Here is a 124,149-nt window from a genome sequence, read left to right on the forward strand (position 1 = left end):
TTTGTAAAATTAAGTATCCTATTTTACCGACAACACTAAAGTGGGATATTCCTTTCTAATGCGTTCAGGTTTTAATACGCCCTGCGGCTCATTTCAAATGTGAAATAAAACTCACTAAATAATTTAGATATAAACCTTTTAAAAATTGTTATCCATACACAATAAAAATATTACTGTAACTGCATGAAGTAAGACACAAATTTATTGTTACCATCCGATTACGGTGTATGACAAATACAAGACATGTTGTAAGTTATTAACTGTACCACTCAGCTTATGGAAAAGGGGGAGGGAGTATGTTTTTTTTCTATTTGCTATGTTATTTCTATCGCGGAAAAGTTGTTATTTATTTAATCATTATACTTGAATCGAATGAAAAATTCAGAAAGATTGTCTTTCGAATAGCAATACATTTTATTAAAAGATAATCAGGATAAAATTATATCATGCCCTACGCACCCAACCCTTTTGTGAGTTACGTTAATGTTATTCAATAGAATATAAGATTATTTTATTAGTTGATCATTTGATAGAGTAAAAAGTATACATTAATTTTAAGTTAAGAACTGACACGAAGACGAATATAAATACATGTAGGTCACAGTATGATTTCCTATTCAGTGTGTATCGTTCTGAACATGCATGAAATATTTGCCACTGGACGTTAAGCAAGCAACCAAAAATCAATCAACCTATTCATTTTGACTCAATAAGATTTTCAAAATCTTACACACGAATATGTTAAATCTGGATTAATTTTATGAAAATCTACATTAAAATGCATCTGACCTATATGATAATGTCTCTTTATTATAGCGATAAATCAACAAAACTTTACGTAATTTGTCTCTAAAATTAAATTGCGGGTCTACAATTACGGTTTCTTTTACATCTATCATCGGTTGAACTTTAGAAAATAAATTTCCCAATCGGCAACAAAAAACTATTAGACGAATAAAATTAAATCATAGATTGCATGTTTATTAAGGAGAATAATGACCTTACACAGGTCATTATTTTATGCCTTGGAGCATATACCATTGAAACATGGTATCGTCCGGGTTGATTCTGAAAAAGAATGACCTGACGTACTGAAAGAAAATAACTCCATATAGGTATATAAGTAGACATAAATGTACCTGTTTTCAATGAGTAAAATCAATAAAACTAACTCAACTCAGTATGGAAGCAAAATTTTTCAAAAAACCTTTAATACAAATAAGTATACGATGAAATGCGATGTCATCTCTCACTCATAATGATAATAAAAGTTTCAAGATGTTTTTTTCCTTTGTAATGTTAGAAATTCATCTAACTGTCAAACTTTCAACTTATTATTTGGAAACAATATTTTAATGCTGTGTTTGGTAAAGTTTTATACTTTCACTATACAAATGTTGAGAAACGTAGTTGTGTTTAACTAGCTTTATTTTTTTGTTGCAATTTTGAAGCATGTAATTGTCAGTAATCGATAAGTTATGTAATTACTTTTGATAAAGTAATCGATAAGTAATGTAATTACTTTTGATAAAGTAATCGATTACATACAAAAATTTGAGTAATCGATTATTAATCGATTGTACAAAAATCATATCAGACTACATCAAAATTACCAAGAACTTGATTATACCTATAAAGTAAAGTCGAGACCAACGTGGAGTACAGTTGATAACAGAAAAGTACTGTCAAAATAATGTCTAGCCAAAAATTATACACATGGTAAAAAGTATTGCAACACCTTGATATTTTAAAAACTTGAAAAATCAGCCTTTTATTTTGTATGGAATATGATAAAATATATGTAAAATAATATTGACACATAGTTTATGATTACATTGGCGTTTTAACGAACAAAGCCTGATGTTCATATGATGAAATCATAATCTTTCAGTCAGTTTAATTGAAGTCTGGAGCTGGCATGTCAGTTAACTGCTAGTAGTCTGTTGTTATTTATGTATTATTGTCATTTTGTTTATTTTCTTTGGTTACATCTTCTGACATCAGACTCGGACTTCTCTTGAACTGAATTTTAATGTGCGTATTGTTATGCTTTTACTTTTCTACACTGGTAAGAGGTATAGGGGGAGGGTTGAGATCTCACAAACATGTTTAACCCCGCCGCATGTTTGCGCCTGTCCCAAGTCAGGAGCCTCTGGCCTTTGTTAGTCTTGTATTATTTTAATTTTAGTTTCTTGTGTACAATTTGGAAATTAGTATGGCGTTCATTATCACTGAACTAGTATATATTTGTTTAGGGGTCAGCTGAAGGACGCCTCCGGGTGCGGGAATTTCTCGCTACATTGAAGACCTGTTGGTGACCTTCTGCTGTTGTGTTTTTTATTTTGGTCGGGTTGTTGTCTCTTTGACACATTCCCCATTTCCATTCTCAATTTTAAAAAATGTTTGAAAACAATTATTTATCTAACCACAATTTTAAAAATAAAAAATGAAGTGTTTTTGTACAAAAAAACAGCTTTTAACAACTTTTACTGTAGTCGAACTTTACAATGTTAGACATTTCAAAATTTTTCTTAAGATGATTGTTCACATCATGGTTGATCATTATACGCCAAAGAATTAGTACTTTGTTCGCAGCCTCCTTTCAAACGGTTAACCGCCACTTAACGTTTTCTGATTACTGCAATAAATCGATTCATTTTTAGCTAAGGTAGCAGCAACCATTTCTGATGAAGGGCATTGCTTATTTCATATCGTGTTTGGACTTGAATATTCTTTCGCTCACATTTACGCCCAATAGTGTCCCATATATGCTCGATATGGTTCAAATCCGGGCTACGATCGGGCCAAGGAAGATAAACAGAATTCCATTTGAACAATGGATCTTCCTCCACGATTCTAATTTGTAACTTTGGCGAGCTCTGCACTACATTGGATACAGACAACTGTATGTCTGTTCGTAAGCAAAGGTCCCCTAAATGGTCTTATTGCACGATAACCAGACGCGGTGAGTCGATCTCGAACATTTTTTGTTAAAAGGCTCCAGTATGCCCACCACTCTCTTTTTAGGATTGTATTGTATGCAATGGGTTTCTTTCTGACCAAGCTTCACATTTTCCCTAGCTGATGGCATAGTAGGTCTTTTTGATCTCGGATAGTCTTTAACATCGTTTACTGCCTGATTTGTATTTTCAAAACTACTAATAGTGGAATGGTGATGACCAACAATACGTGCGGATATCGTAGCGACATTCCTGCTTCTCTCATGCTGATAATCTGCCATCTTGCTGCGGTTAAGAGTTGTGAAGGACCCATTACAAGGTGTCAATCACATAACTTTATAAACTTGGTTATTTAAAGTGTTGAAAACAATGAGGATACAAACACCTGTTTTGCTGTTTACGGGTACAGTAGCTGCATGTGCATATAAGAACTTATCGAGTCGATAATTATTGATCAAACTCAGGTGATATTTAAGTAATGTTTAACTAGTTCTAATTCAACAAATTATATCACAAAAAAATAAATAGTGTTTTTTTAATTTCAATTTCAATTTGGTGTTGCAATATTTTTTTCCATGTGTATATGTACAAAATATAATCTTTTCAGACTCTGACCAGTTTGAAGTACTAGGAAATCATTTCCGTATGTGCAGATTTTTTTTAGTTTTAATATACATATGGGCATTATAAATTACTTGGTGTTCGAGTATAACCACAGTTAAGTTTTTACGTAACTTTAATTTTCCTTGAACTCGTCATTTAAAGGGACAGACATAAAATCGAAATGGATTTCACCTATGGTCAGTAACAATCAATAAATAATAAAACAGTTCCTTAATTGATAAACGCTCCGATTTTCAATTTATACGTGCATAGGTTTTGCTTGCTTTCAAATAAAACATCGACAGGACGTTAATAAATAGGGAGACATCAGAAATCAATTATTATGTTTTAACATGTCTGCCCAAAATCACTGTGATTCCATATTTGTTACCGTTTTTTTCAAATGCATGTTTTCTGTCTAATGTGTTTTTGAATCAATAGAAAAAGGAAGATGAGGTATCAGTTTCAATGAAGCACGATTGGCGTGTAAGGTGAAACATGTATATAGCTTGCTTTTTCGATGTGCGCCTAGGCTCCGTATTTCATGCCGTACTTTGACCGATAATAGCTTTTACACATCGTTTTGTTTGCATTTTTCTGCATCTTCTTCTTGTATTTCGTGAAAAATGTATTTTATTTAATAATAAACTTTTATTGACATTTTTTTTTATTTCAGACAATATAACACGAAACGTATCAATGGCACTGTATCGTTATCTATGTCAACATATAGTAGGCTCAAAAGATCATATTAAACAAATTAGATTAATGAACTCTGTCAAGGACAATTTAGAAAGTAACAAGGACTACACACTTATAACCAGTGGAAGCTTTGGGGAAGGACTAGATATGCGAGGAAGTGATTTAGATATTATGTATGTTTCAAGACACGTACAGGTGTATGAAGATGTAAAACCCTTCTTAAATCCAAACATTACATATTTTTCAATGGATACAGACGATGTTAAACCTGGTTATTCTCAGTTGAAACTAGATTATATCGGATTTCGGAACAAAGTTTTAAAACTATGTGAAGAACAAAATGGTGAACATTATTTTTCGAGTACATTATGTAAACAGATGAACGCTATCAGTCGCACTACAATTCATGGACCTTGTATATCTGACCCGGGAGGACATTAAGCTTGTTGCTTACATTGTAAGACGTGGGTGTCTCCTGCAAGACTGTGGGTCACAAGATCAAATTACTCATGGCCGAGTCATAATGTCAAACAAAGCATTATAAAACACGGAGTTCTTTTGTTACCGATCGGAGTAAAGGGCTCACCAAAAGAGCGTTTAGAATGGCGAATCTCTTTTTCAGTTGGTGAAAAATTTCTAATTACTACCTTTACTCACACTCAACTACTGTGCTATGCTCTCTTAAAAATTATATTGAAAGATGTAATAGCTACTGTTTCCGAATGTGAAGATTTACTTTGTTCTTACTTCATGAAAACAATTGTGTTCTGGATATCTGAAGAACTGCCACAATCCGTTTGGAAACCTGATTATATTATTCCTTGTTTTATGCGATGTCTCAGCAGGCTGGTTTATTGTGTTGAGCACTCAGTTTGTATCCATGACTTCATTCCGGAGAACAACATGTTCGAAAACAAAATTGTGGGCCGTGCTCGTGATGTATTTTTAAAAAATTTGTATGTATTGCACAGCTATAATTGGCGATGCATTTTATTATCTGATCAAATATCTAACTTTGATTTCTCACTTTGGAATTTTCCTATCGAACCACGTACGCTCTATTCAAAAGAAGTAGAAAAAATACTTTCATCCAAGTTATGGCGTTGTGCAAATATGTTCTTATCAGCCTATGAATCGAATATAGTGAATATAAGGACGAAACAGACATCTCTGTGTCATCAGATTTCCGGATCTTCTATTAAAGATACATATAAGTTCTACATATCAAAGTGGTGTCAATCACATGCCCAGTGTGTGCCACTAATAAGTTCTACATATCGAAGTGGTGTCAATCACATGCCCAGTGTGTGCCACTAATAAGTTCTACATATCAAAGTGGTGTCAATCACATGCCCAGTGTGTGCCACTAATAAGTTCTACATATCAAAGTGGTGTCAATCACATGCCCAGTGTGTGCCACTAATAAGTTCTACATATCAAAGTGGTGTCAATCACATGCCCAGTGTGTGCCACTAATAAGTTCTACATATCAAAGTGGTGTCAATCACATGCCCAGTGTGTGCCACATATAAGTTCTACATATCAAAGTGGTGTCAATCACATGCCCAGTGTGTGCCACTAATAAGTTCTACATATTAAAGTGGTGTCAATCACATGCCCAGTGTGTGCCACATATAAGTTCTACATATCAAAGTGGTGTCAATCACATGCCCAGTGTGTGCCACAAATAAGTTCTACATATCAAAGTGGTGTCAATCACATGCCCAGTGTGTGCCACAAATAAGTTCTACATATCAAAGTGGTGTCACTCACATGCCCAGTGTGTGCCACAAATAAGTTCTACATATCAAAGTGGTGTCAAGCACATGCCCAGTGTGTGCCACTAATTAACACATTAAGTTATAATACATATCTATACAAACAGTACAAATTATGTCTAAGTACTGTCATAGATAATATCTATCATGACGTTTTATCTGGATGGCTGATGGTTGCTACTCTTTTCTATAAGACAAAACAGTACAGCAAAGCCTTATACATCGTCAGTTATTCTTCATCGAAATGTACACCCGAAAAACTAACCTATGGGATGGCTTTATCGGATAACAATTACAAGTTGCTTAAACTGCAAACATTTCAGAAAAAGAGTTTGGCGTGTTTGCTGAAAATTTTGGTTGTGGACCATATAAAATTTAAATTGAATTCTAGGTTAATTCCAGATGAACTTCAAATGAACCAATCAAATGAAATGTGTGCATTCCATCTACAGCGTATGCTTATTTCATCAAATTCCTTTGTAATTATCATCTCAATGATGTCAGACAATGTCAAGATTCCATTAAAAGTTTACAACTGGTTAGTGGTGAACTTTATTATGAGGAATCTGACCTTGCCGCAGCAGGGGCTTATAATCTCTTAGGAGTCGCTCTACAGTTATCAGGCGATAAGGAATCCGCCAGACACGCATTTTTACAATCAGTTGAATTATACCCGGACTAATTTCGCAATTTTGGTGTTAAGAGACTTTCGTTAATTTGTTAATTGTAACATATGTGTATTCAGTTGAAATTCTGACATTGTGATATTTGTGAGTGTTTATCTATGAAGCAGAGTATGAACTTGCTGGAACAACATGACATTACAGAATGACGAACAATACATATCATATATAAATTTTTATTTAAGAAATAATTCCCTCATGTCATGTTCTATGCTCATTTCAGCATGGGTAGACATCAAATGTGTTGATATTTTACACTAAGTGGAGAGCTTAACATGAAGAAACTATTTCGAGTCTAATGAGACACATAATGTTTTTTTATTGTCGAAACTTACGAAAAACCCATACGAACATAGCTATTCCTGTTTCCTTCTCAGGAATTATTTACATTTATTATAGATTTATTATATTTACAATTATTTTCATATTTAAGTTTAACATCTAATAGCAGGGAAAATATATGATGTTTTTATAACATATTAATATAATATTGATAGACTTTTATGTGAGCAGTTAAAATTAATTTTACCAGTATGCAAGGACATAGCGATAATGTAAACAGTAAATTTGTGCGCATGAGTCAATCATATGTTGTGCTAAATAAAACGGGACTTAGCTCACAAAGCGAAATAAGGATGTCATTATAGAATAAGTAACATTATAATCTTTGGTGAAAGTCACAATGAATACACACCTATTTTTTGTTTATTTATTTATTGTTTCTGGCGTTTTATTTTTCTGTCGTTTCTCTTTTTTGTCATGCATTTTTCAGTATGTTCCGACAAGTGCTTTATGCTTAAATTTCCAAGGTTTGGGGAGGGATGGGATCCCGCTAACCCTACAACAATTTGTCATGGAATTTTCAGTATGTTCCGACATGTGCTTTATGCTCAGATTGTCGAGGTAAGGGGAGAGATGGGATCTCTCTAACATGTTTAACCCCACCAAAATGTGTATGTATGTGCCTGTCCCCAATCAGGAGCCTGTAATTCAGTGGTGGTTGTTTGTGTATGTGTTACATATTTGTTTTTCGTTCATTTTTTGTACATAAATAAGGCCGCTAGTTTTCTTGTTTGAATTTTTTACATTCCGGGGCCTTTAATAGCTAACAATGCGGTTAGGACTTTGGTCATTGTTGAAGGCCGTACGGTGACCTATTGTTGTTCATTTCTGTGTCATTTTGGTCTCTTGTGGAGAGTTGTCTCATTGACAATCATGCCACATCTTACTGTTTATATTTGTCAATATGACATTTTGTTTTTCTTTGTTTACTTATTTGTTTGTTGTCTAATAATGGTTATAAAGATAATAACACAAATATTGTCTGCTGTGTCCCTATTTTGTTCACTCATAGTTCTTTCTATTTATAATAAAGACCGATAATTTCAAAGGTGAAATAAACGTGGTAATTCCTCTGACGTCATACAATAATAGGCGTTGTCATGACTTCGGATCAAACCAAATTGTAATCGCTTAGAAAAAATATAGTTCCTTACATTTTTCCTTTAATTTCAGAAAAATAAACATTTGCCAATGTATTAAAAAGAATAACTGATCAAAGAATTCAAATATCGAAAACTATTCAACTCATGACCGAACAACACTGATAAATAACGCGCATTTGTGAATGTATGTGTTGTTCGGTCCCTCGTGGACTATTTTTCTCTATTTTAATTCTTCGATTAGTTAGTCTTGAAATCTTATTGTATCTTTTTTATACAATATAAATTGAAATGACATTTTTTGAGCGGGAACTTACTTTTGTCCAGTGTCATAAATTATCATTTTTTGAACATTTGTTTTTACAGATTTCAACATGTAACCTCGAATGACTTATAGACTTGTGTCGAGTAACTTCGACTTCGAACTATTGAGATCAGCATGTTAAATAGTTATCAAAGGTACTAGGATTATAATTTAGTACGCCAGACGCGCGTTTCGTCTACATAAGACTCATCAGTGACGCTCATATCAAAATATTCATAAAGCCAAACAAGTACAAAGTTGAAGAGCATTGAGGATCCAAAATTCCAAAAAGTTGTGCCAAATACGGCTAAGGTAATCTATGCCTGGAATAAGAAAATCCTTAGTTTTTCGAAAATTTCAAAGTTTGGTAAACAGGAAATTTATTTAAATGACCACATTATTGATATTCATGTCAACACCGAATAAAAACCGAACAATTAAAACATAAAATTGAATTTCCTCGGAGTTCAGCATTTTTTTGTATAAATCTAAACAATTAAAATATCACATATGAAGTGTGTTTGTTTAAATTGTTTAGCTTTTGTATACAACGGTAAAACGTTTAGGTAAGCAGTGAAATATAGAATCAAATATGCTTGATATTTGATCGTATCTTTTATATTCATAATGACTCTAACATAGCGTTACGTAGGTGTCAATGAAATGTTTCCAGCGAAAAGGAAACAAAAGTATACTTTAAGAAAATACATATTTCCTCGGAATTTAGTATTTTTGTGTTTAAAACTAACCAATCAAAATTTCAAATATGAGGGGTTTGTTGAAATTGTTAAGCTTTTTATAAAACGTTTTGGTATGCAGTGAAAAATAGAATCATATATTTAACAAAATTATTCACACCTTACTTCTACCTTGTGGTGATACAGAAATTGTTATAATTTCATCGCATCTTTAATTTGACAACATTTATGACTCAAGCATAACATTACGTAGGTGTAAATAAAAAGTTCCCTCGAAAAGGAAACGAATGTAAATTTTAAGTAGATACATAATTCTTAAACCTCAACAGGCTAACAAGATGGAAGGTAAATAATTATTGTAGCTTGTATTTTTTACAAATCCTTCTGTATTAATGGTATCATTCTGTGTATCTATGCCTTATTATGCTGATATTTGTTTACTTAAAGTTATATAGGAAATCAGTTTGTTAATTGAGCAGGATTCTTGCCATTTGGATTAATTTGTAAAATGTTGATACTCAATTTGAAGAATCTTTAAAATTTTAAACTTTTAAACTTAAGTATATAGTAAATAGGTTCACCATTTCATGAAGAATAACGGTTCTCTAAATAAAGCTGAAAGGTAGCGAAACACTCCATCAAGTTAGCAATAGAGTTATTTGAAAAAAAAAAAAAAAAAAAAAAAAAAGTTAACTTTACACTAAAACAAAACACGGAAGAAACTAGATTATCAATATTTATGTTGTGCGTAAAGAATACTTAATCTATTTCATCTTTGCTTTCTTAAACTGTAATATAAAAGTCTGCTCTTAGTGCGCGATATTGGCCGGATGGAGGAAAATTTGTAAACAGTTGCTACATTTTTTTTTAGAATTGTTAGAATTTTGTATAATATATATATAAACTAGTAGTACATAGGTTCAGCGTTTCAAAATGAAAATCAACGGTTAATTCAAGAGACAAATGTCTAATATCTCTAAATAAAACTAAAAGAATAAATTGGAGATGCGGAAATACAAAGTGATCTTTGCACAAAACACAAAAGAAATTAAATGACTAGTAAATGTGTTTTTGAGAAAAAGATTGATTAATGCAACACATTTTCATAGAAGTAGAAACAAACTTGTCGTTGATGAGTAATTAAATGTTAACCTAGTCCTTTGAGAAAGTAGACCGTCTAGCTTTGGCAAATTTATTAACTATTTTCTTTATTCATTCAAGTGTCACGTGATCAAATCCGTCATTATTGAACAAAACCATCTAACTTCTATGTAAGTTTCATAAAAACAGGTTATCAACATTATCGGTCTTGCTCCCTTCAGAGTTTATCTAAGCCCATATTTTATTAACATACTCGGTATTCCTCCCTTCAGAGTTTATCTAAGCCCACATTTGATCAACATACACGGTCTTGTTCCGTTCAGAGTTTATTCAATTTCAAAGTTTTCCAAGTGGAAGAAACATTATTTTCTATATTGACTTCTCATGTAACTGATGATAATTAAATATCAAACTTCTGCTGGCTTTTTTTTTTTAAAGAAAACTAAAATATATATGGTTCTATATTATCAACACATGGATGTTCATGCATATGTATTTGGTTTTGGATGGTAGAGTCATTAAATATACTAGATAAGTTAATAAAACCAAAACATCTATTTATATATGTCAATTTCAGCATATTAAGTGAATGTCAAATTTAATTCATAATTCTGTATAATAGGACACATCATACATTTTTGTTATTTTTCTTTATTGTAAAAATTAGTTATGATGATAGAAGAGATAATTATTTACTTTGGGCGATTTAGTTGTGTTGGCCATTCGAAATAAAATTTCGCGAACCCATCTTGAACTAAATAGTTATCAAATTTACCAGGATCATAATTAAGTACGCCAGACGCGCTTTTCGTCTACATAAGAGTCATCAGTGAAGCTCATATCAAAATATTTATAAAGACAAACACGTACAAAGTTGAAGAGTATTGAGGATTCAAAATTTTAATAATACTGTGCAAGTCTCGACAAGATTTTAAATCGAAAATAAATGCAATAGATTTAATTATTTTTAACTTTCAAAACACAAACAATACAAAGAACTAATTTCATATTAAAGATTATAACTGTTTAGTGTCTTTTAAATATCAACCAATACTCGCATGACACCTGCCTCAGCCTCGTACAACTACAGCTGATTTTTAAATATCACCCAATGCTCACATGACACCTGAATCAGCCTCGTACAACTACAGCTGATTTTTAAATATCATCCAATGCTCGCATGACACCTGCCTCAGCCTCGTACAACTACAGCTGATTTTTAAATGTCCCCCAATGCTCGCATTACACCTGACTCAGCCTGGTACAACTACAGCTGATTTTTAAATATCAACCGATGTTCGCATTACACCTGACTCAGCCTGGTACAACTACAGCTGATTTTTAAATATCACTCAATGCTCGCATTACACCAGACTCAGCCTCGTACAACTACAGCTGATTTTTAAATATCACCCAATGCTCGCATTACACCTGACTCAGCCTCGTACAACTACAGCTGATTTTTAAATATCACCCAATGCTCGCATAACACCTTACTCAGCCTCGTACAACTACAAAACTAAGTTTTTGACCCGGAGGTAGTTTACTCGTTTACGAGCCCTTTCAATAGCTTGACCACAATTGTCATTGTGCCAGTACCGTCTCATTAGTATGTCTGACCATATTATTTTTAAAGCTGGATACAATGCATGTAACCGAAGCAGGTCACATTCTATATCACTGAATAATTTCTCTGATGTCAATATACACAAATCATTAGACCCAAGTTGAATAACAAGGAAACTCGAAAGGGGGCGGTTAAGCAACCTTTGTTCAAAGACTCTATTTAAATCACCCCACTTCATACCCCTTTGACCATCCAAACCATATGAGCACCTGTATTCTGTAGGCCAAGGTGAAGTCCCCAGGTCTAGACGAAGCTTCTTTATCGGCCCAATATACTATGGATGATCCTATTATCCAAATTGTTTTGACACCTAGAATTGATGAATGTATTATAATTTTTTTTTTTTTTTTTTTTTTAATAAGCTATTGCGTTTTAATAAGTATAGCCTATAGGTTTAAATGTTCAAACGGATGTATTTTGTGTAAGCATCCGATGTCCAACGACCCCATTTCTTTAATGTTTCGTCATCTACACATAGCCTTTTAGCATCAGTTGCTCCCCCGATTCTGAAAGAATGTGCTCTGAAACGTCCATTGATTTCGGAGAATGACAAACTCTTTTGTAAAATAGACGAAAAGTTGATAACGAGTGAGACTTGATCCGTCAAAATGTATGTATAAATTACTCCCGGACGAAGGATATCGAGTTTGTAAAAAATTCTTTAGTAAGTGAATGGGACACAAAGATTGGTCGATTTGCTCAATAATAATCAAAGTTAAAGAAGAGTGTAGTTGATCTGTTTTGGAACTACGTATACACAAACGAAGCTCTTCTTTGTGGTCAAATTTGACAACTGAAACGTCAGATATTTGTATAACATGTGCCCCTAAATCAGTTTTACTTTCCGCAGCTATCTCACCCACGCGAAGTAAAGCGAAAAAACTTAGACTAAAAGCTGAAGCAAACATGGCGGATTCATACGACGAAAAACAGACATGTTGAAGTGACCTGATTAATTTCCGTAATAAATCAATTGAATTGGATTTGACCTTTTTAAACCTTCTAATGTTTTCCCTACTAAAAACGATTTTGTACTATTTATTTAATCTTGAATCTTATGTTGATAACTTATTCCTGACATATATGTTAAGACAGTAGAGGCTGACAGACCCTTGATTGAAAGGAAGGCAATGTAAAATATTAAATCGCTAAGCGGGGCTGGCCAAATATCATGTAAGTTGTATGCTGATCGAAAGTTTTTAAATGATTCGATTGCCGTATTGTATGTTTTCCAGGTTTTTTGTGCCATAGAACTGGCAAGAAGATGATTTAATTCAATTTCGAAAACGTCCAAAGGTGGTCTGGAATTGCTGTAATGAAAACAGTCTGAAACGCTGAAAATCACAACGGGATAATGAATCGGCTATGGTATTTATTTTACCAGGAATGTGTTCTGCTTTTAAAACAATATTATATTTTAATGTGGAAAAAACTAGATTCCTGATAAGGGACATAACTCTATTCGACTTAGAAGTTCTCTTGTTTATGATAGTAACAACGGCCTGATTATCCACATAGAAAATGATTCATTTGTTTTTAAGATGTACTCCCCATATGTGAAGAGATATAACAACTGGGAAAAGTTCCAAGTAAGTAATGTCCTTCAATAAATCATGTTCTGGCCATTCTTTTGGCCAACAACTTTGAGCCCATTTTCCCTGAAAGTAAATGCCAAAACTTTTGTTTTGACCCCCGGCACTGTCTGTAAACAGTTCAAGCATATCGTTGGAAGTCCATAAACTATCAATCATGACCGTAACTCCATTTTATTGCTCTAAAAAAGAGGTCCAAACTTTAATGTCCTCGCGCATATTACATGATACCCGTACCCTGTGGTGTGCTTTTCTTATGTTACAAGTAGCATCAATCAATCTTCGGCAAAAAGCCCTTCCAGGGGAGATAACCTGACATGCAAAGTTTAACAAACCGATCAGGGACTGTAACTGGCGCAAGGTTACCTTTTTTGAATGAAGAAACAGCTGCAAAGTTTGTTTTAAATTAGTCAGTTTTTCCCCAGGGAGCCTCATTTCCATTTTTAAGGTATCAAATTCAATACCTAAAAAGGTCAAAATTTCTGTGGGTTGAACGGTTTTGTCTCCGGCTAATGGAACCCCCCAATCTGAACAAATTTTCTTGAACGTTTCAAGTGTTTCCTGACAAGTTGTACTATTTGCTTCACCTCCAAAAAGGAAATCGTCTAGATATAATGAAGTATATTTGAATTTCCACTGGTAAGTTCCGTAACCCAATGAAGCGCTGTTGAGAACTTTTCAAAGAGCGAACAGTTGATTGGGGCTCCCTGTGATAAACAACGATCAAAATAATATTTATTATATATATATATATTTAATAGCTTGCGATCAGCAACAACTGAAGGATATGTGTCGATTATACATTATAGCTGTGTTACAAATATATATGAAAAGTGCACGAAAGACTTAGTTAAGTATATATGCATGCTTTGGTTCAATAATTTCGATAACATTAAAATTTCAAGAAAGTCGTTTCATATGACTATAGTTTTAAAAACAGAATATATTGGTAGAATTTATTATGAATAAAGGCAACAGTAGAACAAAAGAAAAATCACAAAAATACTGAACTCCGAGGAAAATTCAAAACGGAAAGTCCTTAATAAAATGGCAAAATCAAATGATAAAACACATCAAACGAATGGACAACAATTGTCATATTCCTGTCTTAGTACAGTTATGTAGAAAATGGTGGATTTAACCTGGTTTTATGGCGCTATACCTCTCACTTGTGTTCAAACGTCATTAATCGATAGAGAAAAAAACAAATCCGGGTTACAAACCAAACCAAAACTGAGGAAAACACATCATTTATACGAAGACAAATGCAAACACAAATATCAACGAACTATTTGATAACAACTGCCATATGCCTGGCATGGAACAGGACAGTTTAAGAAAAAAAATAGTGAATTGACATACATATGTCCTGTTCCATGCCATATGTCTAGCATGGAACAGGACAGTTTAAGAAAAAAAAATGGTGAATTGAACCTGGTTTAATGGCATGCAAAACCTCCAGCTTTATTGCAATGTTGAAAATATCACTAAACCACTACTTGACAGAAATACAACACAAACACACACAAACACATTCATAACAGATAAACACCACATAATGTATTTAAACAGGTTTAAAGGTTAAGTTGTTAATTTCTGTGTCATTTACTGTCTTGGAGAGAGTTGTCTCATTGGCAATCATACAACATCTTCTTTTTTATATTAAAGTCGTTGTGTGCAATGAAATCAATGGTTGACTTTCATTGCCGTCTGCAATACATAGACCTTTTTACTTTTCTATGGATACATCTATTGATTTTGTTCTGATTATATTTATTACATGTTTCCACTTTTCAATGTTTTTTTTCTTCGTGATGTATAATGGTAGCAACTCTCTATTAATGAAAACTTTTCAATATTGGATTAAACCATTAAACATTTTGGATTGTAGTTCAAAATAAATCCAACCCCAACTTTTAACGTATAAGAACAGATGAACATAAGTAGCCACTAAAAGAGTGTATTAGCTAGCTATCAAACTAGATTTAATCCACCATCCACAAAAAAAATATGACAGTTGTTATCCATTCATTTGATATGTTTGATTTTGAATTTGTCATTTAATTATGGACTTTCTGTTTTGCATTTTTCTTGGAGTTTGGTGTTTTCGTTTTTGTTATTTTACTTTTATTTTTAAACAAAAAGAAAAACAAGATTTAAGCTTTCAGAACCTAGTTTCAGCTATTTAGCGGATTTCTGTTTTATTTAATCGGGTATATTTCATAAGTTTGAACAGTAAAATATTAAAAAAACAAAATTGAATGTTCCTATATGCCATTTTGTGCTTCTTAGTTACATATTTGTTTGTTTTTATAGTGCTCAAGATAATAACACAATGTTGACTGCTGTATCCCTATTTTTGACATTTTTACCTATTATGTCTGTTTGTTTTGATAACACATGGTTGTCAATACAATGGAATTTGATGCGACTGTCATACAAGTGAGAGGTAAACCTAGCTTTAAAACCAGGATTAATCCACCATTTTCAACATAAAAAAATGTCTGTTCCAAGTTAGGAATTTGACAGTTGTTATCCATTCGTTTGATGTGTTTCAGCTTTTTGATTTTGCCATTTGATTAGGGATTTTCCTTTTTGAGTTTTCGTCTGAGTTCAATATTTTTGTGATTTTCCTTTTTCCTAATGTCGTAACTACAATCCCATTCCCCCCGTTTCACGAATGTGACCTATCGAATTAGACTATTTTCTGGGTTTGTCATAGCATGAGCAACTCGACGGGTGCCGCATGTGGAGAAGGATCTGTTTATCCTTCCGGAGCACATTTGACCCCTTCTTCAGTTTTTGGTGGGTTTCGTGTTGCTTAGTCTTTACTGTTCTATCTATTTTGTAGTGTACTATTGTTTGTCTGTTTGTCGTTTTCTTTTGAAACCATGTCGTTGTCAGATTGTTTTTTTTTATGATTTGAAACTCCCTCTCATATCTTTCGCCTCTCTTTTATACTGCAGTAAAGAAAATTCGAGCAACATTGGAGTCGCATTAATTTATGTATTCCTAACTGACGGCACAGCACTATGACAAAAACGCAACGAACGTACAGAAAAAAAATCGACGAACGGTTCATAACCGTCCGGAATCACCCAATTCTTTGGTTATACCCTTGTTTATACAAGTAACCATCTACGACTAGCTTACATTTCAAATTGTAAATATCATCAATATAAAAGTCATTAAACGACTATTTTCAGTTGTTTAATGTCGGATTGTGATAACAAAAAAAAACAACAATGAAAATTCATTGCACCTCCAAAATTTCACATAGCATTTGTAGTTAAAATGTATCGCATTAAGTAATCAATATTATTTATTCAGCTGCTTAAAATACAAGTTCTTGAATTTCATCCTGTTATTTATTATACGTAAAACATGTTATATTCTAATGAAATTGTGTTAAAACATACTTTTAAATCATGTATTTCGTATTTTCAAAAGGTAAACAAACGCAGGTTTTACCATCATCTTTTATTCTACAATAGACATACTCGCATACGACAGTGAACATCCAGAGTGCATTTCTTTCTAACCTAAATTTTGTAAAAGTTGCGTGGCGTTTGCTATCGTTTGCTAAACGCTACGAAAGTAGAAACAAATACATCGTTTAATCAATGTTTGCTGACCCTGTTTGAACTTCTAATAATGCATGCACATATTGTTGGTAAACAGACTTATTACGCGGTTATAACAAAAAATGCTGTTCCTTCAACCAACATAGTAACAGATCTCAAGACTTTGCACCATTTTTTCCGGTTCATATATGTATGTACAATGATGTATGAAATAGTGTTGCCTATAATTATGATGATTACTAACAGTGTTTCGGGATTTTTGGCTTATACTGTTAAAGCATGGGTCCCCTTTTCAAAATTATCCTAACTATTGCCTTGTTTTAGCAAGTTATGCTCTTATATTTTTCTTACGTTTATTTGCTATGATAGGCACTAGGGCGAATATTTCACTGCATTGTTTGTCTTTTTTGCAAATTGGTCAAATGTTTCTTTTAATTTTACTGAAATTCAAGGTTGAAATAAGAAACAAATGTAGCGTTTGTACTAACAAACGATGAACGACAAACTGTAGACGCATTTTTAGCGAGTGCATAGTTTGCAAACTTTGCAAACGTACGTTAGAAGCAAATGATTAAAACATGCGCGCTTAGCCGTTTGCATCGTTTGTGTTAGAAAGAAATGCAATCGAAGTAACTAGATTTGCAATTTAGAAACTTTGTGTAAAAGAACCAAAAATAAATAAACATGGTCTGTTTACAATTGTAAATGCATGTGCAGATATTTGAATATTAAATGTTCATCTTCGAAATTCAGTGCCGTTTTTTGTCATCATTTTTAGAAAACAGATTTAACAAACAATTGTGCATCTGGAGCCGCGTACTCTGCCGCAAAAAACTGACAACGCCATGATAAAAAAGAAAAACGAAAAAAACAACATAATTAAACATTTATATGACATTATTTAATTATTCAAAGTGACTTCTTTCTCAACAAAGTTGAATGTAAATTAATCAATATTTTATATGATATGTAATTTTTCTGCTCCATAAAATACTAATTACACTTTTCTTAGTACAATTATATATTGAACGTATATACAAATATTTTACTCTGCCTCGTACACAAAAAAAGTACAAATGTCATAATTTTGGTAATTTAACAACTGTTACAATTAAGGTGTAGACCTTATGTCAGGGAGATAACTCTTTAAATCAGTGATGCGTTAAAAGTAAAAGTCAGGTTTCATCAATCATGTAACCTAGAATCATCGAATGTATTTATGAAAGTGGTTGACACAAACGTATTGATAATTTTAAGAGTTATTTCTCTTGACTTAGGTCTATTTCCTTAATTCATTAACAAAAGTCTCTTTCCAGCAGAATTATACAATTCGTCCGGGCATAATTTAACTGATTTTAAAAATACGTGTCTTGCGGATTCCATATCGCCTAATAACTGTAGAGCGATTCCCAATAGATAATAAGCTTCTGCTTTCAAATCTACATTAACCATAAAATAACCTTCATCTATAACCAGTTGTAAACCTTTGAGGGAATCTTGACATTGTCTGACATCATTGAGATGATAATAACAAAGGAAATTAAGGAAGTAAGCATACGCTGTAGATGGAAATGTATAAAATGTATTCAATTGGTTCATTTGAAGTTCATCTGGTATAAGCGTAGAATTCTCTTCAAATTGTGTATAGCCCACAACCAACGTTTTCAGCAAATATACTAAACTCTTTTTCTGAAATGTTTGTAGTTTTAGCAACTGGTAATGGATATCCGAAAACGTCATAAAGTGGCAGAGTTTTTCAGGAGTACATTTCGATAAAGAATAACTGACTATGTTTAAGGCTGCACTGTACTGTTTTGTCTTATAGAAAAGAGAAGCAACCATCAGCCATCCAGATACAGCGTCATGATATATATTATCTGTGACAACACTAAGACAGGATTTGTATTGTTTGTATTGGTATTTGTTATTACTTAATGTACTAATAAGTGGTACAGACTGGGCATGTTCTTGACACCACTTTGATATGTAGAAGTTATACACGTCTTTAATAGAAGATCCGGAAGACTGCTGACACAAAATTATCTGTTTCATCCTTACATTGTTTATATTCGATGTCGAAAATCCAAAGGAAATATTTGTAAAATGCAATAATCTGGATGTAAGTACTTTTTCAAATTCTTTTGAATATTGGGTATACGGTTCGATGGGGACATTCCAAATTGATGAATTAAAGGAAGATATTTGATCAGAAAATAAAATGCATCGCCAATTATAACTATGCAACATATATAATTTTTCTAACAGTACTTCACGAGGACGGCCTACAATTTTGTTCTCGAACATGTTGTTCTCTGGAATGAAGTAATGTGAGCAAACTGAGTGCTCAACACAATAAATCAGCCTGCTAAAACATCGCATAAAACAAGGAATAATGTATTCAGGTTTCCATACAGACTGTGACAGTTCTTCAGATATCCAAAACACAATTGTTTTCAGGAAGTAAGAACAGAGTAAATCTTCACATTCGGAGAAAGTAGCTATTACATCTTTCAATATGATTTTCAAGAGAGCATAACACAGTAGTTGAGTATGTGTAAAGGTATTAATAAGAAATTTTTCACCAACTGAAAAAGATACCCGCCATTCTAGATCTTCTTTTGGTGACCCTTTGACTCCGATCGGTACAAAAAGTACTCCGTGTTTTATAATACTTTGCTTGACATTATAACTCGGCCATGAGTTATTCGATCTTGTGATCCACTGTCCTGCAGGAGATACCCATGTTTTACAGTGTAAACAAAAAGCAAAGTCAAAAATCCCTGTCGAGTCAGATAAACAGGGTCCATGAATCGAAAGTTTATCACTGTACAAGAACTTTTGTTTATCTAATGTACTAGAAAAATAAATTTTACCATTTTGTTCTTCACATAGTTTTAAAACACTCCGAGATCTGCAATAATCTAGTTTCAACTGAGCATAACCAGGTTTGACATCGTCTCTTTCCATTGAAAAATATGTAATATTTGGATTAAAGAAGGGTTTTATATTTTCATAAGCCTCAAAGGTTCTTGAAACCTGCATTAGATCTAAATCACTGCCTCGCATATCCAGTCCTTCCCCAAAGCTTCCACTTGTTATAAATGTTGTTTTCTTATTACTTGTTAAATCGTCCCTGACAGCGTTCATCAATCTGATTTGTTTAACATGATCTTCTGAACCTACTATATGTTGACACAGATAATGATACAGTGCTATAGATATGTCTGGTGTTACATTGTCTGTAATAAAAACAAACAAAATAGAAAACTGTGAATAAACAAATATTATTTTACTGTTAAAGTAAATACATATGACAGTAGCTGTCAATTCGTTAGATGCGTTTGAGCTTTTGATTTTGACATTTCATTAGGGACTTTCCGTTTTGAATTTTCCTCGAAGTTCAGTAAACAAAAGTTTATTTAAAATGTAAATATTCGTATTAATACATTCAAATACTATTATGTTCCTCACACTATATATTTCTTTGTACACATGACAACCAACGTGAATACGATATTACATTTACGGTAGATTCATGGCATATCGTCATCTTGAATTGGTCAATCGCTGTACACAATCGGTCTAGTTCTTTGCCTAAATCTGCAAATTTTTAGGCAAATTTGCAATTTATTGGTTAGACTGTTTATTAACATACTATATAGTAACATACTATATAGTAAAAGAAGAGAAGAGGGACCAAAGACACCAAAGGGACAGTCAAACTCGTAAATCTAAAACAAACTGACAACGCCATGGCTAAAAATGAAAAAGACAAACAGAAAAACAATAGTACACATGACACAACATAGAAAACTAAAGAATAAACAACACGAACCCCACCAAAAACTAGAGGTGATCTCATTTCTGTAGATCACCGAAAGGGGAAGTGGTCTAGAACACAGTATTATTTTATTTAGGGGATTCACTATACACGCAAATTTTTATTAGTCTTCACTTCAAGGTTAATCGAGCAAATTTTATTAAACAAGGCTTTTTACAGTTTTTTTTACTTTACTACGGGCTCAAAAGGATCTTAAATCTGATTTTATTGCTGTGTCCACAATAGACACAGCAATATTATTCTACGTATTTCACCTGTATCGGTTTGGACAATTCCATGGACTATTCCATACACACACCATTATGCTTAAGGGGTTTTCATATGTCATGCCAAGATGATATAGGCTATTTGCCGTTGTTTGTCACAAATAAAAATCTGGTAAAGTCACTTTTCTGAAAAACCAATATAAATATAGTTAACATGTTTATGTATTTAATCTAACTGTGTTCATTGACCCGAATGTTTTAATGACAACACACACCTAAAATTCGTTTTGGTCTATTCCATGACATTAGCGCGGGAAATATTCATCAGAGACTTAATTTTAATGGACGTTCATTTGGAAAATTTTACTATCTATTTTATGTGAACAATTGTCATATGTGTTTGTGTTTCGTACATTTAAAGGATCAACGTTATTTAAATTCCGTATATCTTCATTTGACATCAGGTTTGTACGCATTTAGTCTCTTCTCTAGTCTATAATCTAAACTGAAGGCCGCGAAGGGACACATGTCATGATGACACGTGCTGCACAATCCCACACATTTCAACGAACAAAAAAGTTACTATTGAATAGACTTTATCAGCTGTTTATAGACATCTATATGCATTTCATCCCCTAATGTCAGTCATGAATACACTGGCATTAACAGCGGAAACCGTGTATTCGCGAATTCTGTCTTTCGCCTGCTATGGACGATTTCATACAACATTGTATATTAGGGGTTTATTATGGACGATTCCATATAACATTGTAGTTCAGGGGTGGTTTACATGTTTAGTCGTATCTGGTATCGTACATTATTTCTACATATTTGTATATGTTGTAGGAAACAGCTCAATTTCATGATAATTTGGTATACAGAAACATGACATAAGTTTTTTACATAGTTGATGCGTAACGTAAGGGTACCCAAATTGCACTGAGTACCCAAATTGCACCTATTTAGAAAAAAATAGCAATAAAAATCTTACAAGATTTCCTAGAGACTCAACAAGTTGTATTTTTATGATTTGATACTATGCCCGTCTTGCAACATAGGTAAACATATTTAGTTATACACAAAACGTTCACAGTATTTATCAACAGATGGACTGTTTACTGAAGAAAAAAAAAATGTACGAAAACGTCACCATGCGACGTCATCAAAATGTCATCTTTTTAAAATTGGCAAATACAATATATTATAAGTATCCATTTCGTAAAATATGTATAGTAAGCATGGACAAATATCCAATTGTTGAAAATATTTGAAGAAATTAAACAAAAGCTCGGTTATTCGACTTTTGATGATGTAAATTTAAGCATGGATGCAATTTGGGTACTCCTCATTACAGAATCATGGATAGTTTGGAGGTTGATTCAAACCCATTTTTTAATGACTCAATATGGACTAAATATTAAATTGGTGTACCTATATGACAAAGAAGGATAGGGCTACAAAATAAACACAGTATGGACATTTTTTTCCTGATCATAAAAAAACGTAGGTGAAAAAACTGTCAAAATAGGTGCAATTTGGGTACCATCACGTTATCTGATCCGTGATTTGTATATATTTTAATGGTGCTCTCAGTAAGGCCAAAAAAATATATGTTTGTTTACGGGTACCTGACAGATCCTATTTTGAGCACCCACCCTAAGCCATTTTATTGCCGTCGTAAGAAATAATCCAATCATTATAAATAGGGGAACTCTCCCCCCATGGACAACTCAGACCATGCAAGACGGACCACACAATTCAAAATCATGGCGCAAAAAATAAAATTGACAAAATAATAAAAAGAAAATACCGACCTACCTACCTACCCTACATATTTTTATGATGTAACCTTAAACAGACATGTTAGTTTTCTCGTTTGAATTGTTTTACATTGTCTTATCAGGGCCTTTTTTAGCTGACTGCGGTATGGGCTTTGCCTATTGTAACATGTACAACAATCAAACATCAACCCACACTAAACTGAATGTAATTGAAAGACATCTAGAGGTTGATATCAGAGGCGGATTTAAGGGGGGGGGGCGGGCCCCTGCTTTTTGAGAAAAAATTTGGTTGCTTATATAGGGAATCACTGAATCGTGACTGGAGCAAGCCCCCTCTTAGGTCAATCAGTGGGCCCCCACTTTAAAAATTTCTGGATCCGCCATTGGATATACAGTATCGAACAGAAGATAAAAAAGGGAACAATATGGTGAATTTTAGAGATTAATATTATTTCATGTACATGCATTTGAAATATTTAAGATATATTGTTTCGATTTTTTTAGTTCTAGGTTCCACGGTGACCTAGCTTCCATTTTCGAAAACTGTGATTTAAATGCTAGTCTATTAGAGGGATATTTCCTTTTCATTGGTTGTAGATATGGAATCTTATTTTACCATGGATCAGATTTGAAAATGACTTTGGGAATGAAGATATCGTAAAGACTGAATGTCAGTTTTAGTCTTATATATGTACTTTATAATTTTAGTCTTGCATGTACATAATTATGTGTACATATATCACTGATTCAGTGGCAATGGTAAATAGACACTGACAAGTCTTAGATAATATTTTATAGTTTTGAATGTTTTGTCCGTTGACTAAAATTAGGTGGAGGTTTGTGTGTTCTTATTTCCAACAGAGGTAAACTCGACACATATCAATATGTGCATGAAGCAAATTGATAGTTGCTAGATACGGAATAATTGTACCACAAGAAAGTTTTAACCTGTGTATATATACTTAAAATATGATAAAAAAAATCATGTCTTTTTCAGGACTTCTGAATCCAACCATGTAGTATGGAATGTTTTTGAGATGTGGTTTTGGTCGATGGATGTTAATGAAGGACCTGTAGTACAAAGTATATCACTGAATTTAGCTCTTTGTCTAAGTGTATTATTGAATACTTTGCTTTGAGCTCATTTCATTGTTATGCAAATCATTCTTTGTGAAATAAAGATTTGACAGAAAACTCTCATGTACAAGGATTTGTCAAAGTAGTATCACCTCTATTTACAATGTAAGTATTAGGGAGATAAAAGCATTCTATTTTGATTTGAACCAAACATATTATAAAAAAAAGAACAAATTTACCCGAGAATGCTACTACCACTTCTAGCAATATGATGCTAGGCTGTTTTAATACATCTGTACTAGCTGCCTACTGATGACTCGGTTCTGAGAGTAAATGGTCCTTCAACTATGCGGGGAAAAATTATAAGGCATATCTAGGCTTATCAATTTCTAAAACAATATTTCATTGTACATGTTTGAAATTTTTAAACAACCACAGAAATTTTTGTAGTTGAAATACATGTAGGTACCCTGTCGTCGTCTTCCCAAGACAGATGGTTTCCAGATAATAACTTCAGTATAAGTAAAAAGGAAGCCTTAAAATTATAACATACTGTGGATGCATTTATTTTTGTGGGTACCAATTTTCGTGGATTAAAGAAAATTTGCATTTTCGTGGATATTTAATTTCGTGGTTTTGCCGAAGTCTGCATACAAGCCTATAGAAAATTTGTTAATCTTTGAACATTTAATTTCGTGGTTAGACTCTACCCACAAAAGCCACGAAAATTGGTATCCACAGAATAATAATGAATCCACAGTAATATTTATAATCATAAAAGGAAGCTTGGGATTGTTTTGGGGGGTTATATATATAGTTCCTGAGGTTTAGGAATAAGGGTTCCAAAGGTGACCAAAACAAGCATTAATCTAGTGTCCGTACAAAAAGTCGTGTATAAGTATTTCAATTGTTCTGAAATTGTACCATAATATTGAATACCATAAGTAGAAGGTTGAGGTCTATGTTTTGGGTTATGGGTCAAACAGTCTAGGAATTAAGGGTCAAAAACAAACATTTTTCACATTTTGTAGATTCCAGACAATAAATTGGAGTTATTTTTTTGTGCAGAATGGTTGTTGAATTACCTAAAACCAATGCATTATGAAATCTTCTTTAAAAATTGGAGTTTAGATTTCTCTGTCCAGAATAGTAGTTGAATCAACTTAAAATAAAAATAATGCTATACATGTATATACAATATACAATGCAAAATTCACTTAACTACCAACTGATAAATTTAAGCAGTCTTTAATAGCCATTCAGTGATTACAAGCACTTTGATTATCATTCTAGGGTTATGCCCTTTCACAAATGGAAAAATTTCTCAAGTTTGTCTCAACTAAATTTAGTGAAATGTGTATATAATGCTTATTACCTCTAAACTCAGTTTAAGTTCAATTTTTGGCAGCTTCACTTTATGTACCTTTTTAACGTTATATGCTAGCGGGGGCATCATCACCATGACTGTATGACATTTATATTTTAATACTTTGTTTTATTAAAATGAGTAGTTGAATAATTATTGTTGCAAACTCCATTAGAAATTTGATTTGAGATCATTTTTATACGACCGCAAAAATTGAAAACTTTTTGGTTGTACATTGGTATCACGTTGGCGTCATCGTCTTCATCCAAAGACGTTTGGTTTTCGCACTCTAACTTAAGTAAAAGTCAATAGAAATATATGAAATTTAGACACAAGGTTTATGACCATGAAAGGAAGGCTGGGATTGATTTTGGGTATTGGTCTCAACAGTTAAGGAATAAGGGCCCAAATTAGCATTGTTCTTGGTTTTTGCTCTATAACTCAAGTATTAGTAAACAGAAATCTATGATATTTTAACATAAGGTCTATGGCCACACAAAGAGGGTTGGAATAGATTTTGGTAGTTTTAGGTGTAGGATTTAGGAACCAAAAACAGGTCCTAAATAAGCATTTTTCTTGTTTTTTTTAACAATACCTTTAGCATAAGTTAATAGAAATCTATAAAGGTTTATGACCACAAAAGGAAGGTTTTGATTATTTTTGTGAGTTTTGGTCCCAAGGAATAAGGGGCCAAAATTAAACTTTGTTTGCTTTCATAAAAAAAATGAATTATTGTGCTTCTTTGATATGCCAAATCTAACCGTGTTCAGATTCTTAATTTTTGGTCCTGTTTTTAAATTGATCTACATTAAGGTCTAAAGGGTCCAAAATTAAAATTAGCTTGATTTTAACAAAAATTGAATATTTGGGGTTCTTTGATATGGTGAGTCTTAACATGTACTTAGATTTTTGATTATGGGCCCAGTTTTCAAGTTGGTCCCAATCGGGGTCAAAAACTATTATACAAAGTATTGTGCAATAGCAAGAAATCTTTAATTGCACAGTATTGTTCAATAGCAAGAAATGTTCAATTGCACAGTATTGCACAATAGCATGAAATCTCCAATTGCACAGTATTGTGCAATAGCACAGTATTGTGCAATAGCAAGAAATTTTTAATTGCACTGTATTGCACAATAGCAAGAAATATCTAATTGCACCATATTGCGCAATAGCAAGAAATTTTCAATTGCACAGTATTGCCCCGTTTTCAAATTGGTCTACATTAAGATCCAAAGGGTCAAAAATTGAACTTTGTTTCATTTCAACAAAAATTGAATATATGGGGTTCTTCAATATGCTGAATCTAACCGTGTATTTAGATTTTTAATATTTGGGCCCGGTTATCAAATTGGTCCACATGGAGGTCTAAAGGGTCTAAAATTAAACATTATTTGATTTCATCAAAAATTGAATTCTTCGGGTTCTATGATATTCTGTATTTAACCATGTATTTAGATTTTGGATATTGGACCAAAATAGGTAAATGTCCAATTAAAAATTTTAAGTTGAAGTTCTTTATAGACCACATTGAATCTGTCAGAAACCTATGTTGTGTCAACTATTTAACCACAATCCAAATTCAGAGCTGTATCCAGCTTGAATGTTGTGTCCATACTAGCCCCAACCGTTCAGGTTTCCACCTCTGCAGTTGTATAAAGCAGCACCCTGAGGAGTATCTGTTCCATTCATTTGTTATTTCTTAATTTGTGTGAATTAACATTGTTACAGTAAATGTTAATTACTACACTTGCATACCACAACAAATACTGTATTGGTACATGTATCACTTATATTTATATCCATATAACAAAACAAAAAATGAAAAGGAATAATTTTGCAATACCTTTTGAGTACTAAATAGCTTTTAGGTATTTAGACATATTAAGACTTATTAAGTAGATGTTGATGATATCTGCTTGACATGCTTTAAATTCGATCAGATTACTTTTGGAGCAGTTATGAGTCTTTGAAGCATGCTCACAAAGGTTCTTTTGGTGAAATCATTTTTATATTGGTCAACATTTGTCTTTGCTTCGACCAGCTTTGGAGGAGATATAAAGAATTGATATAAATCAGCACAGAGGTTTACTTCCTATCTTATTTAGCCCCAATAATCATGTAAGACATAAGCCATTGTCATTACTTAAAACCAATAAATGTATTATAATCTAAGGAAGAAATTCGACATTTTAACAAAAAAATTTACTAATGATACTGACGATCCACCACAAAGTAATGTAAATAGAACCATACCAATAGTAAGCAAATACATATAAAAAAGATGAGGTATGATTGCCAATGAGACAATTCTCCACAAGAGACCAAATCGACACAGAAATTAACAATTGCTCTCCCAGCTACAAAATGTATCCAAAACCAAAGATGTAGAACATGTTCTATCATAATCATTTGGTAACTAATGTAATTACTGTCTCCCCATGTCTGTATTGAACATAAAAAAAATATCAAATAAATAACACTCCTAATGCTCAGATCGGTTGTCACCGTGCAACACAGTTATTAACACCATATAGGAAAAACATAGAACTTTATTGTCATAAGACACTGTCAAACATCCAAACATACTATACACACTCATCTGTGTCCACACTTGTTTATATAAGGAAAAATTAGTGATTTTTTGCATAATCCAAAATGTTTAAACAAATACCAAATATTTTTGTTTTTAGAATACATATTTCAGGGGAGTTAAAGTGGCTGGGTGTCTTGATTAAAATTGATAGAATTTTCAAAAATTTGTCAAAATGATTTGACTTGATTTTTGGTGTTTCAACGCCGTTTTTAAGAACTGCATTTAAGCAATTTCGTGGCGGTCAGTTTTTATTGGTGGAGGAAGCCGGAGTGCCCGAAAAAAACCACCGACCTTCAATAGGAAAACTGACAATCCTAGTCAATAAAGATAGGAGTCGAGTGCACCCGCACGTGCGGTGTTAGAACTCACAACCTCAGTGTTGACTGGCTAGTGATAACAGTAGTGACTACTAAGACCACTTGGCCACCGAGGAGTTAAGGTGGCTGGGTGTCTTAATCAAAATTGATCGAATTTTTCAATAATTTGTCAAAATGAAGTTTTTGTCTGGTAAAGTTGAAAACAATTAATCAAACACTAATAAGGTGTTTATAAAAAACACCGATGTAATTATGATAAAACACACAATTTTCTATATTTACATTAAAAGTCTTATACATAAATTACATACTACTCTCAAATTTGCACATTTCATCAAAGATCTAGACCAACGTTATCTACTTGAAAATCCAAGATGGAGGAAGACGCCCGAGCCACCTTAACTCTTTTAGTAAAATATTTATACTGGACAGATAGGGATTTTTTTTTACTTGTAGCAAGAAAACGAGTTCAGTACCTCATCAAAGATATAGCAAAAACTACCATTTTTTCTTATCATTTCCTTAAAGCATATTATATAACCTTTCTTCTCATATCTAATTTCAAAAATCTTTTTTTTTTCATGAACAATCTATGCAAATTTGGGCAATTTTGCACGACTTGTAGGTTGATAATAGCACGGTGACCATCAATTTATTTCATATTTTCAAAAAAAATTGCAAAATTTTCATTTTGGCAAAAAATTAAAAAAAACTCTATCTGAGGAAATCTATACCGATGATCTACCTTAAGCAAACCAATAATGTTTTTTTTTTTATAATAACAGCTAAATTTAAGCGAAATACAGTTATTACAGATACAAAAACAATAACGGTTTATTATTTTTAAATATCAGCTGTATTTGTATGAGAGTGAGAAACAGGTGTGATGCGAGCTTTAGGTGATATTTAAAGACACTAACCTTTATTTTGCAATTAATTCTGTATATTGTTTGTGTTTTGAAAGACAGAAAAAAATCACATTTATGGCTTTATTTTCGATTTAAAATCATTTTGAGGCTTGCGTAGTAATATTTAAATCACACATTCAGTTGAAGACGGGTTCGCGGCATTTTTTTCGAATGGTCAACAAAAATACATCGTTTAAAGTAAATAATTATTGTTTTTATCATCACAACTAATTTCAACAATACAAATAAATAATAAAAATGTATGCTGTGTCCTACGCTTTAAAATTATGAACTAAAATTGATATTCACTTAATATGCTGAAATTGAAATTGACATATATGATGTAAAAGATGTATTGATTTTATTAACTTATCTAGTATATTCAATGACTCTACCATTCAAAACCAAATACATGTACCTCCATATTTTGATAGTATAGAACGACATATTATTTCGTATTCTCATTAAAAAAAACAGCAGAAGTTTGATGTTTAATTATACGTCAGTTAAATCAGACTTCAATATAGAAAATAATGTTCCTTGCACTTGAAAAACTTTGGGATTTAATAAACTCTGAACGAAACAAGACCGTGTATGTTGATAAAATGTGGGATTAGATAAACTCTGAACGGAGCAAGACGGAGTATGTCGATAAACTGTTGGATTGAATAAACTTTCAACGGAGCAAGACCGATTATGTTGATAAACTCTGGGATTAGATAATCTCTGAATGGAATAAAACGGAATACGTTGATAACCTGTGGGATTGAATGAACTCGGAACGGAGTACGATCGAGTAGGTTGATAACCAGTGGAATTAAATGAACTTTGAATGGAGCAAGACTGAGTTATTGATAACCTGTGGGACAAAATAAACTCTGAACGGAGCAATACCGTGTATGTTTAACCAGTGGAATTAAATAAACTCTGAATGGAGCAAGACGGAGTATGTTGATAAACTGTTGGATTGAATACACTCTAAACGGAGCAACATCGATTATGTTGATAAGCTCTGGGATTAGATAAACTCTGAATGGAACAAAACTGAATACGTTGATAACCTGTGAGATTGAATAAACTCTGAACGGAGCACGATCGAGTATATTGATAACCAGTGGAATTAAATGAACTCTGAACGGAGCTAGACCGAGTAAGTTGATAACCTGTGGTATTAATTATACTCTGAATGGAGCAATACGGAGTATGTTGATGAACTGTTGGATTGAATAAACTCTGATCAGCGCAAGACCGATTATTTCGATAAGCTGTATGATTAGATAAATCTGAATAGAACACAACGGAATATGTTGATAACATGTGGGATTGAATAAACTCTGAACGGAACAGGACAGTGTATGTTAATAACCTGTGGGATAAAATAAAAAAAACTCTGAACGGAGCAAGCGGGAGTATGTTGAAAACTTGTGGAATTGAATAAACTCTGAACAGAGCAAGACGGAGTATGTTGATAACCTGATGGATTTAATCAACTCTAAACGGAGCAAGAGGGGGTATGTTAATAACCTATGTGGGACTAGATAAACTCTGAACGGAGCAAGGTCGATACACTCAACATGATAATCATATCTTCCTATTTACTGTAAGCCATCTTATTTTTTAGGATAGTTTTTTTTTCACGTTTAACTTTTTCTAACCGATTTCATGGCGATTTAAATACGCGAATCTCAAATTTACTTCAGGTAGATAGATATGGGGAAATCCAAGTTTTCCATATTTGCGACGATTTATATTCACGTTATTTTTCTACTCGTTAAAGACGCCAAAATAAACAAGTCTCGAAAATAAGTCGGTTTCCAGTATAAGTAAGAAGATATGATATGCGGGCAAACGAGATAACTCTCCATCCAAGTAACAATGTATAAAAAAAGTTACCAATTATAGTTCAAAATACGACCTTCAACACAGAGCCTTGGCTCACACCGAACAGCAAACTATATACATGTTTCACCTTACACATTAACCATGCTTCATTGGCACTTAAACCGAATCTTCTTAAGTCTATTCATTCAAACACACATAAATAAAGACAATAGTAGTATACCGCTGTTCGAAAGTCATAAATCGATTGAGAGAAAACAAATCCGAGTAACATAAAAGAAAAACCATGCATTTGAAATAAAACGGTAACAAATATGGTATTACAGTGATTTTGGACAGAAATGTTAGCACATATTAATCCGATAATTGATATTTTAAGTCTTTATTATTTGGTAACAATTAAAAGCAAGAAAACCCAATTCAGACTAAAATGTAAACCAGAACTCTAATCAATTGAAGAAACTGATATATGATACATGGTTTGTTACTGACTCCCTACTGGTTCATAGAGGGTAGGTAAAATCCAAACCGATTTAATTGTTTGCCCTTCTTTACTGATGAGTCCAAAGTTATGTAATAACGTTACCATGGATGCACTCGAGCACCAAATGCAAGTGATTAATCATACCCATATGTATTTTCAAAGACAAAAAAATCAGCACATAAGGAAATGATTTCCTATAACCTTAATATTGTGTTGTGGTGTAAACAAGGAAATTGATAGTTTAACCTTATTTTAATTTTATTTGAAACAAAAGATTCTTCACGGTAAATATCTATATGTTTGTATCCTTAATTTTAGTTTGGGATGACTGTACATGGATTTGTCAGAGATTGACCCTTAGGGAGCTAGCGATTGTCTTTAAGTTTTATTCAGAGAACTGAGACATTTGGCTCTTGAATAAACCGTTGTTCATCTTGAAAAGTGTAGTAACATTTTACAAATAACTCCAAACCAGCCAGAATCGTGCACCATGAACATCATGATTTCCAATATAACTTTAAGTAAACAAAGATCAGCGTAAAATACAGAGATTAAAAGAATGATACCATTGATACATAAGGATTTGTAAAAATATAGAAATAAAAATAAGTGTTTACCTTCCATCTTGTTAGCCTGTTGTGGTGTAAGTGAGAAGTATGTATCTACTTAAATTCTACTTTAGTTTCATTTCCGATGATACTTTTCATTTACACTCACGTAATGCTATGTTTGAGTCATTATAAACTTTGTAAAAGATACGATCAAATATAAAACAAGTTATGTACCACTTCTGTTACGTTGGTAGACTATATAATTAAGAGATACGCCATGTGTACTGGTTAACATACTTTAATATAATGCTAGAGCTAACTAATCAACACAAATACAAATTGCAATACGACGCACCCTTATCTGATGTGTCTATCAACACAACACGTGCGTGTACTCTGAACTGTATAAATATTTATGAATGAATTAAAGAAAGTTACAATATTGCAACCATCGGGTCGAATTAGTGTGTGATTTTCCTTCGTGTGATATGTTTACTATTTTACTTTTTGATACTATATAAATGTTTATTCAAAGTATTTATACAATGGGCATTGTTGTAACAGCACTAGATTATAGATAACTTACTATACATATTCAGGATCCAATCAAATTACCACGAATGCTTCACTGTCAAACTGGTATTATATCTAAAATTAAAAGAAAAATGAGCCTGGGGACACTAATGCCCCCGCTCAAGCTTCACTGTCAATCTGGTATTATATCTTTAAAAAAAAAAGAAGAATGAGTCTGGGGACAAGAATGTCCGTACCCAAGTGTTACCGTTAAATTGGTATTATATCTTAAATTAAAAGAAGAACGAGTCTTCGGACACGAATGCCCCCGCTTTAGCTTCACTGTCAAACTGGTCTTATGTCTTAAAATAAAAGAAGACTGAGTCTTTGGACACGAATGCCCTCGCCCAAACTTCACCGACAAACTGGTATTATATCTAAAAATAAAAGGAGAATGAGTCTGGGGACACTAATGCCCTCGCTCAAGTTTCACTATCAAACTGGTATTATATCTAAAAATAAAAGAAGAATGAGTCTGGGGACACTAATGCCCTCGCTCAAGTTTCACTGTCAAACTGGTATTATATCTAAAAATAAAAGAAGAATGAGTCTGGGGACACTAATGCCCCCGCTTAAGCTTCACTGTCAAACTGGTATTATATCTAAAAACAAAAGAAGAATGAGTCTGGGGACACTAATGCCCCCGCTTAAGCTTCACTATCAAACTGGTATTATATCTAAAAACAAAAGAAGAATGAGTCTGGGGACACTAATGCCCCCGCTTAAGCTTCACTGTCAAACTGGTATTATATCTAAAAATAAAAGGAGAATGAGTCTGGGGACACTAATGCCCCCGCTTAAGCTTCACTGTCAAACTGGTATTATATCTAAAAATAAAAGAAGAATGAGTCTGTGGACACTAATGCCCCCGCTTAAGCTTCACTGTCAAACTGGTATTATATCTAAAAATAAAAGAAGAATGAGTCTGGGGACACTAATGCCCCCGCTTAAGCTTCAATGTCAAACTGGTATTATATCTAAAAATGAAAGAAGAATGAGTCTGGGGACACTAATGCCCTCGCTCAAGTTTCACTATCAAACTGGTATTATATCTAAAAATAAAAGAAGAAACCAAACATTTAAGCGATATTTTGCAAAACAAAATTCATACGAAAAAAAAGATGAACATAATGAATAATTAGAAGAAAATCAATCGGCCTTTCCACAGAAATTGGAAAACTAATGATACTAGTACTATAATTTTACATGTATAAGATGTAGAACTATCTTTATTCTGACAGGATCCGCTACTCATACATGTTCTGCCATCATTACATAATTATCTTACTTTGTTACGAATGAAACAATTTGAGAAATTAATCTTGTGTATGGTTATTTGTATTAACATTTTAGTACATCCTTTTGGTTTACAGCTCTTCATTTATGTCATTTGACATTTGTACGAGGGCCACAACGTGTTTATTGATAAAAGGATTACAGGCGCGGTTCAAGGATTTTGAAATAGGGGATGGAAGCCTGACAAGCTAACGTTTGGAGTGATTCCGTAGTCTATACATATATGAGGCTCCATAATGGGACCAGTCCCCTGCCCCCTTTATATCCGTCTCTGGAGAATAACAGACAAAATGTAGAGAATATTGAGCAAACTAAATAAAGAATAGACATGAAATGGCTTAAAAAAGGTGTGAATAATTGAATAATTTGGTAAAATAAATATAAAAAAGATAAAAATAGCCTTATAAATAAAACATACCGAAATGATGTCCCCCTTCCAGACTCTCTTATATGATCACAGACAACCGAAATGTTTGTGTTGGTTATTGAATGGATTTATATATGAAGCGGTTATGTTTGTGCCATGTTTGCATCCGTATGGGATTCCCCAATTATGTTCCAAAAGACACGTGAAAAACTGACCATAGAAAAGAAGTCGGTTTTTTTTATTAAAAGAAATGCAATATACCTAAACGCCTGTTTTATAATATCAGATGAGATAAATGTTATATAAAGATGCATTTACCACAGCTTTTATATAAGATGTAGAAAAAAACACCATGACATGGCTTTCTTAATGAAACCTGTGTAATGCTTCTTCTGAGAACCTTATACCATGATAAATAGGAGGCAACCACTGTATTTTCCAATCTGGTGTGCTGTTTTTGTGGAGTTAGAGGTAACTCACTGGTTAAAGTTGACATGTAAATGTAAAAACAGTCTCTGTTTCGAAGAATTTGCTTAGTCTTAAGTTTCCTATGTTGTGTCTTGTTTTCTATCATTTGTCTGTTTATATTTTTTCTTTTTTAGCCATGGCATTGTTAGTATATTTTCGATCTTTGACTTTGAGTGGTAAAAAGCATGCTTATTTCATTTGTAGCTAGTTTGAAAATAGTTCAAAACCCTAAGCTATGTTACTATTTGTTAATACCGAACTTAAACCGTTATGAAATAAAGGCAATAGTAGTATACCGCTGTTCAAAACTCATAAATCCATGGACAAAAAAAACAAAATCAAGGTAACAAACCAAAAACCGAGAGAAACGCATTAAATATAAGAGGAGAACAACGACATAACACTAAAATGTAACACACACAGAAACGGACCGAGCATCAGACAAAATCCCACGAAAATAACAAATATAACATCAAAACCAAATACATGAATTTGGGATAGACAAGTACCGTGACACCTATTTCACTGGTTTATATGGTTTGGTCATTGGATAACATATTCAAGATATGCTCGACCTCAATTTAGTTATACCCAAGTAAACAAACTCGTATCAGGCTTTTAGAGTAGACACAGTTTAAAACGTTAAATCATTGTTGAAACAAATCTCATTTTTCATTTCATCAATTGTAATTTTGTAAATTAGTCAAAATATGATAAAGTTGTTAATGTGTAAAGACGTCGTCCTATTTTGTCGCCAAAACACTCTAGGACACGACATTTCAAACGAGAAAACTATAAGGGCCTAATTTATGTACAAAAAAAAACGAAAAACAAATATGTAGCACATAAATGAACAACAACCACTGAACTGCAGGCTCCTTACTTGGGACAGGCAGATACATACAGAATGAAACGTGGTTAAACATGTGAGCGGGATCCCAAACCTCCTCTAATCTGGGACAGTGGTATAAAGCAAAATTACAAAAATACTGAACTCGGAGGAAAATTCAAAACGGAAAGTCCCTAATCAAATTGTAAAATTATAGGATAAAACACATCAAACGAATGGACAACAACTGTCATATTCCTGACCTGGTACATGCATTTTCAAATGTAGGAAATGGTGGATTGAACCTGGTTTTATTGCGCTAAACCTCTCACTGTTATGGCAATCGCATCAAATGACTTTATTTTTACAACGAACGATGCATGAACAGTCATCACTGTGTGACAATCTCAAGACAAACAAATATATAAAAAAAAAACAATATATATGTAATAGTATATGTATAACAGTACAATATAAGAACGAACTATAAAAAATAGTTGAAAAGACTTAACTCATCAGATGGATAAAAATACAAATATTACAAATACAAGTGGATGTTTACCCGGATTTGTGTGTGGGGGGAGAAAAGAGATCACGTATCACAAAGAATATCATTCAGTGTGTCTTTAAATTATTTTAAGGACTCAAATCCATGATAATTATTCATAATTATATTCATTTATGAACTGTTTCGACTTATAATTTTTGCATCTGAAAGTGATGATTCTCTGTCGCTTTCTGGAAATAATAACGGTGGCGCATTTAGGATTCAACTTCACAAAAGCTATATATTGGACGGGAAATGGGAATGTTCACTACTCGAGTTATCGTTCGTATCAAAATGTCCAACAACAACGAGACGGGTCTTTTTTTGCATTGACTTTGTGGTCGCTACGTACGCATGGTAAATGTCTCTGCCGATACTTCAATCGGTAGTTTTTTTTAACGCAGATATCGCAGACATCGTATAAGAAAAACCAATTTACCTCAAAGTTACCAGTCCCGAATTGTACCAAATCGCATTCGTCTTGAGTGATGAGAATCTCAAAGTATATCACCGATGGATGACTGTTTTGCTTGCAACATGTTTGCAAGAGAACTATATGAGGAGATTAATACACAGGCAGAAAAATAAAAGCCACAGTATTAAACCGCTGTTTCAAAAGTCATACATCGATTGAGAGGAAACAAATCCGTGTTAAAAACCAAAACAGAGGGAAACACATCAAATATAAGAGGAAAGCAACGAAACAACAGAAATACTAAAGTGCAACAAAAACAAAACGACAATTATTAATTAAAGCCAAACAAACATTAACAGCATTGATGACTCAAATTCCAAAAAATGAGCCATTTACGGCTTAGTTTATCTGCCTGGGATAAGATGTGAAGATGTTTCGGTGCGTTCTATGTCGTAGCGGTAATGTTTGGCGGCATGATTTTCGAAGACAAATGAAAAACAACCTGCACAGCAGTAGCAGCAGCAGCTGTTCCCTCCCCTAAAAGAGAAATACTTATATTCTGAGCGGCAGAAATACCAGCAGCTAATGCAGCAATAAAAGCAGTAGCAGCAGTTCCCTCCTCTGAAAGAGGAATACTACTTTTCTGAGTGGTAACATCGACGGCAGTGGTAGCATCAGCAGCAGTTCCCGAGTCTAAAGGGTGATTTTGAATTTCATCAGCACCAGCAAAACCCTTATCTCTATACAACAGACATATAGAAGTGTTATTCAACAAGGCAGTCAATATGTGTTCCTACATAGATATGAGAAGATGTGGTATGAGTGCCAATGAGACAACTCTCCATCCAAATAACAATTTATAAAAGTTAACCATTTTAGGTCAAGGTACGGCCTTCAACACGGAGCCTTGAATCACACCGAAAAGCAAGCTATAAAGGGCCCCAAAAATTAGTAATGTAAAACCATTCAGATATATGTATATATATATTATTTATTATAAATCAACCTCATTCCACTCTTTATTTTGACATTCAGAAAACTCAAGACACATAATGACGCTGACAGAGTAAATCTTGAAGTCGAGGAAAAGTGTTTTCCATGTCTCTTTGAGACCTTCGAATAATAAATTTTCAACGATATATGTATACTGTTTGTAATAAATTAATGGCATCCACACGTTGGACATCCATATCTATCTTTTGATGGAGCACCACCCGGATAATGGTCACAATGTCTAAATGGACATATAATCATTGGACATGGATAAGCTGAAATATAAAGATATTTGATGGACAGACAATTCGAGAACAGCAATCATCGGCTGTGAGATACGTTTTCTTATTTCCTTATTAACGTGTTCGTGAGTAGCAAACACAACAAAGGGGAAAATGCAAATGTTATATGGTTACCTAAGATGCGTGTCTCAATGGTGATTACAGACTAGATAATTATTGCCAAAAATCAAATTATTAGAGAAAAATGAGAAAAATAACAGAATTGAGAATAATATGATACAAAAGAATAAACAATAACGATTGAAAATAACAGAATTAAGTATTAAAATACAGTAATGAACGATGAGGGCAAAAATCATGTTTACGAGAATTTTACAGAATAAGCGTTATTTTTTTAGAAATAAAGAAAACTGCCTTCAAAATTTAAAAAAAAAAATATAACGATTAATTACCAACCCCCAAACCAATGCCCAACAATATGTGCCTTTTTTATATTCCAAAGAAGGGCCAAATTGTAAAGTGCCCAATTTTTAACTAGTTTTAAATGGTAATAGTGTGGCAGCTCCAAGTCAACCATACACTTACGTATCGGTCTAGGTTTAGGTTTACAGCGGCATGTTTCACAGCCACGTCTATCTACAACTTTTCCGTACGGACATGATATCAAGCACGCTCCTCGTCCGCACGCCGGTGGATATATCAACGGTCCATGCTTTGGATTAATGCACTTCCTAGTGCATCCGAACGTGCAACACTTCTTTCCTCCCGCGCAGTCGTAGTCAGAATCACAACCATGACTTTGCTTAGCGGGACATTCTATATTTGATTTAGAATTTTTTGGACATTTGTCAACTTCAGTTTGAAATGCTGGAAAAAAATCCAAATAGCATCATGGTAAGGTCCGCAAAGTTATTATTTAAATATAACCTGTGATTAACTTTTATGTCATTCGGTATCTAGTAAAGAGTGTTTTCGTTGTTAATCAAACCGCGCATCTTCTTATTTTGATACATTCATATGTGAAAATTTACAATCACAAGTATTACATCTGTGAATATCATATGTGTATCTGTGTATACTTACGTGAAGGTTTACAGTCACAATTAAGTATAACATCTATGAATCTAAAGTGTTTGTCTGTGTATACATACATAAAGTTTCACAGTCACAAGTATTACATCTATGAATATCATGTTTTTTCTGTGTATACATACCTGAAGTTTTACAGCCACAAGTATTACATTTATAAACATTATGTATATATCTGTGTATACTTACATGAAGGTGTTCAGTCACAAGTATTACATCTATGATATCATGGGTGTGTATCTGTGTATACTCACGTGAGTGTTTACAGTCACAAGTATTACAGCCATGAATATCAAATGTGTATCTGTGTATACATACATGAAGGTTTACAGTCACAAGTATTACATCTATGAATATCATGTATGTATCTGTGTATACTTACATGAAGGTTTACAGTCACAAGTATTACATCTATGATATCATGGGTGTGTATCTGTGTATACTCACGTGAGTGTTTACAGTCACAAGTATTACAGCCATGAATATCAAATGTGTATCTGTGTATACATACATGAAGGTTTACAGTCACAAGTATTACATCTATGAATATCATGTATGTATCTGTGTATACATACATGAAGATTTACAGTCACAAGTATTACAGCCTTTAATATCATGTGTGTATCCCCGTAGACAATCTTCACTACATCTAACTTCGGGGCAGACATAATCTGTTGGTGGTCTTTCAACTGAAATCAACAATTGGATAAATATATGTGCTGAAATATAGTTACAAAATTAAAGTAAATGAAAACGAATTTGTATTAAATTAAATTAAGTTTTTCGTGATTCTATCACTTTTTTCAAAGTTAACAGAAACACAATGACAAGCAGCTACATGTATTACTAAACAAATATTATTGAAAAGAATAATAGAAGTGAAAAACTGATGCCCCGCAATCTCCTCGTCCACAAAAAGCATAGGTACTTGAGAATAAGACAATTATTTTCAGCACTCCACTTTTTTTTCTAAAATCAGCTTTTTTTTCTTGTTATTTCTGTTATTTCTGTAGTTTTTAAAACATTTGACCTTTGTCCTTTTCCCCCAGTACCTATGCAGTAATAACTAATGTTTGTTGACCAAAAAAATGGTATATAATATAAATATATGAATACCATGTTCATCAATCGCCCGCTGATTCAAGTCGGGCATGCTGCAATTAATTTGCTATTCATGTAAACGAAATATAATTATGAAACAATAAAAAAAACTTATTTTGTTAGTGTGTTAACTTCAACGAAGTTAAAACCATAATTATGGAGTGTTACGAAATAAATTAGATAACACTTACTTGTTTTAGATGACACTGTCTGAAATGTAAAATTTTAAAACGAATTACTCACTGTGACTTTAAAATGTAAAATGAAGAACAGCAATACAAGTGCTGTTTATTTCATTGTTGTCAGGTTTTTTGCTGTACATGTACTGATTTTGTGTCATGGTTGGACAGTGGCGGATCCAGGGGGGGGGGGGGGGGGTTCCGGGGGTTGGAACCCCCCCTTTTTTTTGGCCGATCAATGCATTTGAATGAGCATATAGTTGGAACCCCCCTTTACTCTGGGTTGGGACCCCCCTCTTTTTAAAATGGCTGGATCCGCCACTGTTGGATACCAATATCTTTTGTTTTTCTATTATGTACAATCTGGCATAAAACGTAGGTAAACACAACTTTTGTATAGGTATAATTAAATATTTCAAGTTACTTTTTCAATCAATTAAAAACTCAAGTTTTCCTATAATAGCCTGAAACAGAATTAAAATTAAAATGGAGACTGTGTCAAAGAGATAAAAACCTGACAAAACAGCAGAAAACAACCACAAGGTAACCATTTTCAAAATTCCGCATCCGCATCGGAATGTATTTTTATAGGCCCTACATCTGTCATTTTTAATGCATAAATTGAATTCAATACATCTAGTTATCGACATAATTATACATTTCAAATAAATTATTATGTAAAACAATGTTAACAAAGAAAATAATTAAAACGTGGCATTTTAAAATATGTATTTACCTCAATGTTTAGTGACAAAAGTAAACTGCATATAATAATCCGTAACATGTTTACAGGTATAATACTTTGCATTCTCTGACAAAACTTTATGTAACAGGTAAATTATCACAACAAACATAAATATCCGCGTCACTCGGCGTCAAATGAAACGTCAAAGATGAAACTAAGGTCAACACAATTACATTTTTAATTTCTTAATACTGAAATTTGACGCAGACAGTTTTATATGATTTATATATTTTCATGAATGGCCATTGATTAACGAAGACTATACAATATCTATCAAGTTTTCAAAATACGAATTAAAAGCACTTGTCTCGGGAAAACAAAATCTGAGACAACAGTTATATTAAGGTTGATAGAGAGACAAGTGCCTGTGTTATATCTTTATCTTTATTTGAAAAGCACTTTACGCCCATATGGACCAATGGCTTAAAACATTATACATAATATACAGTTTACATAAAACAATGAAAATAAACAATGGACACACTTTGAACTATAATTTGTCTTTTTTTTTTTTAAATCAATATATATATATATATATAAGAGATTCAAATTATATCAAGGACTCCCTGCCCTCAGTCTTAGTGACTTTTTTAAAAAGGAGCCTAATTTGCAAGTGTCCTGTTTTGTTTCAGGATTGAGAATATGTTTTAATTTATCTATATCATTTAAGTTATTATATTTATTTTCATTTAAAAATTCTTTTGTTAATTGTTCATTTATTTTACATTTAAAAAAGAAATGAAACTCATCATCTAGTACATCACAATGTGTACATAGTCTTAAATCTCTGGGAATTTTCCTGTATCTTCTAGTTTCTATTAATAAGCAGTGGTCACTTATTCGAAATTTAGAAATAAGTTGTCTATATTCAAAGTTTTGAGAAAGTAGGTATGGTTCAAAGTTATAGCTTTTCTTTATTTTTTTAAAAAGTTGGAGTTTGCTATTCTCTTGTAAATTTAATATTTTATCATTATATAAATTTTCATAGGAGTTTTCTAGATTTTGTTTGTATATTAGCCTATTATTTTTATCCTTATTTTGGTTAACAATTTCTAAATCATTTTGACTTCTGACATGATTTACATAGGAGTACCAAGAATAAAAACCTGCAATCAATAAATCATAGACAGAACTTTTTTTACAGCTAATTTCCAAATGCATGTAGAGCAAAACTTTGGTTGACTTGCTTGCTTTGTTTGTATAATTGTTTATACAAGCTAGCTTCGTAAATAAGATTGACATCTTTAAACAATATATTTAGGCAAAGTTTAACCTATATATATAATATTTGAATTTAATTGGGTGTTATCCTAATGATTGTGCAATATAAAAACAAAGCAAACAAGCTAACTAAAGTTTTGCTCTACATGCTTTAGGAAATTAGCTGTAAAATATGCATTTAAACGAGCTAATTATATAGAGTTGAATAACAAAGGTACTTCTCAGAGACAGATTTCGGTGGTGGTGGTGGTGGGGGGGGGGGGGGGTATTAGAGGGTCGATTCAGGATGCATCACCCTAAGGAAGCTTCATATAATAGTATATGGAGGACACATAGACCTTTCATATGGCCCAGTTCAAGCATTGCCCCCCCCCCTTTTTTGCCTTTCAAAATTTTGAATCTGCGTTTGCTTCATATAATTATGAATTATTAAGAGTAAGAATAAGAATTTTATTAGTCCATAATCCAAACAATAGAATAGTTACTAAAATACAAAACAAAAACAAAATATTACATCTATAAAGGATGAGGTACACTAAAGGTCCACATCATAATTTGGTATCCAAATCGACTTTTAAAGATTTCTTGGCAAAGAAAATCACGTCCAAAATCTAATTGTGTTGTGGTCTAGTACATAAGTTTCTACATCCTGTTACGTTGTCACCCATGCATAAATAATGAATACATTAAAACAAAAACAACATATAAATATTTTTTTAAACCATTTGACAGGATTAGCCTTTTGTATTAGTCAATGAAATATCTTATAATCGTCAGTCACATAATATGCAAAGAACCCAAACCGCCAAAACAAAATGAACAGTGGCGGATCCAATGGGGATAATATACTTGGAGTTAAAACACCCCTTTTTGACGATCGATGTTTTTGAATGAGTCCATATATGGGTAGAGCCCGTCCTCCTTTTTTGTCCTGGGTAAGAACCCCTTTCAGAAATGGCCAGATCCGCCTGTGATAATCACCTGTAGGGGTCAACATATTACACAGAGTGGTTCGTGTTTAGTGTACAACGAACTACGTGTTTAGTGTACCAAGAATTACGTGAAGGGGTCAACATATGTTGAAGGCCGTACGGTGACCTATAGTTGTTTAAAATGTCTGTGTCATTTTGGTCTCTTGTAGACAGTTGTCTCATTGGCTAGCATACCAAATCTTCTTTTTTATATATTACAAAGTGTGGTTCGTGTTTAGTATACAACTTTTCGCGAATAATCTTTTCTGTAAATGTTTATTTTTGGGGAATCACCATATATGTCCGTCCATTAGTATACCTGGTGTTAGTCAGTCTGCATATCCTATTGTAATTATTTATTTAACCGCAACTCAATTCATCCTTAAACGACAAAACAAAAATATTGCGAAATCAAAGGTGTGCTTTTTTTTCTTCATTTTGTCTTTATCGCTGGACTCAAATATAAGCTTTAGAATTGTGCTAGTTCATATCGCACATTATTATTTTTATTTAAAACATTTATTTGAACTCTGATGTAATTAGTCATATAACCTATTTCATACTCAACATATTTTTGCAATGATGCAAGCGTCTTAACTGATGTTCGGTTTGCCTTTTTTATTGTATAAATTTCAAGATTTAGTAAAAGTTTAATCTAAGAAGACTTAAAGATGATTCATTTAACATCAGAATCTGACTGACGAAGGATATCTGTTATCCGAAATATTTATAAATAATTACATTTATAGTTCCTTTTTGTGTTATTGGTGTTGTTATGTACACTTTTTAGGCGTTTATATAATTTATTTTATTGTGTACATGTATCGTTACTTGTAACGATCCAGCGCCCTCGTGGGAAAAATCGTTGACTATTATTCAGACGTTTTATATAATATATATATATATATTATACATAAATTGTAGCCATCAACTTTATGATAGTGATATTTTAATGGACAATCAATGGGGCTTAGTCTGTGTGTATTTTGAGCAGCAATTCGAGGTCCTCCTTTTGAAAAGGGAATTGTTGGTGCTATTTTCCCAGAATCTGGCACAAAACTTTATTTTCCCATCATTTCAATGTATGCAATTCCAAGTGAACACCTATCTAACGATAAACTAATTCGGCTATTTTGTAGTTATATGTCATGATCATAATATTACTGTGTCTGTTCTAAAAATTTGAATCGGTCAACGTTTTGAACAGCAGTATACTACTGTTGCCTTTATTTAAGTTTATATAAATTCAAATGTTTATTGCCATTAAAAAGTTTTAAAAAAATATGTGATTAAGTGCAACATGTGCAAAATGAATTATATATATGTTATATTAAAATTTTGTCTTTGGCAGAAAAATTATGAATTGCCAAAGACCAAATTTTAATATAACATAATTATATACATCACGGTACAATGAATTATATATATATACATCATGGTACAATGCATTATATATACACATCACGGTACATCAACAGTTATTGCTTTCATCATATAAAAAGTTTTCTCATTAAAAATGTAACTTTCCAATTTAATAAAAGTTGTTTCTCATTTTCTAGTAAGTTATTAGTGGCGGATTCAGAACTTTTTATAAGCCAACTAGCTGTCTAACCAACAGGGGGGCAACTTCTTCAGTCATGCTTCAGTGATTCCCTATATAGTCAAACAAATTATTCCCACAAATGGGTGTTCAGAGCCCCCCAGCCCCACCCCCCCCCCCCCCCCCGGTCCGTGTATCAATTCAAAGTTTAAAAAAAAAAAAAATCAAATTTTTGGAATTTTGATCAAAGTTGTAAAATATCAAAAATCCAAATTGTGTAAAAGTTTTTGAAATTTTGAAATTTTAACCAAATTATTAAAATATCAAAATTCTAAATATCGTTTATAAATTTGATAGTTTAGTAAATTTGATCAAACTTTAAAAATACTAAACATAACGTGCAATTTTGATTATTTCAATTTTTGAAAGTTTGATTTTTAATTTTTTTTTATTAAGTAAGATATCAAAATAGAAAAGGGGCGAAAAGAGGGGTACTTGTAAACACGGCTCTGGAATAAATAGCACGAAATATATATATCAAATCATTTATAATTAGAAAATAAATAATTAAAAGAGTAAGTCTTTCTTTTATTAAACCTATCAGGCATTGTCAGGCATCACATTGGATAATAGTATCGTGAAATTTCAAAGTAGTGCATCTTTTGAAGAAAAATAAACTTATTTAAACCAGCATCGAATAGGTTGATTTAAATCTCTAATATAAGGTTACCGTTTGAGATAAATAGTTTAGAGCTATAGTTGGTGTCCCCAGTGCCCAACATTTAGAAGTAGCAGTGAAAACTGATCAACTTGCAATAGGTCAAATAGTATTATTCGCCTTTTTGACGTTCCTAATGAAGCACGGTAGATCCAGAAAAAAGCGCTTCGGTCGCATGCAACTTTAAGCGTTTTGTTTTCTTTTTTATTGTTTAAATATTTTGCCTTTTATGATTGATTTCAGTTCCAATTAATGATGCGGAAGGAATATTTGATTAATGGTGTCGCAATGAACGTTGTGCTGGGCGGGCGTGTTTCAGCTGGTCCCTAGACATAAAAGTGTACTGGTTTAGTGATGGTTTAGTGATGGTTCAGTGATGGTTCAGTGATAATAGACGTAATACTAAACTCCGAAGTATAACAATGAATTAAAGTTAATTTCATACAAGACTAAAAAGGCAAGAGGCGTCTGAATTGGGACAGGCGCACAAATGCGGCGGTGCAAAACATGTTTTGTGAAATCACAACCCTCCCCTATACCTCTAGCCAATGTAGAAAAACAAACACGCGTCAATACACAGTCAAACGAATTTAAAAAAAATCTAAGTCCTATGTCAGAATAGGAAACAAAAGAAACAATTCAAAATGACAATCATAATAAATTAACAAAGGACCAGTATATATATAAAGCTAGCAGTTAGTGACTTATGCCAGCTCCATACTCCAAACAAACTAATCAAAAGATTATGTCTTCGTCAAATGAATAACAAGCACATTCCCTTCCTGTTGTATTTATTGCTAATTTGTTCCTGAACATTCATGCAATATTTGTCACTGGTAACAAAAAGTCGATAATTCAAAATAGGTTGTTTACAAACAAATTACAAAGAAACTTAGGATTCAACTCTCTCGGGCAAAGTAGCCCTTATAGATGGATTTTGTTACGCTTACCTTCACTTTGGCCAAACACCTCTTCAATTGTTTCGGTTCTTATAAATACTAACTTTCAACTAATTAGTTTCAGCGTTCCGTAGGTTCAGCATTTTACATTGTACTGGTTTTTCGAGAGTAACATTGGTGTATGGCCAAAAATGGAAAAATCAATCATGCATCATTACACGCCCCATTCTGACTGGACACACCTGTGTTCCTTTACTTTGCTCAACGTTGATTGTCGTACGATAACTTAAAAATGCCATCATAACAAATACGGAACAATGATATCCCTCAATACAACAAAATCCCTGCTCCTTTTATTTGCTATTAAAAAACAGTGGTTCATTTAGGGCCCCTAATGGAGCTACGTATATGATAAATGTACATACTTTTAACAAGCAGCAGTCCAAACGTTGTCTAAGGGAGCAAGCCTTCAACTTCAAAAGTGTAGATATGGTTATTATGTGGAAGTACAAAAAAAAACGCGCTAAGTGCTTACAATTTTATTAAGTTTGTTTAATCATTTTCAATCAAATTATTTGGTTTTGAATTTAACACCATAAAGCACGGGGGATAGTTATCAAAAGTACCAGGGTTATAATTTTATACGCCAGACGCGCGTTTCTTTTCAAAATATTTTTTTGTCCTCTGCTTGCACAGAATAATTTTTCCCGTCAAATTCGGGATCCGAATATGTTTATGTATTATTATTGAGGCCCCTCCTGAAAGTATCCAAGTAAAAAGCAATGTGACAATATTTATATATCGGATTCCAAAAAAGATTACCATTTATCGCTGATATAAAAAAAAAAAATATTTTTCAATTTTCGAAATGCCAACACCTACAAATGAATAGATGGGCGCTTAACGTACAGCGGCAACTAAAACATAAATATGAAGGCTGAAGATAATGTTCATGGTATACGTTAATTATATGCAGTTATATGAATGTGTTCAGCTTTTACAAAACCAGAACGATAAGTTGAATATTAAATTTTACTTTTTTGGGCCTTTTTAATTTTATTTGACTTAATTGGCTTTTTTTTTTTTTTAACTTAACTTGATTTGAGCGTCACTGATAAGTCTTTTGTAGACGAAACGTGCGTCTGGCGAAACGTGCGTCTGGCGAAACGTGCGTCTGGCGCAAATATAAAATTTTACATCCTGGTATCTATCTATGATGAGTTTATGTAGATATATACCTTATAACAGTATCTTGGCTCCAAGCTACTAATATTTGTTTTTAGTCTCAATTTCAGCGTAAGAAAACGCTTCTATTTCGTTTCACAGTCATTATAAGTGCCCCTCTTTTCGCCCCTTTTCTATTTTTATATCTTAATCAAAAATATAAAAAATCAAACTTTCAAAAAGTGAGGTATTCAAAATTGCATGTTAGGTTAAGTATTTTAAAAGTTTGATCAAATTACTAAACTATCAAATCTTTAAACGATATTTAGAATTTTGATATTTTGATTATTTAGTTAAAATTTCAAAATTTCAAATCTTTTGCACAATTTGGAGGGAATTAGGATTTTTGATATTTTAAAACATTTATAAAAATTCCAAAAATCTAAAATTTCAAAACTTTTTAAAACTTTAAATTGATAAGTGTTACACGCCCCTCCCCCTCCTCCCTTACACTTAATAAAAATATCATAGGAAAAGTGCACACAAATTACAGATAAAATATCAAAATTACCCTTTTTTGAGTGCATCTCCTGCCAAATCAGTATTTGTTGCATCTATATATAATACTAAATGAGTATAATCAATGTAAATAAGGTAATTTTTGGAAGAAAACCCCAAAATTTTGAAAAGAACCCACCCCCAATAATGTTGTACCATAACCCCAAAATCAATTCTAATTTTCCTCTTGTGTATTGAACCTTCTAGTAAAATTTCATAGAGATCCATTCACTTATACTCAAGTTATTGTCTAGAAACCAAATGTGTCTTCTTGAAAACAACTATGACACAAATGTATGACATGATTTAGCATTACTCGAAAGCAAACTTTTGTATGCTTGTATTTCCCATTTACATTCTCAATTTTATTTTGCTGCCATATAAAAACTTGAAACGTAAGCTACAGCATGTACATGTAACCAAAAAAAAATATGCAAGAAATGACATAAAACAGACTCTGAATTAGTACAAGAAATTGATGTAGAACTCACAAACTGAAGATAATCAGAAATACAAATGTTTTTTTTTATTCGAGTCAGATTCTTTTTATCGAAGCCCTTCAGCGCTATCAATTAAAATTATTTAGTCAAAACTTAACACTAGTATAAAGGTATATCATAACAAATTGGCAAATACAGCCTTATTACCTAAAAAAAAACTACTGTGTACAGAGTTACATGTGCGGTTTGGGAAGTTTTTATGTTTTTTTAGATATATAAAAGTTAAATTTATTTTGCATTTTGTGAAAGATAAAATCATTTTTGGTGAAGATCTGCCGATTCAAAATATTTTGTTTGTCGTATGCTTGAATAGATTGTTTATTCATCAATTTGGGAATCAGAATATTTTTTTCAGGAAAATACCATTACCCCTCATGCCTTTTCATGTTCAATGTTTGTTCCCTACACATTTTCCTTCTGAACTTATAATTTTATTTTAGACATAAACAATATATTAATGTAGCCTAGGACATTCGATCTGAACATGCATGAAGGACGTTAAACAACTAACAACCAATCAATATACTAGGACATTGTCTTAGTATGAAGCTGGGATTTAAGGTAGCGCCTTCCTCATATTAAAAAAATTTTAAATGAATTTACTTAAATATTCATAAAGTTTTACTTTTCTCATTAATTAATTTTCTAACATTATTTTCCTTATCAAGTTGCGCAAATCCCGGAACTTGCTTTTCCGTGTTGTTTTATTTATTATATAGTTTGTTGTTGTGTAAGTAATTTCAATTGGTCGAAACAAACCAGTCAACCAATCAGCGTGTCCGTTTCAAGAGGTATCGGCTAGCATTTCGACAATAACACGATCTTTTTTTCCAAAATACTGTTAAAAAATATAAAATACTGTAAGTAAACATGTCAGTGCAGCATATAATTCAGGTTGACACAATGATTTTGCCTGTATATAAAAATAGATAACTATCCAAATGCTGATATTTGTAAAACGAAAACCACAGTAACAAGTTTTCCTTGGAAATTATTCTGATTTCTGTATCTATAAAAATTATTTTGATATTTTACATTTTTTTGTATGGCCATCAATTATTTTTATATTTGACATCTTATTCAAAATACAATAAGAATTTGAGTTAATACTTAAGTAATATTTGTACCTTTCATGTGTAAACAGAGAACATGTTTCTCCTTGCAATATAAAATCATCTTTGACTAAACTTAGTCTAAAGCTTATTTGAGCTTATGTTTGTACTGTTTGTCAATATAACGAATCCAAATAAAGTTTTACTTACTTACTTGTTTACTATTCAGGGACCTCTGTGATACAAGACAATGTATTTACTGACTGAGCTCAACATGCTCAGTCAAGAAGAACTTCTCTATATTCATTGTACATGTATGTAACTATCCTGGCAGAGTTCTTCTTTTTTAACCATGATTTTATTGTTGGGCACCAATGTAATCTTAGAGCATGATTCTTTTCTCTATAATTATCGTAGTCGTTTGTCTCCTCTGGTACTTGAACCCAGGAGCCGTGAGTGAGCATGTATACATGTATCCACTGAGCTTTTTAAGTACTTCACTAGCTCAGGCTTAAATTAAAATATTGATTGTTTGCCCTTTACAGACTGACCCTATAACTTCGTTGCGCCTGAAAATCTTTTATTTGTATTTACCAGCAAGATTTTATTTTATTATATTTTTTCGTTCCTACCAAAAATCTTATATTTGTATTTCCCGCTCAAAACTATTTTATCCGGAATTCTCGGGTTTTATCTTTAACGTTTAAGGTCCAGTCCGTTTGGTATCACCTGAGCGTTTGACATGAACACTTGCATTTGAAGTTTCAAAGCATTTGTTTGAAATCGATGTTCAGAATGTGAACGCTTCCTGAAATTATGATATGACGTACGCTACTCTGCACCTTTATTCTTAAAGAGCAGGGTTCATTTACAAATAAGTTCGTTTGATACAAAATTATCAACGCGTGTACAAACTTATTTGTAAACGGACGTTGTATTCTATGTAGGGATGGCCTTTTGTAATTCACAGATCAGAAGAATGATTATGTTAACGATGCTGCTATATTATTTATATCTGATATGAATCAAAAGTGACAAAACCCTGTAAAGTGGAGAATATCTGGCAGTTAAATCGTCAAGTTGTCCAAACAGATCATTTATAAATGCGATGTAAAATACGTGACAATTGTCAGAGTTTTCAGTCTTGTAGCATTTTAATTGGAAACAAAGGCACACACGATGTTTTTAACACTCTAGGGACCTTTTCTACTAGTAATGTATGTCTGTCCAAACATATCTTATCAGTACAAAGTTATCTTTTACAGAAAATCTTAAGGTAAGCATACAAGGTAAGTAGTACAGAATATAAGTGCAAGTTCAAACTCTTCAAAGTTCCAGGCATATAAACGTTGAAGATATGCGGCACAGCTCTATATTTTAAAAACAAAATAGTACTGTGCATATGAATTAGCTTAACATTTTACATGATATTTTTTTTAAACTGATAGTCCCAGAAAACTTATTTGCAAAAACAAAAAGGACACAAATGACATTATGCAGAGTTTGTATCTATAAAATAAAATATTATACCCACCTGCCTACCATTGACAAATAATATACTGAGCCAAGTTATTTTTTTGGGGAAAAAAATAAAATATTTTACCTACCTACCTACCCTGTTTCAAAACATAGGGTCGGAAAAGGGCAAACAAACAATATTTTAATTTAGGCCTCAGTCGCTTATGCTGTTTTCACAATAAACATTTGAATCCACAAGCCAAAAACTCATTTTTAACAAAATTTTAGTTGGATTCTGTTGGCTTGTAGAGAAGAACTTCACAAGCCCAACAACAATTTTACAAGCCATGACTGTAGGACTTGTGGTTTAATGTGAAGACTGCAAGTTATGGCTGGTTATGTATCTATCACATATACCAATGACTTAATTCAGTGATATTGTTTGCCTTAAATTACTGGAGATTAAAGGCTTTTTCCCCTGGAGAAAAATCCCAATCTGAAAAAAAATGGCAAAAAATTGTTCCCAAAAAGACAATTTTTTCCCCAAACAGAATTTGTAGAGTTATTTTTCATAATAATGTCAGTAGTAATTGTGCATGAATACAAACTGAAATACACCCATTTATACGTTTTTCGTGCCTAAAATGACAATATATCCATATTTGAGGGTCTACATGAATGTGTCATCACTGATAATAAGGGGTCTAATTTCAAATGAGGGTTTACCTCTTGAAAGGGGATCTGCAATTTGAAGTTCCAGTAAAATTTATGGTTTATTATAAATTTCCCAATTTGATCAAAATGACGCATGTTTCCCAATAAAAAAAGGCAAAGGTAGTTTTCAAAAAAGCCAACAATATCAATTAGGGACAGTGTACATCAAATATGGAGTTCCAATTTTGATTTTATGAATAAATTGCCCAGTTGACCTGGTGTCATTCTAGAGAGATGTCAGGGTTCTTGCTAAGAATTTTTGAAGGCGAGTCCAGGGACTTGTCATTTTTGGACATGGTCAGTCCCATTGTAGGAAGAAGATATTTTATTGCAATATAATTTATTATTTTAGTCTCCACGACCTTATACATGTTATAGGGTAATGAAAAAATCATTAAATTCAGACTACTTTTAAACTTTTGGTACAAAATTATGATACATGTGTTCAGTTTATACACAACATTTCTTTATATCTTTTTTTTGACTCACCAATTTTCAAAATGGTGTGTCCAGACAGATTTTCATGAGTCCAGGACTCATGGACCCGCCTTAGTGAAAATTCTGATTTGTGAATTAAAGTTATTTGAATTTTGACATCTGAAAAAGCACCAGTCGTTAGATTATAAACGGTATATATTTAGGTAAAGATAGCATGAAATGCAATCAAAACCTTATGGGACTGACTTGATATCTAAATGTTCCAAGGCTTATCACTACCTTTTTTTGATACAAAAAAATCAAGCACATTGATCATGTTGATCAAAAACATTCTATACATCCTATCAGTCAACATTTCAAGAACTTTATGATTTACATATGCTCAGATATTCAAGGAAAAAAAATATTGAGACACTTGTCAAAAAAATTACAAATATGTAACATTTGCAAAGTGCATCAATCTAATATCTGTTATAAAAATAGAATGATGTCATTGTTAACATCATTTATTTATAAATTGGAGTTCTCTTTCCTTTGTCTAGAATTGCTGTTAAATCAACTACAACCAATGCAACAATTAATTTTACTTCCCACTGATAAATTGAAGTAATCTTTACCATTCAGTGCTTTCAAGCACGTGGATTATATGAGCATGATGAGGCAGGTGTTCAGTTCAGTTCAGTATAAAAAAAAGATGTGGTATTATTGCCGATGAGACAACTGTCCACCAGAGACCAAAATGACACAGACATTAACAACTAAAATGTATAGGTCACTGTATAGCCTTCAATGATGAGCAAAGCCCATACTGCACAATCAGCTTTAAAAGGCCCAGATAAGACAATGTAAAACAATTCAAACGAGAAAACTAACAACCTTATTTAAATAAAAAGATGAATGAAAAACAAATATGAAACACATAAACAAACGACAACCACTGAATTACAGACTCCTGACTTGGGACAAGAACATACATAAATAATGTGGCGGGGTTAAACATGTTAGCGGGATCCCAACGCTCCACCTAATCTGGGACAGTGGTATAACAGACCAATATAAGAACGAACTATAAAAATCCGTTTTACATTTGCCTTGGTTTTTTTTTAACTGCCTACAGCGCTTACAGTGCTTTGATTGTTATTTTGCAGAGAGAAAATGTCTTTATCCCGTAGAGAATGGGATGATATGAAATCCCAGTTGGAGGGGACTGTCAACAAATTTCTGGGATTTTCAGAGCCAAGTCTTGTTACTGCAGCATTGAATTGTATAGACAAAGGATATGAAAGAGACAAAGCAATTCGTAAGTAATATTAAAACAAAAGGGAGGTAATAAAAGAATAAAGGGACATAATTAAAGGAAATCAAAGAATAAATGGGGATAACTAAAGGTAATCAAAGAATACAGAAAGATAACTAAGAGCAGCATCAAATTATATAGATAAAGCATATGAAAAAAGAAACAAAGCTATTCATGAATTTCATGTATTTGTCAGAGTTTTCATTAGGGTGTTGTCATTTTTGTTAATGGTCAACCCAAAAAAATGAAGAAACAAGTACAAAATGTACATGTATATGCGTTGAATATCCAAAACATGTATGTTCAAACAAACTAAAAACATACAAGACTGACAAAGACCAGAGAATTGTCTAATTGGAAAAAACAAATGTAACATAAGACAGGTCTCCATAGATATTTCATTTAGCATCCTGGTATACAGGGAAAAAGACTAACAACAGTCAACAGTACACCAACACAACATATAAAAAATACATAGAATATATCATTGCTATTTTACAAAATTTTCGTTTTGAACTTGCTGACTGATAATTTCCTTTCTCAGTGAAGTCAAGTGATATTAAAATTATGGCTAGAAACTAAGGAGGCATGTGGTATGGCTAATGAAATTGATAAAAAATTGACAACGTCTTACGAGGTAAAATAGCGATTAACAGATTATCATTGATCAATGTCGTTGATATGATCAACAATAATCCATAAATATGCATCAATATTCTATTGTTATTTTTAGGGAAGTTATCAGAAATTCTGGACGACTCCCAATCAGAAAAATTTGCAGATAAACTGTTCAGAGTTTGGGACGAATTCAAAGCTAGTAGTAGAAAAAGACAAAAGAGAAAGGTAAGCTCAGTATGAATGAGGTAAACATATTTACCTCTCATACATTTATCATAAACTTAGTCGCACGATTTTATCATTTTTTCGCATAAAATTTTGTATAATCGTCAAAAAATTTATCATTTTGTAAGTGTTGTTGTGAAAATATGTCAGCTTATTAATGAGTGTGTTTTAAAGCCGAAGTTTAACAATTGTAAACAATAAACATTACAAAGAAGCATGGATATGCAGTAAGAGCTGCATAATCATTCTAAACTACTCGAAGGAATCGAAATTTGAAACAGAAAGTTTTGAATGAATTGAAATTTTTGACGGTTACCGGAAACGGAAATGAACAACATCTGAAAATCGTAAATTTCTAAAAATAAAAAAAATTGGGGCGGGACTATTTCAGAGCGGCGGGCGGGGATGAAAATCTATCTATTAATTTTAATTGGCCTAACAAAACTTTAAATTTTTCAAAAAATTAAGGATTATGTTATCCCAGGCATAGATTACCTTAGCCGTATATGGCACAACTTTTTTGGAATTTGGGATCCTTAATGCTCTTCAACTTTACACTAGTTTGGCTTTATAACTATTTTGATCTGAGCTTCACTGATGAGTCTTATGTAGACTAAAAAAGCTTCTGGTGAACTAAATTATTATCCTGGTACCTTTATTAACTATTGGTTCAGAAGTTTCATAATAAATGGTCTTATTATTTGTAGGAATATGAAAGTGCTGCATCCACAGAAGAAACAAAGAAAAAAAGAAAGTTTGTAGATGATACACCAGAGGCAGTTATAAACCCAAGTCCTGGTCAGCTGACCACAGATCAGGTAAAAATGGCAGTTAAAGGAAGTTTGCTCCTCTTTTTAGCTCACCTGGCCCGAAGGGCCAAGTGAGCTTTTCCCATCACTTTGCGTCCGTCGTCCGTCGTCGTCCGTCGTCGTTAACTTTTACAAAAATCTTCTCCTCTGAAACTACTGGGCCAAATCAAACCAAACTTGGCCACAATCATCATTGGGGTATCTAGTTTTAAAAATGTGTGGCGTGATCCGGTCATCCAACCAAGATGGCCGCCACGGCTAAAAATAGAACATAGGGGTAAAATGCAGTTTTTGGCTTATAACTCAAAAACCAAAGCATTTAGAGGAAATCTGACAGGGGTAAAAATGTTTATCAGGTCAAGATCTATCTGCCCTGAAATTTTCAGATGAATCGGTTAACCTGTTGTTGGGTTGCTGCCCCTGAATTGGTAATTTTGAGGAAATTTTGCTGTTTTTGGTTATTATCTTGAATATTATTATAGATAGAGATAAACTGTAAACAGTAATAATGTTCAGCAAAGTTAGATTTACAAATAAGTCAACATGACTGAAATGGTCAGTTGACCCCTTTAGGAGTTATTGCCCTTCATAGTCAATTTTTAACCATTTTTCATAAATCTAAGTAATCTTTTACAAAAACCTTCTCCTCTGAAACTACTGAGCCAAATTAATCCAAACTTGGCCACAATCATCTTTGGGGTATCTAGTTTAAAAATTGTGTGGCGTGACCCGGTCAACCAACCAAGATGGCCGCCACGGCTAAAAATAGAACATAGGGGTAAAATGCAGTTTTTGGCTTATAACTCAAAAACCAAAGCATTTTGAGGAAATTTGACATGGGATAAAAATGTTTATCAGGTCAATATCTATCTGCCCTGAAATTTTCAGATGAATTGGACAATCGGTTGTTGGCTTGCTGCTTTCCAATTGGTAATTTTTAAAGAAATTTTGCCGTTTTTGGTTATTATCTTGAATACTATTATAGATAGAGATAAACTGTAAACAGCAATAATGTTCAGCAAAGTAAGATCTACAAATAAGTCAACATGACCTAAATGGAGTTATTGCCCTTTATAGTCAATTTTTAACAATTTTCATTAATTCGGTAAATTTATGTAAATTTTTACCAAATATTTTTCTCTGTTACTAATGGGCAAGGTTCATTATAGATATAATTGTAAGAAGCAAGAACGTTCAGAAAAGTAAGAACTTCCAACACATCACCATCACCAAAATACAATTTTGTCATGAATCCATTTGTGTCCTTTAATATGCACATAGACCAAGGTGAGCGACACAGGCTCTTTAGAGCCTCTAGTTTTTTTAAATTTTTGTAAAATATTCAGAATCCTCTGCTTTTATCCATGTAGTTTCATTCAAAAATTTTGCCCCTTTAACCCTACTTTTCTATTCATAATTTTATTACATATAGTTTCAGAAGTCATAAAAATCTTATCAAAATCCTTGCTACTTTTTGTAGTTTTTGAAAGAAAAAAGGTGCCAATGTTAAATATATGAAAAATCTAAAAGTATTGCCCGCCAAATTCTAAATGGCTTATATCTTGAAAACAAACGCTCTGACCCTTCATTTTTTTCCTGCTTATTTGGATTCTTTATTTGTATACTATCAATTTGTAACAATCTTTTAAAAAGGTTGTTTTTTTTAAACAGAGCAGCGAACATCCTTAATGGTTCAAAATAAATATTGAAGAAAATGTGGTATGATTACCAATAAGACCAATATCCAACATGTCCCAAGCAGGTCTTCCAAACTTTTTCTGAGCCAGCCGGACATTTTATATCTGATCCGAATTTTAATCCCTAAGACAAAGTCACAAAAGGCAATTATGGTAATCAAATGGCCATCCCAATGATTGACACTAAATTAAAATCGATATTAAACTTTACTTTGATATGAATTTGATGTTCTGACATAAACTGTTAAAATTGGCATTGCATCATTCAAAGTGTGCACATCAGCGTGCTCATATCTGCATTAGACTCTTTATTTGTGCAAAATGAAGTTGTCTAGAACTGTATTTTTGTTTTTAAAGTCGCATTTTTCAAAACCGGATGTTGAATTGACAATGGTAAAACATGGACCCGAAACGGATACGTAAAATCCGTGTACGTTAACATAGAACTACTGAGCGAAGAAGCTCTTTCCACGTTATTTCTTCAACATATACTTGAAATGAACGTAAGATACAGGTATCAATGATAGTTTTAGCATTTTTGAAGAAATGTAGGATGCATAATTGAATTTCCCACCTGTGCACATGTGCACACGTGTTCTTATTCATACAACGTAGTTCTGACGATTTTTCATTTAAAACATTTTTAAATGATTTATCAAATCATTGTTTATAAATTTTATTTATTTTATATTTTAAATCAATTAGATACAAGCTGCTGAAATGTACGAAAATAATTGTGAATGGACCGATTAATTTATACGATGTCCGGTACTGAAAATAGTTTACCTGTCACCTGAGCAGGTAGTTTTCAGCTGTCCAACAACTAATTAGCCTTCATTAAAATTAGAAAGTATTGAAGTAGGCGTTTTTTTTATAGTAATTTTAAATCATCATGTCACTTTTATGACCGGAAATGTATGACTGTTAAAGGCAAAATGTTGGGTCAAAAGATTGTAAATGTATATGTTAAAATGACCGAAAAAGCCTTTGAAACTCAAATTAGATGACCGCTTCATGCTTTGCCCAGCCGGTCTTTTACCGGACATATATAGATTTAAACAATGACTTTTATTAGGTCCTATATTTGTTCTTTATAATATTGTGTCTCCTAAAAAATATTGCACCTGCTTTTTTGTACTGTACGAGTACAAAAATATGGCCTACTTTTAGAAAAAATGCATGTTTACATTTTACAAATTTAGCCAATTCACATTTATACACCTATGGACAAATCAAGAGATGTTTCCAAAACTGTAAATATTACCTTTTTGCACCTGGCCTGATCGCTCTTCCATATCAAAATCAGTTTTAAGTAAAACATCTAAAAATTTATTTCAGCTTTTCTTTCATTTCCACCACATTAATCTAAGAAATGTATGACATGTATGAGAAAAGGAAAGGAAAAACTATATTCTTAGACGGAAAGCCAAACAACAGTAAACAAAACAGAACATAGAAAAATAAAGACTTGGCGTCCATAATCATTGAACTATACATTTTTGTTTAAGGGCCAGCTGAAGCACGCCTCTTTGTATGGGGATTTCTTGCTGCATTGAAGACCCTTCAGTTGTTGTCTGCTCTATGGTCGGGTTGTTGTCTCTTTGATACATTCCCCATTTCCATTCTCAATGTCTCATATTTCTCAATGCATTGTTAACAATTTCACATATTTCTCAATCTATTGTTAACAGTTTTTCATATTTGTCAATCTTTTGTTAAACAGTTTCACATAATTTTCAATCTGTTTGTTAACAGCTTCACATATTTCACATATTTCTCAATCTATTGTAAACTCCTTCACATATTTTTCAATCAATTGTTTACAGCTTCACATATTTTTCAATCTAGTGTTAACACTTTCACATATTTCTCAATCTATTGTTATCAGTTTCACATATTATTGTTAACAGTTTCACAAATCTTTTGTTAACAGATAAAGAAGATGATGACCAATGCCACAAAAATGATAGAAGAAAGAAAAGCCCAGTTAGCTGTTACCATGCCAATTAAACAACCATTGGTTTGTATTAAACAAAATGTGCTGTGCCTATGGAAAGATTTCATTTAAGGGCTATTCCAGAAAAAAATGTATGGGGGGGGGGGGGGGGGGGGGGGGGTTGGAAGGCACATTGTATTAATAATACATGGATGATGGGTATCAGAGCAACTTTTCACACTATAATGCACTATGATTCTTAATTACAATTATATGGGTGGTGGGTGCTGACAAAAACTGCCTTCCAACCCCCCATACATTTTTTTATGGAATAGCCCTAATGCAAATGAATATCAATACATTATGGTCGAAAAATTCTAAGCAAAATGTGTAACTGTTTGAAAATTGAGTTGATATATAAATAACCATACAAAACAGATCAATATTCTACCTTTATTTTGTATTTTAAAGTTCCATAATCAATCAAAATCTCATACATGTAAATACTAGCACTTTCATAAAGCTGATTTCTATAGCTATCTGATGCACCTCAAATGTTGTTTGTTATAACCCATGCTTTTTAAAGCAGGGTTATACTGTGATTAGGACTCAGTCAACAACTGCTCAAGAACCATGCACCATAGTTGTGTGAATCTTTCACAAAACCTTACTCACATGGTTTTCATTTCCTCGTCTTAATTATATAGGGTTTACTTTTTGGATAACTTGGACTTCATGATAATTGCATACTATAGTAAACATTTGTATTCACCTTAACACCATCCTTTAACATAAATTTCTCAGAAAATGGCCTATGTACACCTACGATTTTGTTTTGGTTCAAATTATACTGGAGGATATTTTTACCAAAGCATGGATCTTTGCCATTGCCCTAATAACAATTCATTGAAAATTTCTCACAATCTAAATTGCCATTGTGCACTTCATAATTTGTTTTGGTCTGAATTATTTGCAGTGGGGACATGGACTACTGTGAAAGTACTTTAATTCGTGGGTATCAATTTTCGTGGTTTGATCAATATTAACATGTTCGTGGGTTTTTAAATTCGTGGATTTTAGTTTTCTAATAAAAAATTAAAAAAAATTAAAATTAAAGCCTTTAGAAACGAAGGTTACAAAGAGTCTTGATTGAAGGAAATTGCAAAGTAAACATTGACCTGTGTAAATCGTAGTGATAACATTAATAAACACATGATAAAGTGATCAACAAATTAAAGACCATCAAAGGTGTTAATTAGGCCATAAACATGTCACCTAAAGAAAACAGTAACATAAACAAATCCTTGAAACGTATCTTGAATTCTTATCAAAATCATGCCCAGCATGAAGTTATTATTTTCCATATGTACGAGAACTATGAGGATATAAAATGAACACTTTATCAGACTGGCATATCAATACTGGAAATCTGACTTTCGTCGATCAAAAATATTTTTATGAGAATAAAAAGATCAAAAGTTGTACAGTTAAGGTTATTAAAGATTACATAGATATAATCCTGCATGCGGTTGTAGTTCTGTGACTGCTATTAAAGTATTTTCAGATTTGGCGTTATTCAATATTTCTTTAGATCATATCAATAGTCAAAGCTACCGATGGGGATTTTTCCATGACTTGATTTGGACAATGGTTGTTTTATTTCGTTGGACACTTAAATTCGTGGATAAGGTCATCCACGAAAACCACGAAAATTGGTACCCCACGAATAAAAGTACTTTCACAGTACTTAATAATTGTCATTAATAAACAGTTTGTTGAAATTTCTCGCATTCTTACCCATGTATTGGTATTGATTTCAGCCCCAGTTGTCCCGTGATGAAATGTTGATGAATGAAGCCATGGAAAAAGTTAGGAAAACACAGGAACTACAGTCGAGGATTCAGAAACAGATATCTGGCCTAGGAACAGCAGTTCCTGGAATGTAAGTAGCTCTATCAGCCCTCAGTTCTCAGATACTTACAATGTATATATGCATGTATATGAAAACAGGCAGTTGTTGAGTTAAGCTAAAAAAAGAATTCAACATTACTGTAAAACAACTTACTTTCGCGGATACTTTATTTTGAGTTAAGGGCATCCGATACAGTTTCAAGGGAGTTAACTCTTGGCGCGAAGTTATAGCATTTGAATTCCCGCAAAACGTACATTTTTGCGGGACGTAATGCGTGTAATGTTCCGTAATAAGAAAGGTAATGTGGAATGTTGATGCTCCAATTTCTGTTTCTCCCGCATGCTAACTTCTACATCATTAATATTAGTGCATTCGATTCTAACAGGATAACAGTCTAATAACATTATTAGAAATAAAACAAATTACTGTTTCTTTGAGATCTTCAACAAAATATCGTATAGTGAGCAATCTCAAGACGACTGACCCTTTTGATGCATGTCAATTATCATTTTTATTATCATTTATCATCCATGATTGACATTGTATTACAGCACAGGAAACCATTGATATTTTAAAACTAATATGGAAAATGTAGGTAAACGGCGCTAATATAAACAATGACACTATTTTTATAAAAAAACAAAGTTCTTATTTCTTCCACGTTGCACGTAGTTTATCTAACAAAAGGCAATAGCCAACAATATGTTTACACATCCGTAAGAATTTTGATGGGACATATTATGGTATTCAAATGCCCACGTCTGTCTGTCCGTCGTAAACATGGTACAGCATATATCCAAAATCATAAGACGACGGGCGTATCATGCGCTTGTAGCGCAACTGTTTATTTTTTTATTTTTTTTAATATTTTTTATAAATTTATAAGAGAAATGACGGAATGACAGCAAAAAGAGTGCAATTTCCAATATAATCAATATTTCCAAATGGCATAACTCTTTTAAAGCATAGTTGATATGCACTGATTTTCGAGCGTGTCCATACGATATCAGTTTAATTATTGGAAAGTTAACAAGAATTGTACACTTGAAAAATTTAATTAACCAGAAGGTCCAGAAGGACAGACAGAGGAATGGACGTGCGATATTTTATGTACGCGCTATATGGTGAAAAAAAAAAAATAGTTATGTACGCACTATATGGTGAAAAAAATAAAGTTATTGAACACCGCTATGAGAGAAGGATTTTAATCGAAACTAATCCAATCATATTTGCCAAATACAAAAAATCAAAGTTATAGTTTCATTGTTTGGACAAAAGCATTCTTAAGCAAATTGAAGACTTCTCCTTTATAAGATTTTGCTTTTGTTTTCTGACCACATGAAACAGAAGATGGTATAATTGCCAATGAGACAACTCTCAACAAGAGACAAACATGACACAGAAATTAATTACTACAGGTCACCGTACGGTCTTCAACAATGAGCAAATCCCAAATCGTATAGTCAGCTATGAAAGATCATGAAATGATAATGTAAAACAATTCAAACGAGAAAAGTAACGGCCTTATTTATGTTCTACAATTCATGTAAAAAAAGAAGGTCCATGTGTAGGATAATTAATGCTGAGTTTACGCGTAATTCGAATTCGATTCGCATTAACTAATTCGAATTAGTTTAATTTGCATTCAAAATGTTTTACGTACTAATGTAAATTCTAATTCGAATTGCAATGCGCGTTAAATTTGATTTACTGTCCATACGTTAACTTTTAATTCGTATCAACAAAACCGGATTTCTCAGTGATTAAAACATGTAAACCGTAAATAAAAGGATTTTAAGGAATATTTGTAATAAAACAGCAGCCCATCAAACAAAACAAAATAAATCTAGAGGTCAACATACGGTATGAAATAATATACGAGTGTGAACAGTAAATGTACCTGTATGTCAAGTTCTAAAAGTTACACAAAGTCATGTTACAAGCAATATTTATACATCTGAAAAATGTCTCCAGTCATTTGCAGAGATAATGTCGAAATTGTCTGCCAACGACATTGTGCACTTTAGCGCTAACGTTGAGGTTACAAAGGGGGGACGCAATTTTTAGAATAAATCGCGTTTATCATGGAATCAAGCACGGTGACCTATATTTTTTATTTGGGATTTGGAGAAAGCATGACAAAATGCAATTTATGCAGAAAAATTATAAAAATGACATTTTCAGAAACAGTTTATTTCAATTTTTTAGGTTTAAAAAAATACCACTTTGAGCATCTGGTCCGTAATGACCAGCAAGGCTTGAATAATTGTAAAGTTATTCATGTAGTGATTTATTTTTTTCCTTTTTATACGACCGCAAATTTTGAAAAAATTTTCGTCGTATATTGCTATCACGTTGGCGTCGTCGTCGTCGTCGTCGTCGTCGTCGTCCGAATACTTTTAGTTTTCGCACTCTAACTTAAGTAAAAGTGAATATAAATCTATAAAATTTTATCACAAGGTTTATGACCACAAAAGGAAGGTTGGTATTGATTTTGGGAGTTTTGGTCCCAACATTTTAGGAATTAGGGGCCAAAAAGGGCCCAAATAAGCAATTTCTTGGTTTTCGCACCATAACTTTAGCTTAAGTTAATAGAAATCTATGAAATTTTGACACAAGGTTTATGACCACAAAAGGAAGGTTGGTATTGATTTTGGGAGTTTAGGTCCCAACAGTTTAGGAATTAGGGGCCAAAAAGGGACCCAAATAAGCATTTTTCTTGGTTTTTGCACCATAACTTTAGTATAAGTAAATAGAAATCTATGTAATTTAAACACAAGGTTTATGACCATAAAAGGAAGGTTGGTAATGATTTTGGGAGTTTTGGTCCCAACAGTTTAGGAATAAGGGGCCCAAAGGGTCCAAAATTAAACTTTGTTTGATTTCATCAAAATTGAATAATTGGGGTTCTTTGATATGCCAAATCTAACTGTGTATGTAGATTCCTCATTTTTGGTCTTGTTTTCAAATTGGTCTACATTAAAGTCCAAAGGGTCCAAAATTAAACTTAGTTTGATTTTAACAAAAATTGAAATCTTAGGGTTCTTTGATATGCTGAATCCAAACATGTACTTAGATTTTTGATTCTGGGCCCAGTTTTCAAGTTGGTCCAAATCAGGATCTAAAATTATTATATTAAGTTTTGTGCAATAGCAAGTCTTTTCAATTGTACAGTATTGCGCAATGGCAAGAAATATCTTATTGCAAAATATTGTGAAATAGCAATTTTGTTTTTAATTAGAGTTATCTTTTTTTGTCCAGAATAGTAAGCAAGAAATATCTAATTGTAAGATTTTTTTTTATTTGGAGTTATCTTTCTTTGTCCAGAATCAACTTAAATCTTTGTTATATATACAATATACAATGTATATTCACTTTTTACTACCAACTGATAAATTAAAATAATCTTTACCATTCAGTGATAACAAGCAGTTTTTTTTACATCTTAATATTTTATGATGTATTTAAATGAGTAGTAATTGTTGCAAACTCCATTAGAAATTTTAATTGAGATTAGTTTTGGAATAAGGGAAAGGGGGATGTGATTAAAAAAATTGGGTTCAATTTTCTCATTTGAAATTTCATAAATAAAAAGAAAATTTCTTCAAACATTTTTTTTGAGAGGAATAATATTCAACAGCATAGTGAATTGCTCTAAGAGAAAACAAAAATTTTAATTTCATTAGAACACATTCATTCTGTGTCAGAAACCTATGCTGTGTCAACTATTTAATCACAATCCAAATTTAGAGCTGAATCCAGCTTGAATGTTGTGTCCATACTTGCCCCAACCGTTCAGGGTTCAACCTCTGCGGTCGTATAAAGCTACGCCCTGCGGAGCATCTGGTTGTCACTTATCACAGCTTCAGATTGAACCCGATCTTAATAATTTACGACGACAAATATCTGCTCTAAAAAGATTTTAACATTGCCTATTTTTTTTATAAAACTGCACAAAACCATGCATGTAATCAAAAATCCACAAAAATGAAAACTAAAGAAAATAAATTAATCCACAGTGGCTTGGGTTACTCGTGTGCCTAACCTAAAGATTTTAAAAATCATTTCTTTTTATTCATAATAAGAATTTAACATTCATGAACCTTAGAAACATTGGAATTTAATATACAAAATGTATGTAATAAACTAGTTTGTGTTTATGGTTGTAATATTTATTGGTTTTTCATTTCAGAAAAAGTGTGCCTGGTGGTTTAGCAAAGTAAGTTAATAAGATTTATAATTATAAGTTTAGATCACAATGGCTGCTTCTATTTAAATTTATAGACTATTCCCTAAAATTAGAAGCTGTCACCTTTAAATGAGGTTGTCACTGAAACACCCTCTCTTTGATAAGGGCTATTCCAGGAAAAAATGTATTGGGGGGGTTGGAAGGCACATTGTATTAATAATACATGGGTGATGGGTATCAGAGCAACTTTTCACACTATAATCAGTCAGAGATATAACTCTATAGGTTTATTACAGAAAATAACTTATGTATGTTATTACAGATACTTTTCTTTAAATTTCTAAATCTGTAATAACATATGTTTATCATTTGTAAAATAATTTAATCTATAGTGGACTCTAGGAAACTCTTGAGACTTTGCGCAGAAACTAAATGCATTGCCTTGATAATTAATTTTTAAACTGAATTACTGTGGATTCATTATTATTCGTTGGATACCAATTTTCGTGGATTTCGTGGGAACAGTTGAATCACGAAATTAAAGTTTTCCTCAATCCACGAAAATTGGTACCCACGAAAATAAATGAATCCACAGTAATACATTTTTGATTAACCATGGTTAATCAATGAGACAAGGCTATTACGGAATTAACTTAGCTGTGATAACAAGGTTTAGTTATTAAAGGAATGTAACTTATTATACAAGACACTTGGGAATTACTGAGAAACTTGCGCAGAACCTCATTACATGCTCTGGTTATTATTTCTTACAATAAATTTAAATACATTGTAATTAAGCATGATTTATGTCTGAGCAAATGCTTTGAAGTGATAAAGAGAAGCCGTGATAACAACCTTTAGTTATTACAGGCATATTTTTTTCTGTAATAACATATAGTTGTACTATTCAAAATTGGAATACTATGAACTGTTATATCTTTCAATAGTTAAGTATACATTAAGATAATAGTAATATAAATAAAACTTGTATACATTTCAACGAAACTTATGATGTATATTGTCCCTTTGAAACATGTAACATACATATGTTATCACAGTTCTTTGATTTTTTAGTCCACAATAACAAATGTATGTTATTTTCCTGTAATAACCCTATAGAGTTATATCCTGACTGATAATGCACTATAATTCTCAATTACAGTTGTCTGGGTGGCGGGTGCTTACATGGATATATGGTCAATAGGAGATGACACTGAATAAAATACATTTATTTGATTTTTAACTGATATATATGAACATTTGTCTTTTTCTTTGTATTTCAGTCCCCCACCACTGATTTTAGACAGAGAAGGACGAACCATTGACTCAGCCACAGGAGAAGTTATACAGCTTACACAACACACGCCAACACTAAGGGTAAGAATAACTTCTTTGAACTTTGCACATTGACATCCACTGAGCTGTGCTGTGCTTATTGTAGCTGAAGCCTGCCTCCGCTGTATTGAAGACCAATGGGTGAACTCATGCTGTTTTCTGCTCTTTGGTCATGTTGTCTCCCTGACATATTCCCCATTTCCAATCTCAATTTCAGTGTAATTTTTGTATTGCCTGCAATGAAAGTTGAGGAAAGCGAGACTTATGATGGCGGTGGTACAGATTTGGAGACGTCAACCATTTTAAAGTTGTCTGCTTAATTTAGTTTGATAGTTGTGATAGATCAATGATATTTTCTTTAAAGTTGCATGTTCCAGTAACTTTGAACTAATTATAAGAAATGTTGATGCCTATAAGATAGTCTTTATCTAATTTTATGCTCACGGCAAGACATATTCCTGTGTCAACTATTTATAATTCATCTGTCTACAGATAAATGCAGAGTTTATTTTAGCAATTGCTTATTTGATTTCTAAGTATTAAAAATTTGTGACTGTAAAACCAAAGATTGATAGTAGCAAATTATTGTAATACAAAATATATTCTTTTTTTCACAGGCAAACATCAGGGCAAAGAAAATCAAAGATTTTAAGGGAATTCTTGAGAAACCTCCGGAGGAAATAACTGAGGGCAACTTCTTTGATCCTAGAGTTGAGTATGTATTAATAAAGGGAGATGTTTATTATTTAAATTAGACAGCAACCCAACGACACAACACAACAAAAGACATCCAGAGGTTAACATAGACATTAGCAATCAATAATTTCTTAACAAAATATTATTTTGGCCAATAAGTGACGATGCAAGAATGATAAATGTATAATTAAACTTTACAATAAAGCTCCTCTGAAGAAGGTCAATGAAGGACTGAAACTGGTCAGACTATGAACCATTGTAAGACTCTGTTAATTGTATGTTTTCACAGTTTACATTTTCACATTTCTACATAAGAAAATGGCGGTACCAAGTCAGGAATAGGACAATTGTTATCCATTTGTTTGGTGTGTTTGAGCTTTTGATTTTGACATTTGATATGGGACTCTCTGTTTTGAATTTTCCTCAGAATTTATTATTTTTGTTATTTTACTTTTTTTACAGCATTGCCTATACTTTTTATTTGTCATAAATTCATTTTTACTGATACACATAGTTTGAATGGTTTCATTTAACAAAATCAGTAATGTTGTGATTAGATCTATGTTAGTAATTCCTCTCTATTACTGATCTATATTTTAAACTTTATTTACAGTGTGAAAGCTGCACAGAGACCCAAAAGAGGATTTAAATTTCACGAGAAAGGAAAGTTTGAGCAAGTGGCACAAAGATTAAGGACAAAAGTAAGTAGGATGTTTCTCTACTTTCATTTTGACTTCTGTCAACAACAAAAAACTAGAAATAAGAAAAAGAAGATGTGGTATGATTTCAGTGAGATAACAATCCACCAAAGTTCAAAAAAAGTGGATTCAACTATAAAGCTTAAATTTAATGAAAGAGAAATTTGGTAAAAAACAAACAGAAGTCTACGGCTTACTTTTTCTGTTATAATACAACTAAAAGATTAAGATTGTAATAAAATCTGGAAAATTCAAACAGTGCAATGACATAGATATCAACTTCGTCAAGAAACAACAACCACTGAACATCATGAACATAATGTCCATGTATTCATTAATGTAACTAAAAGACAAATAACTTTGATATTTATATTTCAGGCACAGCTAGAAAGATTGCAGAATGAAATTGCTTATACTGCAAAGAGGACTGGTATTGCATCAGCAGCAAAATTAGCAACAATAGCTCCAAAGAAAGAATTAGTAAGTTCTCAATGCAGAATGGTGACAGACTTATTGTGTGTTTTTTGGGGGGCGTTTTCATTAATAGGGTATGGCAACAGACTTATCACGCTATGATTTAAGAAAGCGTGACACACAATGAGCCAAATAGAAGATAAGAAGTCGTAAGTGTTTGTGTTTATATGATTACAGAAGGCACCATTGATCCAAGTTTGCAATATTCCTCATTTTGATTCGGTACCACTCAGGGCTTTTTTAAACAGCTCCACACTAAACAGGACAACCTGCCGAAAATGCTGAAAATATCCAATATAAAGTCTGTTGCCATTCTACACGCTGAAGTTTTTATCAAAAATATTACCAAGCACAAAAGTCATGCAGTGGTCAATATCTGTTCTCAACACTGTTTGTCCTAAAATGAGTTACTGTAAACCAACTTATTTTCGCGGATACTTTATTTCGCGTTTAGCCCTTTCGAGTCCATTTCGCGGCAAATTTAATTTCACGATTTTCTAATTAACTTGATGTTGTCAAATAACGAAAGATCCAAGTTTTACATATTGGCGACGATTTAACTTCGAGATATTTTTTTACTCGTGAAAGTTGCTAAAATAAATCGCCCGCGAAAAATTAGTTGGTTTACAGTATATTTATGAGATTGAACAAGAGTTATAGGAACAGTTTTTAAAGGGAATAATTTGAGTGGTAAATTTAGGAATAGAAGAAAAATAATTTGAATTTGAAATTTGAAGTTTACTTACGAATCTGCTGTTGCTGTAGAATTATAAGGACACAAACCTCAAGCAATTTGGAAACTTAAAATATAGCATGAAAGAAAAACTATTAACAAAATAAAAAGAAAGGAAGTCATGCTTCAGTTACCTTGTTTTTTTGTTAGGTACATTGTTCAAAATGAAATGGGTTTTGAGAGACATGTTTTTGCTTTACAGAGTGAAGGAGAAATACCAGACATAGAATGGTGGGATACATATATTTTACCCTCACACACGTAAGTACACATACATTTTACCCTCACACACGTAAGTTCACATATATTTTACCCTCACACACGTAAGTTCACATATATTTTACCCTCACACACGTAAGTACACATACATTTTACCCTAACACACATGTATAAGTTTTATTACACACATATTTTACTATCACATTATTAGTACGTTTATTTACACATTCATATTTTAATCGGACTTCAAATTTTATGGAACATATGCACAGTGCTAAGAACCAAACCTCTTAGAGTTGGGATTTGTGTAATTTGTGAGAGCTATGCCCCTTATTTTGTCGTTACTGCACTCTTGATAGATTTTCCTTCCAACTCCATTCAAACTGAAGTTTGCATCAAAAGCTCCCAAAAAATATTATTAGCAAGCTTGAGTGGTGGCATTCATGTCCTTAGACACAACATCATTGGGAATTCCACTTATTTTCTGTGCTGCTTTTCGAAAATAATAAACCCAAAATAAATTAACATATACACAATACTTAAGCCACAAAACTCAGATTAAGTAAGAATTTGTGTATCATCACTTTTACAGTTTTTGAGTTGTCACTTTATAAATAAGCAGGGGCATCATCTGGGTCCATGGACACATCCCCAATTTATTTGTTTAACCTTCTTTTGCAGGTACAATGATTTAGAGAATCTTGTGGAGTCATTAACTGGTATAACAAACCTTGTAGAACATCCAATACAGATGAAACCTCCAGGTATTTATTTGTGAGGGTGTGAGGGGGGGGACAATAATTTAGATGACCTGTCAGAGTTTTTGACTAGTATCACAAACCTTGAAAAACATCCCATAAAGATGACACATAAGAATGAACACAAAAATCTACCAACCATACATCCTGGTCACGTCACCAATGTCATGATTGTATATAGTGTAGAATGTGTTGTGTTTATTTGAAAGATGTAGATAAAATTATGGATGACAATGACATTAACACCAGGACTTTATATAGGTAGCGCTTATAAATATATTTATATATCCCACAGTACTATGAAAGTCTTTAACCTCAACAAGGGCTTGAATGATTTAAATGATCTGTCAGAATCATTAACTGATATTACAGAACATCCAACAGGGATCTCCATGGCCTGTTTAATGATGGCGCCCCGCCATCGTTCAAATGTCTTGCGCCATTGTCAAATGACTCGCGCCATCGTTCAATTGTCTTCCGCCATCGTTCAAAACTGTGATCATTTTTATAGCCTGACGCCATTTTTTAGCAATTATAATCAAATGCATGTAATTACATAACCCTCAGGCCTTTTTTAAATGATCTGACTGAATGGCCACCTTTTCTCCTAGCTCTGTAAATCTGTTATATAAATTTGAGCCTAGAACGAGGAGGAGTTATCTATATTTAATTTTCTGTTGTATATCATTTCCTTAGCTGAGCCTGAGCCTAGAACTAGGAGGAATAATCTATATTTAATTTTCTGTTGTATATCATTTCCTTAGCTGAGCCTGATAAGGACTAGGAGGAATAATCTATAATTAATTTTCTGTTGTATATCATTTCCTTAGCTGAGCCTGAGCCTAGAACTAGGAGGAATAATCTATATTTAATTTTCTGTTGTATATCATTTCCTTAGCTGAGCCTGAGCCTAGAACTAGGAGGAATAATCTATATTTAATTTTCTGTTGTATATCATTTCCTTAGCTGAGCCTGAGCCTAGAACTAGGAGGAATAATCTATATTTAATTTTCTGTTGTATATCATTTCCTTAGCTGAGCCTGAGCCTAGAACTAGGAGGAATAATCTATATTTAATTTTCTGTTGTATATCATTTCCTTAGCTGAGCCTGACAAGGAGCCAGAAATTCCAGTCTACCTCACAAAGAAGGAGAGAAAGAAATTACGTCGACAAAACAGACAGGAAGCTCAAAAAGAGGAACAAGAAAAAATACGACTTGGTTTATTGCCTCCACCAGAGCCAAAAGGTAAGGAGAAAACAGGCTTTGTATAACTGCATCCTTCATACTTTGAAGGTTTTATCGATTCTCTTTATATTTTATGCTCCTAATTGAAGGAGAGGGGGCATTAAGTTTTACCCTTGTCTGTCCGTACATCCCAAATTGGTTTCCATTCTCTAACTTTAATTTGCCTCAACCAAATATTAGGAATCTTTATTACTATAAAACATAGATCAAGTTTGAATTTTGGTGGTACAGTCGATTCCACTTAATTGCATACCGCTTAATAGCATAATTCGGTTAATTGCATACTTTTCTCCTGCACAAAACCATTTCCCATTCACCTAATGTTAAATTGTCCGGTTATATGCATAGCCTTACAAGTGGCATTTCGGTTTATTGCATAGAAAATAATCGCCAGCTAGATATGCTCAGTTAAAACTGACGAGATTTTTGACCGGAAACGGCAATTTGGTAAGTATATTTTTCTTGAATGCATCATAATTTTCATTATTATTTCACATTTACTTGTGTGTTATTCAAATAAAGTTTAAAAACAGTATCTTTCGTGTTTATATGATTATAGAAAAGGCCTCGATGTGTACACAGGTAAAGTTTCCCATATTCTATTTTAAGCCTCGAGGTCATAAAAATGTCAATCAGCTGATTGACCATTCTATGATCTTTTATCTCAAAAGGTGTTAATTATTGATTGGATTTCAAACATTGTTCATAGATTATATTTTGGGTGAATTTTTAAAACATTAACGCCTGCTAATTATCGATCATTATCCAATGTGTAATTTCATAATTCAGCGTGGGTGATCTACATTTATGTAAAATATTACAGGGCATTTATATATGGTTGAAGAATTTTATACATCAATCTTTCCTTTTTAATATTTTTCTAAAAGAAAATTAACTTCTGATTATTATATTTTCTCACTTTCAACACTCGTGTCCAGCAAATAACCCGTGTATGGCCCCATCACCTGTTAACTGCTTTGCATAAACGAAACTAGCGGTGTTAAAGTAACAGTGTCACATCACTGTGTAATTGGTAAATACTGAATATCAAAGGCAGTTCATTACACAATTATTGTTTACAATGATTATAAACTGTGTAGTATTATTAAACAGTTTGTTTTAAACAAAGCGTAACAATTTCATTTGTACATCCGGGTCATAGAAACAAATCTATTTTTAGAACAATTTTATTATCGTATCTCAGGTAAAGGAAAAGTCGGTACATAAATAAACAAAAACAAAATGTGTTAATAAACTTTATTGAAAGAATACACAATGAAATAAAATGTATGACAGTAGACAAATAACTTTTATTAGAATAAATAAGCATTCATTATGTTGTAAGTGGACTATGGACATACATCTTTCTTCTTTGCTGATCTGCACTATCGATGTCATTTGACTCCGTAATTTGTCATTTCGGATATAAGCATACTCCGCTTTATTGCATAATTTCGTCTGACAAATAGGCTATGCAAATAACCGGAATGTACTGTATCCCTTTTATCTTTCTAGAGTTATGCCCCTTTATTAATGGAAATATTGCTGAATTTTTTGTTGACCTTCTCTAACTTAAATTATCAATCCATCAATCAGGACATGTTTGTAGTAGGCTATAGCTAGTTAATGATATTTTATGGGTTTTTTTCAGTACGGATGGCTAACTTGATGAGGGTGTTAGGAACTGAAGCAGTACAGGACCCTACAAAGATAGAGGCTCATGTGAGAGCTCAGATGGAGAAAAGACAGAAGTTTGTATACTTTAGTTTTTAAATGAAATTCTGAAATATACTTTTGTAATTCTTAGTTGAATTCAGAAATTACTAAATATAAAGATATAGATGCATTATTTTTGGTTTTCATTTATATATCAATGAGACAAAGATGTATTAAATTTTTTATCAAGATCTGTGAAATAGCCCATTTACTGTAACTTGATGTTAACATCAGATTCTTGACTAAGGACAGGTACAAGCAAATGCAGCGGTTTTAAACATTTTACCAACCTTCATCCTTATCTAAAAAAAAAGTTAAATGACTGCTTAATGCCAACATGAAGGTTGTCTCAGAATACAAATGGAACAGAACCAGACCTCATTTTGTTGTATGATAAATAAAATTACCCCTGATTATTCTGTAATTACAAATTGTGAATAATTTTATTAAAATTTAAATTTAACAGAGCTCACGAAGAGGCTAATGCAGCCAGAAAATTGACACCAGAGCAGCGACGAGAAAAGAAAATGAGAAAAATAAAAGAAGATACCACACTTGGTGTTCATGTTTCTGTATATAGGTAAGACTAAATAAATGTGATCTGATACCATTATCATACCCTAGGCAACTTTCTGCTAATTATACCCCAGGCAACTTTCTGCAAATTATACCCCAGACAACTTTTTGCAAATTATACTCTATGCACTTTCTGCAAATTACACCCCAGGTAACTTTCAGCGCATTATATACCCTAGGCAACTTTCATCAAATTATACCCTGGGCAACTTTCATCAAATTATATACCCTAGGCAACTTTGAATAAAATATACCCTAGGCAACTTTGAATAATATACCGTATAGCGGGTTATTTTCAACGGGTGTAAATTTTCGCTTATTTTCGCGGATAGAACAAAATCGCCAAAATAAATTCCGCCAATTTAAAAGTGTACATGCAAAGATAATGTTAAAAATGTTGAATCCGCCAAAATAATAACCGTCAAAATTTTTTGTATACCTTATTCAATGAAAATCACGAAATTTTACACCCGCGAAAATAACCCGCTATACGGTATACCCTAGGCAACTTTCAGCAAATTATATTCCATGTAACTTTCGACCTTAATTATTTCCAGTTGTCAATTTTAAAAATAAATGATATACCATGAACATATATTACCTATAAAATTGAGAATTGTTCACATTAGATCTTGTTATTTGTTTCTGTGCCCCACCATAAATCTTTATGACATATCAAGTTGGATATATGATAGTAAAATCAAGCTTAATGACACTTTTGGACAACCGGGCCCAGTAATGTCAACTGCTTTCAGTTATCTTTGTTGTGACAAACAAAACATATGGTGATTAATTATAATATTTAATACCTCATCAAAATTATTAAACTAAATTTTTCAGATTAAAAGATTTGAAAAATCCAGCAAAGAAATTTAAAGTAGAAGCAAATGCAAATCAGCTGTTTATGACAGGAATTGCTGTGTGTCATAAAGATTGTAATGTTGTAGTGGTAGAAGGAGGTATGTATTTAAAAGGAGTAGTTCCGGTAAGGGTCGATTTTGGCTTCAAATTTCAGGTTCATCTAACAAAAGATTTTGGACTTTTTTTAAACACTCAAGTGTCTATTTCAATTGATTCAATTGGTATATGTGAAAATTTTAGCTGATTAAGTCATTAAAAACCTTCTGATTCAACCAAAAATTTGAAAAATCTTATCAAATATGCAAAAAGTCGTCACTTTTCAGATGGTTTTTGTCGAGCCTGCAACTTTTGATGCAGAAAGCTCGACATAGGGATAGTGATCCGGCGGCGGCTACGGCGGTGGTGTTAGCTCACTTCTTAAAAGCTTTATATTTTAGAAGTTTGAAGACCTGGATGCTTCATACTTTGTTTATAGATGCCTCATGTTACGAACTTTCCGTCAGTCACATGTCCAATGTCCTTGACCTCATTTTCATGGTTCAGTGACTACTTGAAAAAAAAGTTAAGATTTTTTGTAATGTTAAATTCTCTCTTATTATAAGTAATTGGATAACAATATTTGGTATGTGCGTACCTTGCAAGGTCCTCATGTCTGTCAGACAGTTTTCACTTGACCTCGACCTCCTTTCATGGATCAGTGAACAAGGTTAAGTTTTGGTGGTCAAGTCCATATCTCAGATACTATAAGCAATAGGTCTAGTATATTCAGTGTATGGAAGGACTGTAAGGTCTACATGTCCAACTGGCAGGTGTCATCTGACCTTGACCTCATTTTCATGGTTCAGTGGTTATAGTTAAGTTTTTGTGTTTTGGTCTGTTTTTCTTATACTATATGCAATAGGTCTACTATAGTTGGTGTATGGAATGATTGTAAGGTGTACATGTCTAGCTGACAGGTGTCATCTGACCTTGACCTTATTTTTTATGGTTCAGTGGTCAAAGTTAAGTTTTTTAGTTTTGGTCTATTTTTCTGATACTTTATGCATTAGGTCAACTATATTTGGTGTATGGACATATTTTATGATCTTTATGTTGGTTACGCTGGTTTAATTTGACTTTGACCTCATTTTCATGGTCCATTGCTAAGTTTTAAGTGTTTGTGTGTTTTGGTCTGTTTTTCTTTATTTATAAGCAATAAGTCAACTATATTTGTTGTAATGAAAAATTGTTAGCTGTACATGTCTGCCTGGCATGGTTTATCTGACCTTGACCTCATTTTCATGGTTGATTGATCAATGTTTCCTTTTCTTGGTTAATGTTGAGTTTATGTGACAGTTGTAATAAAGCTTTATATTTTATCAAGATAGTATCTATGATTAGTAAAGAAGGCGAGACATTTCAGTGTGTGCACTCTTGTTGTCAAAAATGAAAGTTGCCACATCCGTGTCCATCCTCAATCTTTATATATGTTATGTATTATCATAAAATGCAACTTACATTTTAATATAATGAATGAACATGAATGCGGCCACTTTCATTTGAGACGGAAACCGTCTAAATTTTAACCAAAATGCCAAAATTGTGAAGATTTCAGTAATTTAGCATGACTTAATGATGTTAGTACCCGATATATGTGATTGTATTGTCAAAAACAGACCATATTTGTGTAGCAGAAGCATTCTATTTTCCAATAAATAGCTAAAGGACTACATTTTCACAATTTTGCAAAACTGCTATATTTTGGGGCCAAAATGGGGTCTTACTGAACCTACTCCTTTGGAGACAAACAATAGAGTACAACAGATGCCAAGGCTTTATTTCCAATGCGAAAAAAAGAATTTCATATAAGAATAAAGAGTCTATGAAATAATACTGTAAATTCTGAAATTATGCGAGGTTTTTATTAATGCGAATAATGGGACTGAATGAGTATCGCAATAATAAAAGCAATAATAAAAACTCGCATTCTGATAAATGATACATATAACTGTATGCAGATTCTCCTGAAATAGCAATAGTTAATCTCGCATTTCACTCCATTCTTCAAAATTTCCAATAATAAGTGCACGCAATAATTTCTGAATTTACAGTAGTATAATAGATCAAATTAAAGAATATATAAAATAATATTAAAGTCATAAGAAACCTCAAATCAAAAAAAAATAATGCATATGTTTTTTATAACTCAATGGATAGTTTTTATTGTAAAACTTATGTACATATACTTTTTTCTGAAGAAAATTCTTTAATTTATTCATATTTAGAAGAAGTTTACTTTATTTGAATTGCTTCCTTCCAGCAAGCAATTCCCCCGATATATTTTCCGTATGCAAGGTGACCTCAGTGTGACCCATCTCGTAAAAATCCGGTGACCACAATACGCATGGATGTCCTTAAAATAAAATATTATCTGAATTTACATGTTAAACACGTGCTCAACTTCCATGCTTTTTTGTTTATTTTTCGTCAATTGTTGACAAACAGGTGACAATCGTTAAACTTCGGCTTCAAAACACGAACTTTTATTACCTGCCATATTTTCACAACAACACTGACCGATTGAAAAAAAAATTGACGATTATACGAAATTTACACGAAAAAAATGATAAATTCGAGCACAGAAGACTAAGTTTATGATGTTTGTATGCATTGGTTTAAGAATGGAAGAACATTATTTTTCACCGGTCACTCGTTTCTTATGACTTTAAACATACTACCGTGGATTCATCATTATTGGTTGGATACCAATTAATGTTGGTTTTGTGGGAACATGTTAACCTGAAATTCAATTGTTCATTTTCATTTTTTTATAGGCTTTGTATGCAGAGATTGGTGAAACCACACAATCAAATATTCATGAAAATGCAAAATTTCTATAATCTACGAAATTGATACCCACAAAAATAAACGAGAAAGTCTTAAGAACCAAATCAACAAATGACAACTACTGAATATCAGATTCCTGACTTATGACAGGTGCAAACAAATGCAACAGATTTAAACATTTAAACAGGTACCAACCTTCACCCTTATCTAAAACAAAAGTGTAACATCACAACATACTATGATGGAATGCTGACTTTTATGTACTTATTTCCAGGTCCTAAACAGCAAAGAAAATTCCGTCGACTAATGATGCACAGGATTAAATGGAATGAAGACACACAGAAAAGATCAAAAGACGATGGTCAGTACTATTACAAAGAGATTTATTAATTAATTATTGCAGATTGACCATATCTGCACTGGTACAAGTTTCTAGTACGTTCAAGTAATGTGAAGGTACTTTAATTTGTTAGCATCGCTCTTTTTGGATTTTCATATTTCCTTAGTTCCATGTTTTTTTTGTATTCATGGATTTAATTAGAACATTTTATTTTTAAATTGAAAATTTACATTGCATTTAGAATTTAAATACCAATCCCTAAAATTAGTACCCCACAAACAAAAGTACTTTCACAGTATCAGGTCCTGTCTGTGATCAACAAAATAATAGACAGTAAGCTCAAAAGAAAAAATTACAAATCGCTGATAAATCCAAGTCTTTCGGCTTTATTTTAATTTCCCTATTCTGTATGAGACTCAATTCATTCATCTCCTTAATTGCCCTAGATAAGATAAGATGTGGTATGATTGCCAATGAAACAACTAAATTCCGTCGATTTATAGTGATGCACAAAATGAAAGGAAGACACACATGAAGACAGTCAGGAGCCTCTGGCCTTTATTAATCTTGTAGTTTCTTGTGTACAATTTGGAAATTAGTTTGGCGTTCATTATCACTGAACTAGTATATATTTGTTTAGGGGTCAGCTGAAGGACTTCACCAGGTGCGGGAATTTCTCGCTACATTGAAGACCTGTTGGTGGCCTTCTGCTGTTGTCTGCTCTATGGTCGGGTTGTTGTCCCTTTGACACATTCCCCATTTCCATTCTCAATTTTACTGTAAACCAACTTATATTTGCAAGCGTTTTATTTTCATGAATAGAAACTAACCTGAATATAAATCTTTTAAGTTAAAACGTTCCTTATTAAACTACATCAAGCATGTCAAGTAAATCAGAAAATTGCAAAGGGAAAAATGCTAAATGAATTATCCACTAGAGACTTAATCATTTAGATCTCTTTTAATGTCCTCTAGCTTATTAGGCTTTAAGAAGTTTTTGCCATAACTTGGCATCTGTTTTACTCTATTGTCTGTCGCCAATTTTCTTTTTATTTATTTTTCTAAATCTTCTCTGATAAAACTGTAAAACTGATGATTCTATTGAAACCAAACTTCTAGTGTTTAATCCATATAGAGTCTGTTCTAAGTGGTTATCTCTTGCAACCAGCAGTCAATCATGCTTTGTCCATCAACTAACTAGAAAAGTATATCTAAGGCCACACCAATTTAATTTCTTGTTCTACGGATTTTTGGACTCCAACAATTGGGGCGAGCGAGCGATTTGAAAATTTTAATAAAAAAATATTTAATTTGCAAATTTTTTAGGCGAAGCTTAAAAAGTAAAGGCGAGCGATTATAATTTTTTTTTGTAAACATAAAATAGTAGGTTTTCACTATATTAAAACTTGATTTTTCACTTGTACCTTGACATTTCTTTAATTTATGAAGTATTTTTCCCTGTTCAACAAGAAATAATTGAATAATTAAATCTGGTGTATGTATTTGGATGGAGAGTTGTCTCATTGGCACTCACACCACATCTTCCTATATCTATGTGTGACTGACAATAAGACAATTCTCCATCCAAGTCATAATCCGGTTCAGAACAACCCCTAAATGTTATGAATATCCCTTTTATGAGGGGTCAAAATATTAAAGTTATAATTTTTTTTTGTACAAAAGGGCTTGTATTTTCCCAAAGATCTATAATATTTTGTATTAAATGGTCAAAACATATCCAAGAATTTTGTAATATTCCTAGACTTTAACCATGTTAACACATTTACTTTAACAGTTTAATATTATTCAAAATAAGTGGACTCATCCCTCTTTTAGAAAAGTTGTAAAAAATATAATGTATTTCTCCTCTTTTTGAGTAAAAAATTCTAAGTTGTCAAAGGTTTTGTATAGTAGCACTGTACAAATCCTTAGTATTTCTATTTTCTTTTCTACAACAGACTGAACAGTAAACATGGTAAAATGACCCCTTCAAGGCCCTTGTCTGAGGGAGGGTTGGTCCCAACCTGATAATAACAAACATAGGTCAAAGTACGGCCTTTTACACAGTGCTTTGATCAAGACCAACCAGCAACCTATAAGGGACCACAACTTAGTATTGTACACAATTCGAACAGGAAAACCAACGATCTAAATTATATTTCCAAACGGGAAAATACCAATGAACCACATCAACAAACGATAACTGTTGAACGACAGGTCTCTAAATCAACCAGGACAGGTGCATAAACCTGCAGCGGGTATGACCGTCACCATACATTATAATTGCAGTTGAAGGCAAATCCTTCAGAAGTTCTTTGTACTTTATTTTAACAACGAACATTTTTTTTATAGGGAATATAAGTTAGGGTAAAGAAACCAACATTTTGTTCTGTACTGGTATTTCTATTTATATCGGAGCACTCCCGCTTGGAATTAATTGGTTTCATGCTGAAACAAATATTCTCGCAGATATTTAAAGTGTTGTGGGGTGCTGATAGGTTTAGAATCGTTATATAAAGGCTGGACTGTGATTATAAAAAACAAATGTTGAAATCTCTATATAATATTTACAAAAAAACGGTGCGGGAAATAGACATGATTTCATTACCGGATGGGGGAAGCGGGAATATAATAAAAATAAAAAAAAACTGTTTTGAAAAAAATAGGTGCGGGCGTGTCCGTCGAACAAGGAATCAAATTGGTGTGGCCTAATGGTAATTTGATTACTTATTTTTTTGTATTTTATTCCCTGAAAAACAAAAATAGGTATTGTTAAACTTTGTTTTTTTGATATAATTGGTGAAAAGTATCAACTTTTTGTATTTGATATACATTTTTGTGTTTTGTAGAAGACAGTGACTCAGAAGAAGAAACAGACAAAAGTAACAAATGTTCCTTAGTCTGGGAGGTAAGGTTCTATTTGTCTGAAATAGTATAATAACAAAAATACCAAGGAAATTTTAATACAAAAAGTCCTTTATAATCAAATGGCAAGATTGAAAGCTCAAACACATCAAATGAATGGGAAAAAAACTCACATTTCAGAATTGGTACAGGCATTTCCTTCTGTAGAAAATGGTGGGTAAAACCTGGTTTTATAGCTAGCTAAACCTCTTACTTATACTGTGAAAGTACTTTTATTCGTGGGGTACCAATTTTCGTGGTTTTCGTGGATGACTTTATCCACGAATTTAAGTGTCCAACGAAATAAAGCAACCATTGTCCAAATCAAGACTTGGAAAGATCCCCCATTTATGTTTGACTACTGATACATGTATGATCAAGAGCATGTTTTGAATATTGCCAAATCTGAGAATACTTCAATAGCATTCACAGAACTACACCTGCATGCAAGATTATACCCATTTTATCTTTAATAACATAAACTACAACTTTTGATCTTTTAATTCTCATAAAAAATATTTTTGACCGATGAAAGTCAGATTTCGGGTATTGATATGCTAGTATGATAAAGTGTTCATTTTATATTCCCATAGTTCTCATACACATGTGAAATAATAATTTCATGCTGGGCTTGATTTTGATAAGAATTATTTGACAATTCAAGATACGTTTATATAGCATTTGTTTATGTTACTGTTTCCTTTAGGTGACATGTTTATTACCTAATTAACACCCTTGATGGACTTTAATCTGTTGATCACTTTATCTTGGGTTAATTAGTGTTGTCACTCCGATTTACACAGGTCAATGTTTACTTTGCAATTTCCTTCAATCAAGACTATTTGCAAACTTCGTGTCTAAAGGCTTTAATTTTTTTAATTTTTTAAACTAAAATCCACGAATTTAAAAACCCACGAACATGTAAATATTGCTCAAACCACGAAAATTGATACCCACGAATTAAAGTACTTTCACAGTATCACAGATTCATCAAATTCCACTGTATAAACAATGTGTGAGAAAAAAACCCAGACATAATAGGTAAAAATGTCAACAAATGGGTACAGCAATCAACAAATTAGTTCTTTATTTCATTTAGTCTCTGTGACTGAGTGGTCTTAATAGTTCCTTTAAATATGTCACTAGACTCAACACAGATTTTTGTTTTAGTCCAAACCTCACATGCGCTGGGTTATTAACATTCCAATCTTAAGTGACTAGGACATGTAGGATTGCTAGTTTCCCTGCTGATATCGTATTCTCTATGGGCACTACAGCTACAGAGCACAAGTAAAAAAAATGTCTTGAAATAGCCAATAGGGCTGAACGTGGTCTTAAACACCAACAATCTATCATTGAGTCTGTAAAATGTAGAAATACTGATTGCACTGTCTGAATATCACACCATTTCATGTACATATAAAAAGCAGATGTGGTATGTGTGCCAATGAGACAACTGTCTATCTAAGTCACAATTTGTAAATGAAAAACCATTATTGGTCAAAGTCTTCAACCTGGAGCCTAGGCTCACACCGAACAGCAAGCTATAAAGTTCTTGTACATATGTATACAAATCATTCCTTCTTACAGCAGATTTATCTCAAACTGTTTTGAGACCTTCATTTATTAAGACAATTATTTTGATTGGATCCAAATTTGGTGGATTAAGGAAATAAAATTATTACAGAGGATATTTGATTTGGTGATTTATCAAATTTTGCATACAAACTTATAGCAAATTTCAGCTTTCAATTATTAAGTGTATGACTTTAAGAAAACATTGAAAATTTGTTTTTTTACAGGGTACCACAAAGAACCGAGCATTCGTAGAAATTAAATTCAAAGTGTGTCCAACAGAAGCTTTCGCTAGAGAACAATTTAAAAGATTTGGTGTTGAACATTACTGGGACTTAGCTTATAGTGGTGCTATCATGGAAACCACAGGAGATGACCTTTGATTCAGATTAAATTTGTTTTTCATAACTTTGTTTAGTTTAATATAAATAACTCTACACAAAATTACAGACCGCAAAAAAATTTAAACTCGACTTATTACTTGTCATAAAACAATATACCAAATATCAAATGCATGAAGAAAAAAAGTGTGGAAAACTGACTTATCTTCAACTTTGTCAGAAGGGAACTAAAAATTTATTCTTACTGTGGAAGGTTCAAGTTCAGAAATATGTCAAGTTTGGTCAAGAACTGTTTTGTGACATCCTCGATATGAAAATTAGGAGTTGTGGAATGATTGACATTCAGATAAGAGTTCAAATTATGTGGACATCAGGATCAGAGTGTGACCTATAATTGTAATTTCAGTGTATTTGGTCTCTTAGGAAGAGTTGCAATATTGGCAATCATACCATATCTTTTATTGACAGGGAACCATATGGCCTTGAACATTGAGCAAAATCTGTACCATATTGGTCCCAACATAAAAACAATTCAAACAGGAAAAAACAGCCTTTGTTTTTACAAAACAATTAATTAAAAATAATATATATTTCAACCACTAATGACTTTGGACAGGAACATGGTCCGTAACCTTTATACTGATGGTCCTAAAAATTAATGTTTGAAATGATTGTTTGGTGAGCATATCTGTCTTGCAAAGTTCATCTGACCTTTAACCTCATTTTCATTGATTATTGGTCTATGTAACTTTTCATGGTTTTGTTTGTTTCTCAGATACTATATATATATAAACAATATATGTATGTCAACAATATTTGATGTATGGAATATTTGAAAGTTGTAAATGTTTGTCTAATTGGTGTATGTTACATTTTCATGTTTTTATTTATTTCTTTCATATACTTTAAGCAACATGTCAACTATATTTTGTGTATGGAATGAATGTCTGAATGAGTGAGTTCATTTGATCGTAAACCCATGTTCATGTTTCATTGGTTGATGTTAAGTCTGTATCAATAGTCTATCTGAAAATGAAACTGTATGGTTATCCATTTTTTGGGTCATAAAGAAATTGCAATAAACAGGATCAAAACATGCTCATAGTATTTTTATATTGGAATATTGTAAAAGGCATTCAATTTAAATCAGTAAAATAGCCTTGAAGAGGAAAACTTATTTGATATAAAGTCTCATACATGTAACTGAGGAAAGCAAATCAGAGAACCTTCAAAATCAAAACAAGAGTTTTAATTCACCAAAGACAACATCAATTTTAAGTTTGAAGATGCTCAGAGCATACACAAAGAAATATGGCAAAGTCTATGTTCCACAACTTCATGTCCCAAAGAAGAGTCTATGTAGGTTTGGATGAAATTTCTCATGGATTAATAAGTAAGTATGTTATAACAGGACAACAGAATGCAAAACAATTAAAATTTAGTTGTAAGGTGATAATCTTTGTACTAAAAATTGCTGAACATTAATTGCTTAATTCTTTATTTAATGCAATAGATTATTTAAATTTAGAGTAGGGATGTATTTGACGCGTTAATTAATGATTTTCTGTGCAAAAGAAAACAAATTGTTCTATTTGTTTACATGTTCTGATATTGTACGTTTCTATGTAACAAAGTATCGTCAAATCTAGTTAAAATCTCCAGGGCAAAGTTTTGCCCTAAAAAATCGGGTCATACCGGTTGTTTGAGTGAAGCGAATACAAGCGGATTCCAGTTTATGTTCCACAACTTCTTGTCCCAAAGAAGAGTCTATGTAGGTTTTGTTGAAATTTGCCATGGATTAATAAGTCTGTAAGTTATAACAGGACTACAGAATGCAAAACAACTGAATATTAGTGGTAAGGTGATAATCTGTATGCTACAAACATTCTGAACCATTAATTGCTTAATCACAAGTGAAAGCTCTATTTTTGAATAGATTGTGTGTGTTTAAATCTCAATAAAATAAAAAATTGAAATGCTTTTAAAATTTTTATTATCTATGACCATAATTTCAATATTGCACAAACAAGAGTTTTACACCACTTTGAAAAATAGCATTTTATTATCTATAACACATAGTACCGTTACATGTACTTTAAACCATAATATTCCTGTTCAAGTATTTATCAATATTCAATTTCAATGGCATTTTTAAACATAGTACAAACTTGAAACCTCATTCTTGAGCACATTCAGTGATTGAAGCAACAATAAAACAATGGAAATTTTGATTCCTCAATGCTTCTAAACTTCATACTTTATTTTGTCTTATTTAATGCACCGATGAATCTTTTGTGAACAAAATGATCCTCTTTGGTATCTATGATGAGTTTATTCTACATAAAGGTTAAACCAAATATAAATACATTGTAGCATAAAAATTTAATAGTCTGATTATAGTTAAAACATAATTGTATTCAATTTGTTGACTATTTTCAGATAGCATTAGCTTTAAAATATTTTTTGTTGTCTGTAATTTATAATTTGTTCCATGTAAAATCAAAGAATACTAAGACAATATCACCTTAGACAATTGTTTAGATATTGAACAAACATGCTTGTTATTTTTGAAGTGTCTTCAACTGGATGCATCTTTGTATAAGTTATAAATTGTCTTTTGTGTCTTTGTAATTCTGCCAATGTATAAACACGGGTCATTTGTATCTTCAGAAAGTTAAGGAAAATAATAATTATTCATAAACACACAAAACATTGTCTGAAGAAATACTGATATGTCTAATCCCATACACTCCAAATTTCATGAGCGTTTGCATGAACGAAATCTTTGGTTAAATTTTAAAACCAAAACCACCCATATTTTGTCAATCATATTCTATCCCCATAAATTTTTTCACGCAGCAGAGTGGACACGCTCCAATCAGATCTATTTATATCTACTTCTTTACTCCTGTCCACCCTCTCATTATTTATTCATTTCTGACAGAAAAGGATACTTTTTCTTGAGTTCCTGGTATTGAAATGAAGTCCCCTGGCACACCTGTCTTCTGGCTTTCCATTATAACCTGACAAAAAACAAAAATATTATCGTTGTTATGAATTAAATTTGTTTCTGATGTATAAAGTACTGTGGATTCATTATTATTCATAAGATACAAATTTTTGTGGGAACAGTTGAACCACTAATTTAAATGTTCAGAGAATCACCAATTTTGGATAGGCTTTGTATTCAGAGATTGGTACACCACAACATCAAATATCCAAGAAGCTGCAAGTTTTCCTTAATCCATGAAAATAAATGAATCCACAGTACCATTTTACTTGTACTTTTTTTTTGCTTCAGTGTTTCTTTAAAGAGAATACATAGCATCCATCATTACTATAACTGTCAAACATTCTTTAAAGATAAAAATATTCAAGATCCTGAATTAATGCACAGTACATGTGCTAGAATAACACAATCCCAAAGGAACTAATTTTTGTAGAAGTTTTTACATATTCTAAAAATATATTGAAGGAACTTAAGAATCATTCCAGCAGGGCCTGCATATAGTGCATATATCTTACAGTTGATATTTTATTGCAGAGCTTGCATTTCCTATTTACAATGAAGCTTTTATATGAGGGTAGTAATGCCCTTTTAACATCAGGCATCAAACAGTCGTTTTGGGCTACTGTAAGCGTCAAATTGGTAAAAATTTGCCATGATTCATAAAAATATCCTTATCGTGATAGGTCTCAAATAATTATCGTTACTGTCATTTGGGAAAATAAAAAACATGCTTCGTCAAAATCAGTCAATGTTTTTATCGTCTAAATGAAAGTGTACATTTTATTGTCATACACCAAAAATTACCGTTAACGTCATTTGGCAAGATTTTTTACCGTTATTCGTCATGAAGGTACCCCAATTAAAACCCTCTTGTATCAGGAGTTAAAAGTGCTGAAGGTAAAATCATCCTGTTTAAAATTTTACAGACAGCATCACGAGTTGGTTGACCAATAAAGGAAATATCTGTTTCATAAAGATGATGAAGGAAATGTTCCAATTGACGTTACCACAGCCCCTTTCTTTTTTCTAGAATATACCCTATACAATTAGACTATCATCCAAATTAAACTTGCATGAGCAACACAATGGGTACCACATACTGAGCAGGATCACACAATGGGTGCCACATACTGAGCAGGATCACACAATGGGTGCCACATACAGAGCAGGATCACACAGTGGGTGCCACATACTGAGCAGGATCACACAATGGGTGCCACATACTGAGCAGGATCACACAATGGGTGCCACATACAGAGCAGGATCACACAATGGGTGCCACATACTGAGCAGGATCACACAATGGGTGCCACATACAGAGCAGGATCACACAATGGGTGCCACATACTGAGCAGGATCAAAACATCATACTGAGCAGGATCACACAGTGGGTGCCACATACTGAGCAGGATCACACAATGGGTGCCACATACTGAGCAGGATCACACAATGGGTGCCACATACTGAGCAGGATCACACAATGGGTGCCACATACTGAGCAGGATCCAAACATCATACCTGATTATTTTTTCAGGTAATTATATATAAGTGTTGCTCAGGCCAAATAAAAATATATGTGTGGTTCCAGTTACCCTTCCTTTCCTATTTTTTCGTCTTTAAAATGGCCTACCCCAAAGATTTTATTGTCATTTTTCATTATTAGCACTGTTAAAGTCAGAATGTTGCTCCAATAGACTCAATGTAAAAAAAACATCAAATAAAAAAAATCCCTACCTACCTTAATTTTTTTTTTTAGATGTAACTGGAACCACACATACATTTTTATTTGGCCTCAGTATTTTGTCCTCTATGTGTTAGTTTGTGTATTGATTTCATTGGTTTTTTTCCCTTTAAGTCAGCAATATAAGTTTGTTTTTAGAATTATGAGTTTGAATGTGCCTTTGGTTTCTTTCATCGCTCTTTGAGTGTTTGTTAAATAAAACATACTTACGCTATTAGTTTCTTGTGTAATTCTGTCTAGCTCGTAAAGAAAATTTGTTGATGATAAGGGTTGCTGAAAAACATCAATACAAATTATTGACTGAAAAATTTGGCAAACAATGTACATGCATAGATCTACAAAAGTTTGGTTTGTTTGCTTGACAAGGTTTTAAGAAGATTGCTGAAGTTGCACAGTTTAAATTGACTGTTGAAAACAGTTATTGAGAATTGATTGGACAAATAACATGACAAATATTATGTCATGTTGGATTGCAAAGCATGACAAACATTTTCATAGAACAGTGAAAGGATATAAAATCAGAAACATAATAAAGGGCTGCGCATGATACGCCCCTTGCTCTAAAAGACAGGCATATAAGTTATTGTCCCAAAATTGGAAAATCCCCCCTTTTTTAAGCATAAAAATTCATAACACAGAAATGTAAAATCTGAAATTTATAAAAATTGACTGGGAGCTTACATCAATAGATATAAACAATTCATCAAAGTTTCATAGACATTGGAGAAAGCCTTTTTGAGTAATTGTCCGAAGTGTTGAAAATCCCCACTTTTTAATGAATAAAGCCCCATAAATCCAAAACTAAAAATCTGAAATTAAAAAAAAAATGAAAGGGAGCTTACATCAATAGATATAAACAATTCACCAAAGTTTCATGGAAATTGGTGAAAGTGTTTTTGAGTTATTGTCTGAAGTGTGGACGACGGACGGACAGACAACGGTATACCATAATACGTCCTGTCAAAAAGATGATCGTATAAAAACCAATATCAAATAGTGTGAATTCATTTATTTTCGTGGGTACCAATTTTTGTGAACTGAGGAAAAATTGTATTTTTATTGATATTTGATTTTCTGGTTTTCCCAAAGTCTACATACAAGTCAATATAAATGTTGTACTTCAATAAAAATTACAATTCTTGGCTCACATGCATGTAACCACAAACCCTAAAAGTTGGTATCCTACGAATATTAATAAATTCACAGTATTAAACCCACTTGAGGTTTTAGGGAATTAGTTTGACAAAGCTGATAGCAAAATGAAACCATCATTATTTTTTGGAGAAGATTAGGTTCAAATTTTCAATGTTTGTACTGTTGTTAATCTATTATATGTGTTGGTTACAATTTTTTTTTAAGTCTTACATTTTGAGTAGCCATATTTGGAGGAGGTGGTTTCCTGTTAAATAAAGCATCTTCTATCTGTTGAAATGGTAATGTGTCTTCTGCCTGTATAACAAATAATGGACTGTCCCATCTCTGGTTTGGATTAGGTTCCTCAAATCTCATAAATAAAGCATCTAATCTAAAAATATAAAAATAAACATGTATCATCCCCCTGTATAACAAATAATGGACTGTCCCATCTCTGGTTTGGATTAGGTTCCTCAAATCTCATAAAGAAAGCTTCTAATCTAAAAAAAAAAAAAAAGACAAATAAACAATTGTAGAAATATAGATTCCACAACTGCAACAAGTGTGTTACAATAATTCTCCACTGGAAACAGTTAAATTTTGATATTTAAAGCGAGAGGCTTTGCCGAGCTTTTTAAATAGTCAGGGATCTCCATGGCATGTTTAACGATGGTGCCCCGCCATCGTTCAAATGTCTTGCGCCATCGTCAAATAACTCGCGCCATCGTTCAATTGTCTTTTGCCATCGTTCAAAACTGTGATCGTTTTTATAGCCTGAAGCCATTTTTTTTAGCAATTATAATAAAATGCATGTAATTGCATAACCCTCAGGCTTTTTTATAGTATTATTCAATACAGTTCTAATGCCTGAGGGATATCCGGATTGTACAGGTAGATCAACAAACCAGACAGGAGAATATTATCTAAAGATAGACGATTCATTTGTTGAATTATTTAATTAAGTTCCGCAAATGCTTATGATAATTCAGATTAAAAAAATAAATTAATAATGGAGTTAAAAAGTTAAACAAGTCGAACACGTGCTTTTATTTTGACTTACTCAATCAGCATCCCCCTTTTAAGAAGTACAAAATAAGACGTAAAACAGTAATTAATAACTCGAGTACTGATGTATTGTAACGATAATATAGAATTACTTCAAAAGTTAAAAAGTAAAAACTTTTAATATTTCCTGTAAAGAAATATCATATCTTAATGTATGTATGTATGTAGATCCCTCCGTTTACGGAGCACCCCTCGAGAACTGCTAGGGTACAGTGGAATCTATGTACACTCCCTATCGGGATTAATGGAGATGTGTCACTAACGTATTTACAATGTTCACTATTTACAAGGAAAATCCCCACCCAACACCAGGGAGTGTTAGGACACCGGGCAGAGTCTGTTATTATGGTGGAGGAAGCTGAAGTACTCGGAGAGATTCACCGGGCTGCTTGGCAGGAACAGACAAACCGAAGAGATATCAGCAGATTGATCTCCAGGTCAAAGTCGGGAGCAACTTTGACCAACTGAGGCCCCCATAGTACCCATTCTAGTTTAAACTCCGGTCTGGGTACCAGAGAAGTGTGTGAGAGGGTGAAAATCGCCCTTCTGATGTACTGATATTTTTAGCACCCCGAGTTAGAATCGAACTTGGGACCTTCAGCACTGTAGCCATTGGTCTTATTAAACCACTAGACCACGAATTCATTTCGAAGTTTACAATCAAATTGATACATCCGTGTTTCCAGTTTCTATTCAGACTCGAAAGATGCATGTTGCATAGCATTGATTTGCTAGATAAAGTCATTAAAAACCTTTTCATTTGACAAATCTTTTTAACCTTTGACATAACCAGTACGACTTGTTTTGTCGTTGCTGCAAACCAGCCATACCGGTAATTGGTTCATGGTTGACTTCTGAATTTGACAGTGTCTGTGAAAAATAAGCTCCACATGATTTTTAACCCCCATACCAATTACCAAAAATAGCAAGAAAACTACATGGGGATCCTCATGATATCTATTGGTCATTCTCGACAAAGGTAAAGGGAGGGGGCATGATGGCTTGGCAAATCCAATGGCCTGAATAGTTAAAATTTAACTGTCAAGAGTGGAGAAATATCATAATACACGAGTTATAGTGGTGGAATCTGTTTCTCTAATGATTGTTATCCTTCTTTTTCAAAGATTTGAAGAAAATTGTGTACTTTTTATGTGACGTCATCAGACATGGTCACATTTTTTCATGATGTCACAATAGGAAAATTCAGAATAAACAAAGAAAATTTAACGTCACAATAAAATTTTGACCAATCATTTGCTGAAAAAAAAATTTCACTAGAAAATAGAAATATTTCCCTCACACCGGTCAGAAAATGTGAAAATAGCATAAAAATTAGAGAATTAGATATAATTTATCAACTACACAGTATCATGAAACTGAATCAAAATAATAAACCTGTCATGCACTTGAAATTGTAAAACTTTTGTCCAAAGAAATAAGAAGATGTGGTATGCATATGAGTGCCAATGCATACTTCTATTCTTACATCAGTCTGTGCTTTGCAATATGGGTTGTTTTTACTGCTACCTTTTGTTAGTCTTTATTTATTTTTTTTAAGTTAATTTGTATGTTTCAAATTTAAGTGTAGCGTACATTTGCTAAACTATAACGAAAAAATAAATAAAGAGACAACTCTACACACAGATACCAAATGACACAGAAATTAACAACTATAGGTCACTGTATTATAAATTATAGTTTATGGGTCAGCTGAAGCTATCTCTGCATGGAAGACTATCTTTGACCAGTTTGTTGTATCTTTGACACATTCCCCTCAATTCTCTCTTCTATATATGTTAGATTCAAATCTAAGATATATTTTGCTTGATTTTTTTCTCTCCAACAGACAACATCACCTTGCTTATATACATGAAATAAGTTTAGCATTGTTTTGAAAATTAGTAACGGAATCAAAATGCCTTTGACCTTGAAGGAGAATTACAAATATTTAATTTGTTTATCTGAAGAATCATTTAACGCTTTTATTACCATAAATTGATGTAATGGATTTAAAATGATTGATAAGTTGATGTTTTTTAAAGTGTTCAATGAAATAGCGAGGTTGCTGATCAGTTTAAGTGATAACGTGTTTGTCACAAACTTATTGTTTAAAATTTACGGTAGTAAATAAACATTTCGTATTGAATTTGATAACATTCTGAATTCTGTGTTGTAATATCAATGGATTTACAAAGATATCTAACAGTGAACCAAGATCTTCAGTATATTTAGATACCTGAACACTTTGAAATATATATTGATATTGTAAAGAATGGTGACACTTTAATAAAATAAATCTTATCTTTACAAAGATATCTAACAGTGAACCAAGATCTTCTATATATTTAGATACCTGAACACTGTCTTACATTTCATCTGAATATCTGTCTTCTTCTGGTTTCAAACTGTTCCATTCTTTAGCCTTGTCTTTACTTATATCACATAACAACTAAAAATCAAGGAATATGGCATTTTAATGGGTGTGGACACACATAAATGTCTTATCTAATATCATGAAACAACTTAACATCAAGGATATGATATTTCAAAGGATCTGGACAAACAAAATAATAATCTCAAATTACAAAAAAAACTCAAACTCAAATCACAAAAAAAACCTCAAACTCAAATCACAAAAAAAACTCAAACTCAAATCACAAAAAAAAAGTCAAACTCAAACAACAAAAAAAACTTAAACTCAAATCACCAAAAAAACTCAAACTCAAATCACAAAAAAAATTCAAACTCAAGGAATATGACATTTTTATGTGGACATACAAATATGGCTTTATACATCACAAATCACACTTCATCTGAAACAAAGAAGACAGTTTTATCAAAGACCTTGTAAGCAATTATAGGTCAAGATTGCTTCCATTACTTTTAAAATTAGACTTATTACCGGGTTTGCACTTTTATGAGCACCACAACATGTACCACATGTAGAAGGACATGAAATCACCCTAAGGTTTTTGTGGGCTTTGTGTTGATCAGTCTTTGGTTTTCTATGTTTTGTTTTTTGTGCTATTGTTTGTTTGTTGGTCTTTTTCTTTTTTAGCCATTACGTTGTCAGTTTTATATTAGACTTAAGAGTTTGAATTTCCCTCTGGTATCTTTCACATCTCGTTTTTTTTAAAATTAATTAATGGATTGTAAAGGATTTAATTATGTAAATTATTTGTTCACCAGTACTGACCATCACAGACTGTAACATGTTTATGTCATAAGAAAAAATGTCTGATGCAAAAGTGATTGGTGTATGATGTCTATATAGTGTTGAAGATTTGTGAATGGTACAGTCTGTGCTTGTTTGATGTTTTTCTGTGTATAGATCTGATGAGTTAAGCCCTTTTCAACTGATTTTTATAGTTTGTTATTATGTTGTGCAGTAACACCACGGTCTCAGGTTAGGATAGGGACCATTAGGGTTGAACTTGAGTGCACACACATGTTTAACTCCATAACAATCTTAATGTGGCTGTCCGTCCCAAGCCAGGAGCCTTTAGTTCAGTGGTTGTCACTAGTTCAACTTCATGTCTGTCAAATTTGTTTTTTGTCAATTATTTGGTTATACTGCACCTACTCATATATGAGATCCAGCAAACAGAGGGAAAATCCAAGCTTAAGAAAAGTGGTCAGGAGTGTATTTCCTGATCAAAACTATGTTGCTGGTTGCCAATTTACGCTGTTTTCTCAATTGAATTGTTTCATAATTTTGATTTTGGGGCCTTTAAAAGCTGACTATATGGTATGGGCTTCTCTCATTGTTGAAGGCTGTACGTTTGCTTGCATCCACTCTATTTTAACTTTGGTGGATAATTGATTCATTGACAATCATACCCAATCTCCTTATTTTTATATACTACAGTAAAACCTGACTAAACCGAACCCTTTAGGGACATGAGATGTTGTTTTCGGTTTTGGCAGGTATTCAATTTCATGATGTTCACAATGCATCAAATGTTATATGATTGGTCTTCAGAACAAGTTTGGATTAGACAGGTTTCCGGTTTATTCATGTTTTGGTCTAATCAGGTTTCACTGTATATGTTTACTGCTTGTACTTACAACACAATGGGGAGTTTTACATGACTTTGTTATACAGTATAATTCATATCGGTATCCTGAAAAATAAAATACTATGATGTTATACAATATTAATCATTGAAACAGTACCGTATCTGGCCATGTATAGTATGCAGTTGTATTTCATGTGCAACCCTTTTCTTTTCAATAAAATCAAAATGTAACTTTTAAAATACAGAAAAAATTACATTAAAGCACAATTTTTCAAGTTAATAATTCTTATGTTGTACATTTCCTTTATCTCATTTCAATAAATAAAAAAAAAAAATCCAATAGAATTTTCTATTTGAATAGGTTTACACTAGTCAAATTGGGGCCTTGATAGATTGCAGTGGCGGATCCAGAAATTTTCATAAGTGGGGGCCCACTGACTGACCTAAAGGGCGCCCGTTCTAGTCACGCTTCAGTGATTCCCTATATAAGCAATTAAGGGCATACGATACAGTTTTGATCCTGTATCTACAAGTTCATGAAAATTTGCCAGTAGGCTATTTTTTACCTGATTAAATCAAATATGTAATAAAAAATATACCTTCATGTGCTACTTTTTGAGTAAAATGAGGTCGAAATTTTGTATATTTGCTCGAAATTCAGATTTTTCGCCGTAATTTCTTTTTCGAAAGAAAGACAACTTTTTTGTTATAAAAGATAAACACAAATTTTTTGTTTGTTAAATAATCGGTAATTTCTGTATTTTATAAATATCTTAAAAAAATATGCATTTTTTTATTCAGAAATAACTCATATTTATCAAATGTTCATGAATTGAGGAAAAAGCGTCATTTTTTACTGCATGTTTATCAAAATTAAAAAAAATCCTCTATTTACAGTTTTATAAAATTTGGGTCAAATAATCTCCCAGCAAAATGAAACAAAATGCTGTTTTGAAAAATAGGAGTCCATGAACTCGTTTTCAAATTAAATCAGATTGAGTGATAAAAATCAGTCGAAAAATGCGTCTTTTCCCGATATGTCAAAGTTTGACGTCGCGAAAATAACAAATTACGTTAGCAACGTCATTACCTTCCCTGTAACTGTATCGTATGCCCTTAAGTTTTTTCCCAAAAAGGTGGGGCCCAGCCCCCTCCGTAAATCGGCCTCTGGATTGCTGTTTGGTGTGAGCAAAGGCTCTGCATTGAAAGATGTACTTTGACCAATAATTGTTTACACAAGTGTTTTCAACATGTCCAATGCAGAGATGTCTCATTGCCACTCATACCACATCTTCTTATTTATATTAGCAATCTTTTCATTGTGATCAAACATTTATATTCAAAAATTAAGTTAGGATTACAATTTCTCCAAAACTCAGTAAAATCAAGACAACACCACTTACCTTTAATATAATTTAGGGAATCTAAGATAACTATATCATCTGTGTTAAGTAACCTGATAAAAAGAAAATATAAATGTTTATAAGAATGACAGACATCAAACAATAGGTAATATTTATTTTTCCTTCAAACTTCATAAGTTTTAAAACATTTGCTATTTACATGTATAATATAGACATTATATTTTGAGAATATGATATATTTTTTTTAATTTTGATATCTCAAAAAGAATATTTTTTAAACAAAAATAAAATGTTTTGCTAAACATGCTTAAGTTGTGAAATCTAAAGTTAGTTATCTATGTTGTGTCTTGTGTACTATTGTTTGTCTGTTTGTCTTTTTCATTTTAAGCCATGGCGTTGTCAGTTTATTTTCAATAGTTTGACTGTCCCTCTGGTATCGTTTGTCCCTCTTTGTATCTGAACACCTGACAAATTATTAATAAGATTTTCATTTGCCCATCAAGTTCTTGTCTGATTTGAAATTGAAGTTTCACAGACTTAAAACTTCTTATATCCATGGTGCATTATTTGTATTGTAAAGATTGTGTATTCATAATTTGTTATGCATTTTAAACCATATCATTCACGTACCATCTTTTCAGTATTCTCCCATATGTTTTTTACTATGACATGTCTGAAATGATTTTTCTGTGTAATTATATCAATATTTGGTTCACATGTACCCTGATAATTTCAGAAACAAAATACTATTTAAAATTTCTTCTGTTAGAACACCATGAGTATGCTAATTATCTTATGATGACTGGTATCATTTATGGGCCAAGTGTTACTGAATTAAGAATACTGTGGATTCATTATTATTCGTTGGATACCAATTTTTGTGGATTTTGTCACTTTCGTAGGTACAGACAGTCAGGGGTACTACTTGTACAATTTGATTTTATTTACTTGAAAAAGTAAAAAAAATATACATATAAGTAAATAAATAATGTTTAAATAATCTCCCCTTCATTTTCTCAAAAAATTACTTGTATAAGTAAATTTTTCTTACAATCCAACAAAAATCCTCAAGTTTTGAGATGTAAAATCATGCCTTTAATGATTTTTCCAAGGTTTGCTCAATTTTTTTTTATTAAAGTTCAATGTTTCACCTCATTACTGCAACAAAGAAACTGATTGTGCAAAGATCTTAAGTATTTGCACAAGGCCTTCAAAAATTGCTCCTTGGGGGCTTGTAAATGACTTAATGAGCAGTGTTCTTAAGATAACAGACAAATGGGATTTTCATTGTCCATGAAATTGCACTGAAATGATTAGTAAAGACATCTGCAAAGAGCAGATAATTTAAAAATTCTATTAGAGCAAAGAAATCCAAAAAATTCAATAAAAGAAGATAGGATGACTTTTTTACTTCTACAAGTAAAAAAATCTGAATGTCTAAGGGACATAACTCAGCCAATATTTTTTTTACCTATACAAGTAAATAAAATACACTTGTATAAGTATCCTACAAATTAACTTATATGTGTATATATTTTTTTACTTCTTCAAGTAAATAAAAATTACTTGAATAAGTAGTACCCCTGACTGACAGATAAACCACGAAATAAAATGTTCAACACATAAAAAATTCTCTATGCGCTTGTATGCAGACATCGGCAAAACCACGAAATTAAATATCAACGAACATACAAGTTTTCCTTTATCCACGAAAATTGGTACATTTGTACCCACGAAAATAAATGAATCCACAGTAAGTAATAAGATATGAATACATTTTTTACCTTTGTACTGAAGATTTTAAGGTTCCTCTTATTTCCTTTTCCTTTTTAGAATCTGAAATATGATACAAGCATTAATGTATTATTGTAAACTTTAACTGCCTAGAGGACCAATTTTCATATATCCACATTTTTGTTGTTGCTGTGAATTAAGTTTCAAGACAATTACATTTCAGACTAGCATTCAATATATCATAATGAATTGGCCTAAAACTTTTGTTCAGTTAGGAGACACGGAAATGGTAGCTTTGACTGGTAAAAACATGTCAGATCCAAAAGGTGTTTGGCACAAAAGCTTTTGATCATCTAACATGCCATACATGTACATATCATTCAAGTTTTTACACTTACACAACACAAACTTAGTTAGAGCGTCAATCTATCAGGGATCAAGGAGGGTGGTAAAGGGTTATTTCCATACAAGGTTTCTCTGCCTTTATTTCAAGTGTTTCCATGGTTTTCCATTTATTTTCTCGTTTTCACCTGTTTGGTTCCATGAACATGATGAACTTCAACCTGTTTCATGTTACTTTTTATTTGTTTTCCCTGTTTCATGTTCGTACTCTTATTTTCATGCTTGTCCCGTATTTGATAAAAAAAGTAATCCAGGAATAATAAATTCAAAGTCAGCCTGGATATTATGTAATTAGTAATTTTATTCCAAGAGTTTCCCTGAGCAGAAAAGCAATTCTGTAATGAAAATCATGCTCTTAGGTTACATTTGCCACCCAACTACAAGACTCATGGTAGTTAGTGCACAAGTTTTTTTTGGCGTTTGTATGAAATAGAAACCACTCCCTGTCATTCCTGTGGTTAAAGTGGAAATCTAGCTATGTCATGTGTTGTTTGAGTCATTTTTGTGTGATTACTCTTGAGGTGGGGGTGTGATGAGATTTCAAGTTTTCTACCCTAAAGCTAGTAAATAAATGTACTTTATAGTCAGCCGTAGCAGTTGAGCTAAGTGAGTACTTCTTAACTGACTTTAACTCAGTCAGTTAAGAGGGGGGAAAGGAGTGGTCCTGATACCGAAATCCCGGGCTTAAAAACTTGAAATAATCCAAGCTTAAAATCACGAAATCCTGAGGTCCCGAAATTCGACTAAAAAATTCCAGGATCCTGAAATCCTGAGCTAAAAATCATCCGATCTGGGAGTCCTGATAAAGGTCCTATCCCCCCCCCCCCAGTTAACAGACAGCCTTGTAAATGTAGTTGTAACACAGAAAAAAAAATGTAAATAAAATAGCCTTGCCAGACATCATCATCATTTGGACCAAGTCATGCGCTCCTCTTTTCAAAAGCAGCAGGAAACACTGTTTGCATTGCCATAATAATTTGGCGTAACTTGAAGAAATTGAAGATGGTAAAACAATCAACACTGACAGTTAACTACAGTTACACAGGCACTTGTTTCTATCCATAGGAAGGTCGACTATCCATATAAATAAAAGCTTCTATTTTATATGGATAGTCGAATAGAAATGAGTGCCTGTGTATACGAGTTTTTTTATAATTTCAACCTGCATAGACTGAATTTCTGTCAACTCCAATACTATGGTCACTTATAACATTAACAGTTTTAGCTTTGAAATGTTCCTTTAGTTGTTGTGCTCGTGTAGATTTGCCACTTGATGGAAAGCCACAAATCAAAACAAACGGCATGTTTTGACCGGAAGTAGATACTGAACACTTTCGAAACACAAACCGTACCGGATTTCAGGATCCGGTTGGGAGTTCGAAAATTATACGTGAGGCTCCTCAAGGGGGTGTCTAAGTAATTACATAATTACAAATGTTTTGCAAATAAAATCACATAATCATAAATTATCGTTTTAAGCAACATAATCACGTTATCGAAAATACAGATTATGATTATCAAATAATTAAGTACCGATTTTTCTATTTGTCGTATTAAATCTATCTATCATTTGCATGATAGAAAAGTGCGTTTCTTAATTCTCAAGAAAACTGCCGCGGGACAATTAATTTCAGTTGATTACTTCTGGTCAAAATCCAGTATCAGCGTCGGCGGGTAATATGTCTGGACTCAGTTGAAACGTTATTTAGTTCGGTTTAGTCAGGGTTAACGTACGTACTTTGGCGTCTCATAATTAACAGTGCTCACAGAGCAAAACCTGGGAACAGTATTAAGTAAAACCGGCGAGACATTTCAGTGTGTCCACTCTTGTTTGCTTGATCACTTGCTATACCACGTTTAATAAATAAATACCAAATATAAAAAAGAAGATGTGGTATGATTACTAATGAGACAATTGTCCACAAGACTAAAATGACACAGAAGTTAACAACTAGAAATATGTCACCGTACGGCCTTCAACAATGAGCAAACCCCATACCGCATAGTCAGCTATAAAAGGCCCGAAATGACAATGTAAAACAATTCAAACTAGAAACCTAACAGCCTCATACATGATCATACATTTAGCGCGTACGTCTTGAATTATCTTCACAGTAACGTTCAAATTAAAACATTTGGAAGCCAAATTGTAATGATATGTCTATATTCCAAAAGATCCCTACCCCCCAAAAAATGTAAAGATAGACAATTTGATCTTTTGTTAATTGCATTTGTTTATAGCTTTGTGTCGATCTGATAAGTCCAGCCTTTTAAACTGATGTTTAAGGTTTGTACATATATTACATATTGGTAAGATAACTGTGAACGTGGCATGGATTATAGAAACACACAGCAATACGCACAGCAAAACTCAGCGTTAAAGAAGTTTGGGTTCGATGTTAACTTAGCAGAGATAACAGAAAAAAACCAAGTAAAATGATAATGATTTATTATAACATAAATTAACAAAATGACAGTTATCAATATTAATTGATAAGATAATTAAATATATATAGAGGATATGGTAATTTTTGTTTAAGTGGCACTAGTAATACAAGTTTTCTAAATGAGGCTGTATCTCAAATCTATCTATCTATCTATCTCTCTCTCTCTCTCTCTCTCTCTCTCTCTCTCTCTCTCTCTCTCTCTCTCTCTCTCTCTCTCTCTCTCTCTCTCTCTCTCTCTCTCTCTCTCTATCTAATTCTCTCTCTCTCTCTCTATCTAATTCTCTCTCTCTCTCTCTCTCTCTCTCTCTCTCTCTCTCTCTCTCTATCTATCTATCTATCTCTCTATCTATCTATCTATCTATCTCTCTCTCTCTCTCTCTCTCTCTCTCTCTCTCTCTCTCTCTCTCTCTCTCTCTCTCTCTCTCTCTCTCTCTCTCTCTCTCTCTATCTATCTATCTATCTATCTATCTATCTATCTATCTATCTATCTATCTATCTATCTATCTATCTATCTATCTATCTATCTATCTATCTATCTATCTATCTATCTATCTATCTATCTATCTATCTATCTATCTATCTATCTATCTATCTATCTATCTATCTATCTATCTATCTATCTATCTATCTATCTATCTATCTATCTATCTATCTATCTATCTATCTATCTATCTATCTATCTATCTATCTATCTATCTATCTATCTATCTATCTATCTATCTATCTATCTATCTATCTATCTATCTATCTATCTATCTATCTATCTATCTATCTATCTATCTATCTATCTATCTATCTATCTATCTATCTATCTATCTATCTATCTATCTATCTATCTATCTATCTATCTATCTATCTATCTATCTATCTATCTATCTATCTATCTATCTATCTATCTATCTATCTATCTATCTATCTATCTATCTATCTATCTATCTATCTATCTATCTATCTATCTATCTATCTATCTATCTATCTATCTATCTATCTATCTATCTATCTATCTATCTATCTATCTATCTATCTATCTATCTATCTATCTATCTATCTATCTATCTATCTATCTATCTATCTATCTATCTATCTATCTATCTATCTATCTATCTATCTATCTATCTATCTATCTATCTATCTATCTATCTATCTATCTATCTATCTATCTATCTATCTATCTATCTATCTATCTATCTATCTATCTATCTATCTATCTATCTATCTATCTATCTATCTATCTATCTATCTATCTATCTATCTATCTATCTATCTATCTATCTATCTATCTATCTATCTATCTATCCTATCGATCGATCGATCGAAAAGGTAAAGTACATAATTTGTCAATTGAATGCCAATGAAATAATTCAATAATCGAGAGGGTTCATATTAAATTTTGTAAAATATTACTTGCAGTAAAAAAGTCTACTCCTGATTTTATGATTTATGGTGAATTGGGAAGATATTCATTAGATATTTCAATTAAGACACGAATAATAAATTATTGGTTTCAAGTTGGTAACCGGAAAACCTGACAAATTGCCTTTTATTTTGTATAATTTAGCATCTGCCAAATATGGTACAAATATTTTATGGTTAAAACAAGTCAAGTCAATTTTAGACACGTGTGACTTGTCTTATGTATGGGACAATATCTTTTTTGTAAATAAAACACGAATACATGTAACCATCAAACAGAGTTTAATAGATCAATTCAAGCAAAAATGGCTAGCAAGCCTACAGGAATCACCAAAAGCATTAAATTATCGTTTATTTAAAGATACTTTGGAGTTTGAGAAATATTTAAATATTTTGGATGACAGGCAAATATCCTTATTTGTTTAATTTCGAACTTTGAACATGAAATTTCCAATAGAAACTGAAAGATGGCAAAACATAGAAAGAGAAAACAGAAAATGTGTCTTGTGTAATTCAGATGCCATTGGTGATGAATACCATTACATTTTTAATTGTTCAGCTTTTGATAACTGTAGAAAACAATGTATTGTATTTTACTATAGAAATAGACCAAACACATTGAAATTTTATGACTTAATGAATTCAAAAAAATGTACAGAACTGAACAAATAATAAAAAATTGAACTTTTATGGGTGAACAATTGGGAATGCCTCTATCTACTTGCGTACACTATTTATTTATGTAATTGTATTGAAATATTTATAATTATCTCTATACCTTTTGTAATTTGGTTTGTGAGAATAAAGATATATATGATGAATCTCATTAGTCTGTCCAATCATTACAATGTACCCCTAGGCTAAGGATTTCTTTAATACATTCAAATTATGTCAGGGGCGGATACAGTCATTTTAAAAGGGGGGTCCCAACCCAAGACAAAAGGGGAGTGGGTTCCAACTATTTGTCCCCATTCAAATGCATTGATCGGCCAAAAAAAAGGGGGTTCAACCCCTGGACCTTACTCCCCCTGGATCCGCCAATGTATGTGTTATTTATAAAAATAACAAGATGTGCATGGTTGCTAATGAGAGAACCCTCCACCAGGGACATGATATAAAAGTTTACAACTATAGCATGTATAGGTCACCTTCAACCATGAGCATACCCATACCGAGTAGTCATGCAGCTATAAAAGGCACAGCATTGACAAATGTAAAACAATTCAAACGAGAAAATCACCGACAAAATAATGAACGAAAAACATATACTTTGGTTCGTTTGAATTATGAGTATCTTGATAGAACGTTATAATTTAACTTCAGTATTCTTTTTATCAACCAATCATAAGCTTTAAAATACGACAATGGCTTTTTTGTCAGCTCAGCCGAATAAAATATCTTTTACTATTCAATAAAATTGAGAATGGAAATGGGGAATGTTTCAAAGAGACAACAACCCGACCAAATAAAAAAACAACAGCAGAAGGTCACCAACAGGTCTTCAATGTAGCGAGAAATTCCCGCACCCGGAGGCGTCCTTCAGCTGGCCCCTAAACAAATATATACTGTAGTTCAGTGATAATGAACTCCATACTAATTTCCAAATTGTACACAAGAAAATAAAATAAAAATAATACAAGACTAACAAAGGCCAGAGGCTCCTGACTTGGGACAGGCGCAAAAATGCGGCGGGGTTAAACATTTTTGTGAGATCTCAACCCTCCCCCTATACCTCTAACCGATGTAGAAAAGTAAACGCATAACAATACGCACATTAAAATTCAGTTCAAGAGAAGTCCAGGGACTAAACTTGGGAATTTCAAACTGGGAGCCCAGACCAGATATTTCATAATTATTTTCTATATGTTCAACTTATCTTTTCTGAAAGTTTAGGGGCCCAGCTCAAAATCTAGGAGCCATGGGCGACTGGGCTCTCTTTAAGTTTATTCCCTGAAGTCCGAGTCTGATGTCAGAAGATGTAAGCCGATAAAATAAAATATTTCTATAGAAATGACTGTTTTACCGACACTGCATGGCCGCAATATGATTAATTTGTTATTCTGTAGGTTCTTTGTGAATGAAATTTGATAATTGCTTTTGAAAAGTACTACGAAAATGTGGACATAAAAGAATAAAATAACATAGCCATGATATCGAAAAAAACATCAATCAGTTTATAGATAAATATGTATATATAATCGTTAAAAAACCATGTATAGATCAAGGTGAAAATAAAAATTTATAACCAGAAAAAAAATATTGCACATCCACTTAATTAAATTGCAATAAAATATCATATCAAAACATCTGCAGTTGAAATTATTTCGTCAGAAATCAGACCGTGCATGACAATCTTATGCTACATGCAGAGACATATATATACACATGTGTATATATGTCGCTGTCTCTGCTACATGTATGTATATTAAAAGAATAAACTCTCATTTTTAACTGTGTTATAAAAAAAAAACCGTGATAAGTTAAAAATCTCATCCCATCATTAATTTGAAGAAAAAAAAACCAAATATAACAAAATGAATCACAAAGCTTCAAAAATGTTAGTTCGTATATATGCACACACAAAACATGAGAGTTTTTAACTTGGCCTCCGCATACCTAAGGCCGGCAAATACGGCACCGTGACTTGCTATTCAAGTTAAATATAAATTTGTTTATTATTTAATGATGCGACGGCAACAACTTCCCTATATCCCTTGCCGGTAAAATTCCATTTGATTTCTATAGAAAATATCCCTTGCCGGTGAAATATCATTAAAAACAATATAAAAAAAATATGACACGGTAACGATGATTAAAAACATATTTTTTTAATTTATTTTTATTGGGTGGATTTTTGAAAGCTATTTTGCCGGCTCTGATGAAAATAACTTAATTCAAGCTGGCACAGTACTAGCTGTAGCATATAAAGAAATGATAGTTCACCGGCAAGGGATATTTTAAGGGCACTTTAGTAAAGAATGGTAACGTTACTCGTCAATTTCCTGGTTGAGATTACAAAATTGACAAAGCTTTTCACAATACATGTATTAGTATTATCGTTTTTCAAAGTTTCCAGTTTCTACATCCTTTGTCAAAGGGAGATAATCATTTTTTTTTATGTTTATTGCGCCAAAACTGAACACGTTAAAAAAAATAATGTCGATATATATCATATTTTTTTAATAATGCTAAAATATGTTATCACACAAAAAAATACACTTTAAAAGGTCAAAATTCTTAATAAGACATGTGTGTGTGTGGTCCTAAATTATGCCCTAAATTGAAATTGACAAATATGTTGCAATTCTTCTTTTCTTTTTCGAGCATTTTATATCAACAAAATTTATACTTTGATTAGTCTTTGCAAAACACTTGATGTTCTTTTAATATACAGTTTTTATTCATTAATCATTCAAGTAAAATAACCTTTGAATTATTTTTAGCACTGACCACATGATAATAGGGGGCGCTTAATGAATCAATGTTAATGGTATTCTTACTTTGCATGTCCAGTTACATTCATTCAAACGTTCTAATGACTATGACGTAATACATTTTTGGGTGGATGACGGACGCGCTGGATTTTCCGCCATTTTGTTCCCGTTTGAACCGATTTGAAAGAAGCCAGATAAAATTACATGCATCCATATTTGTGTGTTATAAAAGTAAGAAAGGTAAGCAATAATTTATTATGTTTATTCCAAAAATGTTTTAAGACAAATATGGCTCTAAAAGATGAAGCTCCGTAAAGTGGCTAAGCGATAAAATGGTGCGTGGTCGAACCCGTATCCGGCCAGGAAACTTGTTTGGCCCAAAAAGTAATATTCGAGGCAAAACAAAATCCGCATATTTTGAAGTTTAGCAATATTTACTCAAATATTTTCAAGATTGACATCTTCTATTCAATAAAATGAAGCCTCTCCGTTTTCATGGATTATCTTTACGGTGGATCTCTGCCAAAATTCTCTGACTTAAAGAGGCCTCAAAGTTCATATATCGAACGAGAACTACACTTTAATAAGTCTAAACCAAGACTGTCGTAGCTCAAAATTGTTTTTTGGACTACTAATCTCAATCTTGAACATAGCAGCTGCTCAATATCCTCTATCCCTAACAGCATGAAAAGTAAAAGAGTACACAAAATTTACATGTCATATGTCCAAGTAAAATTATATTTCGTTTTGACTTTTGCATGTTTTGTTCTTCAAAATAGATTGAAAATATATCAGTGATCTTTCGCAGTTTTAACTATTTCAATTATTTTTTCTGGTGGTGCAGTGGTAATTAGACAATTCCCATGATGGTTTAATAGTTTAACAGTTCATGATCATCATTGAAAGGAGGTAGTCCAAATAATTATGACGCCTGGGACGGCTTCATCCCAGAAAATACATCAAATAGCCTTGCAGGACGTCATAGGGGGTGGTAAAGGTGGCTCTGAACACGGAAACATGTAAAATAAAAATCGCAAAAACGTTGCACAGAATTTTTTTTTTGAGAAAAACGTTGCATGAGAAACATAATTGTAAATATAAAGGAAAAGTTATTACTCAGCTGCTCTTGATCAAATAATCATTATTAATGGACATGAGAACCCTGCAGTCATCTTTTAGTATCAGCTGGTTGCATCTGTTTTGAAAGGGACAAAAGTATTCAAAATAATTTGATAGAAATTGATATTCCGGGAACACATACTTTTAAACAATCCTTATAATTTGTCCCTGTTTATTTTTTAATTAAAGGTGTGACAAGCATGAAAAATCAGGGGTACAAAAACAAAACACGGAAAAAAATAAGGGGAAGCATGCATGTCCGACCAAACACAAGAAAACAAGAAATAAAATGTCTAAACACTAAAATACACAAAATATAAAGGAAAATAACCCTTTACCACCCTCTGATAGGAATTCATTACCAGGGACGAACACAGGTGTTTTCAAATGGGTCCTTGAACATCAAATTGGGAATTTTTATCCCAATTGGGATTATTTATTTTATGCATAAAATCTAAGACATGTGAAACGAAATAATATCATTTTCCTGTCAAAGCGGAAAATGTAACATTTTCACTGAATGACTGATTTTAAGAAGTTTTAGCATTTTCAATAATTATGGATGGGCTTTTGATTATGATATATATGATTCTCAGAGATATGATCATGATGATCACCATATCACTTGACAGTTATTGGATTGAGACCAGGGAAGTTGTATTACATGAATATTGCACATGATACACAATCATCTTAGCTATGGTAACCTAGGCCTTTTACTTGTATATAAACATCTATAAGAGCTAAAACATAATCTTATCAACAATATAAGTTATCTTATAAATTATAATATAGTTTATAAGATATCTTATATTGTTTATAACATATCTTATACATGTATGTCTCTTGTAGAGAGTTGTCTCATTGGCAATCATACCACATCTTTGTTTTTTTATTGATTGCATTTGAATAAATTTTTTTCAACTTAAAAAACCAGGATTCAGAAATTATTGCGATGTTTTTATTATTTCGAAAAATGTGATAGGGTTAATATACAGGGCCGTAACTACCTATGAGGCAGGGGAGGCAACTACCTCCCCTGAATTTTCTACACCAAATTTTTTTTTGAAGTAATAAAATGAAATATTGACAAGATGTACACGAAGAACTTAAATTTGTATTGTAAACAACACACGTATACAGTTGTAACAGTTATCTTGATACGTGATATAACTGTCATTTTCCAATTTTTTATCGAAAGTGAACCATTTCAGTATTTCATTTCGTTTTTTTTTCGTCATGTGACCATCCATCTGTTATTCAGTATTTCCTATGTCGTAAGAGAACGCATATGAAACTTTGCTTTCGACTATTTTGAATAAAACTTAACTAATCACATTTAGTAAGGGGCTCAATTAAGCAGAGGAAGTTCCATTTGTATTGTGAATCTTTTATGATATCAGAAATTCGTTACCGGCTGAATGGATATTTTTTAACGTGTCTAGACGTAGTCTAGTCGGACAGTACGTGTCACGATCATACGAGAACATTATGGCCAATGCATTATGGCCAATGCGGCGGCCCCAAACCCCTGCCTCCCCTGAATTCGAACCCTAGTTACAGCCCTGTTATAATCGCATTAATTCAAACTCACATTTTGAAATTTTTAAATGAATTAATCAGACATGACAGGGATTTTTCTCAATATCTCAAAAATTTCAAATGGGTCCTTGAACATCAAATTGGGAATTTTTATCCCAATTGGGATTATTTATTTTATGCATAAAAATTTTATGCATAAAATCTAAAATGAAATAATATCATTTTCCTGTCACAGCGGAAAATGTAACATTTTCACTGAATGACTGATTTTAAGAAGTTATAGCATTTTCAATAATTATGGATGGGCTTTTGATTATGATATATATGATTCTCAGAGATATGATCATGATGATCACCATATCACTTGACAGTTATTGCGGCGGCCCCAAACCCCTGCCTCCCCTGAATTCGAACCCTAGTTACAGCCCTGTTATAATCGCATTAATTCAAACTCACATTTTGAAATTTTTAAATGAATTAATCAGACATGACAGGGATTTTTCTCAATATCTCAAAAATTTCAAATCGCATTTAAGTCCAAAAATGAAAATGACCAAATCACAATAATAATGATAATAGATGCATGCAATAATTAATGAATTTACAGTATAAATACATGTAATAGTACTATTTAGTAATTATGTCAATATGCTGTTGTTTAAATCTATATAAATATTTGAATAAACTTAAATGCATTTCTTTTTTATTTTAGATTTTTAGTTAATGGCTGTACAGAAATAACGTCAAGAGGTCAACATGCCTACCACCCCTAGAAGAGCCTCAGCAGCAAATAAAAAAGTAGAAGACTCCGATGGAGATTTAAAGGACCATCAGAAAAAGGATACAAATAAAAAAGACGCAACGGCTGAAGAAGTAACTGATGGAAATTCAAGAGGGCGTGGACGACCAAAAAAAGACTTGTCAACTCCTAAAAAAGATGCAATAGATGAGGAAGAGGAAACCAGTACTGATTCTACAAGGAAGAGCCAAGGGAGGACAAAGAAAGAAGCACCAGTACCAGAGGCTACAGAAACACCTGAAAGGAGAGGGCGATCAAGAAAAGACACACCTGGGACCCCTACTGTTAAAGATAACGAAGAGTCAAAGAAAGGAAGAGGTAGACCAAAGAAAAATGAAGAAAAAGATGGAAAGGATGAAATTGGCTCTCCTAGTGATGAAAAAAGAGGACGGGGTAGACCTAAAAAAGATTTAAATGACACAGATACAACCGAGTGTGATCTGAACAGTGGGAGCGATAAAGAGAGAATTGAGGTTACATTACCAGGGCGTGGGACAGTCATAATCAAGTCTGAGCCAGATGATACTTTTCACATGTCAACACGAAGGAAGACTGGCTTTAGTTGTGAATGTGGCCAATCTTTTTCCGTAGAATATCTTCTCGAGGACCATCAGCGAAGATGTAAGAAGGCAGAGACCAGTACTCCAAACGTCGTAAAAACTATTAAGAAAGAGCCAGGATTGGCCACTTCTACACCTAAGGGCAGAACAAACAGAGAAAAGGCTAAAGATACTCCAAGGGAAAAGATAAAGGATACTCCAAAAGAAAAACCTAAAGTGACATCAAAAGATAAGTCTAAAGAGACACCCAAAGAAAAGCCTAGAGAGACACCTAGAAGAAAACCAGAGTTGAAAGCAAATTTAAATCCAAAAAGTGTAAATGACAAAGCTGAAACAGAATCTAGCAAGGACCATAAACAATCTGAGTCTTCTGAATCAGAAAAAGATTCTGCTGACACTGTTGAAAGCTCTGTAAAGGAAACTAATGATGACGAGAATCAAAATAAAGCTGAGGAAAAAGAGGAAGAAACTCCAATGGAAACCATACTAGTCAGACCTCCTGGGGTTTCTAAGGAAATGTCTACACCTGTTTCTCGTAGTAAGGCAACTGAGGTTAAGAAGATTCTTGTTGTGACGCCTGAAGGACTGAAAAGACAAAGTGTTCCCCAACCTGCTGTTTTAAAAGTAGAAAAGAAGCCTGTTACTCCTTCTACTAGAGTCATGGTCATGCCAAAGACGAAATCAGCAGAAAAGAAAGTTGTTGTCCTCATGGGAACAAAAGAAACTGAGGTGAGCATTGATGCCATTGATGATGATAAAGAGGAGGTAGAATTAGAGGCTGTAACATATCAAGCAGTGGCAATACAGAGTGAACAAGAAGCTGTCAAAGAAATAGAAGAACAATCTTCAAATGTTGAAACTACCGGAGAAGAAGCAGAAGAACTACAAGCGGGAGAAACAGAGATTGTAAATGATGTGCAGACGGCACAACAAGAAGTACAAATAGTTGAGGTAGATGCTGTAACAGGACAGGTTATAGTGGTACAGGAGGGTCAACAGAAAGTGGAGACCAATGAAAATGCTGAACAGGTACAGGTAGTAGAATTAGAGGCAAGTGCAGAAAAGATGGCACTGCTACAGGAGAGTTTAGGACTAATGGACATACCGCAAGAGCCAGTTGAACATGCTGTTGAGGAAGGTAGCTCTGAAGTAAATACTCCTGATGAAAAAATGGATGTTGATCCAAGTGAAGAAGGGGCGAAGACAGAAGATCATGACGAGAGAGAGGAAGGGGAGGTTAGTACTTATACAAGCAGTTTAAACACTTTAAACGAGTTTTGCTTGAACAGAAAAAAACCAGATAATTGTTAAAAATATGATTCAATATTATTGCTAATGTGACAACTCTTCACCAGAGTTCAGACGTTTTGGATGTTATGCATTTGTAGACCACTCGCCTTCAACATGGAGAAAAACCCATACTGTATAGTCAAATATAAAAGCCACAAATGAAAAATGTCAAACAATTTAAATTAGAAAATAAATGGCTTAACTTTTTGAAATACATTTATTTGTGAGAGTTTAACCCTCCAGTAATCTGGAAAGTGTTGTAAGAGCACAAGATAAGAACTAAACTTTTAAAATCAGTTGCAAATAAGGGAAACTCAATAGATCAGTTCTGAGCACAACAAAATGTGAGATGAATTATTTAATGAAATGCTTTGGAATTTTGAAATGCCACTGATCTTTGTTATAGTATCAATTTTTGCAATAATAAAAATGTAGCAAATGTATTTTTTTAACAAAATACATATATACCTGTACTTCATATTTCCATGCATTTAAGGTCAAGGAACAGTAAATGGGCTATGTCACAGATTTTGCTAAAAAATTGCATACAACCTTGGCTCGTTGAACTACAACTGAAAATCGAAAAAATAATACATTTATCTCTTTTTTTTTCTGAAAAGTTGCAATTTGATTTCTCTTAATATGGGTGAACATTTGTATAGAAAGTACATAAAATCGGCGAAAAACCTTCTAAAATTTGTCTTAAAATCGCCAAATCTCTAATTCTACTCCATAGATTTTTCTTAAAAGACTATATATTGTTGACACATAAATTCCTGTTTTAATGATGTAAAATAATCATAGGGTCACCGACTTCGTTTTTTGCATAATAATCAATTTGTTACTTTATTGGTAGTAAAAAACGTCAAAAATCAACGTTTTACGGCCTGCAACGCGATAACGTTACGATTATTTCGACGTTTTGTTGGATTTTGTAAAGAAGAACGCAACTTTGAATGATGTATACCGTAAAAACGAAGTCGGTGACCCTATCTTTATTTTGCATCATTATAACGAAATTTATGTATCAACAACATATAGTTTTTTAAGAAAAATCTATGGAGTAGAATTAGAGATTTGGCGATTTTAAGACATTTTGTAAAATTTCAATCGGTAATATTTCAAATGATAATTAAGATAAATGCATTATTATTTCGATTTTCAGTTGAAGTTCATCGAGCCAGAGCTGTATGCCAAATTTTACTAAAATCTAAGACATAGCCCATTTACTGTAACTTGACCTTAAGGGGACGACCATTTGATATTCTGGGGGGGGGGGGGGGGGCAGGAGGATTTATTTTTGATCGGTTATTTATTTTTGTAAACTGAGAGGACAGATTATTCATTTTCTGCACTATTGAAGCAAGATTTTTCATTTTCAATAAAGCAAGGGACTGATTATTCATTTTCACAACTATATTTATGGTAGTCGAAAACATACATTTTTTTAAATATTTGTTAATTATGAATAATACATGTATAGTCAAGTCATTATGTACCATTTAATCAGAAAAGATCAGTATCCCCTGCAGAAATTTTAAGATTCAAGATTTATTTCATAACCTCAGACACATACTTGCATGACTTGTGTACAAGAGGACAATATATATACAAATATACTAAGATAATACATAGCGAGACAGGACTAACGAAACACAAATACATAGTAATAAGTATATTAGAAAAGACAATTGGTATAATTAGATTAAGTATTTTATAATTTTTATCACGAAATGAATCATTTATATTCCCAAGCAATATACATGTATTGCATACAGCATAAATACATAGTATTAAAGTTAATTTAGTTTGGTTTAACTAGCCTTTTTCAAAAGTATTGTTAAGATATTTTGCCGAGCGGAGCGAAGCAAAAAATTTTTGAAGGGTTTTGATACCGCTGAAGGCCCAAGAAGCTATAGACCTGCTAAGTTATTTATTTTCAATACATTGCAAGTCAGGTTATTTATTTTCAAACTACCACAGAACAAACCATTTATTTTTGTGATTATCAAGGCCGAGGCCCCCCCCCCCAGAATATATCAAATGGTCGTCCCCTAATTGCACAGTGTTGCATGTGATAGGTTTTTTTTAAAGAAAACAAAAGAAATCATAACAAACTCTGATAAAGGCAATGAAAAAAAAATTGTCTAGTCTTTTTATATGATAAATATATATATAAGATATGTGTGGCATGACTGCCAAGAAGATAACTCAACACCAGATTTCAAATGATGTTGATTAAATGCATTAAGCTCACTGAATGACCTCCACAATGGGCAAAACTCACACCATATACAACAGGTACAAAAAAGGCCAGAAACAGTTCAAACTTAAAAACTAATGGCCTGATTTATGCATGAAATAATGAACAAAAAAACAAATATGATATATATACAGCAAAAAACAACCACTTTAAATTACAGGCAAATGTGGACAGGTGGATATTACTAAATATAATTTGACAATTTTATTTTAGGTGAAAGAAGGAGATGATGACGATGAAGAAAATGAGGAGGATGAGGAAATTTTAGATGATGGAGCTTTGGATGGTAAACGTAAGATTACTGACGATGAAACATGGACACCTCTGGCAAAGAGGATCAGAAGATCACTAGCTACACCAGTAACTGGAACGAAAACCAAGAGTTCGTACCGACACAAAAAGCAACCGAAGAATGCTCTATCCCTGTTATCTGAGGCTGCTAAGAAAACAATGGAGAAGGCAAAGGAGGAGAACGTTGAATTGGATCCAGTTCAGTTGAAGATTTTTGAAAGTCTTGTTTCAGTTGCTGTAAAAGATGAAGACATTGATGAGGACGATGAAGATGACGTGATGGAGGTACGAGTGATTAAACAAGAAGAATCGGCTGAAGGTATTGAACTCGATGAAGATGGTGAGGTTGCAGCTGTTATTTACAACGATGATGAGGAAGCGCTGGTAGATATTTCAGTTATCGAGTCCATGGTCGATTTAGAATCGGCTGAATGTGGCATCTGCTTCATGAAATTCAAAAATTCTAAATACATGAGGAACCACCTCGTCACCCACACAGGAAATAAAAAATTCACTTGTGAAGTTTGCTCCAAAAGGTTCATGAGAAAATACGACTTGCAACAGCACATGATGAGAGTCCATTCTTTCATCAAGGCTGCTCGTGGGAAAATTATTTCTTCAGAAGAAGACCTTCTTGCCAGTAATAGTGAAGCAGACTTGAAGACCTGTCAGTTTTGTCAAACTCATTTCACTACTCAATTCATGCTGGATGCTCATTTGGAAGAGAAACATTCGGAAGAACGGCCGTTCGAATGCCCTGTTTGCCAGTCTAAGTTCCCAACACAGAAGAAGCTTGTCCGTCACAAGGACTCTGTCCATTCTGAACGACAACACCAATGTGAGCATTGTGAGAAATCGTTCAGGTTTCTATATGCATTGAAAGAACATGAGAAGACCCATAACGAGGCTAAGCCATTCTTGTGTGATGACTGCGGAAAAGGCTTTGCTCTGGCAAAATACCTACAGAAACATAAACAGCGCCACACTGCTCCGGAAGTCATGGACAAGGTTTATAATTGTAGATATTGTGATAAAACGTTCGACAATCTGCATGAATACCAACAGCATATAAGAACCCATACAGAAGCTGAGGACAGAATATTCCAGTGTGACCAGTGTCCAAAACGCTTTTTCAAACAGGTAACAAAACTGCTGATTTGTCTAAATACACACAGTTTAAACAAAAACTTTTTCATTTTGGGTTGGGGATTTTAGAAAATAAAATACTAATATAATATACATGAACATATCCATATATATGAACTTGATTCCGATGTAGTATTTTGTAATCTTATATACATCCACCCTGTTTGTTATCTCACTGGAAACAATTTAGAAGCAGTACCAGTTTTAGTGACCAAATTTGTACAGATGGACCAAAGATACCATTGGGACAAATTCATAAGTTGAAGATAAACTCACAACACCATGGCTAAAAAGAAAAATGACCAACTAGCAATAGTACAAAAAACATAACATAGAAATTTAAAGACTTAGCAACACGAACCCATCCAAAAACTTTAGGGTGATCTCATGTGTTCTACATAGATAAAAATATCTAGGATTCTGAGTAACTTGCAACAAGAGTAGCAATATACAATGATATAATTTACGTTATTTTTAATTGACTATATCGATCTCTTTTTCACAGGCACATTTGAAAAGACACATTATGACTCATTCAACTGTTCGTTGTTATGAGTGCACGTACTGTGCCAAGGCGTACAAGGATCCAGATACACTACGGAAACACATCAGGTTTATCCACAAGTCTGCTGAGGAGGACGGCAACAGGAAGGAGTATCCGTGTCCATTCTGTGACAAGGTCTTCTATAGCAATGGTCATCGGAAGAGACATTTGATCAAACATACAGGTTGGTATATCATCATTTCGTTTTATAAATTCTCATAGTTTTGACTAATTGAATGAAAGTTTGATGATCACAATTACTAGTAGTCTAGAATTTCAGCAGACACATTAACCTATTTTGAATAAGAAACATAGAATATCCAAAGTTGACTTAACAAATTTATCAGAATTTAGTTCTATAAAAAAGGAAGAGTACATATTAAAAAGGAGATAAAAAAATTAGCTAGGATTACCGGTATTCAAAACTCGTATACATAAGTCAATGAAAAGTTGACAAGAGCCATGACAAAAAATGATAAAAAGACTAAACAAGTAACTACTGTGAATGTACTTTAATTTGCGGGTATCAATTTTCGTGGTTTGAGCAATATTTACATGTTCATGGGTTTTTAACTTCGTGGATTTAAGTTTCTAAAAATATAAAAAATTAAAATTAAAGCCTTTAGAAACAAAGGTTACAAATAGTCTGGATTGAAGGAAATTGCAAAGTAAAACAGTAACATGAACAAATGCTATAAATGTATCTTGAATTGTCAAATAATTCTTATCAAATTCAAGCCAGCATGAAATTGTTATTTCCCATATGTACAAGAACCATGAGGATATAAAATGAACACTTTATCATTATTGGCATATCAATAGCGGAAATCTGACTTTCATCGATCAAAAATATTTTTATGACAATTAAAAGATCAGAAGTTGTACAGTTTAGATTAAATGGGTATAATCCTGCATGCAGTTGTAATTCTGTGACTTCTATTAAAGTATCCTCAGACTTGGCGTTATTCTATATATTCTCTATACCATATTAGTAGTCAAACCTATCGATAGAGATCTTTCCATGTCTTGATTGGACAATGGTTGTTTTATTTTGTTGGACACTTAAATTTGTGGATAAAGTCATCCACGAAAAACAAGAAAATTGGTACCCCACGAATAAAAGTACTTTCACTGTAGAACAAAACACTTTATAGAACACTTAAAATAACATGAACCTCACCAATATTAAAGGGTTAACTCAGGTTCTTAAGAATGGAAAGCAGTTCCTGCTCCACACATTGCACCCATTGTGTTGCACATGCAAATAGGAATTTAGCGATGTCACAATTGAGAAGAAAAAGATAGATTTGAATTTCCACAATTGAAACATGCAGTTGTAATAGTGATCAATTAAATTGTGAAGGCTTCCAACAGTTTCAAAGAGAAGGCTTCAACTTTACCACTTAGGACCCATGGTTCAATAGCTTACTTGTAAAAAATCCTGCAGAAAAAAAATGTACAACAGTTTTCAGCCAATTCCAGGTGGAAATAGTATTGTTTGATTGTGTTAGAGATAAAAATTCAAAAAAAAATATAACCTCAGGAATATGTGTGACAAAAGAAAGAAAAAAAAGGAACATCTTTAAAGTCATGACAACTCAAGTGAATTTCAATTTGATCATGTTTCTTGTTTTTGTTCAACAGGTGAAAGACCATTCAAGTGTGAAGAATGTGGTAAAGGTTTTACAGAGAAAAGGAGTCTTCAGAATCATCAGAGAATACATAGTGGTGAGTATACAGATTACAGGACAGAATAAGCATGGTTAAGGGGGAAAAAGGGGGGGGGTATAAATGGAATAATTCAGATGGGAGGGGGAGGGGGTACAGAACAGATCAGAATAAGGAGGACAGTAACAGGACAGAAGAAAGGGAAAAGATCACAGGTGGAGGAAGTAAAGGACAGATTTAGAGAGAGAAGTTACTTGACAGAATAAAAAAGGGGAGTTACAGGACAGATTAAGGGGGAGGGTTACAGAACTGAATAAGGGGTAGGGAACAAAGGACAAAATTTATGGGAAGCGTCAATTGACAGAATAAGGGAAGGGATCACAGGAGTCCAGAAATTACATTTTAATATAATGAATGATTTCACATGAATTGCATAGGTAATCTTTTAAAGGATACAAGACTCCTGAAATGAGTAGTATGAAAACATGTTGGTGGGGGTATGACATGTTATAAACAGAGACCAAACTATGAAGACCTTATCAACTATAGATCACCATAGTGGCTTCATCAATGAGCAAAACCCAGAGTACATAGCAATTTATACACAACAAAAAATAGCTGCGATTTTTGTGTAAAACAAAAAAACAAATATGATTTACAAGCTCACAATTTCAATGTTAGTCATTCCTTTTGTACAAGTCTACATGTTTGTCAACTTTTACAGCTTACATCAAAGAATTGCTAGTTTTGAAAATGAATAAAAAAATGACATCAATTTACTTCAATTTAATAATTACAAATATCTGTTTCAGGTGAGAGACCTTACTCTTGCAAGATATGTGGCAAGTCATTTATCCAGCTCTCACATTTAAATCGCCATACCTTCCTTCATACTCAGATACGTAACTTTGAGTGTGAGGAGTGTGGTAAGAAATTCTTTGAGAATGCTGACCTCCAAAAACATCAGCGAATCCACTCAAAGGACAAGCCATATAAATGTGAATTCTGTGGTATTGGGTTCTCTCAGCCAAACATATTAAAATGCCACAGGAGGCGGCACACAGGTGAGAAACCGTATGTCTGTGACATTTGTAATCGTGCATTTATCCAGATGGGGGCGCTGCAGACACATCGGAGATTACATACTGGAGAACGGCCCTTTAAATGCAGTTATTGTGGACAGGGATTTGTGTCGAAAGAGAGGATGAAATTCCACACCTACATTCATACGGGTATCACACCCCATATTTGTCATATTTGTGGTAAAGGTTTCAGGTTAAAGTTCAAACTTCAAAGTCATCTTGATTCACACGAGGGCGTCTATAGGTACCAGTGTAAAATCTGCAATAAAGGATTCTTAGAGAAGACGAAGCTCAATCGTCATATTAAACAAATTCATGACGATCCGTCTAATCCAGATACAGATAGCTATATTGAGAATAACATTCGAATTATACAACGGCCAGACCCAGCAACTCCAAAGTTTCAGATCGTTGAATTGCATCCAGATGACGAAGCAACTACGACTCATGTCATTGTTGAAGACGATACACTCCGTAATTTCAGTGAAATTGCTGTCAACAGTATGTCGCAGCCTGCAGCCAACGAGGAGGTCATAGAGACAACACAGGCGGTCCCAGGGTCGTACGAGATACAGACTTCAGATGGAGACTCTACTAATGCTGTACAGCATATCCAGTTTGATTCAGAGTCTGGAGAAATCACTGCCACAGGGGGGACAACTCTATTTGATGGTACTACGACTATTAACTTGCCAGAAGGAATCATTTATGAAGGAATGGAGAATGGGGAGGAAGTGGTATATGTGGTGATACCAGAAGATAATCAAACTGTTATCCTTTCATAGAACTGGTATTATTATGAAGGAAGTGGTGTGTATGGTGATACCAGTAGATGTTCAGACTGTTATCATGGTTATCCTTTCATAGGAAGTGGTGTTTGTGGTGATACCAGTAGATGTTCAGACTGTTATCATGGTTATCCTTTCATAGGAAGTGGTGTTTATGGTGATACCAGTAGATGTTCAGACTGTTATCATGGTTATCCTTTCATAGGAAGTGGTGTTTGTGGTGATACCAGTAGATGTTCAGACTGTTATCATGGTTATCCTTTCATAGGAAGTGGTGTTTGTGGTGATAAAATTAGACTGTTGTTCTGTCATAAAACTGATATGAAGGAAAAAATCATTTTTCTAAATAATGTATTAAATTAGGATGAACGATTTGGGAAATCTGCATTTAAATACTCAAACATTTATGTTTTAAAACTGAAATAAATCTATTATAAAAGTGCAAGGCCAAAATCAAAACTACCAGTGTTTAGTTTTAAAAATACAACCCTATGTTCAACTTTGATTGGTGTATTGTAGAGCATAATGCATTTAATAATTGTGATATATATGTAAAAGTAATAAGGTGTTTAATTAGAGAGTTGTCACTGTTTGTCAGGAGTGATCACTTGTTATAAACTGATTCACTCAACACTAGCTATACAGCAGAAAAGTTTTGTTTTGGGCTATGCCATTTAAATTTTATGATAGGGTAGAAGGGAAGTTTAATTTTTGAATCTGGGTCATGGGTCTTTTTTCAGTATGCCTCTATTACCATTATGCAAAATTATCTAAAAAATGGTTCTTGGTTGTAGGGATATATTCTAAAGTCCTTTCCTACCATCCCCCATATATTTTAATGGAATAACCCTTTCAGAATCCTCTTGTTTGTACATGTATATATCATGTAAATACATGTAGCTATACTGAAATGGAATTATTATGTATAACATTAAACATGTATAAATGTTTTTGAAAATTGTATTTGTGTTCATTTTAGCATTTGAAATGATTATGAATTTAGGGCAACTTTAATTACTTAGATAAAAAATTACATTTATTAACAAGCATTTAAAACACACTGGTCTTCAATTTTGCAGTAAAATTTAATGAATTCTGATGTAAGAAATGATTAATCATGTTGAAGGTGAATAAAATTGAGAAAGGAATGTCTATTTTTAGAAATGATTGACAGCATATTTTTAGATTGAGGATAAAATCAAAAAGGTTTTTATGTTATATAATTTTATTATCATGGTTATTTTCCGCTACAAGTTGATAAGTCCCTCAAGTAAAAAAAAACAACATGTTTCCTCGATCTGACAGGATATTTGTGGCAGCTCAAATTCATCTGAAATCATGTAATTAAAGATAAATTTAATCGCAAATTAATTTTTATGAAAATTTTACTGATTCAAAATATAATGAAATGAAAGATCCTCATTCAGATCCATGGGTTAAGTTTTAAAAGGTGTTGTCTAAATAAAAGGAGACTTTTCATTGGTTGATAGGTTTATCATGTTTATATGATTTACGTTTAAGTAAGTTATACAACATTGTACAATGAAAGCTGTTTTTTCTTTGTTAAGTTATTGGTTTGTATTTAAAATGATTGTGTATATTGTGCATATGTCATGTTTAATGAGATATTTATGCATGCTATTTGCAAGATGATTTTTATGACAAAAAATTATTTGAAAATCAAATTTCTTTCTTTATATTAAGGTGGTACCTAACACTACAGGGAGACAACTCTGTAAAGTCAGCTAAAAGTTTTAATTACGTTGTGTTTTAAAATGAATATTAAGGTTCTCGGTGATCAAAATTGGTGTTTGTCAAACTGCTATATAACCAGTGTAGTTTTTCTGATAAAATGATTGGTTTTAAATTATTGAAATTTTTATATTTTTGTTAAAGGGTCAAAGTCAAAATTTTATGAAAATGAAACGAGCCTAATTAATTTTAGTGAAAGTGTTGGGCACCACCTTAATGGTCAAGGATATTTCCATAATTGTTTTAACAATGCTTTCTTTTTCTATTGAAAGAGGATATATTCCTGTGTTTAAAATTTAATCAAATTGCATGCAGAAAGTTGTGTATATAATATATCATGTATATTTACTTGTGTCATGTGCAAATATTCAAACTTGAATAATGTTTTTATTTTGAATAACATGGTTACATGAACTGCAATATTGTTTGGAATGTGTGAATTTCGCTTCTGTGTAACAAATTATAAAAGTGCATTTTAATATTTTTTTAACAATTTTTACTTGTTGGGAATATGAAAATATGTTTTTCCATAACAATTTGAAAGGGTTTTATTTTTTCTTCAGAATTTAGTTTAATTGTTTGCAAACTTAAATTGAGACTTGTTTAAAAGTACACTGAAAAATTCTATATAACTTTGAATAGTTTTATCTGGGTTTTTTTCCCCTTCATTTTCCAAATAAAATATTAATATAATGTTTGTTACTTTGATTTTGAAGCAATCATCATGGTTCAGTATTTACATTATTTTATATTTCAAAAACAAAAAAAATTATAAACGATTTTATAAGATTTTCAAAGTGGACGTTTTTAAATAAATTTTTGGTAAGAACAGTAGTGGTAAGGGAACAAAAGGTTTGAGGGATAGAACCAGAGGAATCAGGAGTTCTGACAAAAATTCTAAAACAGTAGAAGTGAACATACTTAATTTATTTGTTGTTGAAAAAATGATAATAGACTCCCGTTGTTTCATTGTTTCAAATATGTACACAGAAATATCAGTGTAAAGTAACTTTTGAAATTTATTATCTCTGATTAATTACCTTACTACATTGTATTAGTTAAAGTTTCATTGTTAATCATTTAGAGTTACATTGTTGATATAATTACATTAAAAATATCAAACTTGACTTTTTAGACTATTTTGACCTTTTTTGACTACTAGGCAGTAGAAGGCTATAATTATTGTACTCTTTGGTTATTTCAGGGGTTTTTTTCTTGCCTATGGCAAAAGTCATAGAATGTGAGACATAGATATTACAATCTGGTGGTGGCAACTTTGCAGACTATTATTAGCTTATATTTCTGGAGGTAAAAGACCTTGTTTGCAGCTACTGTGGATTCATTTATTTTCATGGGTACCAATTTTTCGTGGATTGAGGAAAACTTGCATGTTCGTGGATATTTAATTTAGTGGCTTTGGAGAAATCTGCATACAAGCCTATAGAAAATTTGGTATTCGTTGAACATTTAATTTCGTGTTGCGTCTGTTCCCACGAAATCCACGAAAATTGGTATCCAACGAATAATAATGAATCCACAGTACTATATGTTACACAGTTCCATCTGTTATATGTCTATTGTGCTTGACCTCATTTTTATAGGTCAATGCATTTGACTGATAAAAAAATACTGTATTTGGAAAAGTGAAATACTCTTCTATTACAAGTATTAGGATAACTGTATTTATTGGTATACAAGTTCTTTGCAAGATGTATTTGTCAGGTAGTGTTTACTTGACCTAATTTCATCAACCAGTGATCATGGTTAAATAAACAAAGTGAAGTCTGTATCTCAGAGTCAGCTTTATTTGTTGTATAAGATTGTAAGGTGTAATTGTCTGACTGGCAGATTTCATCTGACCTTGACCTAAATTTCATGGTTCATTGGACAGCATTAAGTTTTTTGTTTTGTCTATTTCTGAGATACTTTATGCAAAATGATCATAATGTTTGATGTATGGAACGATTGTAAGGTGTACATATGAAAAAGAAGATGTGGTATAACTGCCAATGAGACAACCCTACACAAGAGACCAAATGACACAGAAATTAGCAGCTATAGCTCATCGTATGGCCTTTAACAATGAGCAACGCTCATACTGCATAGTTAGCTTTAAAAATGTAAAACGATTTAAAAGAGAAACCTAATGTCTGTCTGGCAAGGTTCATATTACCTTGACTGTTTTCATGGTTCATGGTTAATGTTAAGATTTTGTGGTTTGATTTGTTTCTCAGGTACTATAAACGATATTAAGGGTATTAAATGATTGAAAGGAGGTCATGTCCATGTGGCTTTGTTCATCTGACCGGAACTACATTTTTATGGATCATAATTAATGTTAAGTTTATGTGATACTGGTGGTAAAACCTTCATATTACAGACATGAAATAAATTGTGTAAAAAGTAAAAACACAAAAATACTGAACTCTGAGGAAAATTCAAAAAGGAAAGTCCAAAATCAAAAGTCAAATACATCAAACGAATGGATAACAACTGTCATATTCCATATATATGTCATATAAAACACACGAGACATTTCAGAACGTGCTTTCTTGGTCTATGATTTTGAAATATTTATGTCGGGAGCGTCACCAAAGAGACATTTAAGGCACGTGCATCTGGTGCAACATAATTGGTGCATTTAATGTTATTACCATTCTTGTGCATTAGATACTGAATTTGCAGTTACATAGATGTAAGACAATTTGCTATGAGTGCCAACTCTTCACTTATAAGCCACAATGTGTAAAAGAAACTCATTATAGGTCAAATTATGGCCTTCAACACAAAGCCTTTGCTCACAACGAACTTACTGCCATACAGTCACAAAAATGACTTAGTGTGAAACCATTCAAACAGGGAAACCAACGGTCTAATCTATATGTAGCTTGCTATAAAACCAGGTCTTATCCCCTATCTACCTCAGAAAATGCATGTACCATGTCAGGAATGAGACAGTTGTTATCCAGTCGTTTGATGTGTTTGATTTGAAAGCACTTGTATATCTAATGTAAATAAAACTTGTAATTTAGCTAAGACTGCATTAAAAACAAGACAGGGTTAACCACTAGTTTTTGTCGAGCCTGCAACTTCAGTTGCAGAAAGCTCGACATAGGGATAGTGATCCGGCGGCGGCGGCGGTGTTGGCTCACTTCTTAAAATCTTTATATTTTAGAAGGTGGATGACCTGGATGCTGCATACTTTGTATATAGATGCCTCATGTTACAAAGTTTCCGTCAGTCACATGTCCAATGTCCTTGACCCTACTTGAAAAAAAGTTAACATTTTTTGTAATGTTAAATTCTCTCTTATCATAAGTAGTCGGATAACTATATTTGGTATGTGCGTACCTTGTAAGGTCTTCATGCCCGTCAGACAGTTTTCACTTGACCTCGACCTCATTTCATGGATCAGTGAACAAGGTTAAGTTTTGGTGGTCAAGTCCATAACTCAGATACTATAAGCAATAGGTCTTGTTTATTCGGTGTATAGAAGGACTGTAAGGTGTGCATGTCCAGTTGGCAGGTGTCATCTAACCTTGACCTCTTTTTCATGGTTCAGTGGTCAAATTTGATTTTTTGTGTTTTGGTCTGTTTTTCTTATACTGCAATAGGTCTACTTGTTTGGTGGGGCGCACTACGTTTGCGCGCATTTGGGGATTAAAATATTTTACGTTTGCGCGCAGCTTTTGATTACATTTGCGCGCATTTATTTTACAGGTAATCTCAGGTAAAAGTAAAAATAAAAATGATATTAAGTTATAAATAACTAATTTTTTGGTATTTTCATATTAATCAATTATTAATTTTAAAAATAATTTGTTTATCAGTCAAATTATATACTGTTCATATTGAATTATAAAAGCAAGTAAAAACTCCGTTATAGCTTAAGGTCAAGTTAAAATATATGAATGGGCTATGTCACGGATTTTCTTAAAATTTTGCATACATTTATTGAAATGTGTTTGAAAATCGAAAAAAATCTGCGGTTTTATCTCTTTTTCCCCTGCCTTATGAAACTTATACTAAAGGAAGGGGTACTGATACCTGTAAAATAATTGAACAAATTAATAAATAAATAAGCATTATTTTATTACCTGTATTTTCCCTAGAAAATTACTGATTGAATACTTTCAAAATATGTGCCTTATGATAACATTAAGAATGGAAAGGGGGAATGTTTCATAGAGACAACATATTAAGACTAACGGAAGGGGTACTGATACTTATAAATAATTGAACAAATTAATAGATAAATAAGAATTATTAACTGTATTTTACCTGAGTTTACCTGCCAAAAAAATGCGCGCAAATGTAATGGAAAGCTGCGCGCAAACGTAATGATTTTTGCACGCAAATGTAATGGTAATGCGCGCAAACGTAATGCACCGGTTTGGTGTATGGAATGATTGTAAGGTGTACATGTCTAGCTGGCAGGTGTCATCTGACCTTGACCTAATTTTCATGGTTCAGTGGTCAAATTTAGGTTTTTGAGTTTTGGTCTTTTTTTCTTATTCTATATACAATAGGTCAACTATATTTGATATATGGAAGAATTGTTAGCTGATCATGTTTGCCTGACATTGTCCATCTGACTTTTACCTCATTTTTATATGGTTCATTGGTCAATGTTTAGTTGTCTTGGTTAATGTTAAGTTTATGTGACAGTTGTAATAAAGCTTTATATTTAGGACTATCAACATAATAAGTAAAGAAGGCGAGACATTTCAGCGTGTGCACTCTTGTCATTACTTAATCTATTCCCACTAACTTTTTGTGCATGAAAAACAACCATATTCCCTTAAGACGTTCACCTAGGCTAGTATTAACACAATGACACTCTCCAACTTTGTGAACAAGCACAAAATTTATGAAAAAAATCACTTTTTCGTTGTACTTGTTTAGCTGATCTTTTTGTCTGGTTAGGTTCTCTTTTATCCTCTTCGTTGTTTGCTAAAAAAATGTCATTTAAGGACAATAACTCCTATAAAGAGTGGCAGTCTACTGTACAGTTTCTGTACAGCTTGACCTGTTTGACCAATATGGCTAACATGACTAAAAGTAGAACATAGGTGTAAAATGCATTTTTTTTGCTTGTATGATATCGTTTAAACTAACGCATTTATAGCAAATCTGACAATAGGTATAAATGGTCATCAGCTTAACATCTATATCATTAAGTATATATACAACTCGTCTAAACATCAACCCAACAATGTTAGATCTGTAAATTTGCTTTCTTCCCTCGCCGGGATTCGAACCCATGCTACTGTGATATCGTGACACCAAATCGCCTGCACTGCAGCCGTCCCGCTAGACCACACGACCACCTGGGCTCTCAAAAAAAAGAGTTTCGGTGGGCATGTGTTACCTTTCCACGTCAGTTTAAATCTAGCGGCGTAGTACAGTACATGATATTTAAGGCATGAAGATGTTATTGTTTA

General features: G+C 32.7%; 5 protein-coding genes across 7 annotated transcripts; 2 read left to right on the top strand and 3 right to left on the bottom strand.

Moving 5' to 3' along the window:
• Positions 1-17,366: 17,366 nt before the first annotated feature.
• Positions 17,367-32,223, bottom strand: LOC134701687 (uncharacterized). Its single transcript, XM_063562820.1, has 2 exons — positions 32,107-32,223; positions 17,367-20,313 (listed from the first exon to the last, which is right to left on the bottom strand). Exons 1-2 carry the CDS (start codon positions 32,111-32,113, stop codon positions 18,362-18,364), a joined length of 1,959 nt encoding a protein of 652 aa, XP_063418890.1. The 5' UTR covers positions 32,114-32,223; the 3' UTR covers positions 17,367-18,361.
• A 5,429-nt stretch (positions 32,224-37,652) lies between these two features.
• On the bottom strand, positions 37,653-41,037 carry LOC134701689 (BPTI/Kunitz domain-containing protein 4-like). Of its 2 annotated transcripts, XM_063562821.1 has the most exons (5): positions 40,876-41,037; positions 40,152-40,170; positions 39,435-39,548; positions 38,356-38,637; positions 37,653-37,803 (listed from the first exon to the last, which is right to left on the bottom strand). In XM_063562821.1, the coding sequence occupies exons 1-5, from the start codon at positions 40,945-40,947 to the stop codon at positions 37,697-37,699; spliced, it is 594 nt and encodes a 197-aa protein (XP_063418891.1). In that variant the 5' UTR covers positions 40,948-41,037; the 3' UTR covers positions 37,653-37,696. The 2 variants fall into 2 exon arrangements, with proteins under 2 accessions (XP_063418891.1, XP_063418892.1); XM_063562822.1 differs by lacking the exon at positions 39,435-39,548 and having other exon boundaries at positions 40,876-41,026.
• An 8,165-nt stretch (positions 41,038-49,202) lies between these two features.
• Positions 49,203-82,165, top strand: LOC134701691 (U4/U6 small nuclear ribonucleoprotein Prp3-like). Its single transcript, XM_063562825.1, has 20 exons — positions 49,203-49,315; positions 53,266-53,417; positions 54,148-54,257; positions 54,965-55,075; positions 58,697-58,783; positions 60,520-60,641; positions 64,804-64,830; positions 66,084-66,177; positions 66,753-66,850; positions 67,445-67,532; positions 67,908-68,009; positions 68,939-68,997; positions 69,637-69,719; positions 70,816-70,959; positions 72,611-72,710; positions 73,142-73,255; positions 74,092-74,210; positions 77,213-77,299; positions 80,128-80,186; positions 81,985-82,165. The coding sequence occupies exons 2-20, from the start codon at positions 53,273-53,275 to the stop codon at positions 82,138-82,140; spliced, it is 1,905 nt and encodes a 634-aa protein (XP_063418895.1). The 5' UTR covers positions 49,203-49,315; positions 53,266-53,272; the 3' UTR covers positions 82,141-82,165.
• Positions 82,166-84,116: 1,951 nt separating this feature from the next.
• On the bottom strand, positions 84,117-97,885 carry LOC134701692 (protein KTI12 homolog). The gene is made up of 9 exons (XM_063562826.1): positions 97,730-97,885; positions 96,216-96,267; positions 94,471-94,523; positions 93,117-93,172; positions 91,418-91,497; positions 88,215-88,374; positions 87,060-87,122; positions 85,053-85,121; positions 84,117-84,762 (listed from the first exon to the last, which is right to left on the bottom strand). Exons 1-9 carry the CDS (start codon positions 97,869-97,871, stop codon positions 84,619-84,621), a joined length of 819 nt encoding a protein of 272 aa, XP_063418896.1. The 5' UTR covers positions 97,872-97,885; the 3' UTR covers positions 84,117-84,618.
• Positions 97,886-103,940: 6,055 nt separating this feature from the next.
• LOC134701690 (zinc finger protein 407-like) lies at positions 103,941-119,727 on the top strand. 2 transcript variants are annotated; one of them, XM_063562824.1, is made up of 6 exons: positions 103,941-104,092; positions 107,235-109,117; positions 111,648-112,865; positions 113,377-113,599; positions 115,060-115,143; positions 115,896-119,727. In XM_063562824.1, the coding sequence occupies exons 2-6, from the start codon at positions 107,279-107,281 to the stop codon at positions 116,948-116,950; spliced, it is 4,419 nt and encodes a 1,472-aa protein (XP_063418894.1). In that variant the 5' UTR covers positions 103,941-104,092; positions 107,235-107,278; the 3' UTR covers positions 116,951-119,727. The 2 variants fall into 2 exon arrangements, with proteins under 2 accessions (XP_063418894.1, XP_063418893.1); XM_063562823.1 differs by having other exon boundaries at positions 103,941-104,101; positions 115,896-119,726.
• The last annotated feature ends 4,422 nt before the right edge of the window (positions 119,728-124,149 follow it).

The sequence above is a fragment of the Mytilus trossulus genome, unplaced genomic scaffold, assembly GCF_036588685.1.
Source record: "Mytilus trossulus isolate FHL-02 unplaced genomic scaffold, PNRI_Mtr1.1.1.hap1 h1tg000249l___fragment_2___debris__unscaffolded, whole genome shotgun sequence".
Classification (NCBI taxonomy): domain Eukaryota; kingdom Metazoa; phylum Mollusca; class Bivalvia; order Mytilida; family Mytilidae; genus Mytilus; species Mytilus trossulus.

Excerpts from the sequence above, each read along its gene's own strand:
- LOC134701689 (XM_063562821.1), bottom strand. The coding sequence starts at position 40,947 with ATGCAAAGTATTATACCTGTAAACATGTTACGGATTATTATATGCAGT. Across the intron at positions 38,638-39,434 it reads TTGTGACTGTAAATCTTCAT|CATTTCAAACTGAAGTTGAC; the intron begins GTATGTATACAC and ends ATTTTTTTCCAG. Across the intron at positions 37,804-38,355 it reads ACCTAAACCTAGACCGATAC|CTTATCCATGTCCAATGATT; the intron begins GTAAGTGTATGG and ends TTTATATTTCAG.
- LOC134701691 (XM_063562825.1), top strand. The coding sequence starts at position 53,273 with ATGTCTTTATCCCGTAGAGAATGGGATGATATGAAATCCCAGTTGGAG. Across the intron at positions 64,831-66,083 it reads GTGCCTGGTGGTTTAGCAAA|TCCCCCACCACTGATTTTAG; the intron begins GTAAGTTAATAA and ends TTTGTATTTCAG. Across the intron at positions 80,187-81,984 it reads AATGTTCCTTAGTCTGGGAG|GGTACCACAAAGAACCGAGC; the intron begins GTAAGGTTCTAT and ends GTTTTTTTACAG.
- LOC134701692 (XM_063562826.1), bottom strand. The coding sequence starts at position 97,871 with ATGCCGTTTGTTTTGATTTGTGGCTTTCCATCAAGTGGCAAATCTACA. Across the intron at positions 85,122-87,059 it reads TTACACAAGAAACTAATAGC|GTTATAATGGAAAGCCAGAA; the intron begins GTAAGTATGTTT and ends GTTTTTTGTCAG. Across the intron at positions 84,763-85,052 it reads TACCAGGAACTCAAGAAAAA|ATACAAATGACCCGTGTTTA; the intron begins GTATCCTTTTCT and ends AACTTTCTGAAG.
- LOC134701690 (XM_063562824.1), top strand. The coding sequence starts at position 107,279 with ATGCCTACCACCCCTAGAAGAGCCTCAGCAGCAAATAAAAAAGTAGAA. Across the intron at positions 112,866-113,376 it reads CAAAACGCTTTTTCAAACAG|GCACATTTGAAAAGACACAT; the intron begins GTAACAAAACTG and ends TCTTTTTCACAG. Across the intron at positions 115,144-115,895 it reads TCATCAGAGAATACATAGTG|GTGAGAGACCTTACTCTTGC; the intron begins GTGAGTATACAG and ends TATCTGTTTCAG.